This window comes from Ranitomeya variabilis, chromosome 4 (genome assembly GCF_051348905.1).
Source record: "Ranitomeya variabilis isolate aRanVar5 chromosome 4, aRanVar5.hap1, whole genome shotgun sequence".
In the NCBI taxonomy this organism is placed as follows: Eukaryota; Metazoa; Chordata; class Amphibia; order Anura; family Dendrobatidae; genus Ranitomeya; species Ranitomeya variabilis.
In genome coordinates this window covers 542,678,874-542,823,052 of record NC_135235.1, presented here as the reverse complement: position 1 = coordinate 542,823,052, position 144,179 = coordinate 542,678,874, and the positions used below count along the sequence as shown (strand labels likewise).

Sequence of the window (144,179 nt, the reverse complement as noted above, 5' to 3'; positions counted from 1 at the left end):
ATTAATTACCTTTTTGTTTCCAATGGCTGGTGTTAGGTCCATCCATCGAGCCAATAAATGGTGTGCAAAGACAGAATGGATACGGCCAGAGACCAGACCCTTTTCATCAGTGACCAGGAGCGCAGGAAACACTTTAGGACTGGGATTTGCCCTACACTTCCCATTCTTCCATAGACTACACACAGACACTCCAGGCTGGCGTGAAAGGGGAATTTCCATGGTTCTGTCTTTTCTTTTTCTGAAGCTCCAGCATGCGCTCCCACTTCCAGTATCACCCCCGCTACTCTATTACCTGCTGAACTTTATGCGCCATTGTACCTGCCCACTTATAGTCATTATCTTAGCCCCCTATATTGTAAGATGCTTGAACCCAGGGACTATGCAGAAAAGAGATTAAGGCAACCAGCTCTCTGTTCACATTTATGTATAGTTACATTTCTTTAATTTGTGCTTTTTTATTTATTTTTAAGAATTTAGGTTGTGTTTATGTTGTGTTTATATTCTACTGTAACAAGATAAAGGATGTTTCAATCCTATGCTGTCCTATACGTGACTCTGACAGTTTTATGAATGTTCCCCTCAGTAAAACTCCAAAGACTAGAGGTATGTGTGCTCCAAAGTGAAAGCTACCGAGGACTAGGAAGCTGAGATATGGAGGGACCTTGTAGTATAAACCTGCTAATGTAATATGGAGCAAATATTGTATTCAGAAGCTATTTTCTTTTTGTAAAGTGTACAGCCCCACCAATTAACTCCACATATTTCAGCTTTCTGATCGTTGTTAGTGAGAAGTAGGAACAATAGGAGACTGATGACAGAAAAAAAAGTTTATGTATATATATATATATATATATATATATATATATATATATATATATATATATATATATATACATACATACATACATACATACATACATACATACATACATACATACATACATACATACATACATACATACATACATACATACATACATACATACAACGGGTGAAATAAGTATTGAACACGTCACCAATTTTCTAAGTAAATATTTTTCTAAAGGTTCTATTGACATGAAATTCTCACCAGATATCGGTAACAACCCATCCACTCCACACAGGCAGAGAAATCAAACCAGAGATGTCTATAAATTAAGTTATGTGTAATAATGAGAAATGCCACAAGGAGAAACTATTGAATACGCTTACTGAAATGTATTTAATACTTCATATAAAAGCCTTTGTTGGTGATGAAGCTTCAAGACACCTACTGTATGGAGAAACTAGTCGCATGCATTGCTCAGGTGTGATTTTGACCCAATTTTCCACACTCTTTTCAAATCCTTCTATGAACTCTGACCTTTAGTTCCTTCCATAAATTTTCTATTGGATTCAGGTCAGGTGATTGGCTGGGCCATTCTAGCAGCTTTATTTCTTTCTCTGAAACCAATTGAGAATTTCCTTTGCTGTGTGTTTGGGATCATTGTTTTGTTTCATCTTCATCATCCTGGTAGAGTACATCATATTTTTATCAGGAATGACTCAATACATTTGTCCATTTATCTTTCTTTGACAAAGTTTGCCAGAGTCGTATGCTGAAACACCGGTCCACATCATGATGTTCCCACCTACAAACTTCACTGTTAGTATGGTGTTTTTGGGGTGATATGTAGTGTCCTTTAGCTTCCAAACATGGTGTAATGTGGCATCCAAAGAGTTCAGTTTTGGTCTAATCTGACCAGACAATATTCTCCCAGTATTTCACAGGTTTGTCTAAATGTTGTTGAGAAAACATGAAACGCATTTGAACATGCTTTTTGTTCAGCAATGGAGTCTTGCATGGTGAGCGTGCATACAGGCCATGGAGGTTGGGTGCATTACTTATAGTTTTCTTTGAAACAATTGTACCTGCAGATTCCAGGTCTTTCTGTAGCTCTCTACAGGTGGCTTTTGGACAACTCTTCTGATAATTCTTTTCACTCCTCTGTCTGAATTCTTGCGGGAAGCACTGGTCATGGTCGTTTTATAGTGAAATGACAAGCTGGATGGCAAAACAAGTGCTGCTAATATCCCAAAAGTAATAAGAATTAAAAAATAACTTTTAACCATGCCAAAGGAGTTGAAAAGAAAAGTCTTGAGTGAGGAAAAGAAGAGCTCAATTCTGGCTTTACTAGCAGAGGGGACACAGCATCATGTTGCCTCCATGCTTAAAATTTCTAAGATGGCAGTCCATTACAACAAGGTAAAGCAGCAGACATTGGGGACAACAAAGCTACAGACCGGCAGAGGGCGAAAACGACTCTCCACTGACCGGGATGATCGTCATCTTATCTACAAAAGTAATGGCAAATGACAGCTGGGGTGAAGTGAACAGCAAGAACAGTTCGCAACAGGCTCTTAGAGGCAGGACTCAAGTCATGTAAAGGTAGAAAAAAGTAATCAATGAGAAGCAAAGGAGAGAAAGGCTGAAGTTTGCCAAAGACCATAAGGATTGGACCATAGTGGACTGGAGTAAGGTAATCTTCTCTGATGAGTCTAATTTTCTGTTTTGCCCAACACCTGGTCATCTAATGGTTAGACGGAGACCTGGAGAGGCGTACAAGCCACAGTGTCTTGCACCCACTGTGAAATTTGGTGGAGGATCGGTGATCTGGAGATGCTTCAGCAAGGCTGGAATTGGGCAGATTGTTCTTTGCGAAGGACATATTAATCAAGCCGCATACAAGGTTATCCTGGAAAAACTGTTGATTCCTTCTGCTCAGGCAACGATCCCCAACTCTGAGGACTGGTTTTTCCAGCAGGACAATGCGCCATGCCACACAGCTAGGTCAATCAAAGTGTGGATGAAGGACCATCACATCAAATCCCTGTCATGGTCAGCCCAATCTCCAGACCTAAACCCCATTGAAAACCTCTGGAATGTAATCAAGAGGAAGATGGATATTCACAAGCCATCAAACAAAAGAAGAACTGCTTACATTTTTGTACCAGGAGTGGCATAAGGTCACCCAAAAGTAGTGTGAAAGACTGGTGGAAAGCATGCCAAGACACATGAAAGCTGTGATTACAAATCATGGTTATTCCACAAAATATTGATTTCTGAACTCTTCCTGAATTAAAACATTACTGTTGTTGTTTCTAAATGGTTAGACGGAGACCTGGAGAGGCGTACAAGCCACAGTGTCTTGCACCCACTGTGAAATTTGGTGGAGGATCGGTGATCTGGAGATGCTTCAGCAAGGCTGGAATTGGGCAGATTGTTCTTTGCGAAGGACATATTAATCAAGCCGCATACAAGGTTATCCTGGAAAAACTGTTGATTCCTTCTGCTCAGGCAACGATCCCCAACTCTGAGGACTGGTTTTTCCAGCAGGACAATGCGCCATGCCACACAGCTAGGTCAATCAAAGTGTGGATGAAGGACCATCACATCAAATCCCTGTCATGGTCAGCCCAATCTCCAGACCTAAACCCCATTGAAAACCTCTGGAATGTAATCAAGAGGAAGATGGATATTCACAAGCCATCAAACAAAAGAAGAACTGCTTACATTTTTGTACCAGGAGTGGCATAAGGTCACCCAAAAGTAGTGTGAAAGACTGGTGGAAAGCATGCCAAGACACATGAAAGCTGTGATTACAAATCATGGTTATTCCACAAAATATTGATTTCTGAACTCTTCCTGAATTAAAACATTACTGTTGTTGTTTCTAAATGATTATGAACTTGTTTTTTTCTTTGCATTATTTGAGGTCTGAAAGCAATGCATTTTTTTGTTATTTTGACCATTTCTCATTTTCAAAAATTAAATACAAAATGTATTGCTTGGGACTTCGGAAACATGTTGTCAGTAGTTTATAGAAAAAAAGAAAAATTTACATTTTACTCAAAAATATACCTACAAAAAGAAAAATCAGACACACCCGAACATTTTGCAGTGGCCTCCTAATTTTTTCCAGAGCTGTATATACTGTATGTATGTATATGCATATATATATATATATATATATATATATATATATATATATATATATATATATATACACACACACACACACCATGTTCCAAATTATTATGCAAATTACATTTTTATCAGATTTTCCTAAATGGTCGGTGCAAATGACAGTCAGTCTAATAAAAGTCATCACCCGTTAGTGTATGCATCGAGTTTTATTGAAGAAACCTCCCAATGATAACAGTAAAATCTCCGAAAAGAATAAAAACTCAAAATGCACTGTTCCAAATTATTAGGCACAGTAGAATTTCTAAACATTTGATATGTTTTATAGAACTGAAAATGCTCATTTGTGGAATTTGCAGCATTAGGAGGTCACATTCACTGAAAAAAAAGCTATTTAACTCCAAAACATCCTAATAGGCCAAGTCACATGTTAACATAGAACCCTTCTTTGATATCACCTTCACAATTCTTGCATCCATTGAACTTGTGAGTTTGTGGAGAGTTTCTGCTTGTATTTCTTTGCATGAAGTCAGAATAGCCTCCCAGAGCTGCTGTTTGGATGTGAACTGCCTCCCACCCTCATAGATCTTTTGCTTGATGATCCTCTAAAGGTTCTCTATAGGATTGAGGTCAGGGGAAGATGGTGGCCGCACCATGAGTTTATCTCCTTTTATGCCCATAGCAGCCAATGACTCAGAGGTATTTTTTGCAGCATGAGATGGTGCATTGTCATTCATGAAGATGATTTTGCTCCTGAAGGCACGTTTCTGCTTTTTATACCACGGAAGAAAGTTGTCAGTCAGAAACTCTATATACTTTGCAGAGGTCATTTTCACACCTTCAGGAACCTTAAAGGGCCCTACCAGCTGTTTCCCCATGATTCCGGCCCAACACATGACTCCTCCACCTCCTTGCTGACGTCGCAGCCTTATTGGGACATGGTGCCATCCACCAACCATCCATCTGGACCATCCAGGGTTGCTCGACCCTCATCAGTAAGGCTAGTTTCACATTTGCGGTAGAATCCGCAGCGTTTAATCCGCAACCTGAAATGCATGATAAACCGCATACAAACGCAGCGTTTTTTAGACGCTTAAGGTAACATGCGGTTAAAAAAACACTGCTTTTCCATGCGTTTTGCATGCGTTTGCGTTTTCTGTGCGCATGGTGGAAAATTTAACAGGAGAAAAATCTAGATAAACAGACACCGCCAATGGGACTGTAGTGGGCGTGTATTATGGGATATCTTTATATAGACCCTTGGACTGCTGAAATCTACAGATTTTACTACTGTATCCTGTGTCATGGTGGATCTTCGCATGGAGAGCTTTTATTTCATCCTGGATTTAAGCATCAAGCTGTTTCTTGCCCGTACGTTTGCTTGGGAGCAACAAAGAAATAGAGAACGACAGAGAAGGACACGGCGTCGGCGTTTTTGGAGACACCCCATTATTGAACTCCGGGAGAGCCGTGGTGCCTACCACACGCTATATGGCGAGCTTAATGCCAACCCGGACAAATTCCAGGAATATACCAGGATGTCTCAAGAGTCTTTTCAGGAATTGCTTGGTCGTGTCCAAGGAGCCATCCGGAGACAGGACACCCAGCTCCGTAGAGTGATTCCTGCAGAGGAACGTCTCCTGGTCACATTAAAGTACGTAATAATTCTAAACAAATGCCTGTCATAATTATTGTTGGTCTGCCATGTATTATTTGTATTTTTCTTTTTGTCTTTAGCTAAACACCACCATAAATAGAATTGTTTGTAAAAAAAAAAAATTTATGTTTTATTTCAGATTTCATCGATCCACTTTCAGTACCGGCTTGGAATTTCCACCTTGTCTGGAATAGTTGCGGACACCTGCTGGGCTTTATGGAACGTTCTCCGGGATGAATTTATCCCCCTACCCACCGCGGGCATGTGGATGGAAATTGCAGAAAAATTCTGGAGTGTGTGTGATTTCCCCAACTGTTTGGGAGCGGTGGATGGAAAGCACATACGCATTATCAAACCCGCCAGAACTGGATCGGAGTACTTCAACTACAAAAAATATTTTTTCTGTAGTGCTCATGGCAATATCAAATGCGGACTGTCGCTTCATCGCTTTGGACATTGGAGCTTTTGGCCGTGGCAATGACTCACAGACTTTCAAGAACTCTGATATGGGCCAATATGTGTATGGCAAAAATTTTAATTTTCCCCTGCCACTACCTCTCCCCAACACTCAAAGCCCACCGATGCCATTTGTTATGGTTGGGGATGAGGCTTTTCAGATGTTTGAAAACCTACTGAAGTCTTATTCCAGTCGGGACTTGAACCACACTAAAAAGATTTATAACTACAGACTGACCAGGGCCCAAAGAACAGTGGAGTGTACCTTTGGGATTCTTGTCTCAAAATGGCGCATTCTTGCGACAGCCATTAATCTAAAAATAGAGACATGAGGTTGTCAAAGCCTGTGTGGTTCTCCACAATTACATAATGGCTAAGGAGCGACCCAACATTGAACTGGATGAACCAGTTGGCAACCCATTGCCAGATTACCAGCATCACCCGCTGCGGTCAACTGTTGAAGTTGGCCACATGCGGAACCAATTTGCTGCCTATTTTGATTCTGATATTGGACGTGTGGCATGGCAAGATAATATTGTGTAAAATGTGCTGTTGGGTTTGGGTCTGTACCAGTTATGTTTTAAATGTTACTAATGTTGTTAATAAACAACGTTTTGATACCTGTACCGAGTCTCCTATGTCTTTCCTCTAAAAACCACTTATGATGTTAGTGGTAGGGTAGTTGACATCATTACATCCTGAATCTCTTCTGCATTTTATCTATTGAACGCAGACTGAGGAGAAGATGGAGCTATAATACAAAGCAGATCTATACTCACCAGGTCAGGTGTCAGAAATAAAGAATTCATGATGCGCAAAACCCAGCCTCATGAATTCACTATATCACTAATTGACACCTGTCTAGGTGAGTATAGATATGCCTTATATGACCTCCATCGTCTCTTCAGTTTGTGTGAAATAGATTGCATAGACTGAAGAGAAAATGGAGGTTATACAAGGCAGTTCTCTACTCACCAGGTCAGGTGTCATAACTAATGAGTTTTTTTGACTCATGACCTGTTGAGTATAGTTCTGCTTTGTATTACCGCCATTGTCTCTTCAGTCTGCGACACAGATTAAGCAGACTGAAGAGATTATGGAGAAAATACAGGTATTTTTTTCTTTTTGACAACTCATAGCTCTATACCAAACACACAAAGCTGCAGTGTTGTACTTAATAACTACTGGAGCTATGAGGTGGCAAAAAATCAAAGTGTATGGCGCAGTGTGTTTATTTGGCGCACAGTGTGTGTTGCCGGCGGCGAAATACACAAATAACCAAACAGTATTGGGGGCAAAAAACATTAACATTTATTTTTAACCCTCCGTCAGGGGCAATATGTTTCATAACTAGTTTAGGGCCCTTGCGCATGTCCGGCACAGGCTAGAAAATTGGCTATATTTTCCTTTTTTTAAAATTTCAATGCTCTAAAAGTGATCAGTTACCTTAATAGGAATGTAATAAATGAGAATACACATAATCAGGTGGAAAAAAAAATGTTTAATAACCAGAAAAGTAATATGTTTCTATGTCTTGAGCATCCTCCTCACTCTCTCCATCTTGATCTGTATCAGACACATCTGGACATTCTTCCACATCATCTTCTGAATCAATGTCACTTTCTTCCCCTAAATCTTCTAGCTGTAAGGGGTCTGTCTCATCATCAAGCAGTATATTTTGCACTTGCTGAACATGAAGGGCATTTGACAAGTCAAGTATTCTCCTCGCCATTTCAGAAGAAAAGCTGAAGCAAGAGAGAGAATATGTGTTAGGGCGCAATGTGCCTGAGAAGCACACTCTTAGGCTGGAGCCACACTCAGCGTAAGACAATACGCTCAGTTTTTTACGGCCGTAATACGGAGAAATGTTCCCAAAATAGTGATCCGTAGGCAGGGTGTGTCAGCGTATTTTGCGCATGGCATCCTCCGTATGTAATCCGTATGGCATCCGTACTGCGATATTTTCTCGCAGGCTTGCAAAACCGACATCTAATGGATTTATGTGCTCAAATGTTCGGTAAAACATATATACAGTATATATATATATATATATATATATATATATATATATATATATATATATATATATATATATATATATGTCATTGAGACACATATATATATATATTCTGTATTTATATTTAATTCAGCGCGATATCTGTGAAAAGCCGGTAATTCAATTGCCGGCTTTTCATTTCTCCTTCCCAAACCCGACAGGATATGAGACATGGTTTACATACAGTAAACCATGTCATATCCCCCTTTTTTTGCATATTCCACACTACTAATGTTAGTAGTGTGTATGTGCAAAATGTGGGCGCTGTAGCTGCTAAAATAAAGGGTTAAATCGCGGAAAAAATTGGCGTGGGCTCCCGCGCAATTTTCTTCGCCAGAGTGGTAAAGCCAGTGACTGAGGGCAGATATTAATAGCCAGGAGAGGGTCCATGGTTATTGGCCCCCCCCTGGCTACAAACATCTGCCCCCAGCCACCCCAGAAAAGGCACATCTGGAAGATGCGCCTATTCTGGCACTTGGCCACTCTCTTCCCACTCCCTGTAGGGGTGGGATATGGGGTAATGAAGGGTTAATGCCACCTTGCTATTGTAAGGTGACATTAAGCCAGATTAATAATGGAGAGGCGTCAATTATGACACCTATCCATTATTAATCCAATTGTCTGAAAGGGTTAAAAAACACACACACGTTATTAAAAAGTATTTTAATGAAATAAACAAACAGGTTGTTTTAGTATTTTATTGCTCTCTCAATCCATCCGGAACACCCTCGCTTGGCAAAATAATAAACCAACAATATACATACCCTCTCTGATGAACTGTCAGGTCCCACGAGGTAATCCATCTGAAGGGGTTAATTATTTTACAGGCAGGAGCTGCGCTAAAGCACTCGCTCGTGCCTGTAACCCCCGGGGAATGAATGAAAGCTGAGTGATCTTTACTTACATTGAGTCGCGGTGAGGCGCCCTCTGGTGGATGAACTCATATGAACTCGAGCGTGGGAACTTTTCCATGGCTCCAGTTCATGAGAACATCCACCAGAGGGCGCCTCACCGCAACTCAATGTAAGTACAGATCACCCAGCTTTCATTCATTCCCCGGGGATTACAGACACGAGAGAGTGCTTTAGCGCAGCTCCTGCCTGTAAAATAATTAACCCCTTCAGATGGATTACCTCGTGGGACCTGACAGACCATCTGAAGGTATGTATATTGTTGGTTTATTATTTTGCCAAGCGAGGGTGTTCCGGATGGATTGAGAGCAATAAAATACTAAAACAACCTGTTTGTTTATTTCATTAAAATACTTTTTAATAACGTGTGTGTGTTTTTTAACCCTTTCAGACAATTGGATTAATAATGGATAGGTGACATAATTAACGGCTCTCCATTATTAACCCGGCTTAATGTCACCTTACAATAGCAAGGTGGCATTAACCCTTCATTACCCCATATCCCACCGCTACACGGGAGTGGGAGTGGGAAGAGAGTGGCCAGAATAGGCGCATCTTCCAGATGTGCCTTTTCTGGGGTGGCTGGGGGCAGATGTTTGTAGCCAGGGGGGGCCAATAACCATGGACCCTCTCCTGGCTATTAATATCTGCCCTCAGTCACTGGCTTTACCATTCTGGCGGAGAAAATTGCGCGGGAGCCCACGCCAATTTTTTCCGCCATTTAACCCTTTATTTTCGCAGCTACAGCGCCCACATTTTGCACACACACACTACTAACATTAGTAGTGTGGAATATGCAAAAAAAAAAAGGGGATATGAGATGGTTTACTGTATGTAAACCATGTCTCATATCCTGTCGGGTTTAGGCAGGAGAAATGAAAAGCCGGCAATTGAATTACCGACTTTTCACTAACACCGCTGCGTATTTCTCGCAAGTCACACTGCTGGTCCGTGTGGAATCCGTATTTTTCTCGCCCCCATAGACTTTCATTGGCGTATTATTTGTGCAATACACTGACAAACGCAGCATGCTGCGATTTTGTACGGCCGTAGAAAGCCGTATAATACTGAACCGTAATATACGGCTGATAGGAGCAGCCCCATTGAGAATAATTGTGCCGTTTGTTTGCCGAGTTTTACGGACGTATTTTCTGCACTATTACGTCCGTAAAACTCGCTAGTGTGACCCCGGCCTTATTTCTAACAAAACCTTCTATGACAAATCCACAAATTTAGCACTAGCTATTCATAAAACAAGCTAAAAAAACAATTGGGATGAATAAAAACAGCAAATTCTGACGCATTCAGGGGCAATGAGCCGGAGAAGCCAAAACACTGATATCTGATCTCCTGCAGCTCTGCAGCACAAGAGGCATCTCAGGTTTCACACAGCCTTAAGGGTATGTGCACATGTCAGGATTTCTTGCAGAAATTTCCTGAAGAAAGCGGAAATTTTCTGCAAGAAATCCGCATTTTTTTTTTGCGTTTTTTCTCCGTTTTTTTTAGCATTTTGCAAGCGTAATTAGTTTGCAGAATGCTAAAGTTTTTCAAGCGATCTGTAGCATCGCTTGGAAAACTGACTGACAGGTTGGTCACACTTGTCAAACATAGTGTTTGACAAGTGTGACCAACTTTTTACTATAGATGCTGCTTATGCAGCATCTATAGTAAAAGATAGAATGTTTAAAAAAAATAAAAAAATGGTTATACTCACCCTCTGCAGACAGCCGATATTCTCAGCGGCGTCCGTTCCTATAGATAATGTGGTTCAGGACCTTCGATGTCGTCACGTGAGCGGTCACATGACCGGTCTCACGACCAATCACAAGACAGCGACGTCATCGCAGGTCCTTCACCACACCATCTATAGGAACCGAAGCGGCAGCATGCAGCGGTGAGAGGCGGGAACACTCCGGGGGCCATCGAAGGTGAGTATATGACTATTTTTTATTTTAATTCTTTTTTTTTTTACCAATTATATGGTGCCCAGTCCGTGGAGGAGAATCTCCTCTCCTCCACTGTTGTGAACTCTGTTTTCAGGCTCCCTCTTGTGGTCACTGGTGGTATGGTGTAACTTTTGCTTTGGGCTCCCCCTGGTGGCTTTGTTTGTTATCCTGCTGGTCTCTGGCTATCAGCTGGTTCGTTATCCTCTGGGAGGTTCCTATATAGCTCTGTTTTACTTCCACTGGTTGCCGGCTGTCGATGTAATCAGTGCTACTCAGATTCCTTCTGACTACCTCGCTCCCAGTCCATCCAGGACAAGCTAAGTTTTGTTTGCTCATTTTTTGATCAGCAGTGTTTATCATGTTTTCTTGTCCAGCTTGCTAAAATGTATTCCCTCGCTTGCTGGATGCTCTAGTGGACTGAGTGTCTCCCCACACACCATTAGTTGGTGCGTGGGTTCTTGAAATCTCAGGATGGATATTTTGTAAGGGTTTTTTATTGATCGCATAGACCCCTGCTCTATTTTCTGCTTTCTAGTACTAGTGGGCCTCTTTTGCTGAATCTGATTTCATCCCTACGTATGTGCCTTCTTCTTACTTCACCGTTAATATTTGTTGGGGGCTTCTATATCTTTGGGGATTATTTCTCTGGAGGCAAGCGAGGTCTTTCTTTCTCTTTAGGGGTAGCTAGTTCCTCAGGCTGGCTCGAGACGTCTAGGAATTATTTAGGCACGTTCACCGGCTACTTTTAGTTGTGTTGGATAGGTTCAGATTTGCGATCAGTCCAGTTACCATCTCCCTAGAGCTTGTCCTTAGTTTATTCACTTGCTGGTCTATTCGTGATCCTCAGCCACTAAGGATCATAACACTCCACCCTGGGTACCAACCGCACATGATCTGCTTATTTCCCGCATGGTGTGCACAGCCCCGTGCGGGAAGTAAGCAGATCAATGCACTCCTAGGTGTGCGGAATCCCCGCAATTCCGCATTTTTAATGAACATGTTGCTTTTTTTCCGAGATGCATTTTTTTCCGCGAAAAAATCGCAACATTTGCACAAAAAATGCGTAATACACTGTAAATAATAGGAGGCATATGTTAGCGGTTTTTTTTCGTGTTTTTATCACGTTTTTATAGCGGAAAAACACGAAAAAAACGCGAAAAATACTGAACGTGTGCACATGGCCTTTTAGTTAGGAAGGTACTGGGAGAAGGGTGTTTCCCAGACAAACCACTGAAAATAGAGAAATGAAAGTAAGTGAGCTGCGCCTGAAAGATCAGTTGCCCCTGACAGAGGGTTAAACATAAAAAAAAAATTAACTGCGCCTGCTTGGGGTAGAGTGACGGAACTGGGGGTGTGTAGCTGTGAGGCCTGGCTAACTGAATGACGCAGGGGTGGCAGGAGGAGGGGCAATTAAAGTACTGGGGTCTGGGAGTTCGGGGATGGGGCTTGACGCATAAGAGGGCAGAGACACACTGGAAGGGTGAGACAAACCTGACATTACAGACACATTGGGAGGTGAGAGGGATAGCGATAGTTCGCTGTTTCTTTTCCCCTTTTTGGGAGCGGCGCTGCGGTCTGGGGAGCCTCAGTGGGCTCATTTCTTGCGGCCTGGTCATGGTGGCTGACCTGTCAGGGTCCGTGTTCCGCTGCTGCTGCATGGTGGTTGTGGTGGGGAAGGCCATGCCAAGGTCCTACTGCTGCTGCAGCATGGTTGTGGTGGAGAAGGCCATGCCAGAGTCCTGCTGCTGCATCGTGGTGGTAGAGCGGAAGGCCATGCCAGGGTCCTGCTGCTGCATGGAGGTGGAGAAGGCCATGCCAGGGTCCTGCTGCTGCATCGTGGTGGTAGAGCGGAAGGCCATGCCTGGGTCCTGCTGCTGCATCGTGGTGGTAGAGCGGAAGGCCATGCCTGGGTCCTGCTGCTGCATCGTGGTGGTAGAGCAGAATGCCATGTTTGGATCCTGCTGCTGCATCATGGTGGCAGTGGAGGAGGTCCAAGCAGAAGCAGTTGTCATGGTGGTCCCACAGCACTCGGCATGGTGGTGGTGCTGTAGTGGTGTTCGGCAGTGCTTGGAATGATGGTGGCCGTGCAGTGGTATGCAGCAGAGCTCAGCATTGAGGTCAAGCGTGACAGTGTTGGCACAGGCAGAAATGCCACCACTGGCTGCTGAAAATACCGACTCTGCTGCATAGCCTGCATGACCCTAAGCTGGAGATCAGGAGTAAGGTGTTCCGACATGCCCTTCTCTATTTGATTAAAAAAATGATGTGCTGGCCTCTGGAGGTCAGCTTTCACTTGGTCAAGGCTTTTGGTGACCTCCTGGATAAGTGTATTCATATGGTTTATGGCACTGTCCAGTCGGTCACCCATCATGAAAGACCGAGCTCAAGTGCAAAAACTCGGGCATGAGTGACCTGTCCGAGGCCCTCTGACGCTGCTGGGAAGAGCCCAAAAAAAAAAGGCAGAGGACTGGGACAGGGGAACACCTGATGGACCAGCTTTCTGGTCTCCAGTCTGTGTTGCAGGCCCACTTGCTGCAGCGCTGCTGATTGGCTGGGACGGGTCCGTCTCTCAGGAGTTTCTCTCATCATACACAGTTGTGTGATCCCGGCCAAGGTCACTGCTGCAGCACACCGCATTGCAATATTTACAAAATGCATTTTGGACCCGAGTCGGGGCGTTGTCCCAGCCATCCCACATCACTTTGGCCACCTCATTCCATAGCCGCCGGATCGTCACGTTGTCCGAGTGCTGCGGAACCCGGGTGTCCCACAATGGGACTCGCTCATGGACCAGGGAGATTAGAATGTCATTGTCTATGAGGTCCTCATCCCGTTCTGGAACCTAAAAAATAAATAAATAAAGACATTGATTTTGGAGACATTAACATAAGGAAAAGAAAGAAAACAACAGAGACAGAAAACTGGCATGAATATTCAAAGTCAAGAAAAAAAAAGTCAAGAAGAAAAAGGTAAAGAAAGAGGAAAGTAAAGAAATACACATTCAAAAATAGTAAAGTCAGGATAAAATAAACAGTCAACCAGGTATACTTACACGCTGCCGCCTTGCAACCCGAGCGTCTCCACGCTTCTCCTGCTCAGCCTCTGCCACAGTGGAAGAACTGCACAGGTGTTCAATGGGAATTAGATCCAGACTCACTACTGACCACTTCAGAATTCTCCAGTGCTTTGTTTCCATCCATTTCTGGGTGCTTCTTTAAGTATGCTTGGGGTCATTGTCCTGCTGGAAGTCCAATGACCTAGAACACAAACCCAGCTTTCTGACACTGGGCACTACACGCTACATTGCGATTAAAATCCTTTGGTGAGCTTCAGATTTCATGATGCCTTGCACACTGTCAAGGCAAACAGAGGCAGCAAAACAACCCCAAAACATCTTTGAACCTACACCATATTTGACTATAGGTACCGGGTTTTTTTCTTTGTAGGTATTGTTTTCGGGAAAACAGCAGAATGATGTGCTTTACCAAAAAGTTCTATCTTGGTCTCATCTGTCCACAAGATGCTTTCTCAGAAGGATTTTGGCAAACTGCAGCCTAGCTTTTTTATATGTCTGTGTGAGCAGTGGGGTCCTACTGGTTCTCCTGCCCAGGGCTGTGGAGGTGGTGTCCGATTTGGTGAAGTCACAGTTGGAGTTGGTATAAAATGGACTGACTCTGACTCCTAAAATATATAATAAATTGGGTTCAGTGCAGGATCTGCTGTAAAAGAGGATCTAGGCTTTCAGATGAGATGAATCTGCTGCACTTTATGTACACTGCTATCAAGTCAGTCATGGAGTCAGAAGTCAGGGAAATTGAGGAATCGGAGTCAGTGGTTTGGTTTACCGACTCCACAGCCCTGCCATAACATTTCATTTATTTCAAATGTCAACAGATATTTTGTGCTGACTCTGATGCCCTCTGAGCCTGCAGGACAGCTTGAATTGCTTTGGAACTTGATTGGGGTTGCTTATCCACCATCCGGATTACCTGGTGTTGCAACCTTTCATCAATTTTTCTCCGGCATCCACATCCAGTGAGATTAGCTGTAGTGCTATGGGTTGTAAACTTCTTGAGAATGTAGCACACCATGGACACAGGAACATCAAGATCTCTGGAGATGGACTGGTATCCTTGAGATTGTTGATATTGTTCAACAATTTTGTTTCTCAAGACCTCGGACAGTTCTCTTTTTCTCTTTCTGTTCTACATGCTTAGCGTGGCACACACAGACACACAAAGCAAAGATTGAGTCAACTTTTTTATCTGGTTTTAGGTGTGATTTCCATATTGTACACATCTGTTACTTGCCACATGTGAGTTTGAACAAGCATCACATGCCTGAAACAAAGTTATTTATCCACAATTTTGGAAAGGTGCCAACAATTTTGTCTGGCCCATGTGTTTTTTTTTTGCAAAATTATGTCTAAAGTTAATTATCATGTGTATAACAAAACATGTGAAATTGCAATAATTTTCTTGGAAAAATACTTAATTTTCTGAAACAATTTAAAGGGTACCAACACTTTCGGCCATGACTGTATATATATAGCCCCAATTGGCAAAAAGTTAGGATTTGGAAATTTCTTATATTTATATTTTCTTTAACAATCGAACATAGAACACTCAACATGGGTTGAACGTTAGACATTTTTCCATTTCATTTTTTCTAATTAATTTAGAAATTGATTACTGCAACACAACTTAAAGTTAAGACGGGGTTAACAAAAGGTTGGAAAAGTAATTGGCACTAGTGAAAAACAGCTGTAGGGTCACTTTTTAACAAAGTCATATGACTGTATAAAACGTGCCTGTTAGAGAGGCAGAGTCTCTCAGAGGCAAAGATGGTCAGAGGTTCGCAAATATTTGGACAACTGCATGTAAACATTGTGGAACAATTTCAGAGAAATGTTCCTTAACCCCTTTACCCCCGAAGTTGGTTTGCACGTTAATAACCGTGCCAATTTTTACAATTCTGACCACTGCCACTTTATGAGGTAATAACTCTGCAACGCTTCAACGGATCCAGGTGATTCTGAGACTGATGTAAAGTAGACATGTCACGCATGTCTACTTTACATCACCACAATTTGGTAACCCAAATTTTTTTGGTTAGGAAGTTATAAGTGTTACGAGTTGACCAGCGATTTTTCATTTTTCCAGCAAAATTTACCGTTAATAACGTGCCAATTTTTACAATTCTGACCACTGCCACTTTATGAGGTAATAACTCTGCAACACTTCAACGGATCCAGGTGATTCTGAGACTGATGTAAAGTAGACATGTCACGCATGTCTACTTTACATCACCACAATTTGGTAACCAAAATTTTTTGGGTTAGGAAGTTATAAGTGTTACGAGTTGACCAGCGATTTTTCATTTTTCCAGCAAAATTTACAAAACCATTTTTTTAGGGACCACATCACATTGGAAGTCACTTCTATATGATAGAAGATACCCAAACCACAAAACCACATTCAAGAAGTTTATTAACCCCTAGCTGCTTCACAGGAATTTTTTGAAAAAAACAAAAACTTAAACTTTTTCACAAAAAATTGACTTCTGGTCCTTTTTTTTTTATTTTGACAAGGGTAACAGGAAAAAACGGACCCCAAAATTTGTTCAGTAATTACTCCTGAGCATGCCGATACCCCATATGAGGGATAAAACCATTGTTAGGGCGCACAGCAGAGCTCGGAAGGGAAGGAGCGACATTTGACTTTTTGAATGCATTATTTGCTGGAACAAACAATTGGCGGATGCCTTGATGCGCCTAAACAATGAAAATCCCCCAGAAATAACACCATTTTGGAGACTAGACCCCTCAGGAAACTGATCTAGATGTGTGGTGAGCACATTGAACCTTCAGGTGCTTCACAGAAGTTTATCCCCTTAGTGACGGAGCCAAATTTTTTTAAATCTGACCAGTGTCATTTTATGTGGTAATGTGAAGGAACAGATGATTGGCCTCGGGGAGACCAAAACATCCAACACCGCGGAGACACCATCACGTGTTTCTCAACGCAGTGATCCAGAACACTGCCCCCATCCCTTATGCTAGGCACTGCTCCTAATAGCCAGATTCCTACTCCACACTGATGAGGGGCAAACACCCCGAAACAGCTGTCTGTGGATGGATACCATGCTTCGCATAGGTGGTTTTCCTGTATTGGATGTTTTCCTTTATTGGATGCTGCCCTTCCCGTGGTTGTTCCTTCCCGGGGAAAGGTCTGGCTATTCACTGCTTGCATTGAGAAACATGTGATGGTGTCTCCGCAGCTATCCTACATGCATTTGCATATTTCCCATAAGGGATGGGGGCAGTGCTCTGGATCACTGCGTTGAGAAACACGTGATGGTGTCTCCGCGGTGTTGGATGTTTTGGTCTCCCCGAGGCCAATCATCTGTTCCTTCACAGCCTTTTACTAGGCACTGCTCCTAATAGCCAGATTCCTACTCCACACTGATGAGGGGCAAACACCCCGAAACAGCTGTCTGTGGATGGATACCATGCTTGGCATAGGTGGTTTTCCTGTATTGGATGTTTTCCTTTATTGGATGCTGCCCTTCCCGTGGTTGTTCCTTCCCGGGGAAAGGTCTGGCTATTCACTGCTTGCGTTGAGAAACACGTGATGGTGTCTCCGCAGCTATCCTACATGCATTTGCATATTTCCCATAAGGGATGGGGGCAGTGTTCTGGATCACTGCGTTGAGAAACACGTGATGGTGTCTCCGCGGTGTTGGATGTTTTGGTCTCCCCGAGGCCAATCATCTGTTCCTTCACAGCCTTTTACTAGGCACTGCTCCTAATAGCCAGATTCCTACTCCACACTGATGAGGGGCAAACACCCCGAAACAGCTGTCTGTGGATGGATACCATGCTTGGCATAGGTGGTTTTCCTGTATTGGATGTTTTCCTTTATTGGATGCTGCCCTTCCCGTGGTTGTTCCTTCCCGGGGAAAGGTCTGGCTATTCACTGCTTGCGTTGAGAAACACGTGATGGTGTCTCCGCAGCTATCCTACATGTATTTATGTGGTAATAACTCTGGAACGCTTCAACAAATCCCAGTGATGTTGAGACTGTTTTTTTGTGACACATTATACTTTATGATAATAGTAAGTTTAGGTTGATATGTTTTGTGCTTATTTATAAAAAATATCCAAATTTGATAAAAAAAAAGTTAAAAATTAGCAATTTTCTAATTTTGAATGATTATCCCTTTAAGACAGTCATACCACAGCAAAACATTAATAAATAACTTTTCCCTGATGTCTGCTTTACATCAGCACCGTTTGTAAAATGTTCTTTTATTTTGTTAGCATTTTAGGAGGTTTAAAAATGTAGCAGTAATTTTTTATTTTTTCTAGGAAATTTAAAAAATGTATTTTTTTAGGGACCTGTCCATGTTTGAAGTGCCTTTAAGGGTCCCACATATTGGGAAACCCCCAAAAGTTATACCATTTTAAAAACAGCATCCCCTGAAATATTGAAAACTGTAGTCATGTAGTTTATTAACCCTTCAGGTGATTTTCAGGAATTAATGCAAAGTGGTATGACAGAAATGAAAATATGTATTTTTACCACCTAAATGCCTCTAACTTCTGAATAGTTTACAACAGCAGGCAGATTGTAAGGCCGCTATTTGGTCATGAATTGCCATGACAAACATCAGGACCACACAATCGTGATCTGAGAGCACCAATTCGGATAAAGATGAAGTCCCCCACACTATTGACAGCAGCATCTAAGGGGTTAAAAAGATTTGGATGGTGCAAACACTGATCGTGGCTGATGCAGCAAGTTGTCAGCTATAGTGTGCAGCTGCTAGTTTGTCAACTGTATGGGGATGCTATTCTCTTATATCTCAGGTTAGTAAAAAAACGTTTTTGGCGATCATTAAGGAGTTAAAATGTTGAGCCGTAAAAATAAAAAAATCTAATTTTCCGCACATGTTTTTAGCACAAAATATTGCATTTTCTTACTGATAACAGGAGAAATTGTACCATACAATTTGTTGTGCAATTCCTCCCGAGTACGCCGATACCCCATATGTGGGAGAAAACTACTGTTTGGGAGCATGGCAGGGCTCGGAAGGGAAGGAGCGCCATTTGACTTTTTGAATGTAAAATTTCCTGGAATCACTAGCTGACGTCATATCCCATTTGGAGAGCCCCTGATGTGCCTAAACAGTGGAAACACCCCACAAGTGACCCCATTTTGGAAACTAGACCCCTCAAGGAACTTATCTAGATGTGTGGTGAGCACCTTGAACCCCAGGTGCTTGTCAGAAGTTTATAAAGTTGAGCCATGAAAATAATAAAATCACATTTCCTTCACAAAAATATTTTAGCCCCAAATTTTGCATTTTCATAAGGATAACAGGAGAAATTGCACCATACAGTTTGTTGTGCAATTTCTCCTGAGTACGCCGATACCCCATATGTGGGGGAATACTACTTTTGAGGCACCATATTGGAGTTCAGATTTTGCTGGAATGGTTTGAGGGTGCCATGTTACATTGGCAGAGTCCCTGAGGTAACAGAATCCCCCTATGTGTGAACTTATTTTACACACTACACTCCCCAATGAATTCATCTTCTGGTGCATTGATCATATTGGCACCACATGTGCCTCACAGAATTTTATACCACTGAGCGGTGAAGAAAGAATAAATTACATTTATGCCACTAAAATGTTGTTGTCATGCAGCGCTCGCCCCCGGCTTCTGCAGCTCGCCGGGTGCGCGCGCGCGGCGCATTCAGCTCTGCGCATGCGCACATCTGATTCCTCCGTCATCCTGGAGGACTGTAACCCAGAAGTAGCTCTCACGCTGGTATATAAGCTGCTTCCTGCTGCTCCTCTGTGCCTGATGATCATTTGTGTTTACAAGTGCTTCTGGTCACCTGTGGTCTCTGTGCGTTCCTAGCTTTCTGACCTTGGGACTCCTCCTTCCTCTGCAGTACCTGCCTGATTTTCCTGTGTTCCTGCTTTGTTCCTTCAGTTCCTGTTTCTCTGCGGTACCTGCCCGGCTCCTTTACCACACCTTGCTCCCGTCAGCCTCTGTGTCTCCATATTGTCTCGTCAGCCTCCGTGTCTCTGTAGTATTCCCATCTTCTCCCTCGTCTCAGCAGTTCCTTGCCATTCCCTCTGTTTCCTCCGCTGTTTCCTTCGGTCCCTGTGTTCCTGCAGTGTACCCTTCTTATCTCAGTCGACCCTCCAGCTTCCGTGGCGATAGTCCCTCACGGGCCTGCCCCTAACGCTCCCTGTATAGGGGGCGGTCCACCTGGTCAGCTCGTCCGAGAGGGGTTCGTCGTCACGGTCCAGTGGGTCCACTCTCCGTTGTCCCTGTTTGAATCTACTCTCTCAAATGGGACTGCACTCGGATGACATCTGAGTGCAGCCTGATTCTTACAGCATCACAGTATCATCAGGCCATGGACCCCGCTGGAGCTTCCGCTACTCAAAAAGACTTACTCTTTTTGCGTGAAAACCAGACTAGGATCATGTCGTTTTTAAAAAATATGGAGTCTTGCCTAGCGGCTTTACAGCCTTCTGATCCTGGTATTGCTCCGCAGTTGGTTGCCCTTCAGCTGGAGCTAGGTCTACAATGGGACACTCAGTCCCATATTTCAAATTTTTTGGCCTCTATTAATGAGCGGCTTCTCGCCCTCCAGAATGTGGCCTCTGTCTCCACTCCTGTCTCTGCGCCACAACCCTCGCCCCGACTTGCTAGACCTCCTCGGTATGGTGGGGATCCTAAAGCGTGCCGCGGCTTTCTTAATCAATGCCAGTTGCATTTTGAATTGTCTCCGCTACTTTATCCCACTGATCGAGCTAAGGTTGTTTTTATAGTATCCCATTTGGAGGGTGAGGCTTTGGCGTGGGTTAATCCCCTCTGGGAGCGTAATGATCCTTTGGTCTCCCAACTCAATCCGTTCCTGGATACCTTCCGCAAGGTTTTCGTCTGGTCTCTACCACAGAGTCCCTCTTTAACCTTAGCCAGGCTACTCTCTCCGTAGCTCAGTACGCCATCTGTTTCCGGACTCTGTCTTCAGACCTTGGGTGGAATAATGAGGCTTTGGTTGGAGCGTTTTGGCGTGGTTTGTCTTCACGGATTAAGGATGAGCTGGCAGGACGGGACACTCCCACCTCTTTGGATGATCTTATCTCCTTGGCCATACGCATTGATCTGCGCTTTCAGGAGCGCACTCGCGAGCTTGCCAGAGAAAAGAGACCTCTTCGCCAGACCACTATTGCTCGAGGGACTTCTTTTTCTCAAACAGCCCCGGTGGTTTCTTCATCTTCTCCTGAACCCATGCAGGTCGATCGCTTTGAGTCTTCCGAGCAGCGCCGCAAGGAGAGACTCGCACAAGGTCTCTGTTTTTACTGCGGTAGTGCCTCTCATCTCTTACGCGCCTGTCCTCAGAGGTCGGGAAACGCCTCCGCCTAGGACAGGTAAGAGAGGCCTTCCTAGGTGGTTATGACTCCTCTCCACCTCTGGTTTTGTCTGTTATTCTACATTTAGGTTCCTGTCACTTTTCTCTGGAGGCTTATGTTGATTCAGGAGCGGCTGGGAACTTTGTTCAGCTCGAGGTTGTTAACAGGCTTGGGATACCTGTTAGACCCTTGGAGACTCCTAGACAAATAGCTTCCGTCGATGGTCAGCCTTTGCGGGAGACCGTCAACTTAGTTACGGAGGAAGTTGAACTTCAGATTGGAGCTCTTCATCGTGAGAAACTGGCCTTTTATGTTTTACCTTCATTGTCTCATTCTTTCCTTTTGGGTCTTCCTTGGCTGAGAGATCACGAACCCACTCTGGACTGGCGCTCTGGAGATGTTCTACGGTGGGGACAGTCTTGTCTGAACAGGTGCCTGCTTCCTGCCAAGCCTGCGTCCTCCTTTCGGTCTGCTTCGGAATCCACGGGAATTCCTCCAGCCTATTGCGCCTTCTCGGATGTCTTTAACAAGAAGGAGGCGGAGATCTTGCCACCGCACCGCTCTTATGACTGCCCGATAGACCTTGTTCCTGGTTCTACTCCACCTCGAGGACGTATTTACCCATTGTCTCCTACTGAAACTCAAGCCATGTCCGAATATATCCAAGAGAATCTGGCCAGAGGCTTCATTCGAAAGTCTTCCTCACCTGCAGGAGCTGGGTTCTTCTTCGTCAAGAAGAAGGACGGTTCTCTTCGCCCATGTATAGACTATCGGGGTCTCAACACTATCACGATCAAGAACAAGTACCCACTTCCTCTCATACCAGAACTCTTTGATCGTCTACGTGGAGCACGAATCTTTACCAAATTGGATCTCAGAGGAGCTTATAATTTGGTCCGTATCCATTCCGGTGACGAGTGGAAGACTGCGTTTAATACCAGAGATGGTCATTATGAATATTTGGTTATGCCATTCGGTTTATGCAACGCACCCCCGCAGTCTTCCAGGAGTTTGTAAATCATGTTTTTCGGGATCTACTTAACACCTGTGTTGTAGTGTACTTGGACGATATCCTTGTGTTCTCTCCAGATCTGTCTACTCACAGAAGAGATGTACGACAAGTACTTCAGCGTTTGAGAGAGAATCGGCTGTACGCAAAACTGGAAAAATGTGTCTTCGAACAGTCATCTCTTCCCTTCTTGGGTTTCATCATTTCCGACGCTGGTTTGTGTATGGATCCAGGAAAAGTTTCTGCCGTGCTCAACTGGCCACGTCCTCTTGGAGTGAAAGCAATTCAGCGATTTCTTGGATTTGCTAACTACTATCGGCAGTTTATCCCTCACTTTTCCTCTCTTTCTGCTCCAATCTCCTCCATGATTCGGAAGGGTGCCAATCCTCATCTATGGTCGTCTGAGGCCGAAGAGGCTTTCCGGTCCATCAAGCAGGCCTTCGCCTCCGCTCCTATTCTTCATCGTCCTGTGGCCAATAAACCCTTCATCCTTGAAGTAGATGCTTCTGCAATTGGAGCTGGAGCTGTGCTCTCGCAGAAATCCTCTTCTGGTCGTCTTGTGCCCTGTGGTTTTTTCTCTAAGATCTTCTCCTCTGAAAAGAATTATTCTATCGGTGATAAAGAACTTTTGGCAATCAGGTTGGCATTGGAGGAGTGGCGGTACCTCTTGGAGGGGGCTTTACATCGTTTTGTAATTTACACAGATCACAAGAATCTGGCATATATCCGCTCTGCGCAAAGACTAAATCCTCGGCAGGCCAGGTGGGCCTTGTTTTTCGCCAGGTTTGACTTCGAACTTCGTTTCCTGCCTGGAGATAAAAACTCCAGAGCCGACGCTCTGTCTAGGTCATTCCAGGCGGTGGATATGGAGGAAGAACCTGCGCATATCATCGATCCTGCAAGAGTCATCACAGTTGCTCCTCTCTCTCTTTCCTCGTTGCCTCCGGGTAAGATCTTAGTTGCTGAAGAGAACAGAGAACGCGTCTTACTTTGGGGTCATGCCTCCAAATTAGCTGGACATGTTGGTCTCAAAAAAACCCTCCGTCTGATCTCTCGCTATTACTGGTGGCCTACGTTGTCCAAGGACGTCCAAAGTTTTGTCGCCTCTTGTCCCTCCTGTGCCAAGAATAAAATTCCTAGGCAACTACCTTCCGGGCTTTTGCATCCTTTACCTGTACCCTCCACTCCGTGGCAACATTTATCAATGGACTTCATCACTGACCTGCCTTCTTCATCTGGTTGTACCGTTATCTTCGTGGTCATGGATCGTTTCTCCAAGATGGCTCATTTCATTGCACTACCTGGTTTGTCTTCTGCTCCCGAATTGGCAAAGATTTTTGTTCACCATATTTTTCGTCTTCATGGTCTTCCTTTACATATTGTTTCTGACCGAGGTGTTCAATTCACCGCCCGCTTCTGGAAATCCCTCTGCAAATCTATGAACATTTCGCTTGACTTTTCTTCGGCCTACCATCCGCAGTCCAATGGCCAGGTGGAACGTACTAATCAGACCTTGGTAACTTATCTCCGTCATTTTTCCAATTCCCATCAGAATGATTGGTCTGACTTGCTGCCATGGGCTGAGTTTTCTTACAATAACCATTCCAGCGAAGCTACTAACAAATCTCCATTTTTTATCGTCTACGGTCAACATCCTGGCCTTCCTCTTCCGGTTCCTCCTGTCTCTACTGTACCAGCGGCTGATCTTCTGTCTAGAGAGTTCTCCAGGGTCTGGCAGGAGACCAAGTCTGCCCTTGAGTTGGCTCAAGTCAGGATGAAGAGACATGCGGACAAAAGACGCCTCGATTCTCCTATATTCCATCCTGGGGACAAGGTTTGGGTTTCTTCTAAATTTATCCGTCTCAAAATTCCTTCACATAAGCTGGGTCCTCGCTATATCGGTCCATTCGAAGTTTTGTCTCGTATTAATGACGTTTCTTACAAACTTAAGTTGCCTGCCTCTCTGCGTATTTCTAATTCCTTTCATGTGTCTCTCCTTAAACCCGTAGTTTTTAATCAGTTTCATTCTTCTAACCTTTGTTCTCCTTCGCCAGTTTCCGAGGATGATGTCTTTGAAGTTAGGGACATTTTAGCCATGAAAAAACTTAGAGGGAGAACTTTGTTTTTGGTTGACTGTAAAGGTTTTGGTCCTGAGGAGAGGTCCTGGGAGCCTCGTGAGAACATTCAGGCCCCTCGCATTTTGTCCCGGTTTCTTTTAAGTCTTAAAAAGGAGGGGCGTAAAGACGGGGGTACTGTCATGCAGCGCTCGCCCCCGGCTTCTGCAGCTCGCCGGGTGCGCGTGCGCACATCTGATTCCTCCGTCATCCTGGAGGACTGTAACCCGGAAGTAGCTCTCACGCTGGTATATAAGCTGCTTCCTGCTGCTCCTCTGTGCCTGATGATCATTTGTGTTTACAAGTGCTTCTGGTCACCTGTGGTCTCTGTGCGTTCCTAGCTTTCTGACCTTGGGACTCCTCCTTCCTCTGCAGTACCTGCCTGATTTTCCTGTGTTCCTGCTTTGTTCCTTCAGTTCCTGTTTCTCTGCGGTACCTGCTCGGCTCCTTTACCACACCTTGCTCCCGTCAGCCTCTGTGTCTCCATATTGTCTCGTCAGCCTCCGTGTCTCTGTAGTATTCCCATCTTCTCCCTCGTCTCAGCAGTTCCTTGCCATTCCCTCTGTTTCCTCCGCTGTTTCCTTCGGTCCCTGTGTTCCTGCAGTGTACCCTTCTTATCTCAGTCGACCCTCCAGCTTCCGTGGCGATAGTCCCTCACGGGCCTGCCCCTAACGCTCCCTGTATAGGGGGCGGTCCACCTGGTCAGCTCGTCCGAGAGGGGTTCGTCGTCACGGTCCAGTGGGTCCACTCTCCGTTGTCCCTGTTTGAATCTACTCTCTCAAATGGGACTGCACTCGGATGACATCTGAGTGCAGCCTGATTCTTACAGCATCACAGTTGTTTTAGCCCCAAGTTTTTAATTTTTCTAAAGGCCAATAGGATTTTTTTTTCACAACAAACTGAGGTCAATTTTTTTCTTCACAAGACTAGGAAAGGTTGTTATCCACTGGAAGTAAATGATGGTTCCTACTGAATGAATGCAAGCAGAGATCTTGAAATAGATGAGGAATTGTTACTGAAATACCCCTTTGATGAGGGTCTGTCTGAGATCTGGACATGTCTGGTTTAGTAAATAATTGTATTTTTGCTAATATAACAATTTTGGAGCAGCTTTTCTTATAATTCTGTGTTGAGCTGTTATTGTGAATGCAGTAACGACTAGATCTCAGTGGTAGGTGTCTGTCCATTGACAGCCTGACACCGTCCAAGCAGTGCTGACAGTTTCGGACTGTGACGACACACTTTTTATCAAGGAGAATGGTACCTGGCTGCTGGACGGGAGGCGTGTGAACCCCTTACCTTTCAGGATCCCCGGAGCGTTGTCACTATTGCAATGTGACGCACAGATGACGTAAGATAAGAGATTGGCGAGTCACCCATCCAGCTAATGGACGAGAGTCCCGCCAATTGATCTTCCCATCTCTAGTTAGCAGTGGTAAAAGATGCTCTTTAAGAGCTCACAGGTACAGGTGACAAATGAGTCTACATGGTACCTCCATATGTTTACGATTTCATAAGGGATGAGATATTACAGAGATTGGTCACAACAGAAAAGTCTGCAGTAACACTGTGACTGAAGACAGCTGAATCATAACAGTCTGCAATGTGCACACTGACGATTCCCAGGTGTTTCCAAAGTGAGTTGGTGGTCATGTGACTATGCAATTTGCATGCTTGTGGTCAAGTGCCCACTAGACGGCTGCGCTTCTCGCAATTCTCCTTTAGAGAAGCCAGGTGAGGCTAGTCGGCATGTGATTACAAGTATGCAAATCGCACACAGTTGTGTGAAAAAGTGTTTGCCCCCTTCCTGATTTCTTATTGTTTTGCATCTTTGTCACACTTAACACCACTAAACAGAGGCCAGATAGAGTTCAGAGTAACTCTGCTGCCTCATTATAGTGAATGGATCCCTTTGGGTGTTTCATCTGAATCACGTCACTGAGAGATTTAGGTGGAAACCCAAAGTAAGTGCTCAGCATAGAGCGCAGGATAAATGTGATCCCAAACTTTATGTAAAATGTTCCCAATAAAAGCTTCAACTCAATCCACAAAAAAGCAAGTCCCCACTCAGGTCTGTCATCTGTTAACGGAAATATAGGGGGCTTTCACGTTACTGGTAGTACAAAGGCTCTGGAAAAGCTAAATGGCTCCTCACCCTCCAAAAGAAATTCAGCAAATTCTCTGCTCTCTTATACTCTTCAACTGCTTGTTAAAATCTGCAGCTGTTCTACAAGTAGTAACACTTTTCTCTTATTTACAGCTCATTGCCTACAACACCGAGCACCACTGCAGTCTAGCTTGGCCAGAATTGGGGGCTTACAGTGCTCTCCAGACCCAGACATCCTCACAGCTTCAAAACCGTGCTTATAAGCTCAATGAAAAAGAGCTTGTAAGCACGGCACATGTTTTGTTGTCTAGCAGAGATGGTCGTTCTCCGAAGCAACGAGCTGTAACCAAAATAAAAGTGTTAATATCTCAAGAAGGGCTGAAAGTTTTAATAAGCAGTAAAGTGCAAAATTGCTTGCGCTTACAAGCTCTATCCGACAATACCCATTTGTGAACATAGGAATAACCTTTTAAATAAATAATGTCAGTCATTTTTTTAAACCTCACATCAAATCAGACACCCACAGAGTTTCCTGCAAGTCTGAGCACATTTTTATTTATACAAGGACAAACAGGACATATTACAAAATACTCAGATGAAAATTCATACCCACAGCATGTGAGGGAGACATAGAGACACACAAAAAGGGGAGTTCACAGTGGACCAGTCTTTCATGGAGTCCACCCAGAGCCCCCAACTCTGCACGTAATACTGCCGAACAACATGTGAGGTTTTCTTTATTAATTTAGAAAAAAATATATATATTTATTTACACGACAAATTACGAGACAGTTGCACAAGTCCACTGCGTGTGATGGTGAGAAGAGTCAAAGCCTTAAGACATCATTTTTTTTTTTTTTAAAGGTACATCCACCCGCAACTGATCCCATCCCCCCACCCTCCATTTCAAAAAGTTCTGGCCTCAGTAAGAACAAGTACGCTGTAAACAATGTCCATGACCCAATCTCTTATTTAATATGTTGAGAATCTATAAATGGTGCATTCATTCGATTGTACATGGATCAGAACAGGGCCTTAAAGGGGATGTTCAGTATAAAAAAAACATGGCTGCTTTCTTTCAGAAAGACCATAGGTTGGATTTAGTATTAAAGCTAATCTTTACTTCAGTGGGGCTTGGTTACAATTCCAGACACAGTCCATGGTCAGGGGTGGCGCTGTTTCTGAAAGAAAGCAGCCACGATTTTCTAATCCTGAATTACCCTCTTAAATGTTAATGATGGTGCCTAAAGGAAACAATTAAATCATTAATTTAATTTGGTAATCTGCACTGCAAAAAAACAAGAGCTGGAATTAATTTTCAATGCGCAATACCAACAGATTTTGTCTGTTTTATACGCGAGGCACAAAATGTTTCTGTATGATGGATGACAGCTTCATGGAAGAGGCCTCAGATTGAGCCATCTAGGAAATAAAGTGCTTGATTTAGTCCCAACCAGAACAGAACACAGCCTAAACTACTATGTAGAGCCAGTATTCACCTGACACCTACACTCCTAATATTTCCTGTGCCCTAAAAAGAAAAGCTGGTGGGTGCAATTGCACCACTGAACCATCCACACTCACCTTCCGTTGAGGGATATATGAAATCCTGTCGCCCTTTGGTAACTGGCCCCACTGCTCGGGCCATGAAGGTGTAGCACCTCGGTCAGTAGGCCAAAGGACGTACACTGTGTAACATACAATGCCCATTATTACAGCTGGGGGGGATTAAGTGGGTAGACTATCACTCACTATCTTATAAGTATAAAATGTGCACAGATTTATTAAATTGTCCATAAAATAAAATTATTTCAAAGGGAGGGATAGAAATTTGTGGCACTTAGTGGCACATGACTTCCATATAAATCATTGAGTCCCTGCTGCACCACAGACAAAATGCACGTCATTAATGGTATATAATACGGTATACAAGAACAAGTGGAGCTTCACATTTGGGGATGTTCAAGGTCACATTACAAAATATCCTGCTGCCTGGTTTGTGCAATGTGAAGTCAAAAACCGCGCTCATGGTAAAGAGCCTCTAATAAATTACTGAACGGGGTGTGGGAGGGGAGTGTACACGAATGTTACAGAATTAGCAGCAGTTAATGTACAAAAAATGTAATACTTTGTATAAATGTTGTGTTGTATTTGTTGCTACTGTTATAATTACATTTTATGTCATGCCTTGAAGGTTTGTGGCACAGTGACCCACCAGCTGACTAACACAAGGCAATGAGGGCAAACATACAATGTCTAAGTGTATTACATGGCTGTGTTACATCTTCAGATCAGAAGAAGCTCTTTGCAGGGGCTTCTCAGTCTAATCGAGGTCCACTTATGGGGACACCGCATCTTTAAGTATATCGATAGGGGCTGTCCTGTCTCTCGACACACAGGTAGTACATAAACTAATAAACTACACTTTTAACTATTTATTTTACCATTTTTTTGTCTGAGCATACAATTTCTTGTGCCATCCTCTCATATGACCCAGTACAGAGAATCCTGCTACTAGTCGCGCTAAGAAAGTGGTCACCAAGACAGGAAATAAGGTGGTTGCTAGGCAACACTGATGGAAAAAAATAAATAAAGTAATAATAGTGTGTATATAGTTAATGCAGTGGAGATTGAATTCAATGTTGGCCCTCTCGGCAAAATGGCAGCCTTAGCGCTGTACATAATTACTGAAACAATAGTATTTCCATCCGAAAAATAGATCTCAACATATTAAAAAGTAAACCTGGGTTACCCATACAATTGTGTAGTGTGAAGCCTTTAAATACAAACCCAAAAATTGTAATCAGAGCCTGGCATCTGCAAAGTCTTCTCGTGTCTCTATACCTGAAGGCTACGTCGTTGTTATAGGGGGGCTGACTTGCATAGCAGTCAAAAAGTTTTATTATTAACATAATATATGAATGTGGGGGAGGGGGGTTGTGAAACTACAGAGAAAAGCAATAAATAACTCAAATGTTTACAAACCTTCAATAGACGCAATTTTTTTCAATTTGGTCCTTGGCAGGAGACGCCTCTCCGGTCTAGCGGTATGAGCTGTGTGTATATGTTCATATTAGCGCAAACGCACCTACACTGTTACGTTGTCTACCCCGGCACAGATACATGGCAAATGGTAAAATGCCCATATACACACACACACATACATGTAGAGGGGCACTTGGCATTGTTCTGATGCCCTGTAGGGATTGGCGTCAAATGGGCAGTTTTATCATTACAGAGGAATTAAAGTGGTTCTCCGGACACCATTAAATAGCTTGCCCCATTGGGTTATTTTTTGATGACCCCTTCCAAGAAATGAGCAGAAGCATAGCATCCTGCTCCGGTGTAATGCCAGCACTAACTGAGAACAATGGATATCATCCAGCTAATATTAGGGCTCAAAAATCGCACCCTCACATTCAGCTTTGGAAGGTGTTATCCAAAGCAGTCAATCCCTTTATGGATGAAGATTTTAAAGGATTATTCCCATCTTAGGAAGCTATCACTTATGCTTAGGTGATAACTTGTTAGGGTTCCCACTGATCACAAGAATCGGGCTCTGATGAAGTGCCAAATGCCTTAGGCTGGGTTTCCATAGCGTTGTCTCCCACGGTACGTTCAAACCACCTCAAAATGGGATTTAAAACGGCCGAGGGGACCATTGACTATAATGATGCAGACCGAGTGACAGTGTGCTTTGTCATGCATCATTTTCGGTGGTATACACCTAGTTGCGGTGGGCAACAAGATGTGGTCAACTACATTTTGGTGGCCTCCTCCAATAGGCAGACACCGTGACTCAATGTGCATCAATACAGTCAATGGCCTCATCTACACATGCTCCAGAATCCTGTTTTGAGAGAGGTTCAAATGTAAGCCCTGACGAAGCCACTGACCTTAGGAACAAAGCTATGTGAACCTGGCTTTACTCGTCTACCTTTGGTTGCTCCATAGACAACTGGAGCAGTGGTGCGCATGGGCGTCAATTGCTTAATTCAAACTGGGAACTTCAGAGCCTCATATTTTGGAACGGTAGAGGTCTTGGCAATGGAAACCGAAACCCTGGTGTCCAAAAGATCTTTTGGCTTGGTGCTAACTTTCTAAGATGGGAGTAACCCTTTGATTCTTGTCCACAGATTTACATTAAGATATACAGTATAGTTCGGCCATATGCCAATCAGGTTTGGCACATACAATCAGTGGTGGCAGACATTTTGCAAGATAGCATCTCAATTTAAGCTGCAGGGCACCTTAAGACGATATCCCATAATGGAGTTTTTATCCAGTCCCACAAACAATCTGATTAGACTCCCATTGGTGATCACGAATGGCTCATCCCCCAAATAAGTGGGGCTTCCAGATGCTGGAGACCACCAGATCAGACTTTTATGACATGTAATATTGTGGGAGAACCGTTTTAAGAAGACGTTTAAAAGGATATTGTCCACAAACACAGGTGAGTAGTCAGAAATGAACGTGGTAGCCTCTTCTCAGGCCTTGTCAGTCCCAAGCCCCACACACACACAGAAAAAAAAAAGCACTCCTTATCGGCTCTGTTCACAATAGTGCTGCTCCTGATCTTGTAGGAACCATGACAGTTCTGTCAAATCTATTTTGTTGTGGATCCCAACAAATCATGATGGGACCTATTACCTTTCAATGGGTCCTTCAGGTTTCTTTCTTTTTTTTTTTTGTCTTTGCCTGATGAAGGAGAACCCAATACCATATTAAGGCCAAAAGGGCCATTTACGCCACTGTCTTTGGGTTTCCATCAGGGGTTATGGTTTATTTGATAACAGCCAACATTACCGTTTTTTACGGATTCTGAAACCCTGAATGACCCCATTGATAGGAACCATCAAAATTAGTTGGTACCTATCGAAAACATTTGTTTTACCTCTCATGGCTCCTACCAATGGAAGCCATGACACTAACGAGAACAGAGCCCATCTAATATCCATCTTAACTGATTTGTCCACTCCATAATACACTAGTGTTATTAGTACATGATTTATACAGAGCATGGCAATGGCTAAAACATGGTCTGCATGTACAAAATGAGCCTTATTAAGGTAACCTAGTGCAGAGGAGATGTTTCCTATAGCAACCAATCAGATTCCAGCTTACATTTTCCCAGTACAGGTTAGAAAATAAAAGATAAGATATGATTAGTTGCTATTGGCAACAAGGCAGGGTTCTCTCTGGCCTGTTTGTCTACATGAAGCCTAAAAGGCCTCCAGACTTATGTAGTTTCTAATAAATGTATACCTTTATATTAAAGATTAGAAATACCTGTGTTTAAGCAGCAATACCCCAAAAAAACCCTGAGCCGGCTTTAAACTTGTGCTAATAAAAAAAAATAATACAAAAAATAATGGTACTATTACAAATAGAGGTCTAGGAAAAACAGTATTTTTGGGAGGAAGGGAGATATACAAATCACACTAAATTTAACTATGGATCAATAAAGTGCATATGTTGCCTGACCCTACTGGAAGTAACCATGTAACCATTCTGTGAGGTGAACAATATTCTTTGTGTTACTTCCATAGCTCCTAGTCCATTGGATGGATCACAAGATGGCTGCATGGATGGGCACACTCTGATATTTGTGGCACAATTAAAAGGACCCTATGCGTGAATTGTGGTGTACGAGGCACAGATCAATGAGACATTAGGCAGTAGCATGTAGTGTTAACGGGAGACCAGACTCAGCATGGCGTGTAAGCTAAAGTGAGGGTCCCCGAGGACAGGGAGGGTGGGTGTGCTAGTCTTGCCCGCTGGGACACATGACATTTGACCCATTGAGTTTTCTTGTGTTTTTGTTTTTTTTCTTTCTTGTTAATTTTTTTTTTTTGTCTGTTTCTTGGTTTTAATAGAAAAAATAAACCGATCACCATAACAAAAACTAAGAAAGGAAAATAAAAAAAGGATTGTGGTGTGTGGACTCCCCAGGAAGGGGAAATCAGGCCGTTGGTTCATCCTCCATGGGCTCTTCCAATGGTCTGAAAGGACACAGAGGCTGAATTAGTACTTGCCAAGCTGTAGACATTGACTGATTAATAACATTACTTCTTACAGTCGTTGTACAGAATTAGAAAAACGTGGACGCTTTACTTAAAAAAAAAAAAAGTCACACCCTTACACAGGGATCCAAGGGGTAACGTTTCTCCTTGTGAGACTGACATGCCACACTAGAGTTCTAGTCCTCTTCCTCTCGGAAGAGACAATTTACCTATACACAGGCTGACGCTGTGGTGCCAATTTCTATTTCTGTACAACCCTTTTAACATCTGACCCTTAAAGGAATTGTCTAGTCTCGGTAGAAAAGTGAGTAGTCACTCAATGTCACTGCATATCACCATATTGTGGCAGTGTGCGATGCGCATACTGTCACAGACCCTTGGCGGGTACCCCTGTGCTTTTCTTAATTGTCTTCTATTGAGAAGACCTGGGGGAGACTAGTCAGCACGTGACCACAAGTATGTACATTGCATGTACAAAGTCACATGACTGCCCACCTGCAAAGGGTATAAAAGGTAATCCTGACAGTGGGTGCATTACACGCTGCCATACTCCGGCAGTCTGCAGTCACATAGAATGACTGCAGACTTTTCTTCATAATTTGTTGGTGTTTTTTCAAAATAAAAAACCACTTGTTTGGCTAAAAACTCTGAAGATACCTTTTTGAGTGCGACTGTTTATGCTCGGGACTTTTCTTCAGAGACCGAATAACTCATTAAAAAATATTTTTGCGTAATAAATGACACTGTGGTTTTTACCTGGAGACACAGTCTGTATTAGTTTGCTCTGTATCTACGGATAATGATGCCAATGCGCTAACGGTTTCTGCATCTTCCACCTCACCTCGTTGTGCTTCCAGGAAGGAGTGGCTAAGAGCAATGTTTTTTAAGGAGCTCCAGTGCTTGCCTATTGAAAATAAAAATATATATGTTTTTTTTTTGCCCTGCAATTCGCCCATTATATTTCATTCCAACGGTTTAATGATGGATCATTTAGGCCATAAAAGAGAATCTGTCACCAGGTCAAAGGTGGCCAGATTCTGCTCATATTTTATTCACACTGCTTCCCTAAGTAGTTTATTTTTTTTTTTAAATCCGCCACAGGGTTCCAGAGATATGAGCCTAACTTCTATGGTCTGTACCAAAGGAGTTGCTCACAGTTAACACGCAGAGCAGTTTAAAAAAAAGATTCAAAGCAAAAAAACTTTGATGTACAAAATATTGTATAATATAAAAAGACAATAAAATAAACTACGGTATATATAACTACTATAACCGCAATCATAAAGGCCCAAACTATAGAATTAACACATTATTTATTAATTTATCAACCATCATAAAAGCCATTAAAAACAGAGTAATATATGGTTACAATTCCCCTCTTTAAGAAAAAAGAATAGACATTAAAAGATTATATAATGCAAACTAAATACATTATGACATAGAATTCCTAGACCTAATAAAATCCACATCAAAATGACAGTGTACAGTATTCCTCCCTAAAAGTTTCAGATCAGTCATCGTCCACCTGGCCTCACTGATCAGTGTACCTCCTCCCTGCTGCTGCTGAAATCTCACCCTGCTCAGTATAAGCTATGGCAGACGTTCACGTGTGAGCAGAGAATGTATGCACTTGGACTCATGTGCTATTTCCTTTCTACAGCTGGACTCTTAATATCCTTATCATAATATCAGGAATATACAGCCATTAAGAGATTGATTTTCATCGTTCGTACTCCAGCTGCATCGGGTCTAAGATATCTATATAATAATGTGTGCAGTTTTTATCACAGCTGCCCTCCCAGTGAAACTTTTAAATTCAGCGCCCTTCAAACCCTTTGACCTATATGTATGTCAGAATGTAGAATTACTTCCAACTTATACCATTTATGTACGTAAATTTGCATGAAGGAGTTACTAAGGAGATTCACTCTTATCTTTCCATAGTAATGCAAAACAATGCTTATTAACTGCTACATTATACATGTCCAGCAGAAGTGTTGCATTGCTATATGGAGCGGGCTCAGACACTGAGCCTGCTCAATACTGCATGGGTGCCAGTTGCATTATACAGTCGGAACCTGAATTGGAGGTTAGGAAACGGTAGTCACTTCCAAATGGTGCCCTCCACCATTACTTAATTGAGGAATGCGATGGGTTGTCATGGCTAATGGGGACCTACCAAAGACCCCGTCTCTGCTAAGTTATTATTTCTATGAAGCCCAGCCTTTTTCTAGGCTTCATATGAAAAAAGAAATAAAAAAAAACAAAACTATATATATATATATATATATATATATATATATATATATATATATATATATATATATACACAGTACAGACCGAAAGTTTGGACACACCCTCTCATTTAATGATTTTTCTGTATTTTCATGACTATGAAAATTGTAAATTCACACTAAAGGCATCAAAACTATGAATTAACACATGTGGAATTATATACTTAACAAAAAAGTGTGAAACCACTAAAAATATGTCTTATATTCTAGGTTCTTCAAAGTAGCCACCTTTTGCTTTGATGACTGCTTTGCACACTCTTGCCATTCTCTTGATGAGCTTCAAGACGTAGTCACTGGGAATGGTCTTCCAACACTCTTGAAGGAGTTCCCAGAGATGCTTAGCACTTGTTGGCCCTTTTGCCTTCACCCTGCGGTCCAGCTCACCCCAAACCATCTCGATTGGGTTCAGGTCTGGTGACTGTGGAGGCCAGGTCATCTGGCATAGCACCCCATCACTCTCCTTCTTGGTCAAATAGCCCTTACACAGCCTGGAGGTGTGTTTGGGGTCATTGTCCTTTTGAAAAATAAATGATGGTCCAACTAAACGCAAACTGGATGGAAAAGCATGCCGCTGCAAGATGCTGTGGTAGCCATGCTGGTTCAGTATGCCTTCAATTTTGAATAAATCCCCAACAGTGTCACCAGCAAAGCACCTCCACACCATCACACCTCTATGCTTCATGGTGGGAACCAGGCATGTAGAGTCCATCCGTTCACCTTTTCTGCGTTGCACAAAGACACTGTGGTTGGACCCAAAGATCTCAAATTTGGACTCATCAGACCAAAGCACAGATTTCCACTGGTCTTATGTCCTTTCCTTGTGTTCTTTAGGCCAAACAAGTCTCTTCTGCTTGTCGCCTGTCCTTAGCAGTGGTTTCCTAGCAGCTATTTTACCATGAAGGCCTGCTGCACAAAGTCTCCTCGTAACAGTTGTTGTAGAGATGTGTCTGCTGCTAGAACTCTGTGTGGCATTGACCTGGTCTCTAATCTGAGCTGCTGTTAACCTGCGATTTCTGAGGCTGGTGACTCGGATAAACTTATCCTCAGAAGCAGAGGTGACTCTTGGTCTTCCTTTCCTGGGGCGGTCCTCATGTGAGCCAGTTTCTTTGTAGCGCTTGATGGTTTTCGCAACTGCACTTGGGGACACTTTCAAAGTTTTCCCAATTTTTCGGACTGACTGACCTTAATTTCTTAAAGTAATGATGGCCACTTGTTTTTCTTTACTTAGCTGCTTTTTTCTTGCCATAATACAAATTCTAACAGTGTATTCAGTAGGACTATCAGCTGTGTATCCACCAGACTTCTGCTCAACACAACTGATGGTCCCAACCCCATTTATAAGGCAAGAAATCCCACTTATTAAACCTGACAGGGCACACCTGTGAAGTGAAAACCATTTCCGGTGACTACCTCTTGAAGCTCATCAAGAGAATGCCAAGAGTGTGCAAAGCAGTCATCAAAGCAAAAGGTGGCTACTTTGAAGAACCTAGAATATAAGACATATTTTCAGTTATTTCATACTTTTTTGTTAAGTATATAATTCCACATGTGTTAATTCATAGTTTTGGTGCCTCCAGTGTGAATTTACAATTTTCATAGTCATGAAAATATAGAAAAATCTTTAAATGAGAAGCTGTGTCCAAACTTTTGGTCTGTACTGTATGTATATAAACATATGAACCCTAAATTGATAGCATTAAAAATTTCAGCCCGCCATGCAAAAAAATGCCATCATACAACGCTAAGTTTCCACAATGAGTATTTTTGATGTTGCTTATATTCACTGCACGAAAAAAGCAACATATTATAGTAAATAGGATTTCTATAAATCTCATGCCCACCGTGCTTTTTTTTTTTTTAATGCTGAAGAAACTGCATTTTTGTAATGTGCAACAGGTCAGTTTTTCTTGCTGTAGTTATACGGTTTATTTGCAGATTTTCCCCATAGACTTAAATGAGATGAGGAAAAGCTAATAAAAACCACCCATGTATTTTTATAACTTTTCTGCAATGGAATCGCATTATAAATGCATAAAATTCTGCACATGACATAAACCATAAAGTAATATCAAAGTTGCACGAGAGTAAGTATCCAAAACAAAGCAAAATAACATACTAAAAATGAGACAAAACTGCAGATGAAGAAATGCTATTAAAGCCTCATGAAAAACGCAATTTAGTAAATAGGTGCAGAAATGCTGCAGAACATGTACATCAAAAACTCACCAAATACTCATTGTGGGAACCTAGCCTAAAACAAAAAACAATCAATTCCACCCCATTTGGATTTTTTTTTCTTTTTATTACATCTATATCTTGAAATGTGTGGTATCATTCAAAACTATAACTCGTCCAGCAAAAATCAAGCCCTCATATAGATATGTCAGTGGAAAAAAAAAACTCTTGTAAAAAGGGTAGGAAAAATGAAAGAGGAAAACGAAAAGCTTATGGTCCTTAAGGGAAACCTCTCCCGTTGTACATACAGTCTGATCTGTGCACACTATGATGTAGAGAAGGAGAAGCCGAGCAGAATGATATATGGGTTTGCGGGAAAACATTCAGTATAACTTGTATTTTATTAATTGAAGTCCCTGGCGTTTGTATGTATAGGAGTCCAGTGGGCGGTCCTACTAGTGATTGACAGCTGGCACTTACTCTGGATAGTAATGACTCTTTCTAGAGTGGTCACTGCATTGGCACTGGGTCTCTGCTGCAGAACGCTGTTATCAAATGGTTCCGGCTATGGAGTAAGAACATTCCAGTTAGCATGAATAAGGCTCCTATGACCACATCTCATGACCTTCCACCACCCCGTTCTCACCTCCATTCCTAGAAGGGATGACACACAAGCCTCAGAGGCATCACAGATAGCAGTTAAGTCGTGTCCTCCTTCTAATGCCATGACAACCCTACCTCCTGCCAGAGTCATCAACTGTGTGGTGAGGTGTCCAAAACCTAAGTGACACACAGACAAAATGGAGGCATTGACATCATTTAGAGGACCCTATAAAACTCAATAACGCTGCTTACTACTGTGCAACAAGTCTCTGATCTCCATTTTTGGTCAGCAATTAACATACCCAATTAAATAAATTGGAAGTAGGATTATATGTGAAAAATGGATTAGATTAATCTGGTTTTGCATTGGTCATAGGTTGGGTAGGTCACCGATGCCATAGCTGGACATGTTGTAGAGGCAGCAATTACAACATTTACCCAGACCATGGTGAACTAGTGGCACCATGGTGCAACCACCAAAAATACAGCTATAGATAGAAATAATTCATTTTCACAGTGTATATAGTTGCCGCACAATATGGTCTTCATCTAAGGTCACCATTGTCACATGTGACTAATCATTTGCTAAGAAAACCATTGGATCAGATCATGTTGCCTATTACTGAGATCAGAAGGACATAGATCATAAATCTGTGGTGATCTGTCGTGATCTTCCCGACAGCATACAAGCCAAAAATTATGGGCTATTTCAAGATAAAGCACACATGAAATCAAATTTACCAAATTATATTGGTATTTTTTCTTGACGTTCTCGTAAAATCCTGGTTCTTCATCATAACTCCTGGCTTAGAAACTCATATTAATGGTTTTTACAATTTTTTTACATTCATGCTTACATTTTGCTGTAACAGAGTAGCCTCCAAGTGGACTTTGGTGCCCCTCCACTGCATCAAACCCAGCTGAGACTAGGACAAGGTCTGGTGCGAACTCTTGGGCTATAGGCATGACCACCAACCTGGGAAGACAAGTCAGACATGTTAAGTACTACTGATAGGTCAATTTACAAAATCAGAGATAAAAGTTCAACTTGTTATTCTCCCTCATTGGTTCCTCTGCTTTAGTGGTCTTGACAATTCCCTAATGTTGCTAATGGAGCACAACTTAAAAGAGGTGGGTAGAATTAGTGGCAGGTCTGCTCACGGATGACCATAATGAAGGTCTTGGAGACACCTGACCTCAAGAAATATAAACCTTATAGATAAGAAGACTTTGATCTAGAGAATGTTACCATGATTGGTTAACCAGGAAAATATGAAAAAATATAGGGTTTAACACATTACCTAAAAGCAGCCAGGTATTCTGCATCCCCTACAGGCGGCTCCACTCCCCCTGTCCATGCAATGTTCACATTAAATCCAACTCCACAACCGGCACCCACCTGTTAAATACAGAAATATAATATGTATACATATTTGGTACCATGAATCATGGTCTGGAGCCCCTCCAAGTCAATGGGACTCACCTCCTCTGGAGAGCCACTACCAGGGAAAAAGTTCCCATCATCATAACGGTGGAGGGACACATACAGGACATTGGGGTCACTGTAAAAGGCTTGTTGGGTTCCATTGCCATGGTGAATATCCTATAAACATGATTAGCAGAGTTAAATCAGAGTCACTTATTTTATAAATAATGGCCGGTTATATTTTTGTAATTTTGGCAACTCACCCAGTCGACTATTAGGATCCGACCCACGCTCATCTTTTGACGGAGAAGTTTGGCAGCAATGGCTACGGAGTTAAAAAAACAGAATCCCCTGGATCACAAACACAGGGGTGTAATGTCAGTGAGCCATATTAGAGACTTGAAAAGCAGTCTATGATCAACTTACGGTTTTCCTACAGTGCCAGTGTGAAAGTTAAGGACACTTTAAAGGGTAACCGTATCTTCGAAAGTAACTTTTCAGAATAAGCTGTGATGTATGTGTATATGAGGAATAACACTATTTCTGGCCATTATATGACTTGTATCATGAATGTTCAAGAGTGTCCCCTGCAACATCTATAATCTAATGTGTAATTGACTTCGACATGGAGGGAGGAAATTGAGAACTATGATCTCTCCCATACACAGCCCATAAGAGAGGAATTCCTGCTCTTCATTCCATTACTTAGCGCACAGAAATAAGCAGCGGTATGGGTAATGTTATACAGCAGTACTGAGGTGTCGGCATGCCAATCCAGCACTGAAGTTACACACTTGTTAGAAAGCTTAGCACGATCTTTCGGTGTCTCTCTCTGCCTGTTTCTGCACTCTGTAGCTCACTCCTTCCCCATCTCATTTGCATAGAAAGTGTAACCTGACACCTCACTGTGCTGGTAATCCATCTTGTCTGAGCTGTTTATTTTAGAATGAATGATGAATTCGGAAGGAGGGGGAGAAGTGGCTCATAAGTAGAGGAGGAAGCAGATTTCTCTGATCTGATATGTTGCATAGTTGCCTAAAATTATGACTTATGCAAAGTTTGTTCAAAGTACAGTTCCCATTTCAGGTCATGAAAAGAATGAGTTTGGGGCCCAATGTTGCTAGCTGAACCATTATGTGGACCATTCTAATGATACTTACATAGCAACGGACTCTTCTGCATGATGTCCTGGTGGACGGATTACAGCAAATCCATTCTATGATATTACAAAGAATGTAAATCAGTGGTGGATAAAACAGCATAGTGCCCCCTATAGTTTAATATGATGCATTTGTGACTTACCTTCAGTTCTCCAGAAGCAACTTTAAATGTCAGCTCAAGTAAAGATCCTACAGCCGTTCTTACCGCCGGTGGAGAATGGAGCTCGTTCCATACTGTGTCACTATCCACCTGAAATAATGAATAAAGTGGAGGACACTGGAGTAGGGTCCATAAAAGGGAAATCAGTATATGGTAGATGGGCGTTCACTGCTATAGTGATTGCAATTCTACTAAATGGCCAAAAAATGAGAATGTACCAGAACTTACCCCGATGCCACCACAAGGGAGCACTGCATACATCTTCTGGGAGAGTGGTCCTATTGGATGATTGAAAAAGAAAGTTGGTGATATTGAGGACAAGAAGTGTGACCCACCATAACTATGTTCTATAGAAAGTTCATGTAGAGGAGATACACTTTTGGTGCTCTCGGGTAACGTCCATCTAAGTCCCTTGTCCCAAATTTTACAATGCAGGAATATTATCTCCTTCGTTTCATCAAACCACCCACCCCCAACCCCTTATTTTTGTTATTTTTTTTGCCCTCCCCAAAATGTTACTTCTGTACCCAGCTCTAAATGTTACTACTCCATCTTGATTCCCAGCCAGTAGCTATGTCTTCAGCCCCTCACCCAGCAGGTTCTTGCTCTCCAGTTTGTGGCGGCTTTGTGGGCTTGTCCCGTACAGGAGGGTATGATGCTCTGCATGTACCGTCTGAATCTCGTCCAGCGTGGCCTTCCTGCCCCGCACGCGCTGTGAGAGGGACATCGTGTCACTCTTAGTCTATAGAACCCCAATGATTGCCACTAAAATATATTTCCATATGCTCAGTGTCAACCATATTTACACACTTCTAGTGCAGACACGTCTCACCATATGCGCACTCTGAGCTCCATAGAACAATCTGTGAGCCCGTCCCATGCCACCCCATTGTGTGATTATTACCCGCCATCCACTTATGGTCCTCCCAGCCACATAAATCACCTGGCACTTGTTTAGTAGACCAGTCTCCTGTAGACGGGACCAGATGCTCTGTATTCTCCCGGCATGTTCTGGGTGGTTATTGGTGTCCCCACAAGTGCACTGGTGTTTCAGCATCAGAGTGTCGTAGACTAGACCTGGAGAGGAAAACAAACCTGTACCAACTTTTAAATATCATAGTTGGATAAAGTTAATATAAAGGGGGTCCTCATTCATTCTTATCAATTATCAGGAGGAAATAGAAGCTACCAAGTCTCCCCTCTTTGTAAAGGACCCAGAATCTCCATGCATTACATGGAAAGCCCACTGACTTCACCGGGCACTGAGTAATGCTTCATTGCCCTTGTTCAGGGCTGTGGAGTCAGTAAGTCAAACCTCCGACTCCTCAGTTTCCATGACACAGACTCCGACTCCACCAAAATGGGCTCCGACTCCACGACTCCGACACCACAGCCCTGCCAGGGCTGCGGTGTCGGTAAGCCAAACCTCCGACTCCGAAATTAACATGACTAACCAAAATGGGCACCGACTCTGACTCCACGACTCCGACTCCACAGCCCTGCTTGTGGTGCCACTACATGGTAATTTCGCACTTACCACCAGATTCCCTTGCACATTACAGCTGACTGACGGCCACCCCAACCCCAGAGATGAGATTGTTTTGGGTCATGCTAATGAAAAGCCAATGCACAATGCATGCACGGTGATGAGATAGATGACAGGGTAGAAAAAGTGTGATACTTTATCAGCCCTCTACACTATCCACAATAATGAAGCTTAATAAATTAGATAGGAATTAATTCTACTATTCATTAGAATTAGTAATTTCCTTCAAGTAATAAGCTATTATCTTCCTCATGCCTTCAAGAGGTCACTGGTTTCTGGAGAATGGTAAGACTACTCTGATGAGCAAGGGTACAAGCCACAAAAGAGCTATGAAAGCTACATGTCATCTGGCATTAAGAACTATCACCCTATTGTGCAAAAAGAATTACGGTACTGTTAAAGGCCTGCAACATAAATACAGAAGACTCAGCAGCCAAAGCCTACAGGGATCAGTAGTGATCGCCTGGTGAAGCTGTGGATGGATTGCACATTTCTCCTGCAGTGGCCACTACAGGAGGTGTAGGTGAAGAGACCCTAATTCCAGTGCTGTGTAACTTACTGTTCAGATTACTGAAATTTTGATAAAATCACTATTTTATCTGCTGCGGATCTACCAGTTCTCTGAATACTAAGCTCTGTATAACCAACAACACTGATTGTCAAGGAGCTTAGTAAGTGACACATTGCTGGAATCAGAGTCTCTGTCTCTACATTATGTCACTCTCAGAATAGATAGCTAAAACCTGTTGTTGACAGATTACTTTTAAAGTGTTCTTCCCAAAATCACAAGTCGCTGGGGTTCCAACAGCTAGCACCTCCAGTGATCCCGAAATTTGGTCTCTGGAACCCCAGGAACGGAATAGGACTTTGAAGCCCAGTCTTGTAGGGAGGAGGGGTATGCATGTTTGTCCTCCAATCCATTCATTGTCAATGGGACTGGGAAACTAGCCAAGCATAGCATCAGCTTTCACTGGCTGTCCAATAGACAATGAATGAAGTGGACATCGAGCATATGGACCTCCATTCCATTCAAGATGGGGCTGCAGAGCCATGTTCTCTGGGTTCCTGAGCCCCAACCTCATTGTTGTCTCAGTCAAATTCCTTGGGGTCTCAAGTGAACAGCAAGATATTCCCTATCCTCGTAGATAGAGGATAATTTGTGATTTTGGGAGTAACCCTTTAATTAAAGGAACTTGTGTAATTAATAGATGCAGGGTCTTTCAGAGCACGAGACACTGTATGCTGCAGTTTTCTTTAAAGGCTAACAGTGAGAGATACTGAAAGGATGACATTCATATTCTGTAGTCAGACTTTAATGTTATTATCTAAGCTATAAGTTCCCCTTTCCGGGGTCTAAGGGGAGCCCTCCAATGTTATGTGTGTGCGGACGGACATACCTGTGCTGCTGAGAACTCTGCGCCGCGGCTCGGAGCAGAGGGCGGTGAGCGGAGCGGCAGGAGAAGACTGTGTGCGACTTAAAGCTGAGTGAGGCAGGGAACCTTGATACAGAGGGAGGGTGTCCGGAAACATCTGAAAGAGGCGTAACAGACTGAGATCAGTGACATAAGACGGGTGGATCCAATACTAAAATGGTTAATAACACATCACAATATCACAAATGAAATCTAAAGCAGTGGGACAAATTCCCAATACACAGCAGCCTTCCGCTCCGCCATTGGATCGGAGAACGCCCAGACAGTCTCGTACCTGTCCAAAGAGTTAGAAAATGCAAAACAATAATAAAAGTCAATCTCTTCCCCAAAATAGACCACTCGGCTTTGTCTGGAGACCCCTACACTCATTCTAGTCCCCACGACTACGTTTTCTTGCTGGGGATTCCTTATTTTCAAGTTTGGGTTTGAAACAGAGATCTTCGGAGCAGGAGGCACCCATAGGCCTAGTCTGAATCTATGGACTGAGCAAAACCAAATTTTCTGTTGCCCAATCAGACGCTGTAGGCGCCATAGTCCAATGCTACAGGTCATAGCAACCCATTTGCTGCACAATGGGCCAGATGGGCACACTGCTGCTACATGTGGCTACATTTCAATAGGCGAATCCCAGACAGAACATTGAAAGTTTTCTAGGTCTCCAAGGAATATTAGAGAGAAAATCAAAGCTAATCTCAAAAGACACACGACGGTCAAGCACATACAGTATGTGCTCCGAAATTCAGAAAGCAGTACCCATATAGACCAGCAGAGGTCCTCCATTGCTGCAGTTACATAGTAACCAGTGGGGGAGGCAGCACCTCAAAAACAAACACCATTTTATCCAATATACCAAATGTGAAAACCCATGTCATAAGGTACTGCAGTTTTCAGAATAATAATTGCGGCGTATGACACAATAGGAAGCGAGTCATAAGAATTAAGTACAATCTGCCAATGTTCAAAACAAACACAGCTAATAATACGCCCCATAGGAAAATGTATATTACAAGCGACCTCATGGGGAACACTTCTGGCATCAATGGTAGAACGATCACTGGACTTCACTGTAACCATGACCTAACAATGTAGATATCACTGCCTTGAGACAGAGGGAAACTGATTTGAGGACGCTGAGGTACAGGGAGTTGTGTGACATGGTCTTTATACTGGTGGTCATCAGAATTTTTCTACCTCACTGATATCTTCAGCCGTGGTTTAGAAAAATGATATCATGCTTAATGAATGAGAACCAAGTGAAAACAGGAGGGTTATTAAGCACTCTTACAACTAAATCTTAAAAATCGCTGAAGGAAGATGAATGCTGACGAGTATTTCTCCACGGCAAAGTCTATATGACTCACCAAATCTTAGCTTCCTAAGCCCCATGGACCACAAGCCTTTCAGAACAAGAACTTTGTTCTCCATGTCTGACAAACAACTAGTGAAAGAGAATTACTGATGATGACCAAAAACTCTATGATCCCTGACAAACTACTCCCCGTATCTCATCGTCCTAATTCCAGTGGACCACAAGGTTTACGCTACAAGGATCTTCCCAAACGATTCTCATGTCTCAGCTGTTTCACCACTAGTGACAGAGATGGACTAGCAGCCACTGGCTCTCCAGTGTAAAGACTCCATATAGCTCAGCTTTCTGGCCCCCAATGACTACAGGTTTCCAATGTGAAGACCCTACAAAAAGCACCTCAAATCACAGCTACCTGACCGCTGTTGGATTGCTGGTAATAGCAAGCTCTTTAGTGTGAGGACCCTGCCATATCTCACCCTCAGAAGCTTTCGGCAAGGTCCTTACTCTGAAAGAAGTTCATACATCGTCTACCTGACCACCAGTGACTTTAGAGGCCCTCATACACAAGAAAATCACCCCAACCCTCTAAGTTCTGCAGGACTGGCAGACCTGCTGTTGTTGTAATGGGGTCTCCTGACTGCTCCCCAACAGAGGAAGTTGTGGAAGAGATGGATGGGGCACTTTTTCAGGAGATAAGCCATTTACAAAGGTAACAGGCATTGGCTTAAGCTGGCCATACAGATTACATTAGCCATACACAACATTCATTCGCCCGTCAGCTATGTCTCCCGGCTCCCTCATACAGATGAGCTTTTAGCTCAGCAAAACGTTCATATATTTTTAATGTGGAGACAGGAAAAGCCGCCATAAGACACTTCCATTGAAAACAAAAATGATTGGCTTGAAATACCTGATGCTCTTCTTCCCTGATATAATATGACAGGAAAGAGTTTGGAAACGCCTTTACTACGATCTTCCTGGCCAAATCACATACATGTTCAGCAGAGCGTACATGTGTATGAGGAGTCGGGAGAGATGGACGGTGTGTGGCCCCCTTAGCACTGCAATCTAAGGACACTTCTAATGAGATTGTCATATTTTAGCTTCCTGACCACCAGCTCTCAAGGATGAGGACATGCCCAAACATCTCTCCATATTTCAGCTCCCTGGAAGTAGTGGGACATTGGGGTAACAGGTCTGGGGGAATTATTGCAAAACAATTGGGAGACAAAGAGCGTAATAGGGTCTTATCCACGTTACACAGAGGAGAATATGCACCAAATTTGCTCACCTGGTTAGGATGAGATTAGAGCATGTAGATAGCGGCTGCTGCAGATCCACAGGTCTTCACCGACCAGAGAAAATAATGTCTTCAAAGGGAGATTCGTAGTTAAAATTCTGCGCTGCCGCTAAGATGAATTTCAGGGGAGTATAGTTGATTCACAGTGGTTTTATTCAACGCGTTTCCGGGGTCTCATGCCCCCTTCATCAGCAAATACCACCTACACTCTCCTGAAATTCATCTCAGCGGCAGTGCAGAATTTTAACTACGAATCTCCCTTTGAGGTCTGGGGGAATGTGAGGTGTGTAGCAGAGCTCAGCTGGTCTCTCTACATTGTGAGGTTACAGCTGGTGATGCATATTATTATGTCAATGCTGCATTTTTCATTCACAAAAAACTCTGGCCTCACCCTCCATCTAAATAACTCCCCTTCCCTCCGGGTACCTGCAGCCCCCTATGCCTTTCACAGCAGGTCAAAGGATGGGGGGTTAGAAGCATCTGAGTCACAGGAAAGAGGGAGGTGGGTGAGTCATTAATGAATGAGTCATACTCCGCTCTCCTCATCAATGGACTGTGTGCTCTGACATCAAAACACAAGGCTTACATACTGCAAACATCGCCTCCCGCAGAGCATTCCTCCTCCTGCCCTGCACTGCAGATCTGCATGATCTCCATTCCGATGTCTCATCACTAGTATCAGACTGACCTGATCTGCGCCGAGAGTCCGGGCTCCTCTGTATGGAACATACACACACAGCAGCTGTCAGCAGAATGGTCATTTGGCCTACGGCTAGGATCTCATCTTCATTCATCAACATGCCCGCTAAAGGTACCTTCACACGAAACGACTTTACAACGATAGCGACAACGATCCGTGACATTGCAGCGTCCTGGATAGCGATATCGTTGTGTTTGACACGCAGCAGCGATCTGGATCCTGCTGTGATATCGCTGGTCGTTGAATAAAGTTCAGAACTTTATTTGGTCGTCAGACCGGCGTGTATCGTCAGGTTTGACACCAAAAGCAACGATACCAGCGATGTTTTACGCTGGTAACCAGGGTAAATATCGGGTTACTAAGCGCAGGGCCGCGCTTAGTAACCCGATGTTTACCCTGGTTACCAGCGTAAAAGTAAAAAAAACAAACAGTACATACTCACCTGTGCGTCCCCTGCCGTCCGCTTCCTGCTCTGACTGAGCGCCGGCCCTAAAGTGAAAGCACAGCACAGCGGTGACGTCACCGCTCTGCTGTTAGGGCCGGCGCTCACACAGTACAGGAAGCGGACGCCGGGGGACGCGCAGGTGAGCATGTACTGTTTGTTATTTTTACTTTTACGCTGGTAACCAGGGTAAACATCGGGTTACTAAGCGCGGCCCTGCGCTTAGCAACCCGATGTTTACCCTGGTTACCCGGGGACCTCGGCATCGTTGGTCGCTGGAGAGCGGTCTGTGTGACAGCTCTCCAGTGACCAAACAGCGACGCTGCAGCGATCGGCATCGTTGTCGCTATCGCTGCAGCGTCGCTTCGTGTGAAGGTACCTTAAGATAGTCCCCACTTATCTCTAAGAAATATATTATAGTACTGACTGGATACAAAGTATGGCCGCCACTAAGAATTTCATATAGCGTTTCCCCTATATATGCGTCAGTGCACGGAGCCATCCCGATCTGTGTTACATTACTCTCATATTAATTGGTGTTTGGCACTAGTTAATATACTTTCCTAAGGTTTCCTGTATATTTAAAGGGAACCTGTCACCTGATTCAGGACCTGAAAAGCATCTTTTCTTGTCCTGATGAAGAAGCCTGTAGTAAATCGAAATGCATTGACTAAATAAAGAAAAAAGGCGTGTACTTTTGGTCTGGATTTGGACTTATTATATGGGACACCAGCAGGGCAGATTATCCCCAAATCCTCCTTATCTGTGTTTTCCCGGTCTGATGGCCCGTTGGACCTGTAGCAGCTGAGTGATTGAAAAGTTGTGTATACACTACGGTAAATCAGGTTAGTATAACCTTATTGAAACACCTGTACCTCCCTTGAATAAAACCCTATTGCGCTGTCTTTTTCCTCCTAGTTTTATTCAGTGTCTTTTCCATGTGATCTATAATTGCATTGTTCTACTGGAGTTTCCAGATAACACCAACATTTTTGTGTTGGCCAAAGAATTGCTGAGTGTATTTTTCACAATATGAGAAGTGCACACTTCTAGATGTCTTGTCCCACACTTCTACCATTTTAAAGTACTGTATACTCTTACCTTTTTAAATGCATGTTCTGCACCATTGGTCGGTCCTTCTTCACTGTCATCCTCCTCATCCTCTGCTCCTTCTTCTTCTTCTTGTGTTTCTTCGCTCTCTGTTTCTCCATCCAAGGTGAAGATGGCACGGCACCTCTCGCCCCCATCCTGTTCTGTCAGTTCCTCCTCTGTTTCTTCAGGGTGGGTCGGAGGTTGACGTATTCCTTCCACTGTCTACCAGATAATAAGACATTTAGCAACATGAGAACCAACCAGGATTTGAAATAAAGACCAATCTCTCAACATCACTACTTACTTTACTAATCTGTTGTTGGTCAAGATAATGCTGGTGTTGAAGGACCAGTTGTTGGAGGGCCTGTGGGCTTTGTGGTAGAGGCGAGGACTGTGTGCGGCTGAGGGGACGATGTCGTTGGCCTTTTGTGACTGTGCGAAGGGAAGTGGACACACGTTCTCCACCGACGAGGGGCGACTGACCGTGTAGTGGGACTAAAGCAGAAGGAAAAAGTATATTGAAAACCATAAATCAATCAAGTACGCAACCCAGGAAAAATAATCTCTAAGAGAAGAAGTCGGCAATAAATGGGGAAAAATTAAGGAAAAATCAGGATAAGTACCAAAAGAGATAATAACCTGTTATCAGGGCGCTCTGCTGCCTGGCTTGCTCCAGTAATAGTACATGTTGCAAAAGGGAAGGAGCCCCTAAACTTATCTCCCCACCATCCAGCGTAGAGAGTGAGTTGGCGGTGAGGAAAGCTCCACCTGGCCGTAGGCTTTGGCGCTCTGCTCCCTCCTGAGGGGTGAACTGGCCCTAAAAAAAAAGATTCTAGAGGTAATACAAACATATAATCCTCCAATACAATGCTTCTCTTGCTGTCTCCTCTTTTAGGTTATCTCAAGGTCATAAATGTCCCAACTTTGAGAGAGGTACTCACGCTGAGGTTGCTGGCGCTTCCCTGCAGGCAGATATTAGGTAGTGAAGGGGATGTATATAGCCCTAAAGGGCCTCCCGTTCCATCCAGTGTGAGAACTCTCTGCTGGGGAAGCATCTGAAAATGAGCATGAAATATAACACCGTTATCAGTCATATCCCATATTACTGCATCCATTTGATTGATTGGGGCTGAGCTGTGGCACCCGATGCATCCACAACGAAAAATGGACTGCTGCAGCCCCTCTATGCAGATAATTGGCAGGGGAGCTGGGAATTAAACACCCACTAATTCAATATTGATGACTTTTTTAGGTCTCCCAGACCAAAGGCACTTACCTCACTAGGAATATTGGGCACACTCCCCGTCAATCCATTCTCAGAGATGGCACTATTGGAACTGTTTGGAGAGCTGGGTCCTGACCCGGGGGCACTACTACATACGGAGGAAACTAGAAGGGTAAAAAAATGAGTGAAGAGAGGGGGTATAATACAAGATGGTGGGGAAATTTGAATGTGAAATTAAGGAAATTAGATGGATACCCTGAATCTCAATTGCTCTCTTTTTAAAAGCACTGATGACGGTTCCATCTTTCCTACGGAGAAGAGGACTACTGCGCCGTTCTGCAACCTTCTGCTTTAACCGTGAGCGAACTTTCAAGTTTGGTTCAGAGGCTATATGGGGAAAACAAGAATTTAGAAAACATTCAACACATTACATGGCATGGGGTGTAACTGCAAACCCTGCTCCCCTCATAGTATTGGTAATATGGTCTATAAGTAGACTGTTCCCTGCCATATACTGTGTTCTTCTAGTCCTTAAAGAGGTTATCCACTGCTTTTACACTGATGACCTATCCTTAGGTAGGGGATCAAATACTTATTTCTCACTGCAAAATGCAAATAACTTTATATAAATTATACAATGTGATTTTCTGGATTTTGTTTTTGATATTCTATCTCTCAATGTTAAAACTAACCCACCCTTAAAATTATAGACTTTCATGTCTTTGTCAGTGGGTAAACTTACAAAATCAACAAGGGATCAAATACTTATTTCCCCCATTGTATATATTGCTCGAAAGCTTATCGCACAACAATGGATACGGGACATTCCACCTACCAAAAAAGAATTTGTTAACAAGGTCAATTAGCTTATTTCACTGGAGAAAAATATTCATCGTAAGAAACAAGCAATTGGTAAATATGAGGTTTTATGGGCTCAATGAGTCGTTGCTTCCATCTAGTTAGAGATCGTATACTGTTTTATTAAGGTCCCTTTTTTAATACTTTTTTCTTTTTTTTTTAACTCAAATAAATTTTTATTAAGAATAACATTTCAGTTGACATGTTACATTCTTGTTTTCAGTACAAAGTTTTCCCCCCAAACGAACCCTGCAATCCCAACTTATCCCTCCCACCCCCAATAAGACAGCCCACCTTGTTTAATAGCTCCTCACTCAAATCTATAGGATGACTGTCCCCTCAGTTAGGACCATAGGCCCCTTTTTTAATACTTAAAATAGTGGCTATCTCTGGCACAATGAAGTGATGTTAACACAACATGACAGAAGTGATCTGCCATGCCCTTATATCAGTAGTAGTAGAAGTTATTTTCATGTTTCTGAGGTTTTCTCAGAAGTGGTGAATGAGATGGGCTGTTGGGGTTGAGTTGTTCTATTGTTTTCTTGTACTATTAAAATTCAATAAAAAAATATTTGATAAAAAATGGAAGTGTTATGAAACAAATTACCAGTTTTGCGAAGGGGAAAGTCATCTCGACCATCGCAGGTTCCTAGTAGAGGCATTTTGTAAGAAGGAGGTGTAGCTGGTGACCCAGCCTGAGGCGGTGAACTGTGGTCCAGTGAGGTATGGTGAGTTCCCCTGAAAAAAAAGAACTAATGTGGTGAGATACCAAGATGGCAGGTGACATTTTGTAAACTTTTTTTTTTAACAAACAGTCGGGACCTAGGTCACCATGAGGTTTGTGGAGATGAGATCAAGTCAACCTTGTTAACCTCCTCCATTGGTTTTCGTACTTTGCAATACTACATCGAAAAAGTACAATACAACAGGCAACTTGCCTGATGGTCAGCCCGTTCTTTCTGTCTACAAACAAGATGGGCCTGAGATAGGGCGAGGGTGTGAAGGGTTCCAATTTGGAAATTTGACAAGGGTTTGCTTCACTCCTGAACAAATACAAACAGTTTATAGAACAGCAGACACTGAAAATTTCTAGACTCACCAACATTTGGGGTGCTGTAAGATGGAATGATTCGCACTCCCTGGTACCTCCTTAGATTTGCTGAGCAGAAATTCCTGAAGCTTCAACTTCACCTCTGTGCTGGCTATGGCACCTTGGAAGAACATAACCAGTTTATGGCCACCACAACATGAACAGTCTGTACATCACTGCCACACTTCCTTCCACCTCTGGACATCACGTTGTTCTTACTTTCTTTGCTTTTCTCCTTGTTCCTCAGTATTAGGAGTTGCTGTTCCAGCCTCTGTTTCTCAGCTTCCTCCTGTCTTTGCCTTTCTCGTTTCCTCTGTTGCTCTAACTCTTGCTGTCTCTTGGCTGCTAGGATCTCCTGCTGTTGCTGCATGTGGACAACAGGAACAGTAAGAATCATGTTGACCTTACCATGGGAAAATGTGGTGGTCTTACAACATTAATACTTGTCAGTCAAGTGAGTACTCACTCAGCCAACAGCTATTCCTTCCTATCTCTCATATACATTCATGTTTGGCAAATGTGTTCTCAATAGAAAGAGCAGAATAAGGTGACAACTCTTTCAGTGGCTTATCTCCTTTGAGAAGAAAGGATTGGGTATATTGAATGCCCACATGCCCAATCTTTCTGTCCTTCTCCATCTATGGTCGGGAGAAAGTCAGGAAACCTCTATACATAGCTACTGTAGTTGCTTGATCCAGTTAAAACTGTTCGAGTGACATTTCTCTAACGTGTATGGCCATATTAAGGGTATGGTAGACTTAGCAATAGGAATTCTAGATAACAGTCCACATATATTAACCAGATTACCTCAAGTGTTGGCATCTGCACCAAAAAAATACCTTTTTACCAGGCATTGTGTAATGCTTAATTTTTCCTGTGGTGGCACTTAGTTTCTCCTCAGACTACTGCTAACCTCTGGGGGTACAGCAGGAGGACAGTTTATGATTGGTTTATTGTTAGGGAACGTTTCTAACAAGTTGGAATTCTGTAAACTAAAGAATCCCTTTAAATCGACTCAAGGACTTTTATAAAAAGGTGAATACTTGAAGTTCACTTTCCAGCCAAGTCCTTTAAATTTCTTACACACCCCCATTGTAGATGAGGATTACAGGAGAACTCTGCATGCAGTTTAATGAGCAGTAGATGACTCTGAAATGAAGAGAACAGACATCATGTGCTGCTAGTGGGACAGATTATGTCTTTGTGGTGAAAGAAATAAGGAATGAATAAAAGGAAGAACCACTATGGCAACAAGAAAAGAGCCGAGGAAGAACAGCAAAAACATATAAAGGACGATGAAAAAGGTTATTGTTTGTGGCTGGTCGAAGGCATCAATGGTAGCATTCACTAGAGCAGTGGCTGGAGAAATCAGCAAAACCAATGTTAATGAGATGAGTGAGGTAAAATGTTCGACATATGATGAGGTCAATATGCGACCTCCAGAGCAAAATGTCCCACCTTGAGGTGTTTTTGGATCTGGACCTCATGCTGTCTTGTCAAGTTTTCATGTTGCTTTTGGAATTCGGCAAAAAGAAGTTGTTTCTGGAGCTGCTGTTGTTGTTTCAGCAGAAGAAGTTGTTGCTGAAGTTGCTGCTCCCGACTCAAGGTGTCCATGGGCACTCCGGGACCACTCGCTGCCCGTGGCTCTTGCCTCAACTCCCCGGGACTTGGGGGGAGGCTGTTTGGAGAGGGTACTGCTGCAGAGAGGAGAGGGGTGACCTCCACTGTTTGGAAGAGATGAATGGTAGATAGTCAGAGAAGATGCCACCAAGGAGATCTATGACCTCGAAGCAAGCTAAAGTCTAATGAGCAAAAACAGTCCAGCCCTATTCAAGTTAACAAGGTCAAACAGTATTACCAAACACAACCAAAGGGCAAAAGTGATGCTGTTTCTGGTACAGAGCAGCCATGTTTTTCTAATCTCATGCAACCCTTTAGTTGCTGCCCATAAAATGTAATCTTCTACCAGATACAACACTAAGGAGAACAACAAAAAACACAATATTAAATGGGCAATTTTGCGGATGGAGACTACTCGTAAATGTATAGCGGTGGAAGGTTGATGGTTGGAAGGTTGGGTGACCGGAAGTGGAGGAGGGGTAATTGGCATGAGGTAAATGATAAGGTCCATTTATAACTCCCATCCCCAATGTTGTGCACCAATAGACCACATCTAACGTCAGAATAGGTATATCGGCGTATTGCTTGGCAAGGGTGTCATACTCAAGGACCGGATACACATTAGTGGATCAATGGAACTTTTCTAAATGTGTTTTGTGTACAGTCTTGAATCCATAAGAGAACATGGTAGGGACTATTGAGCTAGACCAGCCAAAGATAATGTTACTGAAATCTACTGAGGTTCTAAACCGATGACATCATCGGACAAATCTGCATTTTAGTTAGGATATTAGCCACATTTGCCCTATCAAATACCCTCTACACACCCCTCTATGTAGCGTTAGGTACTGGGAAATTGATTGGACTAAGACAGATCAGTTATAACACAATAAGGGAAAATTATTAAAACTGTTCCATTGCAACCAATCACAGCACAACTTTCTTTCTAGCAGGGTGGTCAAAGGGAACCTGTCACCCCGTTTTTTGAAGATGAGATAAAAATAGCGTTAAATAGGGGCAGAGCTGGGCGTTACATTAGTGTCTTTTGTGTGCCTTTATTCCCCAGCTATGCTGCCGACATACCTTTGTAAAGTCGCCGTTTTGGGCTGTCACTCACGCTGGTCTGGTCATATGGGCGTGGTGACAATGCTGTTTCTCCCCCAGATCCTGGTCATCATTCCGTTGGTGGCGTAGTGGTGTGCGCATGCCCAACTGGAGAATCCACTGCATTTGGTGATGAAAAAGAGCGTGATCTGTGCTATTCATCGTTGTATCGGTGGGCGCAGCCATCTTCCTGTGGCCGCGCGTGCGCAGATGGTATTGCTCGGCTTCCCGGGGCTTCAGGAAAATGGCCGCGGGATGCCGCGCGTGCGCAGATGGAGATCGCGGCGGCCATTTTCCTGAAGCAGAATTCGCATCGGCTTCAGGAAAATGGCCGCCGCGATCTCCATCTGCGCACGCGCGGCATCCCGCGGTCATTTTCCTGAAGCCGCGGCCAGCAGAGCGCCGCTTCTGCGCACGCGCGGCCAAAGGAAGATGGCCGCCCCCACCGATCACCAATGAAATAGCACACATCACGCTCTTTCCACTCCCCTGTGCAGTGGATTCGGGACCTTGGACATGCGCACACCACTACGCCACCAACGGAAAACTAAGCAAGATCTGGAGGAAGACACCACGCCCTTTTGACCAGACTAGCCTGATTGACAGGTGAAAACGGCTACTTTGGTAACGTATTTTGGCAGCATAGGTGGGGAATCGGGGTCCACAAAATACACTGTTGTAATGCACAGCTCAGGCCATATTTAACAGTATTTTTATCTCATACGGAAAAAACGGGGTGACAGGTGCCCTTTAAGGAAATGAAAGCTGATCTCTGACTGGTAGTTCATCTGTGAGGCTGAATGAGGCCTATGTTTAAACCAATGGACAGAAGGTGGCCATGAATAAATTAGTATTTCAGCTTTGCCTACTCGTATGGAATGAGTTAAAGGCAATTACTAGCTTTCTTAGTGATACTATGGAAATGACGCCATTTATTGTAAGTGTATAATGTGATAAATGCTGACCTAACTTGAGCAGGAATAGAAGACGGTACATGTACTGTCTATATGGATACTATAACATCCTATTTAGCCATATAGCAAGATACAATTGCCAATAACCATAAATATTTCATATTAATTGTATATTCCACAAACATGTGGGGGTCTGACCAGTGGGACCCCACTGATTTGCCAGTGCAAAGGTATAAATGTAATATATGGAAGCAACTCTGCTCCGTATCTTATAAAGAAAATACTGGAATCAGACTACGCGTCTGTGGCCTCCGCCTGATGGAAAGGGAGACACGAAAACTCCATTTTCAAGATCAATGGGGATCTCAGCAACTCCCATGGATCACACACTCATACTGTAAATGCATGTGATGGGAAGACAGCTTTAAAGACATAGCGGCAATAATGGCATATCCACAGAGTATCACGTACAGTCTGACAGGTGCAGACCCCATAATTGAAGATGATTTGTATAAATCTTATCCCTTAGCTTTGAAGAGCCAATTGCATTCTTCATTTTGGGGTGCAAAGCCTCTACAGAGAGGAAGCGGCCAGGAGGTCTCGTGCCCCCTACTGAAAGCAGCAATCCTAAAAATCAATATCGATTGTTTTACAAGCTTTTCCATATGGCTTAGGGTAAGAAGCCAAACTAGAAACTCCATTTGCATACTGTGGTTTGGGGGTGTTTGCCCCTCATCAGTGCAATGCAGGAGAACTAGTTCAGCTTCTTATCATAAGTTATGTGGCAAGGCCCTTTAAAGGGTATGATATTGACTGTTAGCATTACTACTTACTAATGAAGCTTATTCTGCTTTATGGAAACTGCACTTTACATCGCATGCTGTACAATAATCTAATTAAGTAAATGCCCCCTGCATCATAGGAGATCAGGGAAGCTGGTAAGTGGGATGTCAAGCCTTATGATATTGACGAGCTTGGTCATCAATATCAGATTATTGGGATGCGACACCCGACACTCCAAAGATCAGATATTTTGAACTCCTAAAGAATGTAAAAAGTGGACAGAGCGGAAAAACGAGGCTCCTTCACAGTGTAGTGACCATTGCCATGCCTATGCAATTATTCTCAGCAATGGCCACTACACAGTGCTGTATACACTGATTACATGTGGCCAAGCTAATAGCTAATTGAACGGGTGGGGGGCCCGGTGTCAGACCCCAATGACCTGATATTTGACCTGAAGATAAGTCAACAAAATCAGAAAACTCCTTTAAAGGGAATCTGTCATCAGCTTTTTGCCACCTAATCTCAGAGTGATGTGTCACTAACTGGGCTACTTGCCCTTGTTTTAATAAAATCACTATTTGATTAATAGTCATTAAAAGGAACCTGTCACCTCCAAAATCGAAGATGAGCTAAGCCCACCGGCATCAGGGGCTTATCTATAGCATTCTAGAATGCTGTAGATAAGCCCCCGATGTATCCTGAAAGATGAGAAGAAGAGGTTAGATTATACTCACCCAGGGGTGGTCCCGCTGCGGTTCTGGTCCGATGGGCGTCACGGTCTGGAGCCTCACATCTTCTTACGATGACGTCGGGAAAGGTGAGAGAGGCCCATCGCCTGCGCACTGCAGTACTTTGCTCTGCCTCAACAGGAGCCGCAGCGTGAAGACAAGAAGAGGACGTCATCCTCTGAAGCTAGGAGGCCCCGAACCGCGATGCCCATCGGATCGGACCGCCCACCCGGGTGAGTATAATCTAACCTGTTTTTCTCATCTTTCAGGATACAACGGGGGCTTATCTACAGCATTACAGAATGCTGTAGATAAGCCCCTGATGCCGGTGGGCTTAGCTCATCTTTGATTTTGGGGGTGACAGGTTCCCTTTAAATGACTAATAAACCTGCTGCGAAGTAGTCCTCGATATTCATGAGCTTTGTACATCCCCCAGCACTGATTGGCAGCTTTCTGTGTACATTATACATGGGAAGAAAGCTGCCAATCAGTGGTGTGGGTGGAGTTATACAGAGCTCAGCATTCAGAGCACTGCTAGATCTGCAGTAGATAAAACAGTGATTTTATTCAAAGCAGCAAGTAGCCCAGTAAGTGACGCATCGCTGGAATCGGGATATCTGCCCCTACATCATGCTGCTCTCAGATGGGGGTAGCAAAAAGCTGGTGAGGTGACAGATTCCCTTTAACCCCATTTATGACCAATATTTATGTCTTCGACCATGTTCTTGCCTTTGATGTGGTGTCACGCTGAGACCGCATCTTTCCCGCACTTGATGGCTGATTTAACCCCTTCATGACCTTGGGTTTTCCGTTTTTCCGTGTTCGTTTTTCACTCCCCTCCTTCCCAGAGCCATAACTTTTTTATTTTTCTGTCAATATGGCCATGTGAGGGCTTATTTCTTGTGGGACGAGTTGTACTTTTGAACAACATCATTGGTTTTCGCATGTCGTGTACTAGAAAACGGGAAAAAAATTCCAAGTGCGGTGAAATTGCAAAAAAAGTGCAGTCCCACACTTGTTCTTTGTTTGGCTTTTTTGCTAGGTTCACTAAATGCTAAAACTGACCTGCCATTATGATTCTCCAGGTCATTATGAGTTCATAGACACCTAACATGACTAGGTTATTTTTTATGTAAGTGGTGTAAAAAAATTCCAAACTTTGCTAAAAAAAAAATAAAATAAAAAAAAAAATGGCGCCATTTTTCGATACCCGTAGCGTCTCCATTTTTCATGATCTGGGGACTGTTGAGGGCTTATTTTTTGCGTGCCGAGCTGGCGTTTTTAATGATACCATTTCGGTTCAGATACGCTCTTTTGATCGCCCGTTATTGCATTTTAATGCAATGTCGCGGCGACCAAAAAAACATAATTTTGGCGTTTCTAATTTTTGTCTCGCTACACTGTTTAGCGATCAGGTTAATGCTTTTTTTTATTGATAGATCGGGCGATTCTGAATGCGGCGATACCAAATATGTGTAGGTTTGATTTTTTTTTAATTGATTTATTTTGAATGGGGTGAAAGGGGGGTGATTTAAACTTTTATATTTTTTTTATTTTTTTCACATTTTTTTTTATTTTTTTTTTTAACTTTTGCCATGCTTCAATAGCCTCCATAGGAGGCTAGAAGCTGGCACAATGCGATCGGCTCTGCTACATAGCAGCGATCATTAGATCGCTGCTATGCAGCAGAAATGCAGGTCTCAAGGACCTCTATGGTTACTATACAGAAGCATCGTTGACCCCCGATCATGTGATGGGGGTCAGCGATGCGCTCATTTCTGGCCGCCCGGCCGGAAGCGATGGTTAAATGCCGCTGTCCGCGTTTGACAGCGGTATTTAACTAGTTAATAGGCGCGGGCGGATCGCGATTCTGCCCGCGCCTACTGCGGGCACATGTCAGCTGTTCAAAACAGCTGACATGTCCCAGCTTTGATGCGGGCTCACCGCCGGAGCCCGCATCAAAGCGGGGGTTCTGACCTCGGACATACTATCCCGTCCGAGGTCAGAAAGGGGTTAAAATCGCCAGTGGTGAAGGGTTAAGGATGTGTAAGTATGACTGTTTATAATAACAGTGGAATTGTAAATACAGCTCTGGAGTATATATCATGGGATCAGAACCAGTTAAGTATGCAATATACAGTGCTCAGCATAAATAAGTACACCCACTTTGAAAAGTAAGAATTTAATCATTATCTCACTGAACAAACACAAGAACAATTTCCAAAAGTTTGGCAAGACTGAGTTTCATAGAACATTTTTTAATTCACATTGTGAAAGTAAGATTAATAATATTAAAAAAACAAAAACAACTACATCTTGTATTTTGTATGACCTCCATGATTTTTAAGGGCAGCACCCAAGTCTTCTAGGAATGGGAAGAACCAGTTGGTGATATGTTGCAACATCTGTCTTTTTTCATTTGTCAAGATTGACTTGTTTTGGACCCTGGATTCTCAATAGAGAGTGAAGCTCAATTTGTCTCTTCAGAATTCCCCATAGGTGTTCAGTTGGGTTTAGATCAGGAGACATAGTTGGCCACTGAATCACTTTCATCATGTTCTTCTTCACCAATACAATACATGTGTGTTTTGGATCGTTGCCATGTTGGAAAAATGCACATCTACCAAGGGCACTAAGCCATATGAGGACACTGCTACCACGTTTTACTGTAGGCACAAAAACATCACTCCAGAGTTTAAAATCCCAGTAGTCCTCATGCATTGGCATGTAAAAGCTTGGGCATACCTGGTCAAAGTTACTGTTATTGGGAACAGTTAAGCAAGCTGAAGATGAAATGATCTTCAAAAGGCCTAAAATTAAAGATGACACATATTCTTTGTATTTTAGGCAAATACAATATATTATATATATATATATTTCATCTTTTACATGTTAAAAATTACAAAAAGGAAAATGGGCAGATGCAAAAGTTTGGCCACCCTGCATGGTTAGAACCTAGTAGCACCCCCTTTTGCAAGTGTCACAGCTTATAAACACTTCTTGTAGCCAGCCAAGAGTCTTTCAATACTTGTTAGAGGGATTTTCATCTATGTTTCCTTGGAAAATTCTTACAGTTGAGATACCTGGGTCATCTTGAATACACGGCTATTTTGAGGTCTAGCCACACACAGAGTTTTAGTGATGTTCAAATCAGGGGACTGTGAGGGCCATTGTAAAACCTTCAGCCTGCGCCTTTTGAGATAGTCTATTGTGGAGTTTGACGTGTGTTTACGATCATTATCCATTTGTAAAAGCCATCCTCTTCTCAACTTTGGCTTTTTTACAGATGGTATTATGTTTGCATCAAGAATTTGTTGAAATTTCATTGAATCCATTCAATCTGTGAAATGTTCCCATGTCATTGGCTGCAACACAACCTGAAGGCCAAATTTATGCAGGAGTCTCTGAACAGTAGAACAATATACCACAACACATCTTTTTGAAGGTCTTTTGCAGTCAAATGCAGATTCTGATTTGCCTCTCTAGCAATCATACAAGCAGCTCTCACTGAAATTTTGCTTGGTCTTCCAGACGTTATCTTGACCTCCACTGTTCCTGTTAAGTGTCATTGCTTAATTACATTTTGAACTGAGGAAAGGGCAACTCGCTAATAACAGTCAGTTTGACCGGGGGGTGCTCAAACTTTTACATGACACTATTTTTCACCATGGGCTTGGCAAATTTTAGGAGAGAGGTTTTTTTTGTGCATGGGATTTAGGGGAAGCTTCCTTTGTGGACAATACTTATGCCTGCCATTCCTCTGCAGTAAACGCAGGATTGTGTCAAGGGAAACACTCACCTTGGTATGGCTTTCTACTCTTTAGCTAACTGCAGTAAACTTTCATGTTGATTTTCTTCAATCCTTCTCACAGGAACACACTTTTGTTTAAGTGTAAATTTCAAAAATACTGACCGTCACATCCAAACATAGACTAGGTGTGAACAGGTGCTAACCTAGAGTCTCCAACTCATATACAATAAAATAAATAAGGCAGCACTCAGCGCCACAGCTTGTAAACATGAACTATGAACATTAAATTGCATTACTGCACTAGAAATATGAAAAATTGAGAAAGCTTAGCGCATAAATTGGCCAATTCATGTGTACCTGGTAGCCACGATAAGGCGTTTCTCGTTACCAGTAATGCAATTCAATTTACATATTTCATGTTTGCAAGCTGTGGCGCTACAGAGTGCTGCCTTATTTATTTGTTTAAAGTATACATTTCCAGGTCAACCTGGACACCTCTATGAGATGGTTATTTCCATATTTGTTACATTTTTGTACCACTTTTGCCACAGTATTCTGACTGATAAACAAAGCTTATTGTAGCTTTCACCTTTCTTGTGTAAAGAAAAAAAAATCATTCTCAGGTCTTGTGACATTTCTCTTCCATGTGGTGCCATTGCTAACAGCATGAAATGGAAGGGGTTTTCTTTGTTAAGCAATGCTTTTTTTTGTCATCGGCCTGCTGGACACATTTTTCATTAATAATTAGACTTACCTGTGGTTGAATTCTTGTTAATTAGAATTTTGCAGTCTAAACTTTAGCTTTGCCATTAAAACTTTCATTGGGGTGTACTATTTTGCAACATGGTCTTCAATTAATCTGTTAGGAAAATTACTTTTTTTGTCGTGTACAAAAAATAATAAATCTTGTTTTAAATCTGTTGGGGTGTACTCATTTATGCTGAGCACTATATAAACTGTGAAATAGGGTCACCCAATTCATAATGTTCTTACAAATGATACAATAGCTACCAAAGATATGAAACTATGAGAAAACGTGACAGTAATGATATGACTATAATGGCATAAGTGATGGCTGAGATATAGAACTTACTGAAGAGACAGATATGGAGATGGATTGGGGATGTCAGGAAGAAGAAAAAAGGAGGAGACACAAGGAGGTAGAAAGCCTGTAGGGTGCAGGCTAATCACCTTTTACCACTTTCATTGTGATCACTCTGAAAAACAGAGCTAAATATAGACAGAAAAAACAGCTGCATGAAGAGCGAGTGAGATGGTGGAAAGTGTGAATGCGCGGGAACTGGGGAGCATGGCTGGAAGGATAACAGCTACAGAGATACACTTGTACATATACTGTATATATAGGATATCACAAAAGTGAGTACACCCCTCACATTTTTGTGAATATTTTAATACGTCTTTTCATGGGACAGCACTGATGATATGACACTTTGATACAATGTAGAGTAGTCAGTGTACAGCTTGTATAACAGTGTAAATTTGGTGCCCTCTAAATAACTCAGCACAGCCATTAATGTCTAAACTGCTGGCAACAAAAGTGAGTACACCCCTAAGTGAAAATGGCCAAAGTGTGAAAATCAGCCATTTTCTCTCCCCGATGTCATGTGGCTCATTAGTGTTACAAGGTATCAGGTGTGACTTGGGAGCAGGGTGGTAAATATTTGGTGTTATCACTCCCACACTCTCTCATACTGGTCACTGGAAGTTCACCATGGCTCCTCATGGCAAAGAACTGAGGATCTGAAAAATAGAATTGTTGCTCTACTTAAAAATGGCCGAGGCTATAAGAAGATTGCCAACACCCCGACACTGAGCTGCAGCACCGTGACCAAGACCGTACAGCGGTTCAACAAGACAGGTTACACTCAGGATAGGCCTCGGAGTGGTCGACCAAAGAAATGGAGTGCACATGCGCAGCGTCATATGACGTATGAGTGCTGCCATCATTGCTGCAGAGGTTACAGGGGTGTGAGGTCAGACTGTCAGTGCTCAGACCATATGCCACACAATGCCTTAAATTGGTTTGCATGGCTGTCATCCCAGAAAGTAGCATCTTCTAAATGATGATGCGCAAGAAAGTCTGCAAACAGTTTGCTAAAGACAAGCAGACTAAGGATATGAATTACTGACACCATGTCCTGTGGTCTGATGAGACCAAGATAAACTTATTTGGTTCAGATGGTGTCAAGCGTTTGTGGCGGCAACCAGGTGAGGAGTGCACAGACAATTGTCTTGCCTACAGTCAAGCATGGTGGTGGAAGTGTCATGGTTTGGGGCTGCATGAGTGCTGCCTGCTGTGGGGAGCTACAGTTCATTGAGGGAACCATGAATGCCAACATGTACTGTGACATACTGAAGCAGAGCATGATCCCCTCCCTTCGGAAACTGGGCCGTAGGGCAGTATCCCAACATGATAACGACCACAAACACACCTCCAAGCAGATGACTGCCTTGCTAAAGAAACTGAGGGTAAAGATGCTGGACTGGGCAAGCATGTGTCCAAATCCTAATTCTATTGAGCATCTGTGGGGTATCCTCAAATGGAAGGTGCAGGAGCGCAAGGTCTTTCTCCGTGATGTTGTCGTGGAAGAGGAATCCATGAAGCTCTAGTGTCCTCCATGCCCAAGAGAGTTAAGGCAGGGCTTGAAAATAATGGTGGCCATACACAATATTGACAATTTGGGCACAATCATGCAATTTTTACTTAGGGGTGTACTCACTTTTGTTGCCAGCGGTTTAGTCATTAATAGATGTGTGTTGAGTTATTTAGATGCACGCCAAATTGACACTGCAAGCTGTACATTGACCACTTTACATTGTATCAATTCAGTGTTGTCTCATGAAAAGATGTAATAAAATAGGTACAAAAATGTGATGGATGTACTCACTTTTGTGATATACATATATATATACAGTATATATATTTGGGTAAGTGGGATTCTTGTGTGGCGGTATCGTGCTGTGCGTGGGGGGGGGAGCTGTGAGGACATCATACTGTGGGTATGGGGGCTAAAATCTCGTTTTGCACGAGGGGTTCGGATGTATGCCCCCATGGGGCCATTGAGCATATACTTAACGCAATGTGAAAGCACCCTTAGCGTAAAATAAAATATGCTGCAGTATGTGGCCCCATCTTATCTTAAAAACTGGGTGGAATGAATATACATGCAACTGCACCTATATACAGAATATATGTCTAATATACATGCAAGTATACGTATATGTGTATTTGTCTGATATAGATGCAGATTTGCTAAGCAGATACAGTTGCAAGTTAAAGGGAATCTGTCATCCCCCCCGGGATGTATATGACCTATTAATATGAGCATACAGGTAATAGAAATGTTACACTAGTCCTACCTGTATGCCTCATATTAACGGTCTTGTTGAGAAATGTTATATTCATTATTTATGTTAATGATTTCTTCCAGGCTCAGGGGCGTGCAGTGCCTGGAAGAAATGCCTGCCTTCTCTCCTCATTAAAATACTTCCCCCTCCCATGGATGTCAGTTATGGCCCCAGGATCCCATGCCTGCACCCTGGACTCCCTCCACAATACGCACATTTTCCTCCATTCTATGGGCGCTGCATTTAGGGATCTTCTGTGCAGGCGAATCAGTGTGGCCTACAGTGTTCGCGATGATAAGGTGCTCTCCCCACTTCTTCCCTGCACAGTCATCACTAGGAACCATGTGTACATAGCAATGACTATGTAGGGAAGAAGTGGGGCGCGCACATGGGAGGTCACTGGAGCAAAAGTCACCTGCACAGAAGGTCGCTTAATGCAGTGCCTATAAAAATGGAGGAAAAGGTGCGTGTTGTGGAGGGAGTGCAAGGCACAGGATTAGGGGACCATAACTGACATTCAAGGGAGGGGGTAGTATTACAATGAAGACAGGAGGCAGGGAATTCTTCCAGGCACCGCACACCACGGAGCAAGGAAGAAATCATTAGCACATGGAAATAATATAAGATTTCTCCACAACGAGACCACTAATATGAGGCATACAGGCAGGACTAGTATAACAATTCTATTACCTGTATGCCCATAATAATAAGTCATATACTTTCCGGGTGGTGACAGATTCCTTTAACATGCAAGTATTGACACATATAAAAGCAGAAAAAATGCTACAAAGTAAGAATGCTTTCAAAAATAGAAGTTGTAATAGTTTATTTTGATCAATTAACAAAATGTAAACTGAATGAACTAAAGAGAAATCCAAATCAAATCACTATTTGGTGTGATCAGCCTTTACCTTCAAAACAACATCAAATTATAAAATTCTTCTAGGTACTTGCACACAGATTTTGAAGGATCTTGCATGGAGGTTGTTCCTAACATCTTGGAGAACCAAACACAGATCTGTGGTATAGGCTTACAGAAATCCTTCTTTCTCTTTATGTAATCCCACACAGACGATGATGAGGTCCGGGCACTGTGGGGGCCATATAATCACTTCCAGGACTTCTTGTTCTTTTTTTTTTTTTTTACAGTGAACATAGTTCTTAATGACATTGGCTGCATGTTTGGGGTCATTATCCTTTTGCATAATAAATCTGGAACCAATCAGATGGTATTGCATGATGGGTAAGTATCTGTCTTTATTTCTCAACATTGAAGATACCAGGAAATTGGAAACATTGATGACCTTAGAAGCATTGGATGGCTAAGAAAACTTAGTGTAGCAGATGAAAGACACATCATGGTTACTTCCCTTCTAAACTGGAAGATGTCCAGCAGTGCCATCAGCTCAGAACTGGCAACAACCAGGGGGACCCATCTACACGCATTTACTGTTCGGAGTAGTCTGGCCAGAAGTGATCTTCACAGAAGAATTATAGTCAAAAAACATTCCTTGGACATAGAAAGAAGGCCAAGTGACTCAACTGTGCACAAAAACATAGGAATTGGGGTGCAGAAAAATGGCAGCAGGTGCTCAGGACCAATGAGTCTAGGAGGCCAAAAGCTACAATATTCAGCATCTGCAGGCATCAATGAAGCATAGGAAGGTTTCTTGCAAATTTTGGGCTGCATTTTAGCCAATGGAGTTGGGAATTTGGTCAAGATTAATGGTGTCTTCAAGGCTGAGAAACAGACAGATATGTATCCATCATGTAATTTCATAGGGAGGCGTCTGATTGGCTACAAATTTATTCTGCAGCCGGACAAGAACCCCAAACATACAGCCAATGTCAGTAAGAGCTATCTTCAGAGTAAGGAAGAACAAGGATTCCTGGAAGTGATGATATGGTCCCCACAGAGCCATGATCTCAATATCAATAATTCTGTCTGAGATCACTGGAAGAGACAAAAGGATTTCCACAAGGCTACATCCATAAAAGATCTGTGGTTAGTTCTCCAAGATGTTTGGAACAACCTGCCTGGTGAGTTAGTATTTAAAAAACTGAATCTGTTTTGAAGGCAAAGGGTTATCACAGTAATGATTGATTTGATTTAGATTCACTTTGCATTTTGTTAATAGTAATCATAAACTAACACTTCTATTTTGTAAAGCATTCATTGCCGTATTTTTCCCACACCTGCCCAAAATGTTTTCACAGTACTGAATATATACAATGTATTATATAGACTTGCTCACTTACTGTATAACAAGCCCTTAGTAATAAAACATCCATGTCTCATTGCCGCACACATTTCTTGAATGCTAGTAGACACTATAGATTTCCTGTGTAGCCAATACAGTATTAATCCACTTTTAACCTATTTGGAGAATGGCGGATTCATGTTTCATCTGGGCACACATACTGGCATGGGGAGGGGGATTAGAGGGGTGCAGTATGTGTGCAGCATTCCTCCTGTCTGCAGACATCAGTGCAGCTAAAAATACACAGCTGGAATTATATATAGATCATCACACAATGTCCTGCACACGTGTGTTATTCTGCACACATGTGTGATATTTATACACTGTGGACGTGTGAAAACACAGGTGATAAACACACAGAGTGCAGATAGATAGCACACATAGATAAATGTATCCAGCCTCGATATACACAATGCACACACATAAAGTGATGGATATATACCGTGCACAGAAAATAAACATACACACCAATATATTTACCCATTACATCAATACAAATGCATACAAAACATATATTTATACATCTGTACACATACAAACGCACATGTGGAATACACAGATACAGACAGCACTCATACATTAATACATACATAAAATGTACTACACAAACATATAAACATACAGAGTACATACAAATATATATCAGTACACAACATAAAAGTAAAAACAAGATGGTTATATAATATATATATATAAGACATGCAATATATAAAGAACACACACATACATTTACATATACAGTATATGCACATGTAAAGTACATATAAATCCTGCGTGAAGTGTGTATGTATATATATATATATATATATATATATATATATATATATATATATACACACATATTTGCATTATTTATTAATTTTACATAAACTATATATGTATATATATACACAGTACATAGAGATCAGCTTTGTATACATATATATATTATGTATATATACATACAACATAGATGTGCTACATTACATACACACTTACATCAATATTACACCAATATTACCATACACAATACACACATCCACACATGACTTACATGTACATTGATACAAATCCTGACATAAAGCATATGCACACATACAGATATACATATAGCAGACACAGAAATACATCCATCCAGCTCATGTATGCCTTTATACCTGTGTATTAGGTGAAAACGTATCATTTATTTCACCATACCGTTGTATTAGTGCAGTACAGAAACCCACACGATGCCTGATACATGTGACACTTCTATATGTATACTATGTTTTCCCCCTGATACCTGCGTATTAGGAGGAGAAGTAATGTTAGAAGGATAAGGAAGCAATGGTGTCCTGACACTCTATATTGGAAGAAGACAAAGTTAATTAGGAAGTAGAAGTATCTACAGTGGAGATCATGTCTGGAGGGTATGGTTACCGGAGAGTACCTGTGTATAACGAGTTATGTGCCTTGTATTATCAGAAGAATGGCGGTACAATATATATCCTGATGCCTGTGTATTCCAAGAAGCATATAGATACTGGTATATACTATGTCACGGTCCCTAGGTATTTGGCAGATGATTTGGGCATATCACTGTGTATTAGGAGGCGAATGGAGGTGTATTTTCTGATATATGTATTAGGGAAATATTGGTGTATGTTATACCAATGTCCTCGCAACACAGATGAATCAAAACATATACCTCCATCCACCTCCTAATCAACATCCTATCAAATCTTACACCGTGTATGACCTGATACTTCTGTGTCATAAGGAGATTAAAGACATATTACCTGGTACCTGTGTATTAGGAGGAGTAAATGCCATGATAAGTGGGGGATATAGCTACATGATGTGATACTCATAGGTATATCTCTGATACCTGTGTATTAGGAGGAGCAAGAGTTCCATTTCCTGATATATACAGAGGATGATATTGTGTTTGATCTTATACCTGTATATTAGGTATATGAAATTGGCATATGATCTCGTACATTTGTACTAGTTGAAGGATATTGGCATAAGATCTGATACTTATTTGTTAGGTTGAGGACATGGGCGTATGATCTACTACCTGCACATCAGAAGAAATCTATGGCTAGATGTTATGATCCCTGTATTAGGAGGTAAATGGGCAGAGATCTGTGTGTGAAATAGATAAGGGCATATGCCATGAAACCTTTGTATTATGAGGATATTGATACATTTTATTAGATGGCGTAAATGGGAATATGATCCGCTACCTGCACACCAGGAGAAATAGATTGGTATACGCTATGATCCCTGTATTAGAAGGAGATGGAGGTGGAGAAAGATATGTGTGAGAAAGATATGGATGTATGTGATGATACCGTTGTATTAGTTGGATATGTAGGTATGTGATCTGAGACGTGGAGGATATGGACATATGATACCTGTACATCAGGAGCAATATATGGATATACGGCATTAGGAAGTGGATATAGGAATATGACCTGTTACCTGTATACAAGCAGTAGGATGCAGACTGACAGTTTACTATCTATATGCAATATATCCGAGGTGTAAGACCTGATACCTATGTATTGTGATATATTAGCAGTCATATATGGAATGGTGTCCTCTGTATTAGGAGAAGAGAGATTCGTGTTCTATACCTCCTGAGCTGTGCATGCTATGATACCTGTGTATTAGGACAGGTATATGTCTGCTTGCTGTGTATTAGGAGGCTAGCGGTCCATGTGCGATTGCCGGATACCTGTGCATTAGGTGAGGTGATCTGTATACACAGGTAGCATTGCAGGGGATGTTTCTGTACGAAGGCTGCTGTCTAGGGAGGATACAGTACAGAGCAATAGGGGGAGGCAGTGACAGTAAAAATAGAGTATGATGTCTGCACCAGCCACCATGTACAGGTGGCATATAGCGGGCGATAAGGTGAGGAGATGGGTGGAACAGGAGATCAGCGGGACGGCCGGTGATGATGAAGGTACATGGTCACCACTAGTGATCAGGATGTAACGTTGCGACGTATTTAGGGCATCTTTCTAAAGTGAGGGAGTAACATGAGAACCCACTGTGTCACCCTATGGAATTGAGCGTACTCTCTTCAGAAACTATGTGAGAGTTTGGTCCAGGCTGTAGATTCGGCACTGGATGTGCGGGGATGGATGTGAAAGGATGACAGGCATGGGTTTCCCTATGAATGGAGTAAGGAAAGGCTTCTCACCTGCAGCGGGCATCGCGTGCCCCTGTGCCCGGCTGAGGAGCTCCAACGCTGGCTCTCGCCCCTTAACACCATCTGCAGAGGACACACAAGGCTCTGTCTCATAAATAGTCTGCAGCATGTCAGGCAGCGCCAGGACTCTGGGAACCAGCAACATTCCCGGACCCCCCTCTGCTGCCAGCTCCCAACAACCAGCCGACCTCCCTCCCCTCTGCCCAAGAAAGCACACCCTAACTCCCAACAACTCTGCTGCTTCTGGATCTTCTTTAAAAAAGGCGCAGTGTACCCACGGAGGACAGATAATCCATATCCAAAGGGAAGGAGGTGGCGCTGGTGGCGGGTCAATGGGTGCCAGTGCCAGAGGTGCTGGGAGGTTTAGTTAGGCCTGTACCCTGCCCTCCCCCTCCTGCCTAGTGAACGCTGGGCTGCAAGTGGAAGGCTCTGCAGCAGAGCGACTGAAATAGCACAGTATAGGAGGAGTCAGATATAAATAGACAGGAGAGAGGGAAGGAGGCAGAAAGGAGAGAGCGCTAGTGGGGGGGACCACTGCTCCCGAATAACAGAGCCCAAGTGTTACACTAGACAGACAGAAAACAACAGACCCTAACAAAGTCACCACTGATGGAGGAAGAACAATGAGGAGCCTGGGAGAAGATGGGTGAAGTGGGGAAGCGTGCAAGCACTGCGGAGGGCGAGTGCGCAGGGGATGACGAGAGCAGGGCAGGTGGGGGGCAGCAGCCCACAGACACAATGATCAGCGCTAACGATCCAACCATTAACAGGAATCGTTCTGTCTGTGGTCCTGATGGACGGGGACCCAACTAGCAACATGGGAACAATAGAGCCCACCATGCACACAATCCTCCATGGCAAGATCCGCCTGCAACAAGATGTATGCCCAGTGCGCACCCGACAGAGAGAAACACTGGAAGGCTCATCACATCTGGGAGGGGGAGGAAGACCACTCTGTCCTGACCCTCGGGTTCTCTGTTCTCTGACAGACCACAGCCACAGGGCAGGTCTGAGCACTACATGACACGTTCTCCTAGATAGGGGGGCCTACAGGGATCATGCTGTCAAGATGTGGGTGACCGTGGGGCACCAATAGAGACATGTCAGAAGATGATACTGATGGGGGTGTATGAGCTCGGACCCTCACTGCGGTATTGAGGCATGCAGTGAGCGGGGGATGACGACTACAAGTGGTCTCTGAGGGTACAGCCTGCAGTGGATACGAGGAGACATGGTGCTGACAGCTCCACTGGCAGGACATGACAGCGTATAACCAGTTGTATATAGTAAGGGGAGCATGGGCTGTATATCGGGGTAAATATAGAACTGCTCAATAGTGAACGACCCGTCATTCAGCGACATTCCCGTGTGTGTATCAGGAGAGGGGTTTATTCCACTTATTATGGTGTGGAGCTGCCAAGGTAGGAGATCCACCTCAAAGAGCCCTCTGCCATATAAGCACACACCAGTGTTATAAATGGCATATGGTGGGTAGGGGGCCCTTCTAAGTTTGCATTGGGGTGCTGAGGCTCCAAGATTTTGTTAGATCCTAGTTCCAGTATATGAACAAGAAAATGAGGCGACATGAACTAGGTTAGCTGTCAGCAGTCCCACCATGTGCACCGCTTACATATCACATACATGTCAAGGTGGATCCCGACGACTGTGATGCCTATCCAAAATGGCACCACCGCCCGCCCAGTGTGGGAAACTGCAGCATAGCCACATATGTCGGAGTTTCACAGTCACAGACAATAGTGGCTGATTGTCACAGACATTGGTGGCCGATTATCCAAAAAATAAAATAAATCAGACCGCACCCAATACTAACATTGTCTCTATGGACATCGGGGCGCACGTCCACACCAGGGGGTCCATCCCAGTAGAAGAATCCACGTTAGAAATTGAAGAGAAGGACAGCGCCACACCAGGAAGCGACAAGCAGCAACACACTTTATTCTGCCTCCTGCGACAACGTTTCAGTCCGAGGACCTTTATCAAGCATTGGTGTCCGATTGTCACAGACATTAGTGGCTCAATAATTAGGAATATAACGTGGGACAACCTGTAGTGTTTGTTGGTGCTCAAGTAGGGTCCCAGACCTTTACAATAAATTGTATGAAAACTTGGCACACAAGTAGAAGTAAAGAGGAACTATTTTAATGTGGTCCAAACTTCAGTATAACAACAAACATTTCGGTCATATAACTGCGACCTTCATTACTGTACTGGTAGCTTATATCACGTGCTTAGGATATATAGAGGGGCCAATCAGCGTCCCAGAGGCTTTATAGTAGAAGGTATAACCTGGACTAATGGTGGATACCACGTCCTACAGGAACGCAAGAATATGAACACTACACCGATTTCATAAAACGGCCAACCTTTAGCGTCACAGTCATTAGTGGCTGATTGTCACAGACATTAGTGGCTGATAGACATTAGTGGCCGATTGTCACAGACATTAGTGGCTGATTGTCACAAACATTAGTGGCTGATAGACATTAGTGGCCGATTGTCACAGTCATTAGTGGCTGATAGACATTAGTGGCCGATTGTCACAGACATTAGTGGCCGATTGTCACAGTCATTAGTGGCTGATAGACATTAGTGGCCGATTGTCACAGACATTAGTGGCCGATTGTCACAGTCATTAGTGGCTGATAGACATTAGTGGCCGATTGTCACAGTTATTAGTGGCCGATTGTCACAGTCATTAGTAGCTGACAGACATTAGTGGCCGATTGTCACAGACATTAGTGGCTGATTGTCATAGACATTAGTGGCCGATTGTCACAGACATTAGTGGCCGATTGTCACAGACATTAGTGGCCGATTGTCAGACATTGGTGGCCAATTGTCACAGACATTAGTAGCTGACAGACATTAGTGGCCGATTGTCACAGACATTAGTGGCTGATTGTCAAAGACATTAGTGGCTGATTGTCACAGACATTAGTAGCTGACAGACATTAGTGGCCGTTCTGAATCCATGTTTCCCCCAGTAAGATAATAACACCTATACTCACCTCTGGTGCGGGTGCCATTCCAGCAGTGTCCACACTGGCTTTCCCGGGAATCCTGTGACATTGTTATGTCACGTCATCCCTGCGGCCAATCAGCGCTGGCTTTACTGTCCTCTTCTACTGTCGAATCAAGACATCCGGAGGAAGTGGGGGCTGCGGCTGCTCTCTCACTTCCTCCAGACATATAGATTCATTTGTAGGAGAGGAGAATAAAGCCAACGCTGATTGGCAGCAGGGATCATGTGACATATCAATATCACGTGATCCCTGGGAGAGCCAGTGACATCACTGCCGGAACGGCATCGGCATCAGAGGTGAGTATAGGCGTTATTACCTTACTCAGAGCAAACATAGGGATTCAGAATGGGTTTTCCAAGTAGTGGACAACCTTTTTAACCAGCACTGGAGACCCCCATTGAGAGCAAATCTGTTCAATTTGCCAGTGATTCTTATGGCAAGAAATATCTGTAAACTGGATTTTCAACTTAAAGGGGTTTTACACTTTTAGAGAAGTGGATCCCAAAAGTTTATTCACGCACCAAAAGGTTCAGCGCGGGCTCTCAACCCCTGATCTTGTCTCAGTGTTTTGGCTTCAGCGGTGATGTTACATTGACAGCTCACATTACCGCTGCAGCTAATCACTGAGCTCAGTGGCTCAGCAGAGTGCACGGCTCGAGCCGCTGAGCTCAGTAATGGGCTGCAGTGGTGATGTGAGCTGTTGATGTGACCATGACATCACAAATGCAGCCAAAACAATGAGACCGGAGTAGCAGTGGAGTGCTGGTCCCAAGGAAGGTGAGTGCCACCTGATTTTGTTATTTTACTGGAAACATTTGGGGTCCACTTTTTCTAGTAGTACAAAACCCCTTTAAGGAGAGAAGTAACAAAGATGATCCAAACAATGACAAACATCTAATAAAGCTACAAAACATGTCTATTTATACGCCTGCAGAAATCCAGACTGGTAGATAGGTAGAAAACACAGTGCACTGATCTGCACAGTGTCATTAAGATGTCACTCTGAATTCCCCACATAAATAGCAAGACGTGCATTATTATTAGACCCGGTGCAAGTATATATAGCCGGGACCTCAGGCTACAAGCATGCCATTACACCAAAGCCTGACCTGCCCCAACTCCAGGAGCAGGGTGATCAGAAGTAATAAGGAAGCACACCCATAGGACGGTGACAATCCATGTGCACATCAATGCCATAAAGGCAAATTTCCCAATGAAGTTTTTAGTCCGGGAGATATTCTAGGTGGTGCCATATAGGCAGGTGACATCGCCCAGTGCCCACAACCCCATGGAAGTTTCGCCAGACATCAAACCCTTGGATGAACCTTTCAGTACCCAATGATGGCACATGGGATATCTTGTGATTTCCCACCATCAATGGGGGCACTCCCTGTCTTCACTGTTTAAGAGGGTCTCTGGATGTCAAAGTTAGTAGGGGCTGTCTCAGAAGGGCACTATTGATTGAGGCATTCTCTGGCTGCGACCGGTAACTTGGGCTCTTAATTATTGGCATTCTTTGGCTTGCATTGTTTGGAGGAGTACTCTTTATCGGGCACTGGTTATGTGGGCATTCTCTGACTGACCCGGTTTATGGGAGCATTCTCTGGGACCACTAGTAATGGGTGAATTATCTGTCTGACACTGTTAATAGGGGCATTTTCTGGCTGCCATTGATAATAGCTGCACACTGACTGGCAGTGTTATTAATGGTAGAACTCTCGAGATAGCACAGGTAAAGGGGCACTCTGTCTGCCATTGCTAATAAGGGCATTCTGTGTCTGACACTGTTAATAGAAGCATTCTTTCACTGGCAGTGTTATTGGGAGCACTGTGTTTAGCACTGTTAATGGGGGTACTCTAGTTGGCACTATTAATGAGATCAAACTCCGGGTGGCACTTTCTTCTCACACTGGTAATTGGGGCACTCTAACTTGCACTCATTCCTTGGCACTGTTAATGGAGGCACTTTAGTTGACACTGTTAAGTGGATCACGCTCAGGCTGGCACTTTCTTTCTGACACTGTTAATGGGAGCACTCTTTGTCTAGCACTGGTAATGGGATAACCAATGGCTACTGTTAATGGGGGAACTCTCGACCCAGCACCGGTAATAGGGCCAATCTTTGTCTGACACTTTCTCTCTGGCAGTGCTAGCTTGGGCACTCTTTGATACTGGGGAAGCTCTCAACCTGACACTGATAATGGTGGCACCTTCTGTCTGGCGCTGGTAGAGTGCGCACTCTCTGTCTGGCATTGCTAATGGGGACACTTTTTGTCTGGCACTTTCTAATGGGGGTACTCTCTCTGGATAGGCACTGTTAATGGCATCAGTTGGTTCCTTCGCTCACGATGGCCCACAAATGCCTATGTTTGCAGCTTTTCATTAGTTGTATTTTGCCCACTAAAGTGAATGAGGGAAAAGCCACCAAACCACTAGGCAGGGGGGCTGCCAGCATTCCACTGTCTGACACAAAATCTGAACACGGCCTTAACCTCCATTTTCTAGAAAATCCTCAAAGATTGTGAAGACAATACACAACCCAAGGGCAGTCCTAAAAATAAAGTAATATTATCGTCCACTGATAGAGAAAGTATGCGGCTGGAGGTCAGCATTAAATGTCATATAGCACTGCCATGTCAGTCAGACGTCAGTGTCAGTACACTGGACACAGAAGGCGATGAAATGGTTTGATTATTTCTATTATGGGGTCATTATACACTGCTCAAAAAAATAAAGGAACACTTAAAGAACAGAATATAACTCCAAGTAAATCAACTGTGAAATCAAACTGTCCACTTAAAAAGCAATACTGATTGACAATCAATTTCACATGCTGTTGTGCAAATGGAATAGACAATAGATGGAAATTATTGCCAATTATCAAGACACCCTCAATAAAGGAGTGGTTCTGCAGGTGGGGGCCACAGACCACATCTCAGTACCAATGCTTTCTGGCTGATGTTTTGGTCACTTTTGGAGGTTGGTTGTGCTTTCACACTCGTGGTAGCATGAGACGGACTCTACAACCCACACAAGTGGCTCAGGTAGTTCATCTCATCCAGGATGGCACATCAATGCGAGCTGTGGCAAGATGGTTTGAGGTGTCTGTCAGCGCAGTGTCCAGAGGCTGGAGGCACTACCAGGAGACAGGCCAGTACACCAGAAGATGTGGAGGGGGCTGTAAGAGGGCAACAACTCAGCAGCAGGACTGCTACCTCAGTCTTTGTGCAAGGAGGAACAGGAGGAGCACTGCCAGAGCCCTGCAAAATGAATTCCAGCAGGCCACAAATGTGCATGTGTCTGCACAAACGGTTAGAAACCGACTCCATGAGGATGGTCTGAGTGCCCGACATCCACAGATGGGGGTTGTGGTCACAGCCCAACACCGTGCAGGACGCTTGGCATTTGCCACAGAACGCCAGGATTGGCAAATTCGCCACTGGCGCCCTGTGCTCTTCACAGATGAAAGCAGGTTCACACTGAGCACATGTGATAGAGTCTCAAGATGCCATGGAGAGCGATCTGCTGCCTGCAACATCCTTCAGCATGACCGGTTTGGCACTGGATCAGTAATGGTGTGGGGTGACATTTCTTTGGAGGGTTACACAGCCCTCCATGTAATCACCAGAAGTTGGCCCTGGGTTCCTCCTAATGCAGGACAATGCCAGACCTCATGTGGCTGGATTGTGTCAGCAGTTCCTGCAAGATGAAGGCATTGAAGCTATGGACTGCCCTCCCGTTCCCTGACCTGAATCCGATTGAACACATCTGGGACATCATGTCTCGCACCATCCACCAACGCCACGTTGCACCTCAAACTGTCCAGGAGTTGGCAGATGCTTTAGTCCAGATCTGGGAGAAGATCCCTCAGGAGACCATCCGCCACCTCATCAGGAGCATGCCCAGGCATTGTAGGGAGATCATACAGGCACGTGGAGGCCACACACACTACTGAGCATCATTTCCTTGTCTTGAGGCATTTCCACTGAAGTTGGATCAGCCTGTAACTTCATTTTCCACTTTGATTTTGAGCATCATTCAAAATCCAGACCTCCGTGGGATATTAGTTGTGATTTACGTTGATCATTTTTAGGTTTTATTGTTCTCAACAGATTCCACTATGTAATGAATAAAGATTTACAACTGGAATATTTAATTCAGTGATATCTAGGATGTGGTATTTTAGTGTTCCCTTTATTTTTTTGAGCAGCGTATAATCTCTTTTGAAGGAGTCTGTGGTAAGAAATAGATCAGTCCCTGCAAGGTGTACTATACATTGCAAAAAGGGTCATCTATAGAGATTGGAGATTAGGAAACATATTTCCACATTAACAGCGCCCTGTGATCCACAGGTTGTTGCTGGTAGTGCAGCTCAGCCTGATTTCCTTGAATGGAGCGAAGCAGACCTGCTTCTCTAATTGCATATATTTACATTACTGTCACACAAGACAAGTTATGCAGTGAGTTTCTGCAGCAAATCCATAGGAAATTGCAGGAAAATCTTCACCTGCCACACTATAGTCACCTACCCTCACTTCTGTGGCTATGCCCCATATATCCAACCTCAAGAGATGATGCATTGTCACATGTGTCCACTGAAGCCTGTGATTGGCTGAACCAGTCACATGTAATGACAGGCTATCACTGAAGGCTGGGGATACAGAGGCCGGCAGGAGACTACAAGTGAGTAGTTTTTTTTCTTTTTTGTTTAGCTTTTATTCTGTACAAGCTGAAGAGCCCGGCGTTGCCTGGGCATAGTAAATATCTGTGGTTAGTTATAGCACCTCACTTCTCTTATTTTCCCATCACACCTCTCATTTTCTCCTCAGTATATACATTTGTCATCTCCCTTATATATAGTATACACCTGTATGTCATCTCCTGTATATAGTATATACCTGTATGTCATCTCCCCTGTACATAGTATATACCTGCTGTATGTCATCTCCCCTGTACATAGTATATACCTGCTGTATGTCATCTCCTCCTGTATATTTTATATACCTACAGTATGTGTCATCTCCTCCTGTATATAGTATATACCAGTATGTCATCTCTTCTGTATATACTATATACCTGTATGTCATCTCCTCCTATATATAGTATATACCTGTATGTCATCACCTGTATATAGTATATACCTGTATGTCATCTCCCCTGTATATAGTATATACCTGCTGTATGTCATCTTCTCCTCTATATACCTATGTGTCATCTCCTCTTTTATATAGTATATACCTGTATGTCATCTCCTCCTGTATATAGTATATACATGTGTCATCTCCTCCTGTATATAGTATATACCTGTAAGTCATCTCCTCCTGTATATAGTATATACCTGTGTGTCATCTGCTCCTGTATATAGTATGTACCTGTATGTCATCTCCTCTTGTATATAGTATATACCTGTGTGTCATCTCCTCCTGTACATAGTGTATACCTGTGTGTCAGCTGCTCCTGTATATAGTATATATCTGTGTGTCATCTCCTCCTGTATATAGTATATATGTGTGTCATCTCCCCTGTATATAGTATATACCTGTGTGTCATCTCCTCCTGTATATAGTATATACCTGTGTCATCTCCTCCTGTATATTGTATATATCTGTGTGTCATCTCCCCTGTGTATAGTATGTACATGTATGTCATCTCCTCCTGTATATAGTATATACCTGTGTGTCATCTCCTCCTGTATATAGTATATACCTGTGTGTCATCTCCTCCTGTATATAGTATATACCTGTGTGTCATCTCCCCTGTATATAGTATATGTGTGTGTCATCTCCTCCTGTATATAGTATATACCTGTATGTCATCTCCCCTGTATATAGTATATACCTGTGTGTCATCTCCTCCTGTATATAGTATATATGTGTCATCTCCTCCTGTATATAGTATATATGTGTGTGTCATCTCCTCCTGTATATAGTATATACATGTGTCATCTCCCCTGTATATAGTATATACCTGTGTCATCTCCTCCTGTATATAGTATATACCTGTGTCATCTCCTGTATATAGTATATATCTGTGTGTCATCTCCCCTGTGTATAGTATGTACCTGTATGTCATCTCCTCCTGTATATAGTATATACCTGTGTGTCATCTCCCCTGTATATAGTATATATGTGTGTGTCATCTCCTGTATATAGTATATACCTGTATGTCATCTCCTCCTGTATATAGTATATACGTGTGTCATCTCCCCTGTATATAGTATATACCTGTATGTCATCTCCTCCTGTATATAGTATATACTTGTGTGTCATCTCCTCCTGTATATAGTATATACCTGTATGTCATCTCCCCTGTATATAGTATATACCTGTGTGTCATCTCCCCTGTATATAGTATATACCTGTGTGTCATCTCCCCTGTATATAGTATATATGTGTGTGTCATCTCCCCTGTATATAGTATATATCTGTGTGTCATCTCCTCCTGTATTAGACCTCGTTCACACGTTATTTGCTCAGTATTTTTACCTCAGTATTTGAAAGCTAAATTGGCAGCCTGATAAATCCCCAGCCAACAGGAAGCCCTCCCCCCTGGCAGTATATATTAGCTCACACATACACATAATAGACAGGTCATGTGACTGACAGCTGCCGTGTTTCCTATATGGTACAGTTGTTGCTCTTGTAGTTTGTCTGCTTATTAATCAGATTTTTATTTTTGAAGGATAATACCAGACTTGTGTGTGTTTTAGGGCGAGTTTCATATGTCAAGTTGTGTGTGTTGAGTTGCGTGTGGCGACATGCATTTAGCGACTTTTGTGAGATGAGTTTTGTGTCGCGACATGCATGTAGCAACTTTTTGTGTGTCGAGTTGCATGTGACAGGTTAGTGTAGCAAGTTGTGTGCAGCAAGTTGTGCGCATGGCGAGTTTTGCGCGTGGCGAGTTTTATGTGTGGTGCATTTTGAGTATGTGCAAGTTTTGTGTGAGGCAACTTTTGCATGTGTTGCAACTTTTGTGCATGTGGCAATTTTTCAGCGTGTGCAAGTTTTGTGTGTGGGGAGTTTTCCATGAGGTGAGTTTTGCACGTGTGGCGAGTTTTGCGTGAGCCTAGTTCTGCATGTGGTGAGTTTTGCACGTGGCGAGTTTTGCATGTGGCGAGTTTTGCATGTGGCGAGTTTTGCGCGTAGCGAGTTTTGCATGTGGCGAGTTTTGCATGTGGCGAGTTTTGCGCGTAGCGAGTTTTGAGCGGCGACTTTTGTGTTTCGACTTTTATGTGGCGAGGTTGGTGTATGTGTGGTGAAATGTGTGCTGAGGGTGGTATATGTGTTCAAGCACTTGGTAGTGTGTGGCGCATTTTGTGTGTGTTCATATCCCCGTGTGTGGTGAGTATCCCATGTCGGGGCCCCACCTTAGCAACTGTACAGTATATACTCTTTGGCGCCATCGCTCTCATTCTTTAAGTCCCCCTTGTTCACATCTGGCAGCTGTCAATTTGCTTCCAACACTTCTCCTTTCACTTTTTCCCCATTATGTAGATAGGGGCAAAATTGGTTGGTGAATTGGAACGCGCGGGGTTAAAATTTTGCCTCACAACATAGCCTATGACGCTCTCGGGGTCCAGACGTGTGACTGTGCAAAATTTTGTGCCTGTAGCTGCGACGGTGCAGATGCCAATCCCGGACATACACACACGCACACACATTCAGCTTTATATATTAGACTGGTAGAATTGGCAGCAAAATACAAAACAATTTAGCGTTGTTTTCCATTTTGACTTGAACAACAATGCTTTAAACATGTTATTAGATTTTGCCCTTTAAGACAAGGGCTGTTCATTTCTACTGATTAACTGACTTGATTTTTCATGATCTTGAGTCTGGAGTTTCCATATAAGCAACTATGTCGATAATCAAAAGATGAACGTGTACCTTTAAAGGGTTGTCTTAGGATCCCTATAAGGAGGCATGAAGTCGCAGAGAGGCCCCCACTATCCACTGGTAGACCCAGTATATAATACAGAGTAATGGGCCTACATAAGGACAGGTGCAGAAGGCCATATTTTGGGTCCAAGTGAAATTAAGCAAAACAACGGATCAACGGGAAACATGTACAATTTATTCCTGGGACCGAAGCGGTCAGAGGAAAAAGCACTGCATGCCCGAGTTTGATCTGATATTCGGATTGCACTTGGACATGCAAGTCAATTAGTCCATAGAAATCATTGGACTGCACTCGGATGACATCTGAGTGCAGTCTAATTTCAATGCACTGATAGAATGGAGACGATGGAGACATTTTTCTCTCCATCTTCCCCTCATCCAAGAGAATTGGATCACACTCTGATCATAATCTGTTCAGCGTGTCATTTGCACAATCGTCCCAATTCTCTCGGAGGAGGAAACATACGGTTGTCTGCTCTGCACCAGCCTAAGTCCACGTTCACACGTTCAGAATTTGGTCAGTATTTTATTTGCGTATTCATAAGCCAAAACCAGGAGTGGGTGAAAAATACAGAAGTGGTGACGTGTTTTGATTATACTATTCCTCTGACTGTTCCACTCCTGGCTTTGGCTTACACATACTGAGGTTAAATACTGACCACATAATGACAGCGTGAACGTGGCCTTACAAATACTGATGTAAAACACTGACCCAATACTGATAGTGTGAACATGGCCTAATACTGAGCTCACATCTACAAATAACTGCTCAGTATATGTTCAACATCGGCCTCTAGTGGAGAACTACAGAACTGCAAGGTGAAATAGAATGGATGATGAGCAGAGATGTAAATAACAGCAGGTATAACCTGTAATAACAAGGCCAGGTCTGTGAATGGCAGCAACGTGCAATACTCTGTAAGGAGCACAGACTCATGTAGAAACACACAAGCAAAACTATGGCAATTTCCCTGCAGCACCATGGACTGGCTTCTGTTTGTGGAGTGATGAAATCTGATATGTACACATATAAATAGTATATATAAAGATAGAATGGGTATATATAAATGTGACATTGAAGGGTGAATTTGGAAGCCCAAATGTTCTGTCCTTGTCCCTGGACCAGCCTACTTTATGCTTCGGCTGAAGAGTACTTTATTAGATGAAGCAGCAGTTTATGCTCCACAGCTGTTGTTCCTTCTGTAACCGATAACATTAAAGTAGTGCTCCCGACAAAATGTTACCCCCTAAACCTTCCTAATGTGTGTGCAATGTATTGTAATTGTATTAACATATGTAGGGATCTCCATCTTCTTTGGATTTCAGCGTTGCCCCTGTCCTCCTCTGGGTCCTCTCCTGGGTCACACAGGGGCTGCAATGTCGGGCGGTGCTACTACTTCTACAGTAAACCTATGGAGCCTTAGAATGAGCGTCCATAGGCTTACATTGTGAAAGTGACTTCCGGGCCACGCACAGGGCCGCCATCAGGGCATTACAGCCGTTACTGCTGTATGGGGCCCGGTCAGCAGCAGTACACAGAGGGTCCCGCAGATCCGGGGCCCCACTATTGTGCTTCTACTGATCGGGCCCCATCATGCACTAAAATACTGTGCACTGCGGCGCACAGGTCGGCGCTGGGCCCCGGGAGCCGTTTTGGAGCTGTCCACTGTCCTCTTACCTAGTCGGCTGCATAGCTCCTGCTCGGCTGTAGCTAGAATGTATGGGCTCCCTGCAGGTCCTGACTACAGCCCATCCATTCTAGCAATCTCAGTAGTGAATGTGCTAGAATGTAGGGGCTCCCTGCAGGTCCTCTTAGCAGCCCATACATTCTAGCTGCTGCTTCACTGCTGGAAACACTAGACGCCCCGGAACGACTGAGGGAAGAATAAAAAACATTTTTATTTTTGTTTTTTTAAATGGGTGACGTGGGGGGGGGGGGGGGGGGGAGTGAGACTGCGATGATGAAGTGTGTTTGAGGGGGTACTGCACATGATGAAATGATAGGGGGCTGCACATGATGAAATGATAGGGGGCTGCAGATGAAGTGTGTTTGAGGGGGCACTGCGCATGATGAAATGATAGGGGGCTGCAGATGATGAAGTGTGTTTGAGGGGGCACTGCACATGATGAAATGATAGGGGGCTGCAGATGATGAAGTGGGGGTGATGGGGACTGCAAATGATGATAGGAACTGCAAATGATGATGTGGGGGTGATGTGGACTGAAAATGATGCAGGGGTGATGGGGACTGGAAATGATGAGGTGATGGTGATGGCAAGTGATGGGGACTGCAAACGATGATGTGGGGGTGATGGAGACTGCAGATGATGAATTGTGTTTGAGGGGGTACTGCACATGATGAAATGATAGGGGGCTGCAAATGATAAAGTAAGGGGGACTGCAGATGAAGTGAAGGGGGGATAGGGGACTAAATGATGAAGTAAGGTGGACTGCAAATGATGAAGTGGGGGTGATGGGGACTGCACATCAAGTGAGTGTGAGGGACAGTGGACAGCAATTGAATTGAAGGTGGGGGTGGGGAGAGCCAATGGTGTATTGAAGGTAGGGAGAGCAAATAATGAATTTTGAGGGTGGGGAAGAGCAGTTGATAATGAATAGAGGGTGGGAGAGAGAGAAGACATGACAATGAATTGAGGCAGAAGGGGCATGTAACTATAATGAATCGGGGTAAGGGTTAGAGCGGGAGGTACATAGTGGGATCGTTGAGGATAAAGTGACTGGAAATAAATTGGGGGAAAGAGTACAGGTGCTAATTAATTTATATATTAAATGGGGAAAGTGGCTATGTACAGCTAGTGGGGGAACAGTGGCGTATTATAATTTATATTTGGAATGGTGGGTTACATAATAACCAATTACAGTATATATAATGGTGGGTGAATGTCTGTATTCAGATGTGTAGTGTAGAAGAAAGGGAAAAAGTGGGGAATGTGCTCTGAAAGCGTTGCTCTAGATAACTGTGTTATTTTATGCAGAGACGAGTCTTGGCTGAAAGAAGTGATGGCGGTCTGCGCTGGATTAAAAAGAAACGCAAAGATGAAGGACTTCAGCTAGAGACGTCACTGGTGAGTCAGTATGTTACCTGTACACTGACACCATACACTGTATACAGAGCTCCTGTGTATAATGTCACTAGTGACCACTATATTATCTGTACACTATACACTATATACAGAGCTCCTGTGTATAATGTCACTAGTGATCACTGTATTACCTGTACACTGACACTATATATAGAGCTCCTGTGTATAATGGCACCGGTGACCACTGTATTACCTGTACACAGACACTGCATACTAAGTACAGATCTCCTATGTATAATGGCACTTATGGTGATAGTATTTTTTTTTATTAATGATCAGTATTGTACTATTCAGTCACAATGTGGTGGTTATATGTTGTCCGGCCGTGGTGTGGTGGTATTTGTTCCTTGTATGTGCTATTATTCGGTCACCATGTGGTGGTAATATGTGGTCTGGTCATGTTGTGTTGGTATTTGTTCCTTGTATGTAGATGGTCACCATGTGGTGGTAATATGTGGTCTGTACATGCTGCAGTGGTATTTGTCCCTTGCATGCGATATTGTTTGGTCACTGTGGTGGTAATATGTGGTCTGCACAAGATGTGGCAGTATTTATTCCTTGTAGATAGTATTATAGGTCACTATGTGGTGATAATGTGGTGTCTGGTCATGGTGTTGTGGTATTTGACCCTTGTATGTGGCATTATTGGTCATTTGAAAAATTGAAAAATAAATAAAAATATACCTAAATTGTATTGCATATTTTAACAAATGTTTAATAAGTTAGAGTAGAGTAGGGCCCGGCCAAAAGAGTCTACCTTGTCATTGTGGCAGACTAAAAAAACCTTTTGGCCAAAACAAAATCTGCTGGCTATGTGTGTGATCTGGTGATGGGAACTGTTAATGTGTGATTGGTGAGAAGTGGAGTTTTTCCAAGAGACAGTGGTGGTGCTGTGGACAGTTCGAGGGTTGGAGGCGGGGCTGGGGTGGAGCCTGGGGGGAGTCTTAAGGGGGCCCCAAAAATTTTGCCAGTATGGGGCCCCGAAATTTCTAGTGGCAGCCCTGGCCACGCATAAACCCCAGTGTGATCAGGGTAGTCAGATGTGAAGTCACGTGACCCAGAGGAGGAGCAGGAAGACAAGATGGAGATTGCTACGTATTTACCACAATTACACCACATTACAGACCTAATTAGAAAGATTTCACTGATACATTTGTTTTGGGAGTGCTTCTTTAAATTACAGCCATAGTCAGCCATTTTTTAATTACATTGTCAAGTCTTCTGATCTTCTAGCAGCAATCCTTCTTTACCACCACCTCACCCCTTTAAATGACTATCAATCTAACCCCTAATAGATGAACAATCAATACAAAGATTTAAAGAGGACCTGTCACTTTACATCAGCGGACCCCCAAACCTTTCTTACATAGAGAGCCTGAGAGATGGTCGCGATCCACATCCATGCCCACCCCCACATAATAGTCATACTCAGAGCCCCACATTATGATGACAGCCAAAGCTTCCCCATATAAAGCACACCTTCCAATGAGGCAGTCCACCTTTATCCAGGGTTCCTCATTTGGTGCTCTCATATCAAGGACTCTAGGGCATCCAGCTTCAAGCCCCCCTCTAACTAACAGCATCAGCTCTATTATCTTACTATACTTATTTTCTCCCCTCCCCCACCAGTATATGCACATCTAGATCTGCACTTCTGAGCAGGACTACTCATAAAAGTCACCATCTGGAGACCTTCTCTTCATAACTGGTTGCTGGACCAGGTGCTAAGCACCAAGCTGGAAGGCCGCTACAGCCACACATTTTGGGCCACAGGTGGTTTTTGAGCCACAGGTTGTGAACCACGGCTTTACATAAATATGAACATTTTTCTTACCTTGAGTGAGCACCACTATCCTACTAAATCTGGAACTATTTCTCTTTTGTTCCTGCATCCTTCCTAAAATGGTCTCTTCTTATGAATCTAGTCTTTTTATCCAACTGGGTGTGGTCCTGAAGAAAACTCCCAGAGAGTAGAGCTGAGGACCATACACATTTTGCTAAAAACAGTAACAAACATCACCCCCCCCCGATCACAGCTTCCCAAACTACTTGAAATATTAAAATTAGGTGGGTGCTAAATAAAAAACAAGTCAGTTTTCAGGATTTAAGAGGAGATAGGCTTTCAAAAGGGTTATCATAAGCGGATCAGAAGGAGTCTAACTCCTGGGACCACCAGAGATCAGATGTAATCTACAAGAGAAGCTGACATCAAGTGTAAATTTCCCTGCAGCACCCCCACAGGAGAATGGAAGTATTACAGTTTTCACTCAACTCATATCTCCAAGGACCACAGATAGTGTTGGGTGTTCTAGATAGGTTCTGTGGCCCCTTCCTTTTGTAAACTATGGAGACTGAAGTTGCAATATTATCTCCAAAAATGATTTAAAATCCTCATATTTAATAATTGTTTTGGCATTTAATTCTTTATGTTCTAATTATCATGTAGTTCTGCCAGCATTGCAGGAGGTTTCAGAAATCAATGGGCATCAAAAGTTACTGTGCACAACTGATCACATGTGACACTTTTATCCATTAATGAGGGACCCCACTGAGAGCCAAAACACTAATCAACAAGCAATTATGGGAAAAGATTATAGAAATATGATAAATGTATGCATCTAATAAGAATTTCCCATCACAAACTAGTAATTAACCCACACTTACCAGACTGGGTTGGAAGGTTCATACCGATGTCCACTGGTTGGACAGACATTTAGAGGGATCACGGACCCCTACTCAGATCTCCAATGCCCAGGACTTCTTTTAGGAGGAAGAAAAGATGGCGTCGCTCAAGGAATTAGTCCACTGGGCACATCCCTCGGCTTCTGCTGCCCTGTAATTAATACAACATTGTGAATGTGCAAGTAATACTAACCACGATTTATCTGTCTATATCTACATGGAGAAACGTTAAAGAAAATATTTCTGATTCGTAAGCAAATCATGTAAGGAACAAGCAGAAGTAATTATACCCCTTGGGGTGAAAGTCTACATCACTAACAAGAAGTATAGAGCTAAGAAAAAAAGCACAAAGGAAAACAGAGTAAGGCTATGTGCGCACTTTGAGTATTTGCTTGCAGAAATTTCTACAAGGTTTCTGCATCTCTTGGCAGCAAAAACGCTTCGAGAAAAAACGCGCATTTTGCCACGATGTTTGGTGCGTTTTTGCATGCATTTTTGTACAGCAATAAAGGCTTTTTTGAGCTAAATAAAGATATTGAAAAATGTTTTGTGTTGTAATTTCTTGGTTCAACACCACCTTCTTCATTCTGATGCAGTAGCATCAGAGTAATGGGATTAGGACTTGGTGTCAGCAGATGTCACTGACACCTAGGCCTAGGCCCTAGACTTAGTAATGAAAAGGTGTCAGCACAACACCCTCATTACTAAGCTGGTAAGTAAATACAAACACACACATATACACATTGCCACCAGCCTATGTAGGAGCATTAACAGAATGAACCTACATAGGCTGTAACCAAAGAGCAACGCTTTTTAATGGCGCTGAGAAATAAGTGTATAGCGACCACCAGTGAAGCGATCGCCGTTATTAATGGAATAACAGCAACCGCAAAAAAAAAAAAAAAAAAAGTCCAATTTCCCATTTAATTTCTCTCTCCTCTGATGTGATCGCACATCAGAGGACAGAAAAATGGGGTCCTTGGATCCCTCTCCCCCCCCGGTACCTCCGGTGTCCCTGGACCCTCCTGCATCCCCCCCCCCCCTTTCCCCGTGATGTCCCTCAGTTGGTGGCGTCTTCTTCTGGGAAGAAAATGGCGGGGCGCATTCGCAGTGCGCTCGCCAAGATCTGCCGGCCGGCACCTGGCAGCGATAGGAAATTTTTCCTATTGGTTCATTTTGATCACTGTGATAGACCCTATCACAGTGATCAAAAATAATAATAAAAAAAAAAAACAGTAAATCAACCCCCCTTTATCACCCCCTTAGTTAGGTAAAAATAATAAAATAAAAAATATTTATTTATTTTCATTTTTCCATTAGGGTTAGGGTTCAGCTAAACTTAGGGTTGGACTAAAGTTAGGGTTAGGGTTGGGGCAAGGGTTAGGGTTGGGCTAAAGTTAGGGTTGGGCTAGGGTTAGAATTGTGGTTATTGTTATGGTTGTGGTTATGGTTGGGATTACGGTTAGGGTTGGGATTATGGCTAGGGGTGTGTTAGGGTTGGGATAAGGGTTAGGGGTGTGTTGGGGTTAGGGTTATGGTTAGGGTTGGGACTAGGGTTAGGGGTGTGTTGATAGGATTGGTGTTAGAATTTGGGGTTTCACTGTTTATGTACATCAGGGGGTCTCGAAACGCGACATGGCACCGAAATTGATTTCAGACAATTTTGAGTTCAAAAAGTCAAACGGTGCTCTCTCCCTTCTGAGCCCTGCCATGCACCCAAACAGTGGCTTTCCCCCACATACCTTGGCGAACTCAGGAGAAATTGCACAATAAATTTTATGATCCATTCTCTCCTGATACCCTTGTGAAAATAAAAAAAAATGGTTCCAAAGTTAATTTCTTGTGAAAAAAAGTTAATGTTAATTTTTTCCTTTCACATTGCTTTAGTTCTCGTGAAGCACCTGAAGGGTTAATAAACTTGGTGATTGTGGTTTTGCACACCTTGAGGGGAGCAGTTCTTAGAATGGTGTCACTTTTGGGTATTTTCTGTTATATTGACACCCCCCCCCCCCAACTCACTTCAAATGTAAGGTGGTTCCTAAAAACTGGTTTTGTAAATTCTGTAAAAAAAATAAGAAATCGCTGGTCAACTTTTAACCCTTATAACGTCCTAACAAAAAAAAATTATGCTTTCAAAATTGTGATGATGTAAAGTTGACATGTGGGAAATGTTATTTATTAACTATTTTGTGTGAACCACGCTCTGATTTAAGTGTACAAAAATTAAGTTTGAAAATTGCAAAATTTTAACATTTTTTGCCATATTTCCATTTTTCATACATAAATGCAAGTTATATCGAAGAAATTGTTCCACCAACATGAAGTACAATATATCACAAAAAAACAATCTCAGAATCAGTTGGATATGTTGAAGCGCTCCAGAGCTATAACTTCATAAAGTGACAGTGGTCAGAATTGTAAAAATTGGCTTGGCGATTAAATACCATATTGGTTCTGTCACTAAGGGGTTAAAAAAATTGCGTGGGCTCCTGCATAGTTTTCTTAACCAGCACAGGGAAACCCAACCGCTGAGGGCTGATGTAAATATTCTGGGAAGGAGCCAATAGCAATAAAGGTTTCCAGGCTATTAGAATCAGCAGGACCGACATCAGGGCATTACGGCCCTGACTGGCATTTGGGGCCCGAAGAACAGAGGGGGCTCGCATCGGACCCCCTCTCTTCCACTCATCGGGCCCCAGCGGCAGGTTTCTGTCCGTGACGCAGGTTCAGTTAAACCCTATTGCAATAGTTAAAAGCTGCCAGCCAATCGGATGCTGGCAGCTGACGTCAGCGCACATGTCACTGGCGTATGACGTCATTGTCAATCGCCGGCGAGTACGTGCTTGAAATGCCTGGGGTGGACGTCGGCACTGGAGCGCAACCAGGTAAGGAGAATGTTTTTTTTTTTATTGAACGCGCTCGGGGCAGGATGGGAGACACATGAGGCAGAATGGAGACACAGGGGGCAGGATGGAAACACATGGGGCAGGATGGAAACACATGGGGCAGGATGGAAACACATGGGGTAGGATGGAAACACGGGGGGCAGGATGGAAACACATGGGGTAGGATGGAGACACGGGGGCAGGATGGAAACATGGGGGGCAGGATGGAAACACGGGGGGCAGGATGGAAACAAGGGGTAGGAGGGAGACACAGGGGGCAGGATGGAAAAATGGGGGGCAGGATGGAAACAAGGGGTAGGAGGGAGACACAGGGGGCAGGATGGAAACACATGGGGTAGGATGGAGACACAGGGGGCAGGATGGAAACACATGGGGTAGGATGGAGACACGGGGGCAGGATGGAAACATGGGGGGCAGGATGGAAACAAGGGGTAGGATGGAGACACGGGGGGCAGGATGGAAACACATGGGGTAGGATGGAGACACATGGGGCAGGATGGAAACACATGGGGCAGGATGGAAACACATGGGGCAGGATGGAAACACATGGGGTAGGATGGAAACACGGGGGGCAGGATGGAAACACATGGGGTAGGATGGAGACACGGGGGCAGGATGGAAACATGGGGGGCAGGATGGAAACACGGGGGGCAGGATGGAAACAAGGGGTAGGAGGGAGACACAGGGGGCAGGATGGAAAAATGGGGGGCAGGATGGAAACAAGGGGTAGGAGGGAGACACAGGGGGCAGGATGGAAACACATGGGGTAGGATGGAGACACGGGGACAGGATGGAAACACATGGGGCAGGATGGAAACACATGGGGTAGGATGGAAACACGGGGGGCAGGATGGAAACACATGGGGTAGGATGGAGACACGGGGGCAGGATGGAAACATGGGGGGCAGGATGGAAACAAGGGGTAGGATGGAGACACGGGGGGCAGGATGGAAACACATGGGGTAGGATGGAGACACGGGGGCAGGATGGAAACATGGGGGGCAGGATGGAAACAAGGGGTAGGATGGAGACACGGGGGGCAGGATGGAGACACAGGGGCAGGATGGAGACACAGGGGCAGGATGGAGACACAGGGGCAGGATGTACATCACTACAATGACACTCTTAGAAGCACCCTTGACCAAGTAGCTCCCCTCACCATCAGAACCTCCAAACACAGAGTAAAACAGCACTGGCTCACATCGCAAACCCGATTTCTCCAGCGATGCTCTAGGTGTGCTGAACGCTTATGGAGGAAAACACGCACACCAGAAGACTTCACACACTTCAAATTTATGTTAAGAACCTATAACCTTCACCTGCCCATTCATTATAGAATCCAATTCAAAGTACTTGTTCTCACCCACAAAGCTCTCCACAGTGCAGCATCCCCTTCCATCTCCTCCCTCATTTCTGTCTATCGGCCTAGCCGACCGCTGCGCTCTGCAAACGACTTTCGACTCACACTAATCCGTACCTCCCACTCCCGTCTCCAAGACTTCTCCCGTCTGCGCCAATCCTCTGGAATGCTCTACCCCAAAATATTAGGACCATTCACAATTTGCATTGTTTTAGTCGCACCCTCAAAACACATTTGTTCAGAGCGGCCTATCACGTTCACTAATCAAAGTCATTTTATATTTGTGTGTAAGCCATTCACTACTTCCATCTATCCCCCACTCCCTGAAGATGGCTGGACCATCATTGTAAATACATCATTGTAAATACACACCTCCTCCACCTCATTGTAGATTGTAAGCTCTTATGAGCAGGGTTGTCTTATTTTGCTTTAATTATTTTAATTATTGTATTAACTTTGTTACTTATGACTGTTGTGTCTGAAACTATTAAAATGTAAACGCGCTGCGGAATATGTTGGTGGTATATAAAGATTATTATTATATTATTATTACACTGACACTATATACAGAGCTCCTGTGTATAACGTCCTTGATCACTGTATAACCTGTGCACTGATACTGTATTCAAAGCTCCTGTGTATAATGTCACCGGTAATCACTGTATTACCTCTACCAGGACACTGCATACTAAGTACAGATCTCCTGTGTATAATGGCACTTATGGTGATATTAGTATTGTGGTTTTTTTTATTAATGATCAGTATTGTAGTATTCAGTCACTATGTGATGGTAATATGTTGTCCGGTCATGGTGTGGCAGTATTTGTTTCTTGCATGTGCTATTTGGTCACTATGTGGTGGTAATATGTTGTCCGGTCATGGTGTGGCGGTATTTGTTCCTTGTATGTGGTATTATTGGTCACCATGTGGTAGTAATATGTGGTTTGGACATGGTGCGATGGTATGTGTCCCTAGTATGTGATATTTTCCGGTCACTGTGGTGGTAATATGTGATCTGGTTATTGTGCGATGGTATTTGTCCCTTGTATGTGATATTATTGGTCATTTTAAAAATTGAAAAATAAATAAAATTATACCTAAATTGTATTGCATATTTTAACAAATGTTTAATAGGTTAGAGTAGAGTAGGGCCCGGCCAAAAGAGTCTACCTTGTTGTGGTGGCGGCTTAAAAAATCTTTTGTCCAAAACAAAAGCTGATGGCTATGTGTGATCTAGTGGTGGGAACTGTTAATGTGTGATTGGTGAGGACGTGGTGCAGATGTGGAATTTTTCTATGAGTGCGTGGTGGGACTGTGGAGGGTTCAAGGGGTGGAGCCTGGGCGGAGTCTCAAGGGGCCCCCAAAATTTTGCCAGTATGGGGCCCCCGAAATTCCTAGTGGCAGCCCTGAGTATCAGCTCACAGCTGTTTGCTTAGCCTTTACTGGCTAGTTTACATGTGGACCCCATAAAAAAATTGATATAGGGTTCCCCTATAAAATCTAACCAGCAAAAAGTACTCACGCAGCAGTGATGCCATAAGGGAGATCACCGGAGCTGATTACCGGATTAACTCCGGTAATCTTTCTCACAGCAGCTCAGTGATACACTGCGGGAGCAATTACCTCCAGTCATTGTATTGTGTATTGTACAGTGTATTGTGACTGTTCAACACATGAAATCAACTTGGGACACTCGAGGTTATGTGGACTACGGTGGACAGGTGAGTATATGGTGCTTTATTATTGTTTATTTCTTCTAGGACACATGGGTATCAGGTATTCGGCACCTGACAGCATGACCCCCACAGCGCTCTGACCGACGGTCTTACGGTCACTACAGAAACCGGATCACTACAGAAAATAACCACCGCGTCAGTGTTTCCACACTGTCACATAGATGACAGCGTGGGAAACACCAAAGGAAACCCGCAAAAGCGCAAACAAAAACTCAGCAAATCTGCAAACATTTTTATACCTGAGTTTTTGCAGTGGATTTGACTGACTGACTCAATTGAAGTCAGTATTTGGAAAACGCTACAAATCCACACAAAGAATTGACACGCTGCAGAAAAAAAATGTACGGCAAATACTCAAAGGTAATTTACTGATCATGTGCACAACACTTCAGGATTGTCATTGAATTAGTTTCCATAGCGTTTTTGGCCCATTTCAGCACAGAAAAAATGCTGCAAAAACGCACTGTGTGCACATAGCCTTACATATATGGAGATAATGGAGTAATAGGAGGAGATATAGGGAGGTTATATGGAGTAATAGGAGGAGATATAGGGGAGGTTATATGGAGTAATAGGAGGAGATATGGGGAGGTTATATGGGGTAATAGGAGGAGATATAGGGAGGGTATATGTAGTAATAGGAGGAGGTATAGGGAGGTTATATGGAGTAACAGGAGGAGATATAGGGAGGTTATATGGAGTAATAGGAGGAGATATAGGGAGGTTATATGGAGTAATAGGAGGAGATATAGGGAAGTTATATGGAGTAATAGGAGATATAGGGAGGTTATATGGAGTAATAGGAGGAGATATCGGGGAGGTTATATGGAGTAATAGGAGGAGATATAGGGAGGCTATATGGGGTAATAGGAGGAGATATAGGGAGGTTATATGGAGTAATAGGAGGAGATATAGGGGAGGTTATATGGAGTAATAGGAGGAGATATAGGGAGGTTATATGGAGTAATAGGAGGAGATATAGGGTAGTTATATGGAGTAATAGGAGGAGATATCGGGGAGGTTATATGGAGTAATAGGAGGAGATATAGGGAGGCTATATGGAGTAATAGGAGGAGATATAGGGAGGCTATATGGAGTAATAGAAGGAGATATAGGGAGGTTATATAGAGTAATAGGAGGAGATGTAGGGGAGGTTATATGGAGTAATTGGAGGAGATATAGGGAGGTTATATGGGGTAATAGGAGGAGATATAGGGAGGTTATATGGAGTAATAGGAGGAGATATAGGGGAGGTTATATGGGGTAATAGGAGGAGATATAGGGAGGTTATATGGAGTAATAGGAGGAGATATAGGGAAGGTTATATGGAGTAATAGGAGGAGATATAGGGAGGATATATGGAGTAATAGGAGGAGATATAGGGGAGGTTATATGGGGTAATAGGAGGAGATATAGGGAGGTTATATGGAGTAATAGGAGGAGATATAGGGAGGTTATATGGAGTAATAGGAGGAGATATAGGAGGTTATATGGAGTAATAGGAGGAGATATAGGAGGGTTATATGGAGTAATAGGAGGAGATATAGGGAGGTTATATGGAGTAATAGGAGGAGATATAGGGAGGTTATATGGAGTAATAGGAGGAGATATAGGGGAGGTTATATGGAGTAATAGGAGGAGATATAGGGAGGTTATATGGAGTAATAGGAGGAGATATAGGGAGGTTATATGGAGTAATAGGAGGAGATATAGGGAGGTTATATGGAGTAATAGGAGGAGATATAGGGAGGTTATATGGAGTAATAGGAGGAGATATAGGGAGGTTATATGGAGTAATAGGAGGAGATATAGGAGGTTATATGGAGTAATAGGAGGAGATATAGGGAGGTTATATGGAGTAATAGGAGGAGATATAGGAGGGTTATATGGAGTAATAGGAGGAGATATAGGAGGGTTATATGGAGTAATAGGAGGAGATATAGGGAGGTTATATGGAGTAATAGGAGGAGATATAGGGAGGTTATATGGAGTAATAGGAGGAGATATAGGGGAGGTTATATGGAGTAATAGGAGGAGATATAGGGAGGTTATATGGAGTAATAGGAGGAGATATAGGGGAGGTTATATGGGGTAATAGGAGGAGATATAGGGAGGTTATATGGAGTAATAGGAGGAGATATAGGGAGGTTATATGGAGTAATAGGGGGAGATATAGGGAGGTTATATGGAGTAATAGGAGGAGATATAGGGAGGTTATATGGAGTAATAGGAGGAGATATAGGGGAGGTTATATGGAGTAATAGGAGGAGATATAGGGAGGTTATATGGAGTAATAGGAGGAGATATAGGGTAGTTATATGGAGTAATAGGAGGAGATATCGGGGAGGTTATATGGAGTAATAGGAGGAGATATAGGGAGGCTATATGGAGTAATAGGAGGAGATATAGGGAGGCTATATGGAGTAATAGAAGGAGATATAGGGAGGTTATATAGAGTAATAGGAGGAGATGTAGGGGAGGTTATATGGAGTAATTGGAGGAGATATAGGGAGGTTATATGGGGTAATAGGAGGAGATATAGGGAGGTTATATGGAGTAATAGGAGGAGATATAGGGGAGGTTATATGGGGTAATAGGAGGAGATATAGGGAGGTTATATGGAGTAATAGGAGGAGATATAGGGAAGGTTATATGGAGTAATAGGAGGAGATATAGGGAGGATATATGGAGTAATAGGAGGAGATATAGGGGAGGTTATATGGGGTAATAGGAGGAGATATAGGGAGGTTATATGGAGTAATAGGAGGAGATATAGGGAGGTTATATGGAGTAATAGGAGGAGATATAGGAGGTTATATGGAGTAATAGGAGGAGATATAGGAGGGTTATATGGAGTAATAGGAGGAGATATAGGGAGGTTATATGGAGTAATAGGAGGAGATATAGGGAGGTTATATGGAGTAATAGGAGGAGATATAGGGGAGGTTATATGGAGTAATAGGAGGAGATATAGGGAGGTTATATGGAGTAATAGGAGGAGATATAGGGAGGTTATATGGAGTAATAGGAGGAGATATAGGGAGGTTATATGGAGTAATAGGAGGAGATATAGGGAGGTTATATGGAGTAATAGGAGGAGATATAGGGAGGTTATATGGAGTAATAGGAGGAGATATAGGAGGTTATATGGAGTAATAGGAGGAGATATAGGGAGGTTATATGGAGTAATAGGAGGAGATATAGGAGGGTTATATGGAGTAATAGGAGGAGATATAGGAGGGTTATATGGAGTAATAGGAGGAGATATAGGGAGGTTATATGGAGTAATAGGAGGAGATATAGGGAGGTTATATGGAGTAATAGGAGGAGATATAGGGGAGGTTATATGGAGTAATAGGAGGAGATATAGGGAGGTTATATGGAGTAATAGGAGGAGATATAGGGGAGGTTATATGGGGTAATAGGAGGAGATATAGGGAGGTTATATGGAGTAATAGGAGGAGATATAGGGAGGTTATATGGAGTAATAGGGGGAGATATAGGGAGGTTATATGGAGTAATAGGAGGAGATATAGGGAGGTTATATGGAGTAATAGGAGCAGATATAGGGAGGTTATATGGAGTTATAGGAGGAGATATAGGGAGGTTATATGGAGTAATAGGGGGAGATATAGGAGGTTATATGGAGTAATAGGAGGAGATATAGGAGGGTTATATGGAGTAATAGGAGGAGATATAGGGAGGTTATATGGAGTAATAGGAGGAGATATAGGGAGGTTATATGGAGTAATAGGAGGAGATATAGGGGAGGTTATATGGAGTAATAGGAGGAGATATAGGGAGGTTATATGGAGTAATAGGAGGAGATATAGGGAGGTTATATGGAGTAATAGGAGGAGATATAGGGAGGTTATATGGAGTAATAGGAGGAGATATAGGGAGGTTATATGGAGTAATAGGAGGAGATATAGGGAGGTTATATGGAGTAATAGGAGGAGATATAGGAGGTTATATGGAGTAATAGGAGGAGATATAGGGAGGTTATATGGAGTAATAGGAGGAGATATAGGAGGGTTATATGGAGTAATAGGAGGAGATATAGGAGGGTTATATGGAGTAATAGGAGGAGATATAGGGAGGTTATATGGAGTAATAGGAGGAGATATAGGGAGGTTATATGGAGTAATAGGAGGAGATATAGGGGAGGTTATATGGAGTAATAGGAGGAGATATAGGGAGGTTATATGGAGTAATAGGAGGAGATATAGGGGAGGTTATATGGGGTAATAGGAGGAGATATAGGGAGGTTATATGGAGTAATAGGAGGAGATATAGGGAGGTTATATGCAGTAATAGGAGGAGATATAGGGAGGTTATATGGAGTAATAGAAGGAGATATAGGGAGGTTATATGGGGTAATAGGAGGAAATATAGGGAGGTTATATGGAGTAATAGGAGGAGATATATGGAGGTTATATGGAGTAATAGGGGGAGATATAGGGAGGTTATATGGAGTAATAGGAGGAGATATAGGGAGGTTATATGGAGTAATAGGAGCAGATATAGGGAGGTTATATGGAGTTATAGGAGGAGATATAGGGAGGTTATATGGAGTAATAGGGGGAGATATAGAAATGGGTAATATAGAGTAAGAGTAGAATATATAAGGAGAGGTGGTTTGATCTCCAGCATGCACACAGTGGTATATATTATATACATTAATCCTTAGTAAAGCATAACAGAAGACATAAAGGGAAGTACAATGACCGTCCCTCTGCAATCATTGCGCATTCATCTAGCAGAAGAGGGCTAAGGCTGTCTGCACCCCCATATTGCTTGGAGATCACGTCTCCATGCGTCTGTGACCCTCAGCACCAGCACAGTCATTAACATTCAGAAAACGCAGAGAGTGTGGGAGGGAGATCGCGGTATGAATGGAGACGCAGAGAAGGGAGGGAGAGAAGGAGGATGGGAGAGTGAAGTATGAATGGAATATAGAGAAAGAGCAAATCATGAATGGACCTGTATCACCAGCAGACAGAAAGGAGAAATGACAGTGCAGGGGAGAGAAGGAACTGCAGTGAGCCTCTGCCTAGACAGACATGGTGAAATGCAATGATAGAAAAGAAGGATAAGGGGATAAGAAGAAGAAATATAGGGAGGAATGATAAATTAGCGCCAGTCACTGCAGCATGGCTGTATACACGTCAGTGGGGCATATAAATAGATGTACACTCACTCATGTAAGCCACTATCTCTAGCGAGCGCCGGATCTCTTGGCATTTAAAAAGTTCATGGTTTTATGTAAATGGAAAAAGATTATTACATTCAGTGGGTACAGAAAGTATTCAGACCCCTTTTAAATTTTTCACTCTTTGCTTCATTGCAGCCATTTGGTAAATTCAAAAAAGTTCATTTTTTTCTCATTAATGTACACTTTGCACCCCATCTTGACTGAAAAAAACAAAAACAGAAATGTAGAAATTTTTGCAAATTTATTAAAAAGGAAAACTGAAATATCACATGTCCATCAGTATTCAGACCCTTTGCTCAGACACTCATATTTAAAGGGAACCTGTCACCTGAATTTGGCGGGATTGATTTTGGGTCATATGGGCGGGGTTTTCGGGTGTTTGATTCACCCTTTCCTTACCCGCTGGCTGCATGCTGGCCGCTATATTGGATTGAAGTTCATTCTCTGTCCTCCGGAGTACACGCCAGCGCAAGGCAATGTACTCCGGAGGACAGAGAATGAACCTCAATCCAATATTGCGGCCAGCATGCAGCCAGCGGGTAAGGAAAGGGTGAATCAAACACCCGAAAACCCCGCCCATATGGCCCAAAACCGGTCCCGCCAAATTCAGCTGACAGGTTCCCTTTAAGTCACATGCTGTCCATTTCCTTATGATCCTCCTTGAGATGGTTCTACTCATTCATTGGAGTCCAGCTGTGTTTAATTAAACTGATAGGACATGATTTGGAAAGGCACACACCTGTCTATATAAGACCTCACAGTGCATGTCTGACCAAATGAGAATCATGAGGTCAAAGGAACTGGCCAAGGAGCTCAGAGATAGAACTGTGGCAAGGCACAGATCTGGCCAAGGTTACAACAGAATTTCTGCAGAACTCAAGGTTCCTAAGAGCACAGTGGCCTCCATAATCCTTAAATGGAAAAAGTTTGGGACCACCAGAAGTCTTTCTAGACCTGGCCGTCCAGCCAAACTGAGCAATCGTGGGAAAAGAGCCTTGGTGAGGGAGGTAAAGAAGAACTGAAGATCACTGTGGCTGAGCTCCAGAGATGCAGCAGGAAGATGGGAGAAACTTCCACAAAGTCAACTATCATTGCAGCCCTCCACCAGTCAGGCCTTTATGGCAGAGTGGCCCGACGGAACCCTCTCCTCAGTGCAAGACATATGAAAGCCTGCATAGACTTTGCTAAAAAAAACACATGAAGGACTCCCAGACTATCTGGTCTGATGAGACCAAGATAGACCGTACTGGTGATAATTCTAAGTTGTATGTGTGGAGAAAACTAGGCACTGCTCATCACCTGCCCAATACAATCCCAACAGTGAAACATGGTGGTGGCAGCATCATGCTATGGGGGTGTTTTTCAGCTGAAGGGATACAACGACTGGTTGTCATTGAAGGAAACATGAATGCGGCCAAGTACAGAGATACAGTGCCTTGCGAAAGTATTCAACACTTTTTATAGATATCTTTGAGAAATGGCTTTCTTCTTGCCACTCTTCTATAAAGGCCAGATTTGTGCAGTGTACGACTGATTGTTGTCCTATGGACAGTCTGTTCCACCTCAACTGATCTCTGTAGTTCATCCAGAGTGATCTTGGGCCTCTTGGCTGCATCTCTGATCAGTCTTCTACTTGTTTGAGATGAAAGTTTAGAGGGACGGCCGGGTCTTGGTAGATTTGCAGTGGTATGATACTCCTTCCATTTCAATATGATAACTTGCACATTGCTCCTTGGGATGTTTAAAGTTTTGGAAATCATTTTGTATCCAAATCCGGCTTTAAACTTCTCCACAACAGTATCACGGACCTGCCTGTTGTGTTCCTTGGTCTTCATGATGCTCGCTGTGCTTCATACAGAACCCTGAGACTATCACAGAGCAGGTGCATTTATATGGAGACTTGATTACACACAGGTGGATTATATTTATCATCATTAGGCATTTAGGACAACATTGGATCATTCAGAGATCCACAATGAACTTCTGGAGTGAGTTTGCTGCACTGAAAGTAAAGGGGCCGAATAATATTGCACGCCCCACTTTCCAGTTCTAGAATTTCCACAAAAATGTAAAATAACCAATACATTTCGTTCAACTTCACACTTGTGTTCCACTTGTTGTTGATTCTTCACCAAAAATTTACATTTGGTATCTTTATGTTTGAAGCATATGTGGGAAAAGGTTGAAAAGTTTCAGGGGGCCGAATACTTTTGCAAGGCACTGTATCCTGGATGAAAACCTCTTCCAGAGTGCTCTGGACCTCAGACTTGGCCGAAGGTTCACCTTCCAACAAGACAATGACCCTAAGCACACAGCTAAAATAACAAAGGAGTGGCTTCAGAACAACTCTGTGACCATTCTTGACTGGCCCAGCCAGAGCCCTGACCTAAACCCAATTGAGCATCTCTGGAGAGACCTGGAAATGGCTGTCCACCAACGTTCACCATCCGACCTGATGGAACTGGAGAGGATCTGCAAGGAAGAATGGCAGAGGATCCCCAAATCCAGGTGTGAAAAACTTGTTGCATCATTCCCAAGAAGACTCATGGCTGTACTAGCTCAAAAGGGTGCTTCTACTCAATACTGAGCAAAGGGTCTGAATACTTATGACCATGTGATATTTCAGTTTTTCTTTTTTAATAAATTTGCAAAAATTTCTACATTTCTGTTTTTTTCAGTCAAGATGGGGGGCAGAGTGTACATTAATGAGAAAAAATGAACTTTTTTGAATTTACCAAATGGCTGCAATGAAATAGTGAGAAATGTAAAGGGGTCTGAGTACTTTCCGTACCCACTGTAGATGCCAGATTTCTTTCCCCATCCACAGCACATCACTACCTGGATCCCAGGCTGATTTGGGATGCTGCCCACATCACGGCATGGGTACCATGGCTGTGTTATACACTTACATGCAAACACAGCGAACCGAGAAGTGTAGAAACAATATTAAGGGGATTGTCTAGTTTGTATTTCTGTCTTCGTAGATGGATATTGTTGGATAGTGGAGGAATCAACAAGCACTTTTGCAATTTACTTCTTATGAAAACTTCCAGCTGTTCTTGAGGTATTAGCAATTTTCCTTTGTTTACAGTTTGTCGTCTTGGAGACCGACCACCACTGCTGTCTAACTTATAAGCACTGCACTAAACTTGGTTGGGATCAAAAACGTAATAGCGCATTCCAGCCATCCTGACCAGCTTCAAATTAGTACTTAGAAGCTTAATACAGAACAACATGTAAGCCCTGCGCATGGTCTGCTGTTTAGCAGCAGTGGTCGGTCTCCAAGGCAACAGGCTGTAAACAAGAGAAAAATGTTAATATCTCAAGAATGGCTGAAAAGTTAAATAAGTAGTATATTGCAAACTTGTTTGTATTCACAAGCACTGATAATACCCAAGTATGAAGATGGGAATAGCCCTTTAAAGGGAATCTGTCACCGGGATTTTGCTACCTTATCTGAGAGCAGCATGATGTAGGAAGAGAGTCCCTGATTCCAGCGATGTATCCCTTAGTTTACTGGGTGCAGCAGTTTTGACATAATGAATGTTTTTAGATGCATCATGTAGCAGAAAGCTAACCCCGCCCACATCACAGCTTTCTGTGTATATTGTCTATTGACAGTAAGCTGATAATCACTGCTGGGTGTGGGGTTGGTCTAGTAGACTTAAGGTACCGTCACATTTAGCGACGCTGCAGCGATCTAGACAACGATGCCGATCGCTGCAGCGTCGCTGTGTGGTCGCTGGAGAGCTGTCACACAGACAGCTCTCCAGCGACCAACTATGCGAAGTCCCCTGGTAACCAGGGTAAACATCGGGTTACTAAGCGCAGGGCCGCGCTTAGTAACCCGATGTTTACCCTGGTTACCAGTGTAAATGTAAAAAAAAAAAACACTACATACTTACATTCCGGTGTCTGTCCCCCGGCGCTGTGCTTCTCTGCACTGTGTAAGCGCCAGCCGGAAAGCACAGCGGTGACGTCACCACTGTGCTCTGCTTTCCGGCTGGCCGGCGCTGACACAGTGCAGGGAAGCAGAACGCCGGGGGACAGACACCGGAATGTAAGTATGTAGTGTTTGGTATTTTTTACGTTTACGCTGGTAACCAGGGTAAACATCGGGTTACTAAGCGCGGCCCTGCACTTAGTAACCCGATGTTTACCCTGGTTACCAGTGAAGACATCGCTGAATCAGCGTCACACACGCCGACTCAGCGATGTCTGCGGAAGATCCAGCGACGAAATAAGGTGCTGGCCTTCTAGCTCCGACCAACGATGTCACAGCAGGATCCTGATCGCTGCTGCCTGTCAAACTCAACGATATCGCTATCCAGGACGCTGCAACGTCACGGATTGCTATCGTTATCGTTCAGTGTGAAGGTACCTTTAGTCCAGGTACTGATAATCTCCCAGTGATAAAAAAAACTAATTGTGTGGAACCAACAGCACACAGCCTAATAAGTGACACATCCCTGAAATCAGTGTCTCAGCCCCTACCTCATGCTGCTCTCAGATTACATAGCAAAAATCTGCTAACAGAATTTTGAGTTAAAATGCAGTGTTGGGGATCACCAACAATTAGCTATAGCTATAAGAGTGCTTTTTACTCAGAATACATGGACAACTAATGGAATTCAATAGTCACTGCAAGTCTTCATTTCTCCTAAGGTGGCGCTGCAGGGGAACTAAACAGCTGAGGCCAAATTTCCCTGCAGATTATAGCCAATCCCTGAGGGGAGCAGCAGAGGGATAACATACGACTTATGTTCAAGCATTAATTCCAAAAGGCTCTAGTTCACCCTAGACATGTTGATATCGGGGTGAGATATTGGTTTCTTTCCAAAACCCTGATTACAGAATCAGTGTAATAACTGCTACATTTGTGAATCCTAAGTCCTAGCATTTATTTTATAAAGTTATGTCCCAGTCCAGGTGTATATCGTAAGGGAATCTGTCAGCAGCTTTTTGGTATATGTGAGAGCAGCATGATGTAGGGACAGAGACCCTGATTGCAGCGATGTGTCATTTATTAGGCTGCGTGCTGCTGTTTCAATAAGATCAGTTTATGAGATTATCACTGCTGAACTAGAAGTCTTGTGTAACTCCAATCCAAGCAATGATTAGCAGCTTTCTGCCTATGCACAGTGTAAAGAGAAAGCTGCCATTCAATGTTGATGTTGGCGGGGTTATACAGAGCTCAGCAGTCAGAGCATTGATAGATCTTCAGCAGATAAAACAGTGATTGTATCAACATGTCAGTATGCAGACTAACAAGTGACACATCGCTGGAATCAGGCTATCTTGGTCTAGGCGGAGCCCTTGATGAGAAATTAAGTGGATTTTTAGACCCCCTCAGTCTCCGTAACACTGCTCGTATATTAGTTACCAGTCGGCAGGTTCAGCTGAGCCAAGAGTGCCAAGAGGAAGGGCTATAAACCGACCGCTATCTCACAGGTGTGGCTAGGCTTACACTTTGCAGATGAGCTGTGGCTGATCAGAGCCTTAATAAAGCCTCACAATGGTTTCTGATATAGCGGAGTGTAAGACAGTGTAAACCAGGCAGGAGCATTTAATCCTAAATTGTAAGTCTGTGTCTATGAATGTCTTGTTTCCTGATTATAGCTAAAGAACAAAATGGTGTGATATTACCGCATCAAGGGGCCGGCATATAAAAGGTGTTTGGCTCTCTACTACCACCTGCTGGCAGCTTGTGGGACAGCAAATACTCGATTATTAAAGCATTCCTCTGAGTTTTGATCTAAGGAGTAACGTTTCTCCTTGTGGAGAGGGACGAGCAAAGCCTGACATGTCAGAGTGAGGAGACTTATATGCCATGTATGATCCTCTGGGGAACTAAATATGCAAACTGACTCTGCAGAGAAGAAGAGGACTTGAGGAGAATGCATGGCATATAAGTCTCCTCACTCTGACATGCCAGGCCTGACTTGTCACTCTCCAAAAGGAGAAACGTTAACCCTTAGACCCCAGTGAGAGACCTCCCATACAGCCGAATCAGACCTCATGCTTTGCACTGATGAGGGGCATAACCCCGAAACAGTGTCTGCAGATTGAGATTGTGATTTGACTTTTATCTTCTTTAGTGTGGCAAGGCTCTTTAAGGGGACAAGGATCCTACTTGTTGTAGCCTGTAACCTTGGAGATACATAGGTCTGTGTAGGAATTGTACGCGAAAAGAAGAAAAAATCAAAAGAATGTTGCTGGATTATTTAAGACTATGCAAAGTGACTTCATGTTTAATTGAGATGCAGTGTTGACAGTAAACTAAAGAAATTGCATATAAATACACAATTTTCAAACAATTTATTAACTGCCCTATTAAAACTAAAATCCTCTATGCGCATTAGACAAAGTTCCAACAAACCAACCAATTTCAATAGATCAGGTCGACCAACTGGTGTGACAGGTCATATAGAGGGACAAGCTTCGAGCACTTAAAATGTAAACATCCAATCCTTTTGTTTTCAGGGAAGATAGGCTGCTGCCAGGGGTGTCTGACAGCGTCTTTTACCTCTGCTACCATTAGAATCGCTGATGCTCCGCCGAGCTGGTGTACGTGTAAGAGGAAGCCGGGAGACACAGCTGTCAGTCTAGCGCATGTTCACACAACAGTTATCGCATGTGTGTGGCCTGCCGCCAGCTTACACGGAATCTGTCAGCAGGTGTTTGCTCTCCTCATCTAAGAGCAGCATGATGTAGGTGCAAAGACCCTGATTCCAGCAATAAAGTACTTACTTTACCCGTTATTGCAGTTTTTATTAAAAACGTTTTTCTCTGCTGCAGATCTGCAAGTTCTCTGCTGAGCCCACACCACTGATTAGCAGTTTTCTGTGTATACTGTGCATAGGCAGAAAGCTGTCAATCAATGGTGTAGGCTTGGCCGGACTATCTGGAAACAGGTTTATTAGTCCTCTAGAGATAATCTACTGCTGATTTTAACAATGAAAATATAACTACAGCAAGTAGCTCAGTAAGTGAAACATCGCTGGAATCAGGATCTCTGCCTCTACAGATTAAGTATCAAAAATCTGGTGACAGATTCCCTTTAGGCTAGTGGGGGCTGCTCCCCCCCCCACCAACTCCAGTCCAAGAGGTAGTACGAGAGTAGCACTGTATTAGGAAAACGTCATCCAAGCTAATATATATGTAAGGGAACATGTCAGCTCCCTAAAACTTCAAAACCTGCACATTACGTTACATGACCTGTTCCTGCAATTTCATAAAGCTCTTCATATGCGCTAAACAACTTTCAAAGGGATACTCTTGTAAATACAAGCAATTCTGCAGTTGGCTACTATTACATTTTTCAACTGTTAGTTATCCAAGAAGTATCGTTTCTCCTTACGGAGACTGACTGTTATATAAACATTTTTCTTGTGACCGATCACTGCTGCTAAACAGCAGAACATGCTCAGTGACTACAAGCTCGTTTCTATTGAGCTTGTAAGCACTATTACCTCCTAATCTACGTCAACTTCAGCGTAGTGCTTACATGATAGACAGCAGCGGTGGTCGGTCTCCAACGCAACGAGCTGTAAACAATAGAAATCTAAGTATTTAATGAAAAGTTGCAGATTTTAATAAGCGGTAAATTACAAAAGTGCTTGTTTTTACATGACAATATCCATCTATGAAACTGTGCTTGCTCAGGAAGGTAAAACGTTGCAGTGAGGATGACATTAATGTCACCCATGATTACAGCACCTGGCGTGGACTAGCCTGGTTGCAGTGACCCTCTCCTGGGCTAGTCCTACCTTTTACCATAAACTGAGCGGGTACATTGTACGTTGTTTTAGAAGAGAAACAAATATTTGTTTGGGACATTAAAGACTATTAAAATGCATGACATGTAACAACATGTGATAGTTTGGGGGTTGTAAGGGACCCGACAGGTTCTCTTTACATTAGCTGGTCACCATGATACATTCTGTAATATCATATGACAGGAACTTTCATACTGCAGTAGGGGATCCAACCCAAAGACCCCCACCAATGTCAGAACCAACAAGGCCACGGTCACACGTTCAGTATTTGGTCAGTATTTTACCTCCGTAATTGTAAGGCCACGGTCACACGTTCAGTACTTGGTCAGCATTTTACCTCAGTAATTGTAAGGCCACGGTCACACGTTCAGTACTTGGTCAGTATTTTACCTCAGTATTTGTAAGGCCACGGTCACACGTTCAGTATTTGGTCAGCATTTTACCTCAGTAATTTTAAGGCCACGGTCACACGTTCAGTATTTAGTATTTTACCTCAGTATTTGTAAGGCCACGGTCACACATTCAGTATTTTACCTCAGTATTTTACCTCAGTAATTGTAAGGCCACGGTCACACATTCAGTATTTGGTCAGTATTTTACCTCAGTAATTGTAAGGCCATGGTCACAAGTTCAGTATTTGGTCAGTATTTTACCTCAGGTCTAGAACACCTGACTGCCTTACAGCTCCAGAATACCTGATAATATCTTATAGGTCTAGAACACCTGACTCTCATACAGCTCCAGAATACCTGATAATATCTTACAGGTCAAGAACACCTGACTCTCATACAGCTCCAGAATACCTGATAATATCTTACAGGTCTAGAACACCTGACTGCCATACAGCTCCAGAATACCTGATAATATCTTACAGGTCTAGAACACCTGACTGCCATACAGCTCCAGAATACCTGATAACAGCTTACAGGTCTAGAACACCTGACTGTCATACAGCTCACATTCAGAGTCTCATAGACTTGCATTAAGAAAATGCAAAAAGTTACATCCACTCCAGACAGCAACCACTACATGATTCAGTGGGCCAAAAATGAAGGCATGTGGTGCCACAACGGACCAGAACGCTGCTGTCGGAACCTGGGAGAAGACGGAGATCGATGACACTTACACACAATACCCAACAAAGGAAAAAAAATCCATGAAATGGGGCTTTCAATAAATTGAGTCATGAGCACATTCTAGATACTGAGAGCAAATGGTTTAGATCCATGTTACATTGAATTCTCCGTTCACTTAGTGGGCAGTGAAGGCAGCGGGAGTCACTGGACCAGCCAGCTCTTGCTGTGGTTCAGTGTACAGGTAATGGATGCTCCTTGTCCTGCGCTAAAGTGACAGAAGACTGCAGAACACTGAGGGGACGCTCCTCCGTCAGTGGGTGCAGGCAACAATCCGCTCCTTGTCATGTCTGAGCGGAAGGATTTTAGGTCTTCAGCTCAGTAATATTTTATTTACCGTATCTACTCACTTAATATAGCACCATTACTTCCAGAGCGCTGTACAGATGTCATCATCACTGTCCCATTGGGGCTCACAATCGATGTTTCCTAACACTGCTTTTGGAGTGCGGGAGAAAACCAGAGAACCCGAAGGAATCCCACCCAAACACGGGGAGAACATACAAACCCCTTGCAGATGGTGTCCTTGGTGGGATTTGAATCCAGGACCCCAGCGCAGCAAGGCTGCTTGTAATGAGGGGCTTACTGAGGTGGCGGTAAGAGGCGAATCCTGGTCTAACTGACCTGAGAGTTTGGCTTAGTTCTGTAATCAGAGGGCTATGTGAGGTATAGAAATGCTGTGGGGGGCTCCATATGCACTAGGTTAGTCCTGTACCTTGTGAGCGCTGCTGGGAAGACTTCTTCCTGGCTTAGATCTGGTGCCAGATCTTTAAGTATATGTTCTTGCATATGAGGCTCATTGGTCAGCGTTGTAACAGATTCATTGGTTTAGAAATTATGTGTAGTCTCATTATTTTTGCTTTGTACAAAAAGCAGAATGGGGTTGGGGGGGGAGTTTTCTGTAAAGTACTCTGGAAAAAAGTTAAACTAAAATGTAGGGATTGGTGTTTTTGACTGTTTTTTTCCCCCATTTTCCTGTTTTGCTGTCCCTGTTGGACTCCCCTGGGTTGTATGTGATGATGCAGTTCGCATTCTTTGAAATCAATGATGAGCTGCAATACCATACACAACCTGTAATCCAGTGTGGCGCTGTTTTTGAAAAAAGCAGCCTTGTTTTTTTGTTTTTTTTTTGCACTACTGCTCCATTTGAACAGGTGACAGGGGCCTCCGGTCCACCCACTCTATCCTGTGGGTGAAAAATGGAGGTGGGCTGATTCCTAAATGGGACAGACTTGTGTGGTGTAGTACCAGGCACCACCACAACCTTGTAGGGCGCTGTGCCAACGCAGGCTATAAAGAAAACGCAAGGCTTTTCTTGCGGTCATGGGTGATTGCTGGCTGGAGTTGGACTCCCTCCTCCTGATCAGGGGCCTGATCCTATCGCAGATCAGAGGATTCCACTACTAAATCCCTCCGACTCTAACCCAAAAGATGCCAGTGGAGAGAAGGATCAGGTAAGCTGAATTCCCACACATGACTGTTTTATTCCATGGCGGCATTGGAGGAGTGTAGTAGCAGCAGCTTCCTCTATCACCACTAAAATACATGGACCCTCGGCCAAACTGAGCATCCATGGTTATGGGAGATTGTGGCGAAAGGCTTTACACGAACATGTCTGATGCTGTGTGGGCATATTTATGGGTGCGCTTAAATGGGAGATCCACCCAAATGTTTTACTTATAGGTCTTGGTGAGACGACCCATTAGGCCACGTTCACGTGTTCAGTATCTGTAAGCCAAAATCATGAGTGGAACAATCAGAGGAAAAGTATAATAGAAACCTGTCACCATTTCTGTATTTATCACCCACTCCTGGTTTTGGCTTACACTCACGGACTGTGTGAATGTGGCCTTACTGGAAATCTCCAATACAAAAATATAAATTGGGAACCATTTAATTCCAAGGTGTTTTGCTTAGAATTTGGTGGTTTCCAGTATCTGAAATCTCAAAGCCATTGTTCCTGGTCATGTGGAAAGACTACAACCCCCATCGTACCATTGCAGTTATCATGGCACTGTTGCTTTGCAGCGCTGGGGTCCTGGGTTCAAACCCCACCAAGGACAACATCTGCAAGGAGTTTGTATGTTCTCCCCATGTTTGTGTGGGTTTTCTCTGGTTTTCCGGTTTCCTCCCACACTCCAAAGACTGATAGAGAATATATGTCGTGAGCCCCAATGCGGACAGTGAAGATAATGTCAGTGAAGTGCTGCGGAATTATTTGGGCTATATAAGTGAGTAAAATAAATAAAAATAAACAAATACATTCTTGCCTCCTGCAGTTCGGGCAGAATCAATCAGGTGACAGGTTTCCTTTAACAAAATGCAAAGGGAATTAACAAAATCAACATCTGGTGTGACCGCCCTTTGTTTTCAAACCATCATCAATTTTTCTATGTACACAGTTTGGGAGAGGTGATGAGGTTGTTCCAAACATCTTAAAGAACTAACCTCAGATCTTCAGTGGGTGTAGGCTATGCTTTAAATGTTTGCAAATCCTTCTGTCTCTCCATGAGATAGACTCCATGATATTGAAATCGGGTCTCTGATGGCCATGTTGTCTCTTCCAGGATTCCTCGTTCTTTATTCTCAAGATAGTTCTTAATGATATTGGCTGTAAGATTAGTGTTGTTGTCCTGCTGAAAAATACATTTGGAGTCCATCAGACACCTCCTTGATGGAAATACATGATGGACAAGTCTCTAACTGTATTTCTCAGCATTGAGGACACCAAGAAGTGGGCAATGGTGAGGACCGTAGATGCAATGGGCGAGCAGAGAAACTTAGTGCAGAAGGTGCAAGACATTATGTTTACTTCCCTTTGAAATCGAAAGATGTCCATCCGATCAGAACTGGCATAAACCAGGGGGACCCAGCCAGACCTATCCACTATTCATAGAAGTCTGGCCAGAAGTGGTCTTCATGGAAGAAATGAAGCCAAAAAGCCACATTTTACATGGAAACTGAACTATGCAGGAAACATAGGACCCGAGGTGCAGAAAAATGGCAGCAGGTGCTCTGGACCAATGAGTCAAAATGTGAAATATTTTCCTGTTATAGAAACAGTTTTTTGCCGAAGATGTGGAGAGCGGTACAATAATGAGTATCTGCATTTGAGAACTTGGTTAGGATTAATGGTGTCCTTAATGCTTATGAACACAGGCAGGTACTTATTGATAAAGCAATATGATCAGGAAGGTGTCTCCAAATGTAATTAAGAACTATATTCAGTGTAAAGAACAAGGAGTCCTGGAAGTGATGATATGGTCCCCGCAGGGCCCTGATATAAGTCTGTCTGTGGTTACATCATGAGGCAGAAGGCTTTGCACAAGCTTACATCCACAGAAGATCTGTGGTTAGTTCTCCAAGATGTTTGGGACAACTTCCCTGCTGGGTTACTACAATTGTGTTGGTTAAGATCTCTCTTTTTGTTCACTCATTTTGCTAATTGATAAACAAAATAAACTATTAACACTTTATATTTTTAAAGCATAAATGTGCACTTGTAACCAGACAGCAAGGAACAGAATTCCCTGATAAAGGCATCACTGGAACACATGTCGGGGTGGACGCTTCACTTAGGAAGTCCTGATGCCACTTTGGTATGTATTAATGAACTCTTATTGATGTTTCCTGCTGTCTGGTTACAAGTGCACATTTATATCTATATACTTACCTGTACTCGCCACACACTTGTGCCACCACTGAAACACAGCCACCTTCAGCTGTGGATGACATTGATATTGCCTATAAATTAAGGTACATAAATTTATATATTGGACTTTGGTTTTACACTATACAGTCATGGCTGAAAGTGTTGGCACCCTTGAAAGTGTTTCAGAAAATTAAGTTTATCTCCCAGAAAATGATTGCAATTACACGTTTATTTCCTTTGTGTGTATTGGAACAACACAAAAAAATAGAAAAAAAGGCAAATTGGACGTAACTTCACACAAGACCACAAAAAAGGGCCAGACAAAATCCTCGTCATTTTTCCAAAATTGTGGGTAAAACAACTTTGTTTTAAGCATGTGATGCTCGTTCAAACTCACCTGTGGCAAGTAATAGGTGTGGGCAATATGAAAATCAAACCTGAAACCAGATAAAAAGGGGAGAAGTCAACTCGAGCTTTGCATTGTGTGTCGCACTAAGCATGGAGAACAGAAAGAGAAGAAGAGAACTTGAGAACCAAAAATTGTTGAACAATATCAACAATCTCAAGGTTACACAGCAATCTCCAGAGAACTTGATGTTTCTTTGTCCATGGACAACATAATCAAGAAGTTTACAACCCATGGCACTGTGGCTAATCTATCAGGATGAGGACGGAAGAAGAAAATTGATGAAAGGTTGCAACACAAGATTTAAGCTGTCCTGCAAGCTCAGGGTGCATCAGTGTCAGCGCGAACTATCTGTCGACATTTGAATTAAATGAAACGCTATGGTAGGAGACCCAGGAGGATCTCAATGCTGACAGAGACATAAGAAAGCTAGACTGCAGTTTGCCAAAATGTACATGACTAAGCTAAAATCTTTTTGGAAAAGCGTCTTATGGACAAATGAAACAAGACAGAGATTTTTGGTAAAGCACATCATTCTACTGCTTACCGACAACAGAATGAGGCCTACAAACAAAAGAACACAGTACCTACAGTCAAATATGGTGGAGGTTCAAAGATGTTTTGGGGTTGTTTTTCTGCCTCTGGCTTTGGGTGCCTTGACTGTGTGCAAGCCATCATGAAATCTGAAGATGACTATAGGATTTTAGGTTGCAATGTAGTGCCCAGTGTCAGAAAGCTGGGTTTGTGTCCTAGGTCATGGGATTTCCAGTAGGACAATGATCCCCAAACATACTTCAAGAAGCACCCAGAAATGGATGGAAACAAAGCGATGGAGCATTTTGAAGTGGCCAGCAATGACTCTGGATCTAAACCCCATTGAATATTCGTGAAGAGATCTTAAAGGGGTTGTCCAGTACTAGGACAACCCCTTCTTAAACTAAATGTTATGCCCTGATAAAATAATAAATCCTATACTCACCTGCCATGCCGGCTCCGTTCCAGAGGTGTTCCAGCCCCGGGAAGAGTGAGTGCTTAGTTTAACCCTGTAACGTCCAATGACAGATATAGCCAACAATGGACACCTCCCTCTGTTTGGTGAAGACTCCGGGAAAGAGCCAGCACCTTTTCCGGCCTGATCAGCTGTCAAGTGCCCCTAACAGCCGCACATGGAATTGCGATCCAATCGCAGGTGTTAACATGTTAAATGCCACTGTCAAACTGACAGCAGCATTTAACATGCACACACAGGAAGCACGTCATTAACGCCGCCCATTGGTGCCCGTGTCACATGACCGCGGGTCGCCGATGGGCTGACATGACAATCCAGAGTCTGCAAGAGACCCCTGTGGTTGTCATTGCTGGATAACTCAGCCCAATGGTCGGCGCTCATAGCAAGTGAGCATTTCTGCAACATAGAGAAGGGCTGCAGCCCTGTGGAGCACAAGTGATCGGACAAGTGCAGCTTCTAGTCTCTCATGGAGACTATTGAAGCCAGTAAAAAAAAAAATGTTCTTAAAAATATAAAAAGTATATAAAGGTTCAAATCACCTCCCATTCGCCCCAGTCTAAATAAAAAAAAATGTAAAAAATAAAAAATACACATATTTGGTATCGCCGCGTTCAAAATAGCTCGATCTATCAATATATAAAAAGAATTAATCTGATCGGTAAACGGCACAGTGATAAAAAATTCAAAATGCGAGAATTATGTTTTTTTGGTCGCTGCAACATTGCAATAAAATGCAATAATGGCCGATTAAAAGATCGTACCTGCACCAAAATGGTATAAATAAAAACATCAGCTTGGCACACAAAAAATAAGCCCTCATCCGACCCCAGATCCACTTAAATAAAAAAAGAACCTATACATGTGTGCTATCTGCAAATTCATAATGACCTGGAGAATCATAATGGCAGGTCAGTTTTAGTATTTGGTGAACATGGTAAAAAAAAATCCAAAAAACAAGTGTGGAATTGCACTTTTTTTTGCAATTTCATCGCAATTTGAATTTTTTTCCCCATTGTCCAGTACACAATATGGCAAAATCAATGGTGCTGTCAAAAGTACAACTTGTCCCTCAAAAAAAACAAGCCCTGACATGGCCATATTGACAGAAAAATAACAAAGTTTTGGCTTTGGGAAGAAGGGGAGCAAAAAATGGAAAAGCAAAAATGGAAATACCCCTGGTCCTTGAAAGGAACCTGTCACCCCCCCCCCCCCCCCCAGGCGTTTGTAACTAAAAGAGCCACCTTGTGCTGCAGTAATGCTGCATTCTGACAAGGTGGCTCTTTTAGTTCGGGTCCCTGCCACTGCTGAAATAATCGCTTTTGAAATTTGTCCCCCATACCTGTGAGATCATCCAGGAGGCAGGTCTTTCCCCCTAATCCAGATGCCTCCCAGCCGTCACTCATGGCCTCGGCGCTCCGGGTCCTCTTCCTTCATTAGCATCCCCGGCGCCTGCGCTGTTATTTTTTCTTTTTCGGGCATGCGCAGTTGCCCTGCCCTTCGAACTTGCAGCGCAGGCGCCGGGGACGCCACCTTGTCAGAATGCAGCATTAGTGCCGCACAAGGTGGCTCTTTTAGTTACAAACACCTGGGGGGGGGGGGGGGTGACAGGTTCCCTTTAAGGGGTTAAGAAGGGGTTATCCTAGTAGTGGACAAACCCTTAAAAATTGCTGTTGGGAGAAGGCACCCTTCAAATAGGAGAGACCAGGAGCAGTTTGCAAAAGATGAGTGGTCCAAAATTCCAGTAGAGAGGTGTAAGAAGCTTGTTGATGGTTATAGGAAGCGATTGAGTGCAGTTATTTATTCCAAAGGGTGTGCAACCAAATATTAAGCTGAGGGTGCCCACAATTTTGTCCCGTCCATTTTTGTGGTGTTGTATGAAATTATGTCCAATTTGACATTTTTTCTCTGCTTTTCTTTTTGTTGTTTTTCCAATGAACACAAAGGAAATAAACGTGTGTGTGATTGCAAGAATTTTCTGGGAGAAATTCTTCATTTTCTGGAACAATTTCAAGGGTGCCAACACTTTTGGCCATGACAGTATTAATTAACTCCTATTGTTGTTTCCTGCTATCTGGTTACAATGCACATTTATATCTGGATACTTACCTGTACTCCCCTACACTTGTGCCTCCAGGTACCAGCTCCAGCTGTGGATGATACTGCCTATAAATTAGGGTACATCCATTGGTCCTTGGTTCTACACCACATATGTAGCACTGTTACTTCCATGCAGCATGTCTTCTTTTCCCCCTCTTTTTACATGTCAATTTTATTAACCCAATTGTTTGTTGTGCCCTTCTCCCTTTGTTTGTTTGTCCCCACACATTTTTTTTTATAGTTGAATAATAAAATCTAATTTTTACCCACTTACTGCATCACTGACTTTTCATCGGTTCCTTTGTGTTTTTTTGTTTGTACCTGATTTGCTGATTAATCTTTTTGGCCATCACCTTTCATTTATATGCGCATACTTGGTATTATTTTGAATATATGGTTTTCCCTTTGTTTACCGCCTTATATTTACGTGGCTATTGATTCTGTTGGTTCATTTACAACCTTTCTTCTAATACCTATCTAATACCTAAACACACCATACATGCAGCTACAAAACACCCGACCCCAGCATATTCAAGGAACTGTATCATTTATACATTTTTAACTAAATTTAAATAAAACTTGTATTATTCAGAATATCCCTTCGTATTTGATGTGGCCTTCAGAAGAGGTATACCGGAATTATAGATTTGGGACTCAGACAAAAAAAGCTGTGCACCTCTGGTTTAGATACTGAGCAGTGTCTTTGACACCCACTTACAATTAGAGGCTAGTGGAGAAATGAATGTGTATATTTACATTTTTATATACCGTAAGTTTTCTGTTTTGTAGCAGATGGTTCTTTGGGTCATAATGAGGAAAGTTAGTGACCTTTTAAATCACAGATCCTCTTTCATTTTAAATGATTCTGAACAAAATAAATAATTGATGCAAAAATATAAAAATTTGGCATAAAACAATGAGAACACCATACATTTAGCTCCAGAATACCAGAGAACAGCAAGTATACACCTCCAGAATACCTGAGAACACCAAGTATACACCTCCAGAATACCTGAGAACACCAAGCATACACCTCAAAAATACCTTATAATACCAAGCATACTGCTCCAGAATACCTGAGAACACCAAGCATACTGCTCCAGAATACCTGAGCACACCAAGCATACACATCCAAAATACCTGAGAACACCATATTTACACATCCAAAATACCTGAGAACACCATATTTACACCTCCAGAATACCTGAGAACACCATATTTACACCTCCAGAATACCTGAGAACACCATATTTACACCTCCAGAATACCTGAGAACACCATATTTACACCTCCAGAACACCCTAATACAAGTCCAGAATGCCTGAAAACACCATATATACAAGTCCAGAATACCTGAGAACACAGTAAATATAACTCCAGAATACCTGAAAATGCCATATATACAACTCCAGAAAGGCTAAGAACACCATACATACACCTCCAGAATACCTGAAATCACTGTGCATACACCTCCAGAACACAATACATACACCTCCAGAACACAATACATACACCTCCAGACCACCATGCCTATAACTCTAGAACACCTGAAAACACCACATAAACCTCCACAATACCTGAGAAAACCATGCGAACACATCAAAAAACCTTATAATACCAAGTATACTTGCTCCAGAATACCTGAGCATATCATACATAGAGCTCCGGGATACCTGAGAACACCAAGCATACAGCTCCAGAATACCCGAGAACACCATGCCTATAACTCCAGACACCTGACAACACCATACACATACCTCCAGAACACCATACTTACAGCTCCAGAATACCTGAGAACACCATGCATACAGCTCCAGAATACCTAAGAACACCATGCCTATAACTCCAGAACAGCTAAGAACACCATGAAGACACCTCCAGAACACTTGAGAATACCATACATTCAGTACACCCTCCAGAATACCATAAATACAGCTCCAGAATACCTGAAAACATCATGCAAACTGTTCCAGAATACCTGAAAACACCATACATACAGCTCAAGAATACCTGAGAACACCATGCATACACTTCCAGAATACTTGAGAACACCATACATACAGCTTCAGAATTCCTGAGAACACGGTACATACTCTGTATTGAGCTCTTACAATTACAAACGACCCTTTGAAGGCAGCCATAAAGTGGATGTGGCCCTCAGTGAAAATGAGTTTGACAGCCCGCATATATGATAAGACATTCCAAGTTAGATATAAGCAGATAATACTGTTAGCATATTGAGATTATCTAAATTCATATTTATTGTATATAAACTATGAATTTGGTTATCACTTTTAACTATCTTTAAATATAGATTTTATTATTAAGAGACACCATACATATACAGTAGTTCCAGAATACCTGACCATACCATACATACACTTCCAGAACACCAGACATACAGTTCCAAACTACCTGAGAAAAACATACATTCAGCTCCAAAACACCTGAGAACACCATACGTACACCTCCAGAGCACTGTACATACACTTCCAGAATACCTGAGAACACCGTACATACACCTCCAAAATACCTGAGAACACACATACAGCTACAGAACACCTGAGAACACCATGCATACACCTCCAAAACACCTGAGAATACCAAGCATAGAGCTCCAGAATACCTGGGGACATAATAAAACAGCTCCAGAATATCTGAGAACACCATACATACACCTCCAGAACACCTGAGCACAGCATGTATACAAGTTCAGAATACCTGAGAACACCATACATACACCTTGAGAATACATGACCATACCATACATAAAGCTCAAGAATAGCATCCATACAGCTCCAGAACTGTGAACACCATACACATAACTCCAGATCACCTGAGAACACCATACACACAACTCCAGAAAACATGAGAGCACCATACCTACAGCTCCAAAATACCTGAGAAGATCATACATACAGCTCCAGAATACCTGAGAACACCGTACATACATCTCCAGAATACCTGAGAACATAGTACATAAAGTACATCTCCAGAATACCTGAGAACACAATACATACAACTCCACAATACATGAGAGTACCATACGATAGCTCCAGAATACCTGAGAACACCATACATATAGCTCCAGAATACCTGATCATATCATACATACAGCTCCAGAACACCTGAGAGCACCATACCTACAACACTCCCAGAACTCTGTACATATAATTCAAGAACACCTGGGAACACCATACACACACCTCCAGAATACCTGAGAACACCATACATACAGTGGGGGAAAAGAGTATTTGATCCCTTGCTGACTTTGTAAGTTTGCCCACTGATAAAGACATGAACAGTCTATAATTTTAAGTGTAGGTTAATTTTAACATTGAGAGAGAGAATATCAAAAATAAAATCCAGAAAATTACATTGTATAAATTATATACATTTATTTGCATTTTGCAGTGAGAAATAAATATTTGATCCCCTACCAACCATACCTGAGAACACCATACATAACATACACCTCCAGAATACCTGAGCACAGCATGTATACACGTCCAGAATACCTGACAACACCATACATACACCTCCAGAACACCGTAATACACGTCCAGAATGCCTGAAAACACCATATATACACAATTCCAGAAAACCTAAGAACACCATACATACAGCTCCAGAACACCTGAGAACACTGTACACACATCTCCAGAATACCTGAGAAGACCGTACATACATCTCCAGAATAAGTGAGAAAACTGTACATACAACTCAACAATACCTGAGAACACTGAACATACATCTCCAGAAGACCTGAGAACACTGTACATATATCTCCAGAATACCTGAGAACACTGTACACATATCTCCAGAATACCTGAGAACACTGTACATATATCTCCAGAATACCTGAGAACACTGTACATATATCTGCAGAATACTTGAGAACACTGTACATATATCTCCAGAATACCTGAGAACACCATACATACATCTCCAGAATACCTGAGAACACTGTACATATATCTCCAGAATACCTAAGAACACTGTACACACATCTCCAGAATACCTGAGAACACTGCACACACATCTCCAGAATATCTGAGAACACTGTACACACATCTCCAGAATACCTGAGAACACTGTACACACATCTCCAGAATACCTGAGAACACTGTACCTATATCTGCAGAATACTTGAGAACACTGTACCTATATCTCCAGAATACCTGAGAACACCATACATACATCTTCAGAAGACCTGAGAACACTGTACATATATCTCCAGAATACCTGAGAACACTGTACACATATCTCCAGAATACCTGAGAACACTGTACACACATCTCCAGAATACCTGAGAACACTGTACATATATCTCCAGAATACCTGAGAACACTGTACATATATCTGCAGAATACTTGAGAACACTGTACATATATCTCCAGAATACCTGAGAACACCATACACACATCTCCAGAATACCTGAGAACACTGTACATATATCTCCAGAATATCTGAGAACACTGTACATACATCTCCAGAATACCTGAGAACACTGTACACACATCTCCAGAATACCTGAGAACACTGTACATATATCTCCAGAATACCTGATATCACCTTACATACAACTCCACAATACCTGAGAACACCATGCATACACCTCCAGAATACCTGAGAACACTGTACACACATCTCCAGAATACCTGAGAACACTGTACACACATCTCCAGAATACCTGAGAACACTGTACACACATCTCCAGAATACCTGAGAACACTGTACATATATCTCCAGAATACCTGAGAACACTGTACATATATCTCCAGAATACCTGAGAACACTGTACATATATCTCCAGAATACCTGAGAACACTGTACATACATCTCCAGAATACCTGAGAACACTGTACACACATCTCCAGAATACCTGAGAACACTGTACACACATCTCCAGAATACCTGAGAACACTGTACACACATCTCCAGAATACCTGAGAACACTGTACACACATCTCCAGAATACCTGAGAACACTGTACACACATCTGCAGAATACCTGATATCACCTTACATACAACTCCACAATACCTGAGAACACTGAACATACATCTCCAGAAGACCTGAGAACACTGTACATATATCTCCAGAATACCTGAGAACACTGTACACATATCTCCAGAATACCTGAGAACACTGTACATATATCTTCAGAATACTTGAGAACACTGTACATATATCTGCAGAATACTTGAGAACACTGTACATATATCTCCAGAATACCTGAGAACACCATACATACATCTCCAGAAGACCTGAGAACACTGTACATATATCTCCAGAATACCTGAGAACACTGTACACATCTCCAGAATACATGAGAACACTGTACACACATCTCCAGAATACCTGAGAACACTGTACATATATCTCCAGAATACCTGAGAACACTGTACATATATCTCCAGAATACCTGAGAACACTGTACATATATCTGCAGAATATTGAGAACACTGTACATATATCTCCAGAATACCTGAGAACACCATACATACATCTCCAGAATACCTGAGAACACTGTACACATATCTCCAGAATATCTCAGAACACTGTACACACATCTCCAGAATAACTGAGAACACTGTACACACATCTCCAGAATACCTGAGAACACTGTACACACATCTCCAGAATACCTGAGAACACTGTACACACATCTCCAGAATACCTGAGAACACTGTACACACATCTCCAGAATACCTGATATCACCTTACATACAACTCCACAATACCTGAGAACACTGAACATACATCTCCAGAAGACCTGAGAACACTGTACATATAGCTCCAGAATACCTGAGAACACTGTACACATATCTCCAGAATACCTGAGAACACTGTACATATATCTGCAGAATACTTGAGAACACTGTACATATATCTCCAGAATACCTGAGAACACCATACATACATCTCCAGAATACCTGAGAACACTGTACATGTATCTCCAGAATACCTGAGAACACTGTACACACATCTCCAGAATACCTGAGAACACTGTACACACATCTGCAGAATACTTGAGAACACTGTACATATATCTCTAGAATACCTGAGAACACCATACATACATCTCCAGAATACCTGATATCACCTTACATACAACTCCACAATACCTAACAACACCATGCATACACCTCCAGAATACCTGAGAACACTGTACACACATCTCCAGAATACCTGAGAACACTGTACACACATCTCCAGAATACCTGAGAACACTGTACACACATCTCCAGAATACCTGAGAACACTGTACATATATCTCCAGAATACCTGATATCACCTTACATACATCTCCAGAATACCTGAGAACACTGTACATATATCTCCAGAATACCTGAGAACACCATACATACATCTCCAGAATACCTGAGAACACTGTACATATATCTCCAGAATACCTGAGAACACTGTACACACATCTCCAGAATACCTGAGAACACTGTACACACATCTCCAGAATACCTGAGAACACTGTACACACATCTCCAGAATACCTGATATCACCTTACATACAACTCCACAATACCTGAGAACACTGTACATATATCTCCAGAATACCTGATATCACCTTACATACAACTCCACAATACCTGAGAACACCATGCATACACCTCCAGAATACCTGAGAACACTGTACACACATCTCCAGAATACCTGAGAACACTGTACACACATCTCCAGAATACCTGAGAACACTGTACATATATCTCCAGAATACCTGAGAACACTGTACATATATCTCCAGAATACCTGAGAACACTGTACATATATCTGCAGAATACTTGAGAACACTGTACATATATCTCCAGAATACCTGAGAACACCATACATACATCTCCAGAAGACCTGAGAACACTGTACATATATCTCCAGAATACCTGAGAACACTGTACACACATCTCCAGAATACCTGAGAACACTGTACACACATCTCCAGAATACCTGATATCACCTTACATACAACTCCACAATACCTGAGAACACCATGCATACACCTCCAGAATACCTGAGAACACTGTACACACATCTCCAGAATACCTGAGAACACTGTACACACATCTCCAGAATACCTGAGAACACTGTACATACACTCACTGGCCACTTTATTAGGTACACCTGTCCAACTTCTTGTTAACACTTCTTAATTTCTAATCAGCCAATCACATGGCGGCAACTCAGTGCATTTAGGCATGTAGACATGGTCAAGACAATCTCCTGCCGTTCAAACCGAGCATCAGTATGGGGAAGAAAGGTGATTTGAGAGCCTTTGAACGTGGCATGGTTGTTGGTGCCAGAAGGGCTGGTCTGAGTATTTCAGAAACTGCTGATCTACTGGGATTTTCACGCACAACCATCTCTAGGGTTTACAGAGAATGGCCCGAAAAAGAAAAAAAATCCAGTGAGCGGCAGTTCTGTGGGCGGAAATGCCTTGTTGATGCCAGAGGTCAGAGGAGAATGGGCAGACTGGTTTGAGCTGATAGAAAGGCAACAGTGACTCAAATCGCCACCCGTTACAACCAAGGTAGGCCTAAGAGCATCTCTGAACGCACAGTGCGTCGAACTTTGAGGCAGATGGGCTACAGCAGCAGAAGACCACACCGGGTACCACTCCTTTCAGCTAAGAACAGGAAACTGAGGCTACAATTTGCACAAGCTCATCGAAATTGGACAGTAGAAGATTGGAAAAACATTGCTTGGTCTGATGAGTCTCGATTTCTGCTGCGACATTCGGATGGTAGGGTCAGAATTTGGCGTAAACAACATGAAAGCATGGATCCATCCTGCCTTGTATGGAGCATCTTTGGGATGTGCAGCCGACAAATCTGCGGCAACTGTGTGATGCCATCATGTCAATATGGACCAAAATCTCTGAGGAATGCTTCCAGCACCTTGTTGAATCTATGCCACGAAGAATTGAGGCAGTTCTGAAGGCAAAAGGGGGTCCAACCCGTTACTAGCATGGTGTACCTAATAAAGTGGCCGGTGAGTGTATATCTCCAGAATACCTGAGAACACTGTACACACATCTCCAGAATACCTGAGAACACTGTACACACATCTCCAGAATACCTGATATCACCTTACATACAACTCCACAATACCTGAGAACACCATGCATACACCTCCAGAATACCCGAGAACACTGTACACACATCTCCAGAATACCTGAGAACACTGTACACATATCTCCAGAATACCTGAGAACACTGTACACACATCTCCAGAATACCTGAGAACACTGTACACACATCTCCAGAATACCTGAGAACACTGTACACACATCTCCAGAATACCTGAGAACACTGTACACACATCTCCAGAATACCTGAGAACACTGTACACACATCTCCAGAATACCTGAGAACACTGTACACACATCTCCAGAATACTGTACACACATCTCCAGAATACTGTACACACATCTCCAGAATACCTGAGAACACTGTACACACATCTCCAGAATACCTGAGAACACTGTACACACATCTCCAGAATACCTGAGAACACTGTACACACATCTCCAGAATACTGTACACACATCTCCAGAATACCTGAGAACACTGTACACACATCTCCAGAATACCTGAGAACACTGTACACACATCTCCAGAATACCTGAGAACACTGTACACACATCTCCAGAATACCTGAGAACACTGTACACACATCTCCAGAATACCTGAGAACACTGTACACACATCTCCAGAATACCCGAGAACACTGTACACACATCTCCAGAATACCCGAGAACACTGTACACACATCTCCAGAATACCTGAGAACACTGTACACACATCTCCAGAATACCTGAGAACACTGTACACACATCTCCAGAATACCTGAGAACACTGTACACACATCTCCAGAATACCTGAGAACACTGTACACACATCTCCAGAATACCTGAGAACACTGTACACACATCTCCAGAATACCTGAGAACACTGTACACACATCTCCAGAATACCTGAGAACACTGTACACACATCTCCAGAATACTGTACACACATCTCCAGAATACTGTACACACATCTCCAGAATACCTGAGAACACTGTACACACATCTCCAGAATACCTGAGAACACTGTACACACATCTCCAGAATACCTGAGAACACTGTACACACATCTCCAGAATACCTGAGAACACTGTACACACATCTCCAGAATACCTGAGAACACTGTACACACATCTCCAGAATACCTGAGAACACTGTACACACATCTCCAGAATACCTGAGAACACTGTACACACATCTCCAGAATACTGTACACACATCTCCAGAATACCTGAGAACACTGTACACACATCTCCAGAATACCTGAGAACACTGTACACACATCTCCAGAATACCTGAGAACACTGTACACACATCTCCAGAATACCTGAGAACACTGTACACACATCTCCAGAATACCTGAGAACACTGTACACACATCTCCAGAATACCTGAGAACACTGTACACACATCTCCAGAACACCTGAGAACACTGTACACACATCTCCAGAACACCTGAGAACACTGTACACACATCTCCAGAACACCTGAGAACACTGTACACACATCTCCAGAACACCTGAGAACACTGTACACACATCTCCAGAACACCTGATATCACCTTACATACACCTCCAGAATACCTGAGAACACCATACATACACATTCAGAACACCTGAGCAGACCGTATATGCACCTTTACACCTAATATAGAGCTATGGAAACTCCATCTCTACAGCAGTTTCACAGCTTACTACTAGAATGATACAGTGTAACAAACCATGTTGTCAGAATGAGCAGAATTTCAGCCTCTGGATCTATACAAAAATGTTTCCATACTCAATATGCAAATTGCCTCTTCTGAGAAAAAGAGCACTTAACTCTATAGCGCCACCTGTTGGAAGTAGCGATCCTACAAGTCACAATCAACCCTTTAATGAGTCGTGCAATATGACTTAGGATAAAAGCCAAATCAGTATCTCAATTCGCAGACACGGTGTTTCGGGCTGTTGGCCCTCGTCAGTGCGAAGCATGAGAACTGATTTGGCTAGGTGAGAGGCTCTGGACTGGGGTCTAAGGGGTAACGTTTCTCCTTATGGAGAGTGACATACCATCTCTGGCTTGTCAAGGTAAGGAGGCTTATTCGCCGTGCAATGCTCCTCTGGGAAATATAATATGCAAATTGCCTCTTCTGAGAAAAAGAGGACGCCAGTCCAGAGCCTCTCACCTAGCCAAATCAGTTCTCATGCTTCGCACTGACGAGGGCCAACAGCCCGAAACACCGTGTCTGCGAATTGAGATACTGATTTGGCTTTTATCCTAAGTCATATTGCACGACTCATTAGAGGGTTGATTGTGACTTGTAGGATCGCTACTTCCAACAGGTGGCGCTATAGAGTTTAAGTCCTCTTTTTCTCAGAAGAGGCAATTTGCATATTTAATTTCCCAGAGGAGCATTGCACGGCAAATAAGCCTCCTTACCTTGACAAGCCAGAGATGGTATGTCACTCTCCATAAGGAGAAACCTTACCCCTTAGACTCCATACTCAATATCATTTAAACACAAAGGTCTGATTTATCAAGTAGTTTTCTCCACTGTTTTGGCTTAAAACTGTTAGCAATGTGGCACAATATGTACGTTTGCCATTTCTAGGCCAGTCTCAGTCAGGTTCACCCTCTTTTTGAATGAAGGGGGCATGACTAAAGCACAATACATAGGAGTAACTGGATTAAAACTTCAGCTTTTAATAATATATTAAAACACACAAAAAAATCGCCAATATTCAAACAAATGAACATTAAACAAACGAGGCCAACAAATGACTGCGTATCTGTTATTTGGAGGGGAGTGTAGAATAACTATTAAGGTTATTTGGGGTACATTTTAGGGTTTATTTGAATCATTGACAAAGTGGTATAGGGAAGGTTGTCATTTCCCCATTTCTGACCTCCATATTGTGTGGCTTGGTGAAGTTACCTCCATTGAGGAGCTATATCCATTGAAAACTACTGATGAACGTGGATGTAGGAAGTGACCGACTATGTCATTAACTGGGGAATCCGTGCAATATCCATATTTCGTTATGACTTACCACTTTTTTCTTTAGATCTGTGTCATCAGCGCAGGTTTTTAGGGTGCCAACCTCCGCAGCAAGGTAGGGAGACAACAGTGTTTATAGGGTTATTCTGCACTCCCCTCCGAATAACAGATAAGCAGTCATTTGTTGACCTTTTGCTTAATGTTTATTTGTTTGCATATCAGTGATTCTTTGTGTTTTAATATGCTATTAAAAATGAAGTTTTAATCAAGTTATTCTACAATGCTAGTTCTCCTTTCTGGCACTCACTATTGATTACTCGGTGAATACGATGCAGGGGATAATGCCACCAGTTTAAGAAGGAAAAAAAAAAAAAAAGATCGACAGGCTAGAAAAGAGTGGGAATAGTTCTTATCCATTAAAAAGGATCTGTGGCACGTCCAGCAGTGATGGAAGCCCTGACAGTAGTGTATGCCAACAGATCCTAATACACCATTGTGATAGCAGACTGCTATGGAGAAAGGAGAACAACAGATCCGTCAACAGCAGCTTACTGACGGCTCTCATAGAAAAACATGAAAGAGAATACTTAAAAAGTAATACAAGTATTTGCTATATTTAAGCTTTAAGGGACATCATTTAATCTATGTCTGAAAATAAATGAATAAGTGACAGATTTGTTTGATCAGAGTCATCAGCGACTGTGACGTTCCGAATAGTCTGAGGACACAGTAATGGGGTAACATTGGGGCACTTCGAGACCTCATACCGCAAACGGGGAGAAGTGAAGTACAGGTGTATCTCACAAAATTAGAATATCATCAAAAATGAATTTATTTCAGTTCTTCAATACAAAAAGTTAAACTCACATTATATAGAGTCATTACAGAGTGATGTATTTCAAGTGTTTATTTCTGTTAATGTTGATGATTATGGCTTACAGCCAGTGAAAACCCAAAAGTCATTATCTCAGTAAATTAGAATACTTTACAACACCAGCTTGAAAAATGATCTTAAAATCCGAAATGTTGGCCTACTGAAATGTATGTTCAGTAAATGCACTCAATAATTGGTCGGGGCTCCTTTGGCATCAATTACTGCATTATTGCGGCGTGGCATGGAGGCGAACAGTCTGTGGCACTGCTGAGGTGTTATGGAAGCCCAGGTTGCTTTGATAGCAGCCTTCAGCTCATCTGCATTGTTGGGTCTGGTGTCTCTCATCTTCCTCTTGATAATAACCCCATAAAGAATCTATGGGGTTAAGGTCAGGCGAGTTTGCTGGCCAATCAAGCAGTGATGCTGTTGTTTTTAAACCTGGTATTGGTACTTTTGGCAATAGATCACTCTGTTTGTAATGACTCTATATAGTATATGAGTTTCACTGTTTGTATTGAAGAACTGAAATAAATTGCTAATGACTTACTCACAGCCAAAGCTAACAGACACTTCTCCATCCTCCTCCTTCTCGACCTGTCTTCTGTAGTAATGAGCGAATATACTCTTTACTCGAGATTTCTCGAGCACGCTCTGGGGTCCTCCGAGTATTTTTTAGTGCTCGGAGATTTAGTTTTTCTTGCCGCAGCTGAATGATTTACATCTGTTAGCCAGCATAAGTACATGTGGGGGTTGCCTGGGGTTAACCATTCTGCTGCCTCACCACCACCCGAGCTACAGTCTCACCACCACCCGAGCTGAAGCCTCACCACCACCCGAGCTGCCGCCTCACCACCACCAGAGCTGCCGCCTCACCACCACCAGAGCTGCCGCCTCACCACCACCAGAGCTGCCGCCTCACCACCACCAGAGCTGCCGCCTCACCACCACCCGAGCTGCGGCACCCCGACCTTCTGTCTCTTGCCCATTATCCCATAGAATGTAAGTCCGCAAGGACAGGGTCCTCTCCCCTCTGTACTAGTCTGTCATTGTAAATTTGTTTACTGTAAACGTTATCTATAACTCTGTACGTAACCCCTTTTCACATGTACAGCACCATGGAATTAATGGTGCTATACAAATAAATAATAATAATAAATGAACTTTTTGATGATATTTTAATTTTGTGAGATGTACTTGTAGCAACCATTGGCAAAATCAGACATGGTGACACCATAGACCATTACAATACTTACAGGATTGCAACATATTAAAATAAAATCCTGGAAACCATCAATAAGCAGGTCCTTGGTAGATGGAGGATTTTACATATGCACTGAGAATGCAAAGGTGTAAGCTGTTCTCAATGAGCGCAGATTTTTTCTCATCCTTACCACCTCTAACAGTACTGCTGACTGTAGGCGGGATTGGGCCATGTTCACATGGGTCAGATCTGCTGCAGATTACAGGAGCAGCTCTGTGGCTCAAAAAATCTCATCCATACGCAGACAAGCTGCAACATAAATTGACTGGCGCTGCGAATATTCACGCTGTAGATATTCACATCAGATTTTCCCCTTTGCAGTGCAACAAGTGATATTCGTGGTAAATCAGCAGCAATATAAATCTACAATACAGCCTGTTAGGCCACATTCACATGGTAGGTATTTTACATCAGTATGTGTAAGCCAAAACCAGGAGTGGAACAATCAGAGGAAAAGTATAATAGAAACATATGCACCACTTCTGCATTTATCACCCACTCCTGGTTTTGGCTTACACATACTGATGTAAAATACTGACCAAATACTGAATGTGCAAACGTAGCCTTAAAGGGAATTTCACAATTAAGACAATTATGCGAGGACTATGTTGGGCCAATATACTGTTTGAAGGACTATGTGGGGCCTATTATTCTGTAAGGAGGACTATGTGGGGCCCACTATTCTGTAAGGAGGACTATGTGGGGCCCATTATTCTGTAAGGAGGACTATGTGGGGCCCATTATTCTGTAAGGAGGACTATGTGGGGCCCATTATTCTGTAAGGAGGACTATGTGGGGCCCATTATTCTGTAAGGAGGACTATGTGGGGCCCATTATTCTGTAAGGAGGACTATGTGGGGCCCACTATTCTGTAAGGAGGACTATGTGGGGCCCACTATCCTGTAAGGAGGACTATGTGGGGCCCAGTATTCTGTAAGGAGGACTATGTGGGGCCCATTATTCTGTAAGGAGGACTATGTGGGGCCCATTATTCTGTAAGGAGGACTATGTGGGGCCCATTATTCTATAAGGAGGACTATGTGGGGCCCATTATTCTATAAGGAGGACTATGTGGGGCCCATTATTCTGTAAGGAGGACTATGTGAGCCCCTTATTCTGTGAGGACTATGTGGAGCCCATTATTCTGTAAGGAAAGATATGTGGGGCCTATTATTCTGTAAAGAGGACTATGTGGGGCCCATTATTCTGTAAGGAGGACTATGTGGGGCCCATTATTCTATAAGGAGGACTATGTTGGGCCCACTATTCTGTAAGGAGGACTATGTGGGGCCCATTATTCTGTAAGGAGGACTATGTGGGGCCACTTATTCTGTAAGGAGGACTATGTGGGACCCATTAGTCTGTAAGGAGGACTATGTGGGGCCCACTATTCTGTAAGGAGGACTATGTGGGGCCCATTATTCTGTAAGGAGGACTATGTGGGGCCCATTATTCTGTAAGGAGGACTATGTGGGGCCCATTATTCTGTAAGGAGGACTATGTGGGGCCCATTATTCTGTAAGGAGGACTATGTGGGGCCCATTATTCTGTAAGGAGGACTATGTGGGGCCCATTATTCTGTAAGGAGGACTATGTGGGGCCCACTATTCTGTAAGGAGGACTATGTGGGGCCCACTATTCTGTAAGGAGGACTATGTGGGGCCCAGTATTCTGTAAGGAGGACTATGTGGGGCCCATTATTCTGTAAGGAGGACTATGTGGGGCCCATTATTCTGTAAGGAGGACTATGTGGGGCCCATTATTCTATAAGGAGGACTATGTGGGGCCCATTATTCTATAAGGAGGACTATGTGGGGCCCATTATTCTGTAAGGAGGACTATGTGGGCCCCTTATTCTGTGAGGACTATGTGGAGCCCATTATTCTGTAAGGAAAGATATGTGGGGCCTATTATTCTGTAAAGAGGACTATGTGGGGCCCATTATTCTGTAAGGAGGACTATGTGGGGCCCATTATTCTATAAGGAGGACTATGTTGGGCCCACTATTCTGTAAGGAGGACTATGTGGGGCCACTTATTCTGTAAGGAGGACTATGTGGGGCCACTTATTCTGTAAGGAGGACTATGTGGGACCCATTAGTCTGTAAGGAGGACTATGTGGGGCCCACTATTCTGTAAGGAGGACTATGTGGGGCCCATTATTCTGTAAGGAGGACTATGTGGGGCCCATTATTCTATAAGGAGGACTATGTGGGGCCCACTACTCTGTAAGGAGGACTATGTGGGGCCCATTATTCTGTAAAGAGGACTATGTGGGGCCCACATTTCTGTAAAAAGGACTATGTGGGGCCCATTATTCTGTAAGGAGAACTATGTGGGGCCCACTATTCTGTAAGGAGGACTATGTGGGGCCCATTATTCTGTAAGGAGGACTATGTGGGGCCCATTATTCTCTGAGGAGGACTATGTGGGGCCCATTATTCTGTAAGGAGGACTATGTGGGGCCCATTATTCTGTAAAGAGGACTATGTGGGCCCCTTATTCTGTGAGGACTATGTGGAGCCCATTATTCTGTAAGGAAAGATATGTGGGGCCTATTCTGTAAAGAGGACTATGTGGGGCTCATTATTCTATAAGGAGGACTATGTGGTGCCCATTATTCTGTAATGAAGGATATGTGGGGCCTATTATTCTGTACAGAGGACTATGTAGGGCCCATTATACTATATACTCGTTGGCCCGCGACTTTGTCCAAATTTTTCATTTTGGCCCTCTGTGTTTGAGTTTGACATCCCTGCTTTAATGGGAAGTAGTGGCATGGCTGTATAGGCCTATGTCACCTAATAAATATGCTGCCTTGTTTGTAGAGATTTGAGGTACGAGCCAAGAGAAATCTGACATACAAAGGCAAATGCAAATCAGGCTGGAAGTGCACTGGGGTCGTGTCAATGTATCTGCACGGCTTCATCCATGTGAACTGACGCCCCCAGTGCACGTTCAACCTGATTTGCATGTGACTTCTACATTAGATTTCTCATGACTAGCCCGCTGGATCTTTACAGAAAAGGGATCTACTTAATTGAGTAACAAGCTCCTATACGGCCATACCACCATCTCCATATGTTCACACGTGCTGATGACAGGTTCCCTTTAATGAGTCAATGAGATGCAAAGGCCATTCATTACACTTAACGTGTTAATTAATAAGGAAAACACAAAAAATATTTGGCTCATCAACATCAACTTGCTCATGGTTTCCATCTACAAACAGCAGAAAAGATGATAAAAATATCATTGGCATTAACACAAAAATAACTAATATTTAGATTTATGGGCCCATCCTCATCCTCCTCCTCCAGGCCCTGCTCATATCTGCTCTCATAAATTGCATGATGGGCGCCCACAAAGATAGTGCAGGGGACCCCCCATTCTAACATAGTGCAAGGAGATATCCCCCCCATTCTAATATAGCACAAGGGGCCCCACCATTCTAAGATAGTACAGGGGACCCCCGAATTCTAAGATAGTGCAAGAGACCCCCATTCTGGTTTAGCACAGGGGGCCCCACCATTCTAAGATAGAGCAGGGGACCCTCCATTCTAATACAGCACAGGGGGCCCCACCATTCTAAGATAGCGCACGGGACCCCCCATTCTAATACAGCACAGGGGGCCCCACCATTCTAAGATAGCGCAGGGGACCCCCCTTTCTAATACAGCACAGGGGACCCCACCATTCTAAGATAGCGCAGGGAACCCCCCTTTCTAATACAGCACAGGGGACCCCCCATTCTAATACAGCACAGGGGACCCCCCCATTCTGGTACAGCACAGGGGGCCCCACCATTCTAAGATAGCGCAGGGGACCCCTCATTCTAATACAGCACAGGGGGCCCCACCATTGTAAGATAGCGCAGGGGGCCGACCCCCATGAGGGGCCCTCCCCACCCTCCCCCACTGGCCAGCTCCCGGCCACTGCTCTCTGTGGCTGATGTATGGCAGACTGCATCATTCCCCAATCCAGGTCCTGGCAGCAGTGAGGAGCTAACCCTAAAGCAGTGGTAACTTCCCAGCCCCCTCCGGTCCAGGCGCTTCCCCTGAGCCACACATTCCCCTCACAGAGCTACTGCAGCCTGTCTCCTACTAATGACACTACTCGGGGACAGAAGGGGGCTCCTCCATGACAGGTGTCACTAACCTGCTGCCTCTCGGAGCCTGTCACACACATGGGACGTCTCTCGCGGCTCCGGGATCACGCAGACAGCGCGGCTGGTCCTCCTGTCTCCTCGGCGGTCTCCTTAGAGGGAGTGTCCATAGTCACCTACAGCAGGCTGTCACGTATCGGGCAGCCCCTCCTCACTCTCAGACTGCCCCTCCGTCCATCCTCATCCTCGCTGACCCTCACTTACTTGCCGTCTCTCTCCGGCTGTCTCTCTCCTTTCCCTTCTTGCAGTCTCTCCACCAACAACAACATTCAGTGACGTCACTCAGATCACGTGACTCCGATGGTCCTAAAAATAGATTCTATCAGAGAACGGGAGTGACTTGCAAATAAAGGGGCGTGGTCTGCTGAATAAAGAGCCTGCATCCCTTTAAAGGGGCCGCTGCAGGAAAGAGCTGCTACCTACACGTCGTAATGCAGGCGCGAGTTGTCGCGCGTTATATATGGGGCGCTCCTAGGACCCCGCTTATTGCAGTTACCAGCGCTTTGTCTTCGGTTTCTATGTGTTTGTGTCAGTTTTACAATATAGCTTCTTGGAGGAAATTGCATAAATAGTAATTCCATAATCATCATTATTATTTCTCTCAGATCTCCCTCTATCGCTCCGATAGTCCTGGTCTGCGGCATGTTACCGGGCGACAGGCTGTCTTATGAGAGTCAATGCTTCCCTGGCCCTGTACCATTACAGCAGTCCGTCTCCCTGCAGCCGCCTATGGTGGACATATATGGCCAAGCACCACTGTACAGATGCTAATGTGCCATCTGTTCCCTTGTGACCCCCCTGTACCGGGTCCGTGCTCTGCTCCCCTCACCCCGGTCCGCTAAACTTTCCTGTGCTCCAGATCGGGCTTAAGTAGCCCAGCGTCTCCCATGTGTTAATTTACTTATCCCTATATAAGGCTCGCCAAGACACACGACCTGCTCAATACCTGTCTGCGGTCTCCAGGCCCTCTGCTACCTGTCTGCGGTCTCCAGGCCCTCTGCTACCTGTTTGCGGTCTCCAGGACCTCTGCTACCTGTCTGCGGTCTCCAGGCCCTCTGCTACCTGTTTGCGGTCTCCAGGCCCTCTGCTACCTGTCTGCGGTCTCCAGGCCCTCTGCTACCTGTCTGCGGTGTCCAGGCCCTCTGCTACCTGTCTGCGGTGTCCAGGCCCTCTGCTACCTGTCTGCGGTCTCCAGGCCCTCTGCTACCTGTCTGCGGTCTCCAGGCCCTCTGCTACCTGTCTGCGGTCTCCAGGCCCTCTGCTACCTGTCTGCGGTCTCCAGGCCCTCTGCTACCTGTCTGCGGTCTCCAGGCCCTCTGCTACCTGTCTGCGGTCTCCAGGCCCTCTGCTACCTGTCTGCGGTCTCCAGGACCTCTGCTACCTGTCTGCGGTCTCCAGGACCTCTGCTACCTGTCTGCGGTCTCCAGGACCTCTGCTACCTATCTGCGGTCTCCAGGCCCTCTGCTACCTGTCTGCGGTGTCCAGGCCCTCTGCTACCTGTCTGCGGTCTCCAGGACCTCTGCTACCTGCCTGCGGTCTCCAGGCCCTCTGCTACCTGTCTGCGGTCTCCAGGCCCTCTGCTACCTGTCTGCGGTGTCCAGGCCCTCTGCTACCTGTCTGCGGTCTCCAGGACCTCTGCTACCTGTCTGCGGTCTCCAGGACCTCTGCTACCTGTCTGCGGTCTCCAGGCCCTCTGCTACCTGTCTGCGGTCTCCAGGCCCTCTGCTACCTGTCTGCGGTCTCCAGGCCCTCTGCTACCTGTCTGCGGTCTCCAGGACCTCTGCTACCTGTCTGCGGTCTCCAGGACCTCTGCTACCTGTCTGCGGTCTCCAGGACCTCTGCTACCTGTCTGCGGTCTCCAGGCCCTCTGCTACCTGTCTGCGGTGTCCAGGCCCTCTGCTACCTGTCTGCGGTCTCCAGGACCTCTGCTACCTGCCTGCGGTCTCCAGGCCCTCTGCTACCTGTCTGCGGTCTCCAGGCCCTCTGCTACCTGTCTGCGGTGTCCAGGCCCTCTGCTACCTGTCTGCGGTCTCCAGGCCCTCTGCTACCTGTCTGCGGTCTCCAGGCCCTCTGCTACCTGTCTGCGGTGTCCAGGCCCTCTGCTACCTGTCTGCGGTCTCCAGGACCTCTGCTACCTGCCTGCGGTCTCCAGGCCCTCTGCTACCTGTCTGCGGTCTCCAGGCCCTCTGCTACCTGTCTGCGGTCTCCAGGCCCTCTGCTACCTGTCTGCGGTCTCCAGGCCCTTTGCTACCTGTCTGCGGTGTCCAGGACCTCTGCTACCTGTCTGCGGTGTCCAGGACCTCTGCTACCTGTCTGCGGTGTCCAGGACCTCTGCTACCTGTCTGCGGTGTCCAGGACCTCTGCTACCTGTCTGCGGTGTCCAGGACCTCTGCTACCTGTCTGCGGTGTCCAGGACCTCTGCTACCTGTCTGCGGTCTCCAGGACCTCTGCTACCTGTCTGCAGTCTCCAGGACCTCTGCTACCTGTCTGCGGTGTCCAGGATCTCTGCTACCTGTCTGTGGTCTTCAGAACCTCTGCTACCTGTCTACGGTCTCCAGGACCTCTGCTACCTGTCTGCGGTGTCCAGGATCTCTGCTACCTGTCTGTGGTCTTCAGAACCTCGGCTACCTGTCTGCGGTCTCCAGGACCTCTGCTACCTGTCTGCGGTGTCCAGGATCTCTGCTACCTGTCTGGGGTCTTCAGAACCTCGGCTACCTGTCTGCGGTCTCCAGGACCTCTGCTACCTGTCTGCGGTCTCCAGGACCTCTGCTACCTGTCTGCGGTCTCCAGGACCTCTGCTACCTGTCTGCAGTCTCCAGGACCTCTGCTCCAGTCTGCGGTGTCCAGGATCTCTGCTACCTGTCTGTGGTCTTCAGAACCTCTGCTACCTGTCTGCGGTCTCCAGGACTTTTGCTTTTTGTCTGCGGTCTCCAGGACCTCTGCTACCTGTCTGCGGTCTCCAGGACCTCTGCTACCTGTCTGCGGTCTCCAGGACCTCTGCTACCTGTCTTTGGTCTCCAGGACCTCTGCTGCCTGTCTTCGGTCTCCAGGACTTTTGCTTTTTGTCTGCGGTCTCCAGGACCTCTGCTACCTGTCTGCGGTGTCCAGGATCTCTGCTACCTGTCTGTGGTCTTCAGAACCTCGGCTACCTGTCTGCGGTCTCCAGGACCTCTGCTACCTGTCTGCGGTGTCCAGGATCTCTGCTACCTGTCTGGGGTCTTCAGAACCTCGGCTACCTGTCTGCGGTCTCCAGGACCTCTGCTACCTGTCTGCGGTCTCCAGGACCTCTGCTACCTGTCTGCAGTCTCCAGGACCTCTGCTACCTGTCTGCGGTCTCCAGGACCTCTGCTACCTGTCTGCGGTCTCCAGGACCTCTGCTACCTGTCTGCGGTCTCCAGGCCCTCTGCTACCTGTCTGCGGTGTCCAGGCCCTCTGCTACCTGTCTGCGGTCTCCAGGACCTCTGCTACCTGCCTGCGGTCTCCAGGCCCTCTGCTACCTGTCTGCGGTCTCCAGGTCTCCAGGCCCTCTGCTACCTGTCTGCGGTGTCCAGGCCCTCTGCTACCTGTCTGCGGTCTCCAGGACCTCTGCTACCTGTCTGCGGTCTCCAGGCCCTCTGCTACCTGTCTGCGGTCTCCAGGCCCTCTGCTACCTGTCTGCGGTCTCCAGGCCCTCTGCTACCTGTCTGCGGTCTCCAGGCCCTCTGCTACCTGTCTGCGGTCTCCAGGACCTCTGCTACCTGTCTGCGGTCTCCAGGACCTCTGCTACCTGTCTGCGGTCTCCAGGACCTCTGCTACCTGTCTGCGGTCTCCAGGACCTCTGCTACCTGTCTGCGGTGTCCAGGATCTCTGCTACCTGTCTGTGGTCTTCAGAACCTCTGCTACCTGTCTGCGGTCTCCAGGACTTTTGCTTTTTGTCTGCGGTCTCCAGGACCTCTGCTACCTGTCTGCGGTCTCCAGGACCTCTGCTACCTGTCTGCGGTCTCCAGGACCTCTGCTACCTGTCTTTGGTCTCCAGGACCTCTGCTGCCTGTCTTCGGTCTCCAGGACTTTTGCTTTTTGTCTGCGGTCTCCAGGACCTCTGCTACCTGTCTGCGGTGTCCAGGATCTCTGCTACCTGTCTGTGGTCTTCAGAACCTCGGCTACCTGTCTGCGGTCTCCAGGACCTCTGCTACCTGTCTGCGGTGTCCAGGATCTCTGCTACCTGTCTGGGGTCTTCAGAACCTCGGCTACCTGTCTGCGGTCTCCAGGACCTCTGCTACCTGTCTGCGGTCTCCAGGACCTCTGCTACCTGTCTGCGGTCTCCAGGACCTCTGCTACCTGTCTGCAGTCTCCAGGACCTCTGCTACCTGTCTGCGGTGTCCAGGATCTCTGCTACCTGTCTGTGGTCTTCAGAACCTCTGCTACCTGTCTGCGGTCTCCAGGACTTTTGCTTTTTGTCTGCGGTCTCCAGGACCTCTGCTACCTGTCTGCGGTCTCCAGGACCTCTGCTACCTGTCTGCGGTCTCCAGGACCTCTGCTACCTGTCTTTGGTGTCCAGGACCTCTGCTGCCTGTCTTCGGTCTCCAGGACTTTTGCTTTTTGTCTGCGGTCTCCAGGATCTCTGCTACCTGTCTGCTTCCCGCGTACCTGATCTGCCTGCTGCACTGACCTGCTGCACCGACGCCATGGCGCATGTACCCACCTGATCTTGTCATCCCCCCACCCCCCAAAAAAGTTATTTTGAACTATTTAGTCATTAATTTAGGAGACATAGCCACTATAAAATCATACTGGTACTGTAGATTTGAGTAACTTAATTTTGTATAAAAACTGTTTTATTACATATGTAAATGAGGGGGTCCTCTTGGCATGGCAAAGTGCTCAGGGCACCGTTCCACCCCATCAGTTACCATCCTCTACCCCTCCCCTTACTCTCTCTGGAGCACTGCCTGATCTAAATCCTCAGCCCTGCACACACTTATGGGACCAAAAGCGCACACAGTGTCAGTGTGCAGGGGCCGAGTAGCTCACTGCACACAGGATCACAAACCAGCTGGCAGCCGATGCTGATAGAATAGGGAGATGAGCAGGCGCACAGTGTCAGTGCAGGCGCACAGTGTCAGTGCAGGCGCACAGTGTCAGTGCATGCACACTCATCTCCCTCTCCTGCATGCAGCGTCCTCCCGCTGCTGTGCGATTCTGTGGGCAGCGAGTGACTGCTACACACGAGAGGGAGATGAGTGTGAGTACGCTGAAGTGCTCATCTCCCTCTTCTACGGTATCAGTATTAGTGATCCTGTGTGCAGCAAGCGGCTGGTGCACACAGGAGACTGGTGAGAACTCGGCCCCTGGACTGACATGATATGCAGGATTCTAAGGCTGGTTTCACACTTGCGTTTGGCAGGTCTGTGTATGACCAGCCACACGCCTAAAGGAGGCGCTGTCAATCACCATAGGGGGAGGCGCTGATGATGGTGATTGAGGTGGCAGAACAGGGCATCAATCCTTCTCCTTACACCCTCCACCTTTAAAAACTTTCTGTGCGTTGACTGTATAAGATAATATTATCTTACTGATTTTGGGCGCTGCTTTTGTGGGACGACCAAGTACTGCAGATCATTCATAGATGTTCTTTGACGCTGTGCAGACTTACAGCACCTTCTGTGCATGCTATGAGTGTAACAATTTTTACTGCTATTATTTGACAGTTTGTGTCCAGCCAGTTGTGACATAAATATGTACCAAAAAGCTCCCCAAAAATACATAGCAGACAGTCCATAGAAGTTAAAGGGTAAATATTCAGTTTGATGAAAACCCCAGTGGGCAAGGAAAGTATTCAGACCCTTTAAATTTTTCACTCTTTGTTTCATTGCAGCCATTTGGTAAATTCAAAAAAGTTCCTTATTTCTCATCACTGTACACTCTGCACCCCATCTTGACTGAAAAAAAAAACAGAAATGTAGAAATTTTTGCAAATTTATTAAAAAAGAAAAACTGAAATATCACATGGTCATAAGTATTCAGACCCTTTGCTCAGTATTGAGTAGAAGCACCCTTTTGAGCTAGTACAGCCATGAGTCTTCTTGGGAATGATGCAACAAGTTATTCACACCTGGATTTGGGATTCTCTGCCATTCTTCCTAGCAGATCCTCTCCAGGTCCGTCAGGTTGGATGGTGAACCTTGGTGGACAGCCATTTTCAGGTCTCTCCAGAGATGCTCAATTGGGTTTAGATCAGGGCTCTGGCTGGGCCAGTCAAGAATGGTCACAGAGTTGTTCTGAAGCCACTCCTTTGTTATTTTAGCTGTGTGCTTAGGGTCATTGTCTTTTTGGAAGATGAACCTTCGGCCAAGTCTGAGGTCCAGAGCACTCTGGAAGAGGCTTTCATCCAGGATATCTCTGTACTTGGCCGCATTCATGTTTCCTTAAATGACAACCAGTTGTCCTGTCCATGCAGCTGAAAAACACCCCCATAGCATGATGCTGCCACCACCATGTTTCATTGTTGGGATGGTTTTGGCAGGTGATGAGCAGTGCCTGGTTTTCTCCACGCATACCGCTTAGAATTATCACCAAAAAAGTCTATCTTCATCTCATCAGACCAGAGAATCTTATTTCTCATAGTCTTGGAGTCCTTCGTGTGTTTTTCAGCAAACTCTGTGGGCTTTCATATGTGTTGCACTGAGGGGAGGCTTCCGTTGGGCCTTTCTGTCATAAAGGTCCAACTGGTGGAGGGCTGCAGTGATAGTTGACTTTGTGGAACTTTCTCCGATCTCCCTACTGCATTTTTGGAGCTCAGCCACAGTGATCTTGGGGTTCTTCTTTACCTCTCACCAAGGCTCTTCTCTCATGATTGCTCAGTTTGGCTGGACGGCCAGCTCTAGGAAGACTTCAGGTGGTCCCAAACTTCTTCCATTTAAGGATTATGGAGGCCACTGTGCTCTTAGGAACCTTGAGTACTGCAGAAATTCTGTTGTAACCTTGGGTAGATCTGCGCCTTGCCACAATTCTGTCTGTGAGCTCCTTGGCCAGTTCCTTGGACCTCATGATTCTCGTTTGGTCTGACATGCACTGGGAGCTGTGAGGTCTTATATAGACAGGTGTGTCCCTTTCCAAATCAAGTCCTATCAGTTTAATTAAACACAGCTGGACTCCAATGAAGGAGTAGAACCATCTCAAGGAGGATCACAAGGAAATGGACAGCATGTGACTTACATATGAGTGTCTGAGCAAAGGGTCTGAATACTTATGACCATGTGATATTTCAGTTTTTTATTTTTATTAAATTTGCAAAAAAAGTCTACATTTCTGTTTTTTTTTTCAGTCAAGATGGGATGCAGAGTGTACATTAACGAGAGAGAAATTAACTTTTTTGAATTTACCAAATGGCTGCAATAAAACAAAGAGTGAAAAAATTAAAGGGGTCTGAATACTTTCCGTACCCACTGTATATCAAAAAGTCTGCAGTCAGATGGCCATATACAAGGGACTGAGATCGGACCACAGTGGTAAAAGTAGCCTGACCCTAGCGTCACAACTGCATAGAAATATATAAAGCTGTCATGCTCAGGTCAGAGTTGCTGGCCAGTCCGAGCATTGCTGTCTGATCTCGGTCCGGGAACAGAACCACACTGTAGACTAGTTGGACAGTTGGGTCCCCTGTGGCACCTTCTTGCCCAGAGCCCTTGAAGGACTGGTTCCTCTCTGTGTGTGTATATAGGGAGAGACATGTCAGTCACTGGCAGCGGATCAGGGGAATCCTCTAGGTACCTGCTGCCTGACTAGTCTCCCGTGCGATTCAGTCCCTGGCGGCTTTTAGAGTATGTTTCTCTCTGAAATGCCACCTCGTTTCAGGGTCAAGCGTACCTGGCTGAGACCGTACCATGATAGGGCAGCATGTGTCAGCTGTCGGGTTTAAGTAGTTAAGCAGAAAAAGGACAGAGAGTAGGTGGAGTATATGGCTGTCTATGGTGCTAGAGGGTGGCATCACACAAAAAATGAATGGACTTGAACTTGATCTCAAACAATGGTTAGGTAAGTGGTTCTTATCATATTAAAGCCAGCCACACTCGTTAGATGGCTGTCAGCAGAATCGTTCAGTCGTTAGCCACCTCAGGCATTTCCCCATATACAGGGGCTTGTTTGGATGAACGCTGCTGTGTTCTCTATGAGTACGCCGCTAATAGACCTCTCTGCTGGCTGCTTGTCTTTGGGAGAACGATATGATCGCAGGCAGTAACTGCTTACTTACTGCAGCGTATTTTCTCATTGTTGTTATTCTAGGTTTTGTCTGTTAATGGCTACAGTGTGAATGTGCACCTACACATTACACTTATGTCAGCAGGGTGCCAGCTCATTTGTCTGGCTTTGCTTTATGTCCTCGTACTCTGTACATACAGCGGTGTGGCTCCCCCATTTTTGGGCTGTGTATCTATCTTATATAGCTGTCTAAGGCCAAGTTCAAAACAGTCAGGCCTAAGTCCTGCTCTTGCCCTGTCTCTTGAGGCCTGCTGGCACATAGAGGGGTGAAATACTAGAGATAGGACCATCCCGATTGGGTGCGCCTTGTCGCGGTGGGATGACTTTTGCACTTTTTGATCAAAATATTGTCAACAAAGTACCATATGTTATTTATAGGTACTATTACTATTTCCTCACAGCAGGGTATTTGTTCATTCTGTTTTTATCGTGGGTTTTGTTTTTTACTAACTACTATGTACAATGAACACTGCTGAAGACTTGTTATTTCAGAGATGCTCTTACCCACTCATCCAGCCATCACAATTTCGTCCTTATCAAGTCAACTTCAAGAACTGACTGTTCACCAGGCGCCGAATATATGGCAGCCTTTGTCACGTGCCATCGTCAAAGTAAGATGTTACCCACCACACCCGTCGGTGGCTTTAATGTTATGACTGCTCAATGTGTATGTTTCTGTGTGTGTGTGTGTGTGTGTATATATATATATATATATATATATATATATATATATATATTACAATGTGATATACAGTGTATATATAGAAAATGCTCTTTGTCGAAAAAGCTATCGCTTTCTGCAGATTTCCTCCCAGAAGCCCGTGCTGCTGTTGTTTTCTATAGATTTTTTTTCCCTTTCCATTTATACTATTTTCACTCACACTCTTGTCTATCCCACCGCAGAAGGTTCTGGGAACTTGCTGAGTCCGAGAGCTGGTTTCCATGGTAACCAGAACAGTATTTTTCTCTCTCTCTCTCTCTCATGAAACGCCCAGTCCTGCTGGAAAAGGAGGGAATGTGAGAAAGGAGGAGAGCGGAGGGCTAAGCCTCGGAGGGGGAGATCTGGTTTAGAAGAGTCGCTGCCTGCTTGAAATCATATTTTTCTTTCCACCATATTCCATGGGATGTAGTAATGCTGCAGATCATAGCCGGGTACAATGTGTTAGCATGACACAGGGCGTTGTTTTATGGGCTGTCATATGTGCTACTGGTGACGCTGACACTTTAGGGCATCTCATCATGGCACCAAGATAATATCGTCTGTCCCCTGTGAAAGAACAGTATATGGGACCTTTAGTTCTGATGTTTCATCATAATGCACAATGCAACCTATTTTGGAGGTGTAAATGGCCCCCTTACCTCTTGAGCCCCTGTAGTTGCACCAATTATGTGTCCGTCCATGGAGTCAGCTGCGTCCTTTAATATAATACTATATTGCAGTATGAAAGCAAAGCTAGAAAAAGAAGTGGTCTCTCCTGCTGACCGATGCCACCATTTCGGTGGTCCTCCAGAGTTGGCAGAGCAGTTCTTCTTTGATTCCCCCTTTCAACTGCATTGAGTCGTAGCTGGGGGGAAGGGACACACAGGACATTTGCCCAGGCTAACGAGATGCTCTGCTTCATCTCTTATTACTGCATCAGACCTACCCAACATTTTGGCACTTGCAATTAGTTTGGGTCTACATCCTTCCCCGTGTGAATTGTAGACCACCAATGGACGCGTTTGATGACATACAAGCGCCCCCAAGTGATAGACCCAGGCAACCAATAATGGCATTTTAGCTTCATATAGGGGGCATTTCTTCCGCTGGACCCTATAGCTCCAGTTTTGGCTTTGCCCTAGCACACATCCCCTGGGATGAGCTACTTCATAGGGATCACTATCACTCATGATCCCTATTGAGAGATGTGAATGATGGTGGTAATAACAATGTATCGACAGTGCAGCATTACACATTCTCCTCATGTCCTAAGCAGAGGTCTTGACGCTCGGCAGTTTGGCGGTGACTCACTGCGGTGTCTGACTCACAGCACAGGGACAGGCTCTCACACTGGCATATACTGCATCTGAAGAGGGGGCTTAGCCAGGCCTGAGGGCTTATACATGATTGCATCTTATGTCAGACTCCTAAATGCCATACAACCTGCAGAGAACCCTGGCAGGAGAAAGGTCTGCAGTCCTGATTGCCTTCTGCATCACAAAAGAATCATGATCCAAACGGTCTGGACACCGGCTGACAACATACTGTATCTATCTACATCTACTTTTCTGTAAATGACCCCCTCCCGTGTTACCGCAAGTTTAGTGCAGAGAGCCTTGCACATACATGGTGACTATGGTCGTACTGGCCCACCAGGTTGCTAGTGGACCCCTCAGTGGGCCAAGACTGTAACATAATAAAGGACCCTAATGATACTGCTGAAGGCAGTTCCGTTTGGAACTACGGTAACTTTGGAGACAATCATTTGTTAATAGGGTCTTATGGGTGGATTTACTAGAGTATGTCCAAGATTAAGCTATTGATTATCCATAGAATAGGTCTTCAAGATGAGATTAGTGGGGGTCTGACATCCGACACCCCCATCGATCAGATGAAATTTGCTCCAACAGAACACCGCAGAGTAGAATGCAACAAATTTGTTAACAAGTATAGACCTCTGGACACTGTCAACCTATGAGATCATGACTAAGGCTTCTCAGCCGAAACGCGTTGGTTTAGCCAGTGGACGCTATGTGGTTTGCTAGTAATGTTGGTTTAATAAAGCTGGAATTTTATTTCCTTTCCTGTCGTCACTGGAGAAAACGTCTTCCTTTTCTGCATTGTGATGCGACCCGGACCAGGGCGGCTCCGTGCGGTGATGTCTACAGAAATAAGGTGCATCTGTACTTGGTGAGCTGACTTTCCATCCCCCAATCCCTTGCCAGTGTCAATCTACGAGAGCCATGGTCTGGGATAGATTTTTTTCCATAATTGATGCCACTTTGTGCCGCTCCTCCTGCCACAAAAAGGTAATATTCTTTTTAGCAAAATAAACATGCTCTAAATGTTCTGTTTTTCTCCACCAGGAACCTGAAGCCTGTCACTTAGTAAATTCTCTTTCATAGATCACCTATGAAACCTTACTGACTGTAGTACTGCTAACCCAACCTATGTTCTGTATAGATGGAGGATCATTTCATATGGTGGATCTAAGGAACCCCAACGCTGATGGCCACCTCCCACTTCACTCACTTGAATGTCCATCCATGGAAAACATGAGTGGGGGTCCCGACCCATGTTTGGCAACTATATACCCTACTGGGGCGTCTAATGAGTTCTCTTCATTAGACAATCCATTTAAAGTGTGTTAGCAAAAGTTTAGGTGCAATTTCAGAAATTTGTACTCTTGAACCTTTTCAAGAGTCCTTGTGGCACAAATTATTGTATACAGCAGTGTCCTACATGCATCACGTTCTGTTTAGACACACCTGCTTTGCCAGTGAGAGTGTGCCAAGACAGTACCATATAATAGGCATCCTCCAGATCTATATGAAGGATGAAGACCTCTTGTGCCCAATCTCCTGCCACACAGAAAGTGACATTTTACCATTATTCCACACAAGCTTACTGTACATCATTATTATTATTGGCACATGACCAGAACTGAGTACCACTGTTTTTGATCAAAATTCTAAAGAATTGTGGGGTCCCTGCAATGGCAACCATACTTTTCATATGTTAAATATCAAAAAATATGCATCAATTTCTAGGTTTGGAAAATCCTTTATTGCAGACTGAAAAGTTCAGGAACGTTACACAGTTTGAGTTGAAAAGGCCTAGGTCCATCAAGTTCAATCTTTTTCCACCAATTATATATTTTTTCTTACATAAGTGACAAATCTTCATCATTTTTAGGATCATCGTTTAAAGGCAATAAAAGGAAACACTCCTTGCTGATATCCTGAGGCTGAAAATTGGACACCGTCATACACCTTAGCTATCTCTCCTGACTCCTGCTGCCGAGCACTCCCGTGTTCTCTGAGAGAGTCTCATCTGGCAGCGGCTTATCTCGTGAAGAACAAAAGGATTTGGCCAACTCTCGAGACAGAATTGGAAAGCCCCCATTACATGTTAGATTGTTGGCTGATCCCACCTTTGTCAATGGGTTTGGCTGATTTTAATGTGTATGGGGGCCTATAGGCGATGTTCTTACATCAGATGTGTATTTCCGCAGCAGGAATCTGAGGCTGACCCTTGTATTTCTGCTGCAGTTCTGTTGCCGATCTGCATGATTAGAGGCTATGCTCATTCAATGGGTCTACCCTGTCAATTATTTCCATAGTGGATTTTTTTTAATGGTGGCGCCAAAAGTCCACCTAGAAAATGTTTGTTGCACGTAAACAGGGTAGAGGAACCCCATTCACATGCATGGCACTGGATTTCACTTGGATTTCTGGGTCAAATGTGAATACCACCTACTTTTTCTGTCTGATAATTTGCTACAATGCTGCTACAATGCTGCTATAATCTGGTTGTCTGAAACCGGTCTATACTGCCAATAGTCTAATTGACCTTGTATGAAGACAGCAAGCAAACACCCAAGAGGAGAACCTACAGAGAGGGAGAACCTGAGACATTCTATAATAAGGGCAGCCATTGTTTCCTATGTACTTTACATCTGTTCATGAGTCGTATTATAACTGTCCCACAAAGAGATTATCCTCACACACTGTAACCATACAGGAAGGTTAATGCTACCACTAATCCTACTAATCCATGGAGCCTGCACTACGAATTCTAGGAAAAAAAAAAGCATTCCAGATTTGCAGCGATGGAAAAATAAGTAGATCGTCAGGGAAAGTCAGGGCAAGACTGCTAACAGCAATATTTCTGTATATGCGACATACACTCACCGGCCACTTTATTAGGTACACCTGTCCAACTTCTTGTTAACACTTAATTTCTAATCAGCCAATCACATGGCGGCAACTCAGTGCATTTAGGCATGTAGACATGGTCAAGACAATCTCCTGCAGTTCAAACCGAGCATCAGTATGGGGAAGAAAGGTGATTTGAGTGCCTTTGAACGTGGCATGGTTGTTGGTGCCAGAAGGGCTGGTCTGAGTATTTCAGAAACTGCTGATCTACTGGGATTTTCACGCACAACCATCTCTAGGGTTTACAGAGAATGGTCCGAAAAAGAAAAAAAATCCAGTGAGCGGCAGTTCTGTGGGCGGAAATGCCTTGTTGATGCCAGAGGTCAGAGGAGAATGGGCAGACTGGTTCGAGCTGATAGAAAGGCAACAGTGACTCAAATCGCCACCCGTTACAACCAAGGTAGGCCTAAGAGCATCTCTGAACGCACAGTGCGTCGAACTTTGAGGCAGATGGG

The 144,179-nt window shown here is 43.8% G+C and overlaps 2 protein-coding genes across 15 annotated transcripts in view; one reads left to right on the top strand and one right to left on the bottom strand.

Annotated features, from left to right (window-relative positions):
* G6PC3 (glucose-6-phosphatase catalytic subunit 3) overlaps positions 1-546 on the top strand; it is a 14,950-nt gene extending 14,404 nt beyond the window's left edge. For all 6 annotated transcript variants that reach the window (XM_077252540.1, XM_077252539.1, XM_077252541.1 and 3 more), the window contains one exon: positions 37-546. In XM_077252540.1, coding sequence (XP_077108655.1) covers positions 37-397 — 361 coding nt within the window. In that variant the 3' untranslated portion in view covers positions 398-546. The remainder of the gene's footprint in view (positions 1-36) is intronic.
* Positions 547-31,315: 30,769 nt separating this feature from the next.
* On the bottom strand, positions 31,316-130,853 carry HDAC5 (histone deacetylase 5). Of its 9 annotated transcripts, none has more exons than XM_077252528.1 (27): positions 130,563-130,846; positions 85,902-86,070; positions 69,183-69,254; positions 52,936-53,201; positions 51,697-51,841; positions 51,487-51,598; positions 50,995-51,125; positions 49,785-49,916; positions 49,581-49,693; positions 49,246-49,359; positions 48,944-49,121; positions 48,609-48,799; positions 48,314-48,526; positions 43,426-43,558; positions 41,426-41,559; positions 41,074-41,194; positions 40,711-40,760; positions 40,465-40,599; positions 40,323-40,378; positions 39,426-39,513; positions 39,220-39,339; positions 39,038-39,135; positions 38,594-38,712; positions 37,780-37,913; positions 37,614-37,698; positions 33,421-33,568; positions 31,316-32,643 (listed from the first exon to the last, which is right to left on the bottom strand). In XM_077252528.1, exons 2-27 carry the CDS (start codon positions 85,948-85,950, stop codon positions 32,604-32,606), a joined length of 3,177 nt encoding a protein of 1,058 aa, XP_077108643.1. In that variant the 5' UTR covers positions 85,951-86,070; positions 130,563-130,846; the 3' UTR covers positions 31,316-32,603. The 9 variants fall into 9 exon arrangements, with proteins under 9 accessions (XP_077108643.1, XP_077108644.1, XP_077108646.1 ...); XM_077252529.1 differs by having other exon boundaries at positions 130,774-130,842; XM_077252531.1 differs by having other exon boundaries at positions 40,465-40,572; positions 130,774-130,842.
* Between the last annotated feature and the right edge of the window lie 13,326 nt (positions 130,854-144,179).

Coding starts and splice junctions, on each gene's coding strand:
- HDAC5 (XM_077252526.1), bottom strand. CDS start 69,336: ATGTTGCTGGTTCCCAGAGTCCTGGCGCTGCCTGACATGCTGCAGACT. Junction 37,914..38,593: donor CTACTCTGTTACAGCAAAAT/GTAAGCATGAAT, acceptor TGTGTCACTTAG/GTTTTGGACACCTCACCACA. Junction 37,699..37,779: donor CATCCCTTCTAGGAATGGAG/GTGAGAACGGGG, acceptor CTTACTCCATAG/CCGGAACCATTTGATAACAG.